The following is a 144,179-nucleotide window of genomic DNA, read 5'->3' as shown; positions in this document are numbered from 1 at the left end:
AGCTCCAGCTCTTGCGAGCTCATCAGCTTTGCAGTTACCTTCGAATCCACTGTGACCCGGTATCCAGATAACTTGGACAGAATTCTCAACACTTATCTCGTTAAGAGATAAGAGACAGGATCGAACCACATCTGAGTGGGTATAAGAGGAGCTGAGTGCTCGAACGGCCGCTTGACTGTCGGTGAAAAAGCGGATATCCTCTAGTGATATTCTATTTTCTAAGAGAGTTTTCGCAGCATACCAGATAGCGCATACTTCCGCTTGGAATACGCTACAGTAGTCGGGTAATCTAAATGATAGATTGATGTGAGGGGAATTGGAAAAGATTCCAAATCCAACTTTGCCGTCTTGTTTTGAACCATCTGTATATATAGTCAGAGGGCCATTGATTTCGGTTAGATTTGTCTTCCATTCTTCCCTAGTTGGGAGTGAACAGGACAATAGCAAGGGTGGTGATGGAAGACTTACATGATAGTCTATGTCAGAAGAGATAACAGTGTTTCTGTTCAGTATGGCCGAATGGCCAAGATACTTATTCCATTTCGATATAGCATTCATGCGTGTCGCTGCTTTCGCTGCAATCGCTTTGCCAGTCAGATCGATAGGGAACAAGTGAAGCAACGTATTTACAGCCTGAAAGGGTGATTAATTTTGCGCTTCTTGCTTTTTGAAATTAGAAGCAGATAGAGAAATCTAACATTGTTTTTTTACTGCCAAGCCTATTTTGTCATCGCCAAAGCCGTAGAAAGAGTTGATTTTTGCTTGAACCAAGTGTTCGTATTCGCAGGCAGCATGACATTCGAGTTCAGGGATGTATGCAATGAACTCAATGTCAATTCTTTAACTTCATTTTCTCATCTCCTGGTCATCAGTTATTTCTTTCAGTTATTTATTGTATTATTTTTTTTGATTACTTTTTAAATTACTCGTAAAGGGAATTGGAAGCAAAAAATATATTTCTTTATTCCATTCAACTTAGTCAAAAATTGAGTTACATTCTAATTCCATTCTGTGTTTTCCGTTCTGAGCTTTGTAGAAGCTGGGATCCCTTCATAATGATTTCATGCTCTAGAAAACCGCCGCCTTAAAATTCTAGCTTGGTTTCGAAGATTTCTAGATATCAGGTTTTGCAATATATTTCCTAAATTTATTATTAGGCAGCGTTTACATTAGGCAGCTAAAATCGTTACATCGTTACCCAACAATCAAGAAAAGTATAACAGAAAAATTGTCTAGGTCGATAGTTTGTGAGACATATCTTCCATACCACTGAATTATCAGATATCAGCAAATTGTAGGCTATATCATGTAGAGCATTAATCATGGCAAGTTTCTACGGCTAAGTTAGTATTACTGGGTAAGCACTTAAATTAACTGGTTAGAGTGACGTGGTGCACTGCCTCTAGGCATGAGAAGCTTCGTCTTGAACAGTAGGAAAGAATAGTAGCAGTTACTTTAGATGCAGGTTAAGAAAATGGTCTGCCTTTAAGCCTGGGGTAAGGCTTTGCTTGCTTTTACTTTTATTTTCCAAAATTTAACTTTGTGTTTACAAATAACTTTTTGAATTTCTGTTTTCTACTTTATGTACTATACATTAACTTAACCCAACTTTTAATTCTTATCAACAAGTCCCTGCTACTTTGACACTTTCTGTTTAGTAATCTCTGGGCCTCATCTAAAATTTCCTCAAGGCAAAGTGACACTCTTTTTGCCTCCTCAATCAGCGCAATCTTTTATTTTTTAAATCTTTTGGTACACAATAACGTAAAACCGGAGGAGGAGAAGGAAAAGATTATAGAGAAGGAAAAGATTATAACGGCGACTGTTATTTGAACAAAATTATAATACGATACCACGCTAACGAGCACAGTAGGGCAGATCGATTTAAAAATCGCTCATTGCTCTGTGAAAATCGTATTCTAGGGATCAAAATAAGAAACTTTGCCGAAGGAACCATACCACTAACTAAACACATACTAAAACGAATTCTGATGTCCCCCAATTTGGGTCGAACTTTTAATTAATTAAATTAATTTATGATTTCGTTAGCGCCGCTGATATTATGCTTTGAGCAAATAAGCTTTTATTATGAATATATTATTAACTGCTTCCGATTAGAGATTAGTGTTAGCTTAAAACATTCGCAATACATGTATGAATACGTACACACACGTACCCAGGTATCATCAGCATTTAAGCGATAAGCCATTAGTTTTATTAGTTGCCTAACTTTAGTTAAGCATATTTGTATATTATAGATGTTTATACATATATTAAGTACACTCTGCACGCAGTTTTTAATATTGTAAATAATAGAAAGTGGAGTGAGAGGGCGGCCGCCGTAGCCGAATGGATTGGTGCGTGACTATCATTCCGGAGTACGTAGGTTCGAATCTCCGTGCATGATCTAATAGACATCGCCCCTCGGCAGGCAATGGTAAACCTAAGGGTGCATTTCTGCCATGAAAAAGCTCCTCATAAAAAATATCTGCCGTTCGGAGACGGCTTGAAACTGTAGGTCCCTCCATTTGTGGAACAACATCAAGACGCACACCACAAATATACAGTGCACTCGCGGTAACTCGAATAGCCGCTAAGTCGAACGACGTGCTAACTCGAACACATTTTTTCCCCTATTGACTTCTTTGTAACTCGAACAATAAGAAAGCGCTATAACTCGAACAAAAAAACAAATTTATTTGTACACACATTCTTTTCAAACATGTACATTTTGTACATAGATACATATGTAATAGTATATGTATATAAATTATATGTATACTAGTGTATTGTCCATATGAATATTTCGGCGTTAATATCCCGTTAGTTTTCTGGGAACAACATCTTGCATTGACCAAATTGCTTTAAATTTGTCATTTGTAGTGTATCAGTGCACGTGAGTAATGGATTGTAAAAGGTTGAAGTGTTTAACATTAAAAGAGAGGGCTGAAGTCCTTAACAAAATAAAACGTGGACGTAGTGTTACTTCTCTAGTGAAGGAATATGGGGTAGCCAAGTCCACCATAAGTCTTATAAAAAAGAAAGATAAGGCAATTTATGGCTTGCACTAACGCTACCGGCAACCATAAGCTTAAACTTCTCGTTATTGACAAAGCAAGAAATCCTCGTGTTTTCAAAAATTTTAACTGTCCGGTGGAGTACAAAAATTCCAAATCAGCCTGGATGACTTCGGCGATTTTCAAAGACTGGTTTCATAATTCGTTCGTGCCGCAGGTAAAATCCAGATTCATTAAAACAATTTTTTTAACCAAGTTAAATGACTTTAATATTTAGGTAAGAAAATATTTGAAAGATGGGGGACTACCTGAGAAGGCTCTTCTTCTAATTGATAATGCCCCATCACATCCCAACGAAATCGAATTAAAGTCCGAGGATGGTTTAATTTTAACTATGTTTATGCCGCCGAATGTGACACCATTGATCCGGCCAATGGACCAAAATGTGATTCGTATAACGAAACTATACTACAGAAATTTTCTACTGGCTTCCATTTTCAACAATCGATCGAAAAATCGATATCGATGACTGTTTTTTTAACATAGCACACTCAATTGATAAGTCGAACAAATTCGATAAATCGAACAGCGCCTGTTTTAATTAGTTCGAGTTATCGCGAGTGCACTGTATAATGAAATATTCGAGGCATGCTAAAAAAATTACAAATTACATTATATATGAATTGTGATTTTAACTATTGCAATATTATTTTTTAATAGTGTGAAAATAAACAAAAATAGATCCGTATTCTATAAAGTGTTTGCTCGTACTAATATTAATATTATCATTCACTTTTCATTCCACGTTCTCAAAAGCAGCCAGATTGAAACGGCAAATATTTTGCTTCGGAAAATTTTTGTTTAGTTCTTGGTTATAAAAGTTACACAAATATTTCCACCTGTATATGACGATTAGTAAGATACTTTTTACTATCAACTATACTTTTTTTCATCAACTACAACATTAAAATTGAATTGTTAATATGAATATTTGGATTTGTTAATTTGATTATCTTTTGATACCAACCGTATTTTAAAATTTTGTAAAGAAATATTTTTTTACCATCACTTTTCGCTTTTCAAGTTCAAAAGAATTGAGCTTTTAAGAAATTTAAGATGGGTGCAACTTTCTTATTTATATACAATAGCAATTTCTGTTTTTTTTTCTAGTTGACTATAAATATATAATAGTATTCAATTAATTAATTTAATTATCTCATAGTTGATAGTAGTTTACCCGCGCAAAGTTCAAACACAGAAAAAACGCACAAAAAAATGTTAAGCAAAAAGTCGGTTACAAATAGCCGGTATAAAAATGTTTGCATCTGTTAGAGATGTTAAGAAATAATTAACATATTTTTATAATAAAAATTAGGTAATATTTGTCAGCCTTCACATCTCGCTCTAGTATTTACTAGACTAATTTATGTGATTGTTTTTCTAATAACTGTTCCCATAATTTAATAGCAATTTAATAAGAAGTTCAACTTTAGACTTCATATATATAGATAAATTTAAATTTAAATTTAGAATAAATTTAGAATAAATTTAAATTTAGAACTGCTTTCACGCTACTATTCCACTTGAAGCCAAAGGTGAAGAACTGCTTTCACGCTACTATTCCACTTGAAGCCAAAGGTGAAGAAACCAGCCATAAATAATTTACAAAAACTCGTTTAGATAATGTCGGGAAAAAATCACGAGAAGCGTGTTTTAGTGATTTAAAAATAATTGGCGCATATACTTCTGTTAGTTGTTTGGCCGAGCTCCTCTTCTTATTTGTGGTGTGCGTCTTGATGTTGTTCCACAAATGGACTGACCTACAGTTTTAAGCCGACGCCGAACGGCAAATGATTTTTATGCAGAGCTTTTTCGTGGCAGAATATATTGCTCACACACATTGAACACATCTTTTGAACTCTGATCTGATCAGAATCAAAGAAAAATATGGGAACGCAGTTTTAAAGCCTATTAAATTTTAATATAACAGAAAGCAAGCTTGAAGTCGCTCAACATTTTCGCTGATTTTTGATAATTTTTTCTCTAATTTTCCCCAAATTCGGACTTTCTTCGTACAAAAAAAAAAGAAAGTCAGATCGTGCATTTGTTAAGAGGAGAAAATATGCAACACTTTCAAGGAAAAAAATTGTTAAAATTCATCGAGAATTTTATCGGGAAATTGATTTATTTATTATAAGTAAATCCAAAAGTACATGATTTCTTACAGGCTGTAAAAAAAAAAAAAATACTTAACGGTAACAATTCAGATTGATCTATATAATATAACTCATTTGACAATTTGAAAGATTGCTTAGAAGATGAAAAGTCAAAATCTAAAGAGTTTGAAATTTTATTAAATCCATTCAATGTTCTATGTATCGCAGCATAAGAGGCATACACTATTATAAACCGCTCTAGAGAGAATAACTCAGTACTCCGCAGGTTTTTTGTGGAATGTATAAATAAATGCTCCCTAAAAGAGAAGTAGTCAATTACACCACTGATGATATCAAAGATAAAGCAGAGTGAAAAAATAGTCTCTCTATTTTGTATCGACGAAGGAATCGAATCAATAAAATTAAGTGATCTAAAAGCGAAACGAAGAAAACTCTTTTGAATTTATTCAACTCCATTACTATCGCAAAGTTTATGTGACCTCCATAAAAATACAGTATATTCCGATAGAGAGAGGTAAATAGTAACTATGGTGTATATGGATTAGTGAAGTCTGAACCAAAGCGCGGGGTGAAGGCAAGTGTAAAATATAAATTATATATATGTATATATGGATATATAATTGTCGCGTACACCCTTCTTGGGTGTTTGGCCGAGCTCCGCCTCCTATTTGTGGTGTGCGTCTTGATGTTGTTCCACAAATGGAGGGAGCTACAGTAAAATGTTTTTTCTGACCGTATAAATATATTTTTTTACCTATGTTTAACGGTTACGATCAATGATTATTCGAATTATATATCTATATACATATATATTGTAGTTTTTTTTTTTTTAATTTGCTTTAAGTACGTATTATTTAGAGTAAACACTGTGCGCAAATATCACTTCGTGGAAAGTACCAAGCTCACGGGGTGCCATTTATTCGATTTCGTAATCTACACATAGAATGTACAAAGCACTGATACGACTCGTCCTTACATATGGCGCAGAAATATGGACGCTGAAAACAAATGATATTCATCGGCTCATGTGCCTCGAAAGACGTATCATAAGGAAAATATATGGTCCAGTTGCAACAATAGATGGCAGCTACCGCTTCGCTACAATAGATAGAATAAAGTGGCGAAAAATTGTTGATGAAGCTATGGTCCACCACGGATTGTGAAGCTAAGAAGAAGAAGAATCTACACATAAAGTCAATGTTTACAACTTTTTCGACAACTAAATCTTTAAATCAAGGCTCCTTTGTTTTTTTCCAATTTCAAAATCCACAGTCTGAAGTCCCACGGTCTCTATATTAAGATCATACCCATATGGATTCCTTCAATGATTTGGAATCATTAATTCTTGATAAACAAATTTATTCACTTAAATTAAGTAGGTATTGGAGGGTATTCCTGTGTATAATTTTTTATTATTGTTGCTTTTGTGTTCAATTAAAGCTTTAGCTGCCTAAACTCTAATGAATAAACTCTAAAAACAAAAGTTTCTACTTAATGTTTTCCGTCCTATGTCACGGTAGATAATTATAATGCGTTATCAGCAATACATGACTTCGAAACACATTTCGATGCATTTGGTGACATTTTGGGGTAAACTTTTTAGGTGTAAACAAATTTAAGTTCTTAGTAACTGGGAGTCAGAAAACTCTAGCTGGTAATATTTAAAAAAATATGCCATAACTTTGCAAACAACTCTCTAGATTTCTTAAAATCTTACGTTGCTTGCACTTTTTATTTAATCTGCTGCTGCTGGCGACGGAGCTTCAGCTCCTTGGCTAAAATATGATCGTTTATGGCTAACATTTCCGCGCGTACTGAACCGATCAAGATGAGCATGAGTCGGTTTTAAGCGTTTTTCAAGCGTTGCTAGAAATCAACAAAAAACAATAAAAACACCAGGCCAAAATATACGAGTATTGGATAAATCGGAATTTTTTACGTTACATGCATGTATGCGTTAGTGTGCCTGTTTGAGTAAATCTTACAACAATTCGCTGCAGTGAAAATGTGACGTTCACTTTACATTAAGAAGTAGTTCTATTCTAAACTACCTTATAGGCTCGTCACAATTGGTCCGTTACGTCCGTTGCGGCAACGAATTTGACTGACAGCAAAATAGGTTTTGTGTGAGTCGAAGGCGCCTCATACGTGACGTACGCCATGTCGGAATGCACAAAAACTGGCAACTTTTTATTTTTGTCGTACGGCAACTGCGGCGGAAATGACAACTGTTTAAAGAAAAATAATTTTGTATCGCGCAAATGTTTATCGATGGTGTTTTTTATTATATCAAATTAAATGCAGAAATTAAATAGAATTTAAATTAATTAAGTAAATTCAAATATACCCTTAACTTTTAAATAAAAGCTTGAAATAGTATAGAAAAGGCCAGGTTTAACAAAGTGGTCCCGAAAAATGAATGTTCGTGAAGGTGTGTGAGATGTACCCTTTATTAAAAAAACTCCAAACTTTTATTAAGTAAAAGAACATATGGCGAAATCTTTTGGAACATATTTGAATTCTATATATCGGCTCTGTGTTATCTATATGTTCTATGTATCTATATGTTCTGTGTTATCAGAAAGACCCGGATTTAAATCGCGTAGTAACGATGAAAGACCAGGTCGTGCACAGAGTTCACTGTCTACAGGAAACATCGAAGATGTTAAAAGTTAATTTCATCTGAATAAAAGGCAACCAATTTCATACATCTTCATTCTTTGTATTTACCTTTTTTGGCATCACACAACTGTTATCTGATCCGGAAGTTGAGTTTGGCGATAAAAGGAAAGCTTCATGAATTGATTATAGTCATTCAAATATCCACTTCCTAAAGAGGAGACGAATATATTGTACTGATTTATGGAGAAATATTTGTCAAAAAATATATCTTGGTTGTTTCTATTTGAAAAAAGGTTGTAGTGGCGTAAGCATGGCAGAATACTTCTACAACTGCTAGAACTTAACTTAACCTCTCCGCAACCACCCAATGCCCTCAGAGTTGGCATAGCCCAGGCCGTTGCTCAAATTTAGAGGATCCTAGGTATCACAGGTAATCAAAACTGTAACTTTGAGATCTGTGTCAACTCATGAGGTCACTTCGAATATTTTAACGGTGCGATATTTCATATGTAACGCTACTCATGTACCTATCGAATGAAAAAAAAACACTTAGTATCTACTTTATTTTATTCCATTTCAAGAGTTTCGTAATAGGGTTTCAGAGATTCAAACATTATTTCATGGGCAGTATTCGAGTCTGATCGAAATGGGAGAAAAAAAACTAAAATTTGGCCCGAACCCTTTGAATAAGGCTGGTCTCAAGAGTAATCTCTTGGACAGAAGTGACTCTTACGACACTTTGCTCCATTTTCGAAGTGGATGTTAAATGGCGATCAAAATTGGTCAGATACGAGAACAACAGCCATAATGCGCCTCCGATAAGGATAGGGGTTTCCTTCTGCTTTCAAAAACGAATTGAAGAAGGACGAGGTTTCGCTTCCTTGGTTGTATCTCAACTTTTGACTTATTTCATCTTAGCATGTGGTTGAGTATCTTTGTGATAGAATTTTTTTTTCGTCTTGGGCGGTGTTCTTTTAATGGTTGGTTCTAAGTTATTTTATTCTGTAGTGGACGGCTGTGATGGCTGCACCGGATTTAGAATAGGTTATATAGTCCCAATTTATTAAACTAAATTCACATCATGAGTTTCGAGCTATGAATGCTTTGCAGCCTGCAATTTTTTTCATTTCAGTTTAACGTATCATATATTATACTTTAAGTATAAGTTCTTTATCTGAATAGCACAGTAACCATTTTTTTTGCCCTTAGGGTTATTTCCAAGGCTCTTAAGGGAGGGCAAGTGGATTGCTGGGTCTCACCCAATAGCACCAAACGATATCTGGCACAAATATTTATGTAGCAATGCCGAATACTCAACGTCTTCAATAAGTTTCATCCGTCCAGACGCTTCTTGTATTTCCTATCGAATTCATCATTTTTGGAAACAAGAAAAGGTAACAAAAAATATAAGCAAATATGAAATCATTAAAAAAGAAGGATGCCCAGACATCACATGCTCATAAAATCGAAATTTTATAGAAATTAATAACAAAGTAGATGAACTCCTAGAGGAAAATAAGCGGCTACGGGAGAGATACCAAAGTGCTATTACTTACATGACTAAAGAGTTGGGAGTCTAAAACATAAATTTGAAACTGTCCAACAATTCTGTTACTAAAACTGCCATCGAACAAGAAGGACATAGTATTTCACTTAGAGGAACACTTAAAATTAAGTGATGACATGTGGAAAGATCAAATAAGTTCTTACCAAGTTTTGAGAGAGATTTGCTCAGGAGCGGTGCTGCTTGAGCGCTGTCGCTTCAGGTTCTTTGGCTACTGGGCAAGTTATCTCTCTATGGATTGTCCTTGACCCAAGAAGTACCTATTACAATTAGTTACATATAATAATTTTAAAACGTTTCATACATATACATATAAAATCGAAATATTTTTTATTTTCTCTTAATTTAATATTATGGGTAATATAATATAAATGTATCTTTATCATAATATTTTACAGTTACTACTACTACAAAGATATATTTACTTTATAATTCATCTTTATGGCTTCTTTTACGCGCTTCGGCCGGAATATGGGGCCTTAGTTGATGCCAGAAGTTCATGCGATCGACATATATGTCACTCTCCATTTGCAGTATGGTAAACTCTTCTGGTGTTTTATGACCTAGACGAGCATAATTCACTGGATAGCTTTTCACTTCGTCCCATTTCGTGAGATTAGAGCCTTCAGGCGTTGGATTGCTATGTGGATCAAGATAAAGGAGAATAAAATATTGTAAAGCTAATGAAGGAAATATATAAAAATATAAAACCTACCCTTCTCTAGCGAAGTTCACCCACATCTGCAGCATGGCATTGCGAAGCTCTATGTCGCTTTTAGTAGGTGAAGAGCTCACGAATAAATCCATCGCTACTGGAAAGAGATATTGCAGTTCCTCAACGTGGCAAGCACCTGGTAAAGAAAAAAGTTTTACTGTAGTATTTACGAAAATCTCAAAAAGGTCTCTTTATTCGGCTACTCTCGTTCTTGTTATTACCATAATAATCCTCTCTTCCACCTTTGAATACTTCTGAGAAACTAGCTGGGCTGCGATGCTCGAAGAGGTATACATAGAAGGGTGGCACTTTCATTGACGTTTTGACTTCCACACGTTGTCGTATATATTCATCGATGCCGGCAATAAACCAGCCATCTGAGATGAGCTACCAAAGACAAAAGATATGAGGTATAGAGAAGGTCACATATCCCTGTTTCGTATTTTGTAAAGACTTACATCTGTCAAATTCTGATGATTGTATTTGTCAAAAGTATGCCCCTCTTTAAAGTAAAACTCTTCAATCTTCTTTGTAATTTCTGCTCGCACTTCTGGTGAATGATGATCGTATTGCAGCTCAATTGGTAGAATCGTATCAAATTGTTGTTTATACTCGTCTAAGAGTCCAGGTATATTGAGCAGGGGTGCCGTTTTGAGTAAACCTTCCTCTGAGGTGGCGCCAATCATGAATGGCAAAGAGAAACCGTGCGGTAAACCGACATCACGTGGCCAAACTGTGAGAAAAGCGCCCTCATGTGGAGGCTCTATCACTGGCTGAAAGGGCACCATCGGATCATAGTCCCACTCCTGAATGAAAGCAAGTATACATATTAGCAAACAAAGTACAAATTATTCAACCCTCAGTTGATTTACAAAAAATTCATAGAGTGTGGCAACAATTTCTTTGGCGCTCTTGGCACGCAAGCAGTTTAAGAGTTCTGGCCATTTTGCCTCAGCATCACAATCGACCAATTGTGCCACTTTGCGTGCACGATTTGCCGATAAGTCCTTGTATTGAGGTTGCGCCCATGGATTGTAATAGCTACCCGAATGCGCAATAGCTTTGTGAAAGAGACCTAGGAAAGAAATTTATTTCTGCAAACTTTGGAGGAAAATGTTATTTCTTAGCATTACCTTTGGGTGAATTTGAGAGCATATGGTATGTGACGCTAGCAGCACCCGCGCTATTACCAAAAATCGTAACACTGGTAGGGTCACCACCAAAGGCAGCGATATTTTGTTGTACCCAACGTAAAATTTCAACTTGATCTTTTAGCCCAAAATTGCCTGGACAATCAAGCGTTTCAGTGCTGAGAAAACCGAGCGGACCTACGCGATAGTTGCCTATAACCAAAATAATATCCTGATCGAGTAGGAATTCCGGTCCATGAAAGCTGCTAATGCCTGAACCACATTGAAAACCACCGCCGTGTATGTAGACCATGACAGGTAAGGGCGCTGTATTGGGAAGCTCCTATTTAGAAGTAAGTTTATGGAGGTCAGTATGATAGTGGATATGTATGTATGTATTTGCTTCGCGTGTACGTACCTCGGGTGTATAAACATTCAAATAGAGACAATCTTCGCTGCCTTCAACTTCTGTATGACGCTGATAGGGATCACGTTGTATACATATTGGCGAATCTTGTATGGCATGTCTTTCGCCAACCCACGCGCCATAAGGTACAGGTGGCTGTGTAGAAATATAATCAACACATTGAAGTTTTGTTTTCATAATTATTTTATTTTAACATCTGCTCATTTCTAATACGGACATATGTATATACATACATATCTTGCAAGTAATCAAATTTAATTAATTAATTTAATTTGTGATTTCGTTAGCACCACTGATATTATGTTTTGAGCAAATAAGGATTTATTTTAAATATATTATGTATATTAATGCCCTACTTCTTCTGGGACGACTTTCCTGCTTACCCTGGTTACATTTTGTTGTTGTGTTGTCATGGTAATTTGCAAGTCCCACGATGTCGGGTCGTTTGTACTTAATTCGTTTACTGTACTATTGTAAAAATGTATCAAGAAACTTTTCCGACATATTCTCTTATGCGGACTGTTGTAGTCGAAGCTGAATTTGTGCTTATTCATTATAATAAAACGCGTTTTTCATACTACAAACTCGTACATATTTCAATTTTTCAGACATGCCTATAATTTCTGTTGAACGTGGAAAAGAAATACTGGTATTGAATCGTCGTAGGAGTTCGTGGACTTTGCATTGATGCTGCCGAATACTCGAGCTTATTGCTTCACTTAACACTTAATTTCACCGTTAAGTTGAGGCATTCGTAATGTACTCATGTACTCTCTACGAATATGTTTTTGGGCTGTTTTGAATAATACAAACAATGCAATATAATGAAATTTATGGGAGGACTGACCTGTTACGAAATAGCTACCGCATTAGGGGGCTTATTTCTCTTTTTTATATTTTTTACACTAATAACAATAACAATGCTGTTGTTACACTAATAACAATAACAATGCTAAACCATATTTCGGCACTAAATTTAATCAAAGTTGCATGTTAAAGATTATTGTTGTAATTATATAATTATTTTGCAGTAAAAACAATACAAGTTTTTTTTAATGATGTAAAAACTCAGTATGCAGTAAAATATGAATTATTTCGCGTGGTATTATCTATACACTCATCACTTGGCACCCTCGCATTTTTATAATCAGTTCTGCGCGAACTTTGCATGGATGCGTAAGTTAAAATTATTTTCAGAAATAACTGAGATGGTATTAAAAAACACTCCTGCCCAAATTTTAGGCCCTACCCTCTTCTAGGAATTGAAACTATGTACTGTGAAGGGACTGAATATTAGTTAGAATGTAAAGCGAGTTTTAAAAGAAAACCCACTGTAGGAGTAGTAGATGGTCATAATTCATTCGTTCTACAAAAAATATTTGGAGAATTGTTTGAAGCTTTGTCAAAATTATCTTTAGATTGTGATTAAAACTGAAAATATGTCTGATACTACCGAAATCTGGATACCAGTTCAACCAAAAATATTTTTTTTTATAAATAAAATATTATGCTATACCTTGTCGAAGTTCTCTGTATTTTCTTGAAACGAAGACATTTAAAGTGATCAATTTTTTTCATATATTCCTACTAATTTAAAAATAAAAAAAATGTTTTTTTTTAGATAACAATTCGGTTTTTTTTATATATATTCGAGAAAAATATTCTTTTATGAACTACCCTCACATTTCCATGACTTGCTCACCAGCGCCACCAAATTGCTCATATTGTTTGATTCAGTTAATATAGGTACAAGCTGGCGTAAAATTAATCATCCAATCTTTTGATAGGGGCACTAATTTTGCGCCACTTTGTAATATTTGCATTTGAAGTTGATTGGCAGATGATGTTGGCGGTAAATATCACGCTCTAATATAGCTTTCTTTAAAGATGAAAATGTGATTGTGATTAGGCGTAAATCTATTCCAAATAGATTTTTATTATATTCGCTCTCAACTTTTGCGTCCGGACCGTGTGGTTAAAACTCCTCGAATGTTGTAAATTTATTGTAATAATAATATATGTAGATAATATTATATTATAAAAAGCGCACACATCTTTGGGAAGATATTCTTGCCGGGTCATTTCTCCAATTGCCGATGTGCGTTCTATTTTTGTGACCGCAATAAAGGATCTGTAGAACTTATGCTGGCTCCGAGTGACAGATGATGATTATGACATGTAAAGCACATCGCTTAGCGCATTTTCAAGCCGGCATCGTCAGTTCCATCATCAAAATTTAGGTTACTCAGAAAGCTGCTGAGTCAGAAGTGAGTGTGTGGTGAACGGGTAACTGGGATTAGACATTTCTAAATTCGTTTTAGTTTGGTTGCTGGTAGGACAATTTGCACTATTTTTTATTTGGCGCAACCACTTGTTGTTGATGAGGATCCAACACCAACAACTAAATTACTCGCTTTACGCATACATGCCTTTAATTTCATATAAGCATTTGGTTTTAGGCTAAAGACCCAATTTACGTTTTTGCTCACATATTCCATGTGGTAACCTGGCTGTTTTATCAATATCGAGAGCTTGGCGGGAATAAGACAAACCGACACAAGTGCTTTGTTGTTGAAATATTTTTGTTATCGATTATTTTCTTTTGGAGTGAACCAAAGTAAAGGGTCTTTCCAAAGAAGCGCTTTAAAACAGGTAAACATTTAGATAATTTCAGATTTTTTGTTTTAAGTCGCATTGTAAGTCTTCATTTGTTTTATACCAGGGTGCATTTACGATAGTTCTTAAAATTTTTGATTGAAGTCGTTGAATTCTTTGTATATTTGATTTGCTTGCTGTCCCCCATAGTTCTGTGCCGTATCTCCAGATGGGTATTATCACGTTCTTATATATTAGTAGTTTGTTGTATCAGGTCAGTCCATAAGTTCGTGCGTTTTTTAAAGGTGGTTTTAAAATTAATAAAAAAGATGTTTAAAGTATTTATTAATCAATAATATATTTCCCTTCATTATTTACAATGTCTTCTCAACGTTTAGGCAAATTTTTAATTCCCTTCTCAAAAAATTGTTTGTCCTTGGAGCCAAAATACGTGTCGATATCCTTTTTTATAGCTTCTTTTGAGGAGTAGTTCTTGTTACTAATATGGGATTGAAGTTCACGGATGCGGCATTAGCTGCCATCCGAGCTCGTTCAGCTTGCCTAATGTTTGCCTTGTGGTATGAGGTCTTGCGATGTCGTGGTGAAACAAAACTTTGCGTCTATCCACTAAAGACGGTCGATTTTTTTTAAGTGCCTCATTCAGATAGCTAATGGGAATAATACTCAGCAGTTATCGTCTGGTTTGCTCCAGAAGTTCATAATAAACAATACCGGTCATATCCCACCAAATAGACAGGAGAATCTTCTTGGGGTGAAGGCCATCTCTAGGGGTCGGTTCTGATGTTTAATCTTTATCTAACCATTGGCGTTCGTGAACAGGATTATTGTAAAAGACCCATTTTTCATCACCAGTAACGATACGGTTCAAAAAAATTTCATGTTCAAGCCGTTACAGCAGCTGAGAACACACATTCACTCTCTGCTGAAGGTTGGCGACGGAAAGTCTATGCGGAACCCATTTTTCCAGCTTTGAAACCTTTCCCAACTGAACCAGGTGCCTGTGAACTGTTCCATGCGAATAATTTAACCTCTGAGCTATCATATCAACTGTCAAATTTGACTCAGATTCCACGAGTTCGAGCCAGGCGTCGGAGTTAAAAGTTTCAGGACGACCAGCGCGCGGGGCATCCTCCACGTCGCAGTTACCACTTCGGAATTTTGAAAACCACTTTTGCGCAGTCTTAACACCCACGAAAACAGTGTTTATTTCTGCAGCAGCAGTAGTTTTTGCATTTTTACCACTTTTATAAAAAAATACAAAATATGTCTCTTAAACGCGTTCGAAGATTCCACTTTATTTTTTAACAACACGTGCTTCTATCCGCGATTAAAATCACTTGTTGAGTTCACAATATATCAAAGAAAGTATAAATGGTTCCGTTATATTTCGCAAATAATTTTTTGTATGCAAAAATCGTACAAAAGTGAAATTATGGGTAAAATACGCACGAACTTATGGACTGACCTGGTACACTGACAGTTTTGAGTCTTTGTTGAGTAGCCAATACAATTGTCTGAATTTGTTTTTTCTTCCAGGTCAGTTTTGCGTCAATGATTATGCCCAATCATTTGGCTTTTGCGTTTTGAGTGATGTTGTTGTTGTTGTAGTGGTTGAGTATTTCTACTGAAATAATCCTAATTGGCGTTATTAGCACCGTTTTACTACCACTGCCCTCGTGTGATGATGTCTTGTTTTTTAGCAAATTCGTTACCTTGATGGTTGATCACTGGTCGGTCCTTTTTCTATTCTCGACAGAACTAGTTTTTTTTTTACATTTTTTCACCAACCTTTAAATTGTCACTACTGACATCAAAGCATCCCTTTTGAAATGCCCTTTAAGTATGCATATTAATTAGTTAAAACTTGTCAAGAAAAGGTGCCCTTATAATAATAATTTTGGAAGGTGTATTGGAAAATGAAAAATTCGAGACAGTAAATTCGATTTCATCTGAAATGAGCTTAGCTTTGTTTCTAGCGAACTCTCATTGGAACAAAAATTAATAATTGCTAAATATTGGTATATAATACTGTTACTGAACTATTGAGCAATTGTAATAGCGAATAAAATAAAATAAAAAGATTTTTCTATGGCGCCATCATTAAAAAATTGGTTCCAAGAAATTTTTGCTAAATTTCGTCAATATGGAAGTTCTACATATAAAAAATCGTGGTTTTAAATTTCGGTTCTACGGTTTATAAAGTCCTAAAGATTACGGTAGTATGGATACGTTTTAAGAATGAGCCGCTAAAGAACGACCAAACAAGTATTTGAAGCAAGCCTTGAAGGAGCATGAAGGAGAGGCCGGCCAAGGAGACGATGGTTGACAGACGTAGAAGACGTTATACGAAAGATGAAAATCTCACAACATAGAGCGAGAGCGGACTGTCGAGAAGAATGGAGGCGTATTGTAGAGGAGGCAATGGTCCACTACGGACTGTAACGAAAAGATAATGAGAAGAGGGTGTGTCCGTTATATTATATTTTGTTGAAACTTTAAATTTCTCTTAATACATTTATTTGTAAATTGCTCGGAAATGACTGTTTCATTGCTCTGCGACAGCTGCTTTTGGTTTTGGCATACTAGATTATGATTTACTTTTATTAACAGAATAATAAATTATTAAACTTCGAATTATATATATATATATATAATTGGCGCGTACACCCTTTTTGGGTGTTTGGCCGAGCTCCTCCTTCTATTTGGGGTGTGCGTCTTGATGTTGCTCCACAAATGGAGGGACTTACTGTTTCAAGCCGACTCCGAACGGCAGATATTTTTATGAGGAGCTTTTTTTCATGGCAGAAATACCCTCGGCGGTTTGCCATTGCCTGCCGAGAAGCGACCGCTATTAGAAAAATGTTTTTCTTAATTTTGGTGTTTCACCGAGATTCGAACCAACGTTATCTCTGTGAATTCCGAATGGCAGTCACGCACCAACCCATTCGGCTACGGCGGCCGCCGATGTGTAGATTCAAGAAGCATATCGAAAAAGGATAGACTTAGAACTTACTAGTTGCTTACATAGATTAAAGAGCTAGCAATGATCCTAAATCCACTGGAGGGGTACTAGTTCGGTACTGCTGGATGGATTTACTCACACACTTACACAAATTTCTGCACACGTGTCCCACTGCTTATTTAGAATTTAGCACAATTTTTTCTGTGTGAGTCTTAGAGTGAAATTATTTAAAATAAAAAATAAAATAAATATTAAAATAAAAAATAAGTATATTTTGTTATAGTTCAGAGTTTACTATAAATTAAAATGTAAATAATAATAAACTTGTTGGATGTATGACGCAATTTCTTACAATTATTTTCCTTGCGTATTGGAAAATTGGATTTTAAAAAGGTATATTAAGCACATTTTTTTTTATTTATTAAGCACATTAAACAGTTTGGCGAAAATTAGTAGACTCTTCTGAAAATCTTAACCAACCGCCTCCACCTACCACAGACACACCGCAAGCGCAAACAGGTACAACTCAGCTCGTTTCTGCGATCATGGAGTTTATAGTAAACACAAGTTTCAACATCAATACTTTTTGTCTGTGGCAGTTTTCGGACTGACAGTGATTGATTTCGATGATTTAGGTATAATTATTTATTTTTAATTTATTTTAATGAGTCACAATCTATGCATTAATTAAATTTGGTGGTGTTCAACATAGCATGTCTTGTAAGGCACATTTCGACGTAATTTTCCACTGTAAATGCTAATTTGTGGCACTTCTGCGTTAGGTAGAAAACTATTCACCTTTTTGTAAACAAATGAGTGCTAAAGAAGACGGCAGTTTATAAAAATGGGGATATTTTTTTGTTAAATGGTCATTGCTCTTCGTTGTTGTATGAACTTCTGCTACATCAGGTGTGAATATTGTTACAAGAGGATAAATTTACGAAAGACCAAAATTAACGATATTTCAAGCAAAAATATATTGTTTGAAAAGTTACTTAATTTTGAAGTATGGTGACTTAAAGGTTATAGACCAAAGGGTTTTATTACGTTAATCAACATTGAAAGAAAAATGGCGAATTTCCACAGAAAGGACGATGATTTATTGTAAAGCCATTTAATAATTAAGGCATAAGGTATATCATCAAAAAATCATCATCTAGGAAAAATTCGAGCGAACGGACAAGGCATGGATAACTACAACTTAACTTAACAACTCATAACGAAGCAATTTCAAGCATCAGGCGGCGATGCTGAATCGTTGCAAAACTCAACACAGTCCAATCTGCAGAATTTGCTCAACAAGTGCAAGCGATCATTAATGAGGTCTCTTAAAACTCAATGAGAGCTCTTGCAAGGGAGTTTAATGCTTCTGAGTATGCTTCGAAAGAAGCTTATCAGTCGAGTTGTCCATGAAGGTCTCCGGTATACTATAAATCCTACGTTATGCGCAGAATACAGTTTATGTCGGTGCAAACACGAAATCAGCGAATTATCCGATCAAAATGATTTCTAAACAAAATTAAACACCCAGAAACGTCAAAAAAATACCGAACTTATGGCCGCCTAACTCCCCTGGATTACTAATATACGTTTGGGGCGTAGTTGAGTTTGAAACCAATAAGCATCTTGATAACACCATTTTTTCTCTGAAGGCTACAATTAACTCCGTTATGGAATATATGAAGAAGGAGCACACTATCAAGTGTGGCAATGCTTGACTTCGAATGGGTTTGAAACACAATTCGATGCATTCGGTCACATTTTGGAGTAAACTTTTTTGGTGTTAACAAATTTAAATGTAAGTACTAGTATGTGGGATTCGACAAACTCTAGCTGATAATATTAAGAAAAAATATGCGATAATTTTGCAATTAAATATTTTTTTTCACTGACACGCACCTTGAAGCGCAATTCACCCACTGGTGGCAACGCGTATGGTACCCCTATAAAGGCTCGAATATGCCGACCTTTGTGCGAGACACGATGGCGGCCCACCAGGACACCGCCATGTGGTAGTTGCACTTTCAACACATCCGAGGTTCGCGCCTCGTTCGAATCAAAATGAATACTCAATGTGAGTACAAAAAGCGTGACGATAAATATTGTACGAGTAGTGGCTAGTAAGTTATCAAAATTATTATAATTGCACAACGGGTGCCTCTGCCGCTGCTGGCGATGGAGCTTCAGCTCCTTGACTAAAAGATGATCGTTTGTGACTAACATTTCCGCGCGTACTGAGCCGATCAAGATGAGCATTGTCGGTTTTAAGCGTTTTACAAGCGTTGCTAGAAATCAACAAAAAACAATAACAACCCCAAGCCAAAGTATACGAGCATTGGACAAATCGGAATTCTTGGCGTGTTTGTGTGAAGCGTGAAAAAAAATTAGCTGTGCATGCGATGTGTTTGCATACATTTGTATTTATATACAATATGTATGTGTTTGTACGGTGCTATTGTGTAGATGTGTATATGGTGCTATTTTTGCGCGCACCGCGTTGACGTATGCCATGCCGGAATGCACAAAAACTGGCAACGTTTAATTTTTTGCCGTACGGCAAGTGCGGTGAAAATGAAAACTGTTTAAAGAAGAATAATTTTGTATCGCACAAATGTTTATCGATGGTGTGCTTTATTATATCAAATTAAGTGCAGAAATTAAATATAATTATATTAAAACATGAAACATAATTATAATTAATTAAGTAAATTGAAATACACCCTTAACTTTTAAATAAAAGCTTGCACGAGTATAGAAAAGGCCAGGTTTAACAAAATGATTCTGAAAAATGAATAAGTGTGAAGGTGCGAGAGTGAGGCCTTCCAGTCATTCATGTAATTTACAAATACAAATGCATACCCTTTGTTAAAAGACTTCCACACTTGTAATAAGTAAAAGAATTTATAGCGAAATCTGTTGGAACATATTTGAATTCGATATTTTAGACCATCATTGACACACTGTAACATTTAATGTAAATAATTTTTGTTATTGCGTCAACCTTTTTAGTATTTTTATTGTTCCCAAAATTGAGTGTGGCGATTACATACTATAAATAATTATTATCAGTGAATTGGAAAGATTATCAGGCAACGCCATATCTCATCAGATCCAGGATATTTTTATGTGCTGAATGTAGATAAAGCCCATTGTACCTGATTTTCGTGGAATAGTTAGGCATCCCTGTCAATAGAAGTGATAAGTTTTACCGACATTGGAGACTCATATGAAGAATGACATCCCCGGAAATGACTGTCTAGTAAAAGTGGACTGGTTTTCTCTGGGGTTTTGTTTAGTTATTGTACTATATTAACCCATACTTACTTACGATATGTATATTGAAATAAATACGCTAGAATTTGTTTATTTAATATGCTTTTATTCCGCGTGCCACCTACCTCTAATTATATTTCTCTCACCTACTCCTATTACTCTCTCTCTGCTGCTGTTCTCCACAGCTACTATCTGGCTCTTTCAGGGTATGTACGCCGTATGAGTGTTTTATTAATGAGGATTTGTGGAGACGGAAGATTTGAAATCTTGTCACAATGATCCCTCCAAGACGGACTTTTAGATTTTCTGAATTCTTTTTTAAAGTTGGTTAAATCGATTAAGTAGGAGACCCAATCCTCTGTTTGCTTTGCTCTATTCTATAATATTCTAGTTTCATTGTGAAGGCTAGAAAGCATACTGTTCCACCAGGGAATATCCCTTTGTGTTTTTTTCGCTTTTTTCCGACAACTTTTATGAAAGCCAGGTATAATATTAGAGTACATTTCATTTGCTTCTCTCTCAAGCTTAGATTTAAGCAAGAGAAGTTAAAACTTTGTTCTAAATTAAAGTGGAAACATTCCAATTTGTATTTCTTGGTTTCTTGTAAAGTGTCATATGCGATATGGAACAAACCTATATCAAACCTAATAAGACTATGGGCCGACATTGATGCTTCCCATGGCACGACACGTGCCATTTTGAGACCTCGGATAATAAAGGGTTTTCCAATAACAGGTGTTAAGTTGAATGGGATTGCGCTATCGAGCGTTTTTTTATGGCCGGAATTGGATGGTATTGATCTGGACAACATTTATTTTCAACAAGACGGCACTACGTGGCATACAAACAACGAAATCATTGATCTTTTACGGGAAAAGTTTCCGGTCCATGTTATCTCTCGAAGAGGTGATCACAATAGGCCACCGAGATCTTGTGATTTAACACCTTGTGACTTTTTTCTTCGGGGCCACGTGAAAGAGAATGTCTACGCTAACAGCCCAGGGTGGATTCAATACCTCAAAGATGGAATTCGCGAGGCTATCGAGGACATAGGGCAGCCACTTTGAAGTTCGGTTATGGAAAATTTCATGAAAAGGATATTGTCCTGTAAGCGTGGTCGTGCCTGATGTCATTTTCCACTATTAACAGCATATCTTTCTCTTTATAGTGAAATAAACATCCGATCATTTATATTACAAAATAGCATTTTTTTTTGAATATCGAAATAACACCCCTAATTGGAAAACTCTTTACATAAATTAAGATCAGGTATGTTCTTTATATTTAATGCATTCCTAAATGTCGGTTCGTTGCCTCGGTTAATTATTATCTATTTTATCTAAGTAAAAATTCAAGAAGGTACTCACCCCTTGCATTGATGTTTGTGCTGCCCCATTTGCATCACATCCAAGTATTTAGCGAAGATGATTTTGCTGGCAGTATTTCACTAGAGCTATGAGGTCCCTTGTTAAAGCAACATCCACATCTGCTATTAGGTAAGCAGAGGCAATAATTATGAGAAATGGGAATAAAAGTCATTTCATTACTTATCATCAATTCCTTGGACGATCATTATTGGTGTAAATCAACTTATCATTTGCGTCCTGGAGTCCTTCAATGACTCTGTCACGTACTCACGGTTCTTAAATTAGAGTACTAAATCTTTTAGATTTAGAGTTCATTGTTGAACTTTCTTGCTGGTTCAGCCGAGACTGCCTTCTGCTATTGCCTGGGATAGCTTGTGGCATTCGCTGTTATGGCTTAATAATTGCCTTTTTCTTGCCTCTCTTGCTTCCAAGCATAGCTGCCTCCTCAGCAGAGTGATGTTCGCTTTTTTTGGTCTTGTTAGGACCATGCGATTTTCTGTCAGCAAGAAGCAAAGGTCACATTCCCTTGTCTTCTACTACCTTTTGAGCACTCGTCTTTGGTGCAACCTTAATGGCATATGGTGCATCTTTAGAGAAATGTGCTGGCTCATTACTTCACGTGGCAGTCATCGAGTACCGGGTATTTCAGCAGGTTGATGCGTTAGGGAAGACCTAGATGGTTGGTTCAGCATCTTTCTACACGCTTTTGGTCTTAGTTTTCAGTAGGATTTTGCTAAACCCTTATGATAAACTGCTTAAGCCTGAGATTTTGATGCTGAGTTCTTCGGTCCGAACCTTTACGCACTTTTAAAGACAGAGTTGCTGTTAAAACTTAATATAGCAGAGGGGGTGGTGTCATGATTGCAGTTAGCTGTAATCGTCAGACAACGCTTGTTCAGTTACAAGCTATTATGGAGGTTGAATTAGTTTTAAAGGTTTTTTTTCGAAGATTTGGGGCTTTATTGTGAAAAAACGGTACAAAATATTTTATTTGAAGTATTGGCCATCGCTAGCTACAACTTTCGCCCATCTTTCGGGCAATTTCCGGATGCCGTTTCTCCAAAATTCTGGCCGCTGCTTGGCTATCCATGACTCAACCCATATTTTGGTAGCCTCGTACGAGGAGAACCGCTGGTCCGCCAAATCGAGACTCATATGCCGGAACAAATGATAATCGGAGTGAGCTATGTCTGGACTATACGGCGGGTGGGGTAACACTTCCCAGCCAAGCGTTCCAAGGTATTTTTTGACAGGTTGAGCAACATGCGGCCGAGCGTTGTCATGTTGCAAAATAACCTTGTCGTGCCTTTTTACCGTTTCCGGCCGTTTTTCTTTCAATGCCCGGCTTAAACGCATCAATTGCAGTCGGTAACGATCCCCCGTGATTGTTTCGCCCGGTTGGAGCAGCTCAAAATATACGACGCCGACCTGATCCCACCAAATGCAGAGCATGATTTTCTTGCCGTGAATATTCTGCTTGGCCGTCGACGTTGATGCGTGGCCGAGCAAACCCCATGATTTTTTGCGTTTTGGGTTATCGTAGTGGATCCATTTTTCGTCGCCAGTCACCACCCGATGCAAAAAACCCTTCCGATTTTGTAGCTCGATCAGCAATTCGCACGTAAAAAGTCGCCGTTCGACGTCGCGCAGCTTCAACTCGTACGGGACCCAATGTCCTTGCTTTTGGATCATTCCCATCGCTTTTAGACGCTTGCAAACGGTTGATTTATCAACGCCCAATGATTCAGCAAGCTCTTCTTGGGTTTAGCACGAGTCCTCGTTTACCAATTCCCCCAATTCCGCGTCCTCGAACTTTTTGGGCTGGCCAAGACGCTCCTTGTCTTCGGTGTGAAAATCACCACTTTTGAATCGTCGAAACCAGTACTCACATGTTGAAATCGACGGAGTATGGTCTGGGTAGGCCTCCTGCAGCAATTCACGGCCTTGGGCTGTATTTTTTTTCAAATTGAAGCAGAAAAGCAAAGCTTCCCGCAAATTGCGTTTCGACGGCACGAAAGTTGACATACTCGGAGCACGAAAACACTGCGTTGTTTATACTTCAGCGAAATGACAGATACTGATAAACAAAGCCTAGGGATGAGGCTTTGTCATGAATATATATTCAGTATTGCCAACGCGATAAAGTGATAAATAGCGCCATCTGTGTGTCACCTTTAAAACTAATTCAATACTATTAGGGACCAGTTTGTGTGGACCAGTGCGAATACGTGGTTCGCATAGTTTCCTTTATGTTTGTGTTTTCTATATACCACCTTTAAGTAACAAGAGTTTATGCGAGTATAAGTCGCATGTTAACAATGCGTTGGCCCTTCAGCATGATATTGGGAAGAACCCAAGGCGAATTGAGTACTGAAGGTGGCGCCATTAAAAACCAGTTACCTTACTCTGACGTCAGTTCCCTTCGCAATGGAAAACAAACGAACAAAACAAACAAAAGCTGGAGAAATTGCATGTTTTTGAAAATTCAGTGAATGGTTTGGTAATATTGTGATTTGTGAGATTACAGCTAAACAAACTAATGCAAGCGAAGTGTGACGTGTTAGATTGTTAAATCACAAATGAATATAAAGCGTGTTTGTGCGGAAGGCGCCGTGACAAGAATGTATGTATGTGTGCGTATAATTTCTTGTCTTTGGTTGTTTCCATTGCTTTCGCCTACTCTTCTTCTTCACAAACAAGTAATTCTCATACCTTTAGAAAAAAAAAGATATTTTTTATACTTTTCGAGATCTCTATTGAAACAGTTTAGAATTCACCAAAAACATCATGGGAATGTTACTGTGACGATAGTTTTTGGTTGTTTATAACTTTTAGTTGGATGAGCGTCGAATGCAAAACTGCGCATTTAGAAGATTTCGTTGCTCAATTTATGAACATTTATGAAAAGTTTATTTCCGAATCAATGGTGGAGGTGATGGATAATTAATTAAGTTTTGTTTTTTAAGATATAAGAAACGCGTTTTTATCAAAACACGATAACTCGAAAAGTTATTGACCGATCTCCCTAAAATTTTGCACACAACTTTTTTATGATATTAATTTCTATGTGAATTTACAAGTTTTCGAAAATTAAATAATTTTTTCGAAGCAAAAATTGTAGGAAAATTCGCCCCAAAATAATTTTTTTTTTTTAAGCATTTTATTCCGCGAATTGTTTTTTCAATTTTTTTTAATTCATATAGAAATTATGACATTAAAAACAAAAACGCTTTTGGATTTTTGTATTCAGGTTACTAACGCTGATGCTACAACGCCCGCCGATTGAGAAGTCCCACTGAGACCTTCCTGGAAGAATTGATTGTACATCTGCCATTTTAAATGATTAAAATAAAAAAAAAAATTTATATTATTTTAATGTATAAATAAACTGTATGACAATTTTGAAAGAGATATATCGACTTCTTCATTTAAAATAATTTTAATCAAAATCAGGGAAAATATGCCCGTTTACAGGTATCTGTCCCCTTAATGGGTTAGCTAATATGTAGTATACGCTGTTTATTAGATTTGATTTTTATAAGCGACGATATTAGTTTAGTTGTATCATAGGCTGATTATTCCATATTGGTGATTAATGTTTGCCATAATCCTTTAATGTTAGACGTGTAATTTTTTTAATTTTTGGAAATCGGTCCTGATAGTGCCCATCCTTCCTTTAATTTTGTCGGGTGTGATTTCCAAATTCTACATAACGCTTTAGGATAAACTGAATGTGAAGTGTCTTTAGGCAATATTGAATTTTCAGAGTGCTTTACCATATTTGAAACTTTAGTGTTAAAACTGTGTTCTAAACATGTTTCAATTTCAAAGCGAGTAAATTATAAGATTGCATAGTGCGTGAAAGAACTTAAACATCATACAAATTTGAGAAATAACTTCTTTAAGAAGTTCAAGTTAACTAAAGAAAACAGCTTTTATGATTTTTTGCCACGAAGATTGCTACGCAGGCTTCCAGAATGGATACACAAACGACGCGATATGCGATTTGTCTCTAGATAAAATATCCCATACGATTTTAGTAACTAAATTGGAGCGTCTTGGTTTTCTTTCGAATTTCCCTTATTGGATTCGATCCTATTTAATAAAGAGGTGCAGTACTGTAGTTATCGAATCTTATTGCCACCTCTGCAGCGCGATTCACTAACTTTTAACGATTCGACAATTGTTATTTTTTGCTAGAGTATTTGTCGATTGCACTAACGATTGTGCTATTCATAAACTTATGTTAACTAACACTAAACTGCTGTCTTCTTCTTTTTATTCAAACTGATAGAGAGTGGCATCTTTGTCAAATTAAATGTCAGAATGAGCGAATAACATGAAGAAGAGAAACAAAAAAACATAGTAGCCAAACTGTTAAATGCAATCGTGAGTGTTTTTTACCAATTATATTTGCTTAAAGTAAGAACAATAAAATAACTGTTTATTAAAATTTAATTTTGTATAAGTATGATACTTTTTGTATATTGCTTTAAGATGACATCGACAGCTCATAAGAGAAGCTGACCCAATGGTACCTCCCACGGTGAGGTTGCTGAAGCAAAAATTTCTTTTGCCGCTTGCCGCTCCACTGAGGTCAAAAGAAACATCAGCTTTACACAAAACATGGAGCGGTTGATTGCATTTGTTACATGATGTATGCTACAGCTAACGGACGACTGGCTCATGGATATTCCCCATTGCTCACGTACGGATAGTTGATAACATCCAGGTGCAAAAAATCGCAGTGCAGCTAGAATTTAGTAATTAAAAGGCAGAATTTGGAATTCAATTCACTTGAAGGCTACAAGATTTACCTGTTTTTCAGTCGAAATCGCTGTTATTCTGGGACTCCTAAGATGACTGTCAAGCTGAGAAATTAGGTCCTCATCAAGTCAGAAGTTAACTAGAATAATTGTTGGAACTGCCTGCAGCTAAATGGAAAGGATTGCCCACATCTCGTAGCAAATGCCGGTCCACTGTTTGAAGGGTCACTACTTCCTCTCCACGCGATAAGTCATAAGCTAAATACTCAAAGGACATATTCGCGTTTTTTTAATAGGTTTTCATTAATGTAATTCCAAAATTTTAATTAAACTATTAATTCTTGTTCTCTCGTTCAATTTCACCACACCAAAATTGTTGTCGTTTAGTTTACGTTAATCGAAAGGTTAACCAAGCAGCAGAGTTTGTTTTATCGATTATCGTTATGAAATGTGTTACCGAATAGCAAAATCGTTAAAATTGTGGTTAAGGAAAGATAACTACGCGAATATCGTTAAATGTGTTAGTGAATCGCACTACTGGTGTACCTCAGGATAATATTTTAGGATCTTTATTATTTGTTTTGTTTTTTTAATGATATTTGTTCGTGTTTTTCCTTTGCTAATTTGCTAAAAGTTGTCCTACAGTCTGAGCTGAATAATTTATGTTCCTGGTGCCTTATGAATCGTCTATTTCTTAATATTGAGAACTGTCATAAAATCACATTTTCAAAGCTTCAAAACCCCCTTAACACCTTGTATTATATTAATAATACAAATATAGCTTTGTCTGATGTGATTAAATAGTTAGAGATTTTCCTTAATTTTAAGCTCGTCGTTATATCGTTTCCAATTCACTTGCTATGCTCACTTTTGTAAGACATAACTCGTCGCACTTCACTGATCTACATACTCTTAAGGTATTATATTCTGCGTTTGTTGCTGCTGCTTTATGCTGATTTTATTTGGAGGTCTTATCATGCAGTCCATATAACTCGAGTGGAGAGGGTTCAAAATGTTTGTGCGTTTCTCACTACATTAACTCAATTCCTCAGACCCGAAACCATCATACGAAACTCGCTGACGATTGATTAATTTTTTCTCATTAAGTGACCGAGGTGCTCTTCATTTCTCTTTGTTCTCGTTAATGGCGAAACTAATTGCCAGTTCTTCTATTGTAGAAAGAATACAGTTGAATGTTCCTTGCAGAAGTTTTCGTCGTTTTAAGCTTTTTCGCGTTGGCTTTAGTAGGACATTATATAGCAGTAATGCGCCACTCGTTAAAACGTTGTCTGACTTTAATTATGTATCTCTCAACCTTTTCGAATGTGGATCTTTCTGGGGCCAAACACGTATCTCAAATGCAGTTAAAAAATTACTTTCAAATTAAAATAAATAAAATAAAATAAAAAAATACTTCGTTAATATTTGTGACTTTAGTTTCGTAATTATTAGTTTCGTTAAAATTCAATATTAGCTTGTAAATTTTTTTACCAATTTAATGGTTTCTTAAGTTAATAATCTAATTGTACTACACTTTTTAATATTAATATTGGAAAAATTGTATTTTAGTTTTAAATTAATATCTTGAATGTCTCTTCTGTTTTTGTTAGGCATTAATGAATAAATAAATAAAATAGTCCATAGTTCAACCAGTATTGGTGACCTTTGATGACTTCGGCGGAGATTGAGTAGATTGCGATGGTTATCTCTGCCGTCGAAGCCTTTCCAACAATGTTGAGTACCCACCAATGGCGAACATTTAGGCCAGAATTTTGCCCATCCAGTAGGTTGATGCGCTATCCAGCTCCGAGAAGTGGCCAATAATGATCAGAGACCGTGGTATGTCCTCTTCCAAAACGACGTTTAATAGCGTATCGTTCTACGGTTGTATTTTTTACAACTTAAACCAGTTAATTGTTTCTTCAATGCCCTCTGATAAAACTACTATTAAGAAAGAAAAGCACGCGTGGATGGATTTACAACGAATGACTTAAACTTTATTTCAGGTTTTGACAAGTACATGAAAGGTTGCCAGATTTGATAATTACATCAATAGTTTTAATACAAATATTTAGTACTGGATGATGTTAGAATTTACATTTTGATATACATTCTCAACACCCCCACTATATCAAAATTCCAAATAATATATTACAAATTCTGTTAAAAAGAAATCAATATGGAACAATACCAAGAATTTGCATAAATTTATAGTGTTTTATTTCTGACAATCCCTTAGTTAATAAGTCTGCAGGCATGTTAGCAGTTGGCAAATATTTAGTTTCAACTAGACCGTTATTAATTACATCTCTGATAAAATTATACCTTACATCGATATGTTTTGATCGTTTATGAGATTGGTGGTTATTTGCCAGTTTTAATGCACTTTGGCTGTCATTATACAATATTATCATATTGAAACAACCTGTTAATTCATATTCTAAATTTCTTAAATAAATGGCCTCTCGACAAGCCTCTGACAAAGCCATATACTCTGCTTCACAGCTACTGAGAGCAACAGTCCTTTGCTTTTTGCTCTCCCAAGAGATGGCAGATCCAGATTTAGTAAAACAGATGCCAGTATAAGAACGTCTATCAATGCTATCACTAGCCCAGTCTGCATCTGCATACCCCTCTAGATCTGTTCTCTCTTTAGAATATCTTAAACAATAATGCTTTGTTTTTAACAAATATTTTAAAATTCTCTTAGCATAATTCCAGTGAACATGTGAATAACAATTATTAAATTGACTTAGGTAATTGACTGAATAGGCAATGTCTGGTCGTGTCAAAACTGCCAGATACATCAAACTACCTATAAGTTTTTGATATGGCAAATGATCTTCACAAATATCAGATTTCTCAATATTTAATTTAGTCTCTATCGGAGTACTAACTGTATTACATTCAGACATGTTAAACTTTTTAATCAATTGCTCAATATATTGTTCCTGGTCCACTGTAATTATATTACATTTGCATGTTTATCAATATTAATCCTCATACCTAAATATTGCTTTACCTGACCTAAATTTTTAATCTCAAATTTTTGTTCCAAGGCTTCAATTAAAATATCAGTTTCTGACTTTTCATTTGAAAATATTATGAAATCATCAACATAAATTCCAACAAAAGTTTTCTTACCATTACTATGATTTTTTATAAACACACAAGGTTCTAATTTACTTTTGCTAAATTCTAAATTATACAATGTTTCTTCGACTCTCTGATACCAGGCCAGTGCAGATTGTTTTAAACCATACACAGCCTTTTTTAATTTTAACACTTTACTGGAATCTTTATCAGGAAAACCTTCAGGTAAATGCATATACATACTTTCTTTTAAATATCCATTAAGAAAAGCTGTTGTCACGTCTAAGTGAGTAATGTCCATATTGAACTGAACGCTTAATGCAAATAATAGGCGCAAGGTTGAATGTCTAATAACCGGCGAGAATGTCTCTTGGTAGTCCACACCAGCTTTCTGCGTATAACCTTTGGCCACTAACCTTGCCCGATACCTTACATTACCATCGCAATCTTATTTTCTTTTTAGGACCCACTTACACTGCACTACACTAGCATTTTCTGGAGCATCAACAATCTCCCATACTTGGTTGTCTTCGAACGACTCCAACTCCTCTGCCATCGCCTGCAACCACTGCTGCTTCTCTGGACCACTGATAGCATCTTCATATGTCGGCTCGTCTTCCCCTGTGGATCTAGTACAAATATTAGCAACACCGTACCTTGAAGGCTTTTTCCTCTGTCTTTTCTCTTTTATTTCATCAACTAGTTGAGGGGCTTGTTGTGTATTATTGGATTGCGAATCATTTGTTTTTTCAGGTGTATTATCGATTTTTTGTAAGTCATTATTATATTCTACACTCTCTGCATCCCGGAATTCTAAGTCACTAGAGCTTGATTCGCTGTGATAATCTAATTTCACCACAGATTCAACCATTGAATCCCCCACTGAATCTGTGTTCTCTATAGAAACTGTAACTATTTCTTCTTTCTTTGGTTTTTCCTTAATCACAACATCTCTACTGGTTGTAATTTGTCTTTTGATTGGATCATAAATTCTATATCCTTTTACATTCTCACTGAAACCAACTAGTATATGTTTCTTTGATTTTTTATCCCATTTCGTTCTTTTTTCTTTTGGTATGTGAGCCATCACAGTGCTTCCAAATATACGTATATGTTCTAAGTTTGGTTTAATTCCAGTCCACGCTTCATATAGTGTCTTTTCAATGCCTGAAGCTACTGACCGGTTTTTTAAATAGACAGCTGTGTTCGCAGCTTCTGCCCAAAATGTTTTGTCCAAACCAGCATCGAAGAGAAGACATCTTGCTCTCTCTACAATGGTTCTATTTGATCTCTCACTTAGCCCATTCTGTTCGGGCGTATAAGGATTTGTTTTTTGATGTATGATGCCTTCTGATTTCAAATAATTCTCAAAATCATTACTGCAATACTCCCAACCATTATCCGTTCTCAAGATTTTTATATTTTTATTATGAAAATTTTCCACCACGCACTTAAACTCTTTGAAATAGTGTAATACTTCATTTTTTGTTTTCAGAAAATAAATAAAGGTCATTCTGGTATAGTCATCAATTAATAATAGAAAATATCTTGCACCGCCAATCGATTTGGTCTCCATTGGCCCACAAATATCAGAATGAACAATTTCTAGTACATCTGTTGCTCGGGATCCAGTACTGAATGGCAATCTTGACTGTTTGCCTTCACAACATATCTCACAATCTAATTTGCTTATTGTGAACGTGTCAGGATAATCCAGCCCATTCACTAATCCGCAACGCTTCATTTTGTTCATATCATTGCTATTTATATGACCAAGACGCCTGTGCCACGTTTCACCATTCACTATGGTAGATGACGATGATAATAAACAATTCTGTGTTTTTAGATTCAATTTGTAAACACCATTAGTTAAGTTCGCTTCAGCAACCAATTCGCCTTTATTGTTTTTAATTAAGCATTTATTCGTTTCAAAGACGACACTGTTTCCATTTTTTATTAACTCACTGACTGATAACAGTTTTGTTGTAAGACTTGGCACACACAACACATTCTTTACTGTTATATCAAAATCGTAATTTGTTGTTATTTCTACGTCACCGGAACATAAAACATTCACCTTCATCTTATTTGCAATTATAATTTCATGAAATGAAGATGAATACTGGGGTTTTATCAACCAACTTTCATTCGCGGTCATGTGCGCACTCGCACCTGAATCAATGTAAAAATCAGTTCTACTGAATTCGCCGCTCAGAAATACAACACTAAAGGCATTACTTTGACTTTTGTTTTTGTCCGACCCTTTGGCCCATTTATCCTTTAATAATGGACACTGATTCCTGTAATGACCAGTATTTTTACAATGGTAACAAGTAACTGTTTTTGTGTTCCTTGTTTTATTTACATTTGAGGTTAAAGTAATGTTGCTATTTTTACATTTCTTCTGCCAGCCTTTAACGACAAATGCGGAATTGCGCTCTGTTTCACTCACATCAATTGATTCCATATCAAGTAATTTAGTTTTGATGGTGTCGGTAGTTATTTGAATGCCCGAATGTTCTACGGCCATAATCATAGGCATAAATCGCTCAGGTAAACCGGCTAGCAACAAAGAACCGATCCATTCGTCACTAATGGCGAATCCTGTTCCTCTTAAACGTTGAGACGTTTCCACTATTTGTGTCACATAATTCGTCATATTTTCACTGTTTTCTAACCTTATGGATATAAGATGACGAAGCAAACTAATTCTTCTCGAAAAACCTGAATCGTCGAACAAAGCACGCAGCTTTTCCCACAACTCTTTCGTAGTCTTAGTTTCCTTTATATGCACATATAAAGATGAATCAATCGTCAAAATCAGCTTAGCTCGTGCTTTTGTAATTATCTGCCGCAACCGCTGCCGCCTCGGTTCCTTCTTCTTTGATGAATTTGTCAGCGCCTTCCAAAACTAATAAATTTTCTACAGCGAACGCCCAATCCTCGAAATTTTCGCGCCCTTTCAGCTTTGGCACATTTGTATGATAACTGGAACTCATTTTTCTGGCTTGCACGATATATTATAAATACCACTATTAACACGACTTTTTATTATAATATATTTTACTATTGCTCTGGCTTGCATGATATAAATACCACTTTTTATTAGACTTTACTTTTACTCGTAGCCCATAACCTATTAAGAAAGAAAAGCACGCGTGGATGGATTTACAACGAATGACTTAAACTTTATTTCAGGTTTTGACAAGTTTTAATACAAATATTTAGTACTGGATGATGTTAGAATTTACATTTTGATATACATTCTCAACAACTACGTACCCTGACAGCTATTGGTTTAGCATTGCCGGTTTGCTACTTTCTTACTGCGTCCAGGATGGCATGTTGAATGACCTTTAGTTTTTCTGTAGGCTATATCGTTAGTGGATTTAGGTAGTGTGATACTCAGCTTAGTGTTGTATGCAGCATCTTTGTAGGACGTTTTCAATGTCTAATCTTTCACCTCTGGGCTAGGCATTGTGGCCTTTATTCCTTCGCCTTCAGTTGGGACAGCAGCCCTTTCCACTAAGTTTTGAGAGAGATTTGCTCAGGTGTGGTGCTGCTGGAGCGCTGTCGCTTCAGGTTCATTGGCTGCTGGGCAAGTTATCTCTCTATGGATTGTCCTTGACCCAAGAAGTACCAATAACAATTAAATACATATAATAATTTTAAAACTGTTCATGGAGTACACATTTAATTATATTCATTTTATTAGACACACACATACAAACATATTGAATATAAAGGGTTTTCCAATAAGAGGTGTTATTTTGACATTCAAAGAAAAATGCTATTTTTTAATATAAATGATCGGATGTTTATTTCATTATAAAGAGGAAGGTATGCCGTTAATAGTGGAAAATGACATCAGGCAAATGACCACCACGACCACGCTTACAGTACAATATCCTTTTCATGAAATTTTCCATAACAGAATTGCAAAGTGGCTGCCCGTATGTCCTCGATAGCCTCACGAATTCCATCTTTGAATCTTGAATCGACCCAGCACTGTTGGCGTAGACCCTTTCTTTCAAGTGGTCCCAAAGAAAAAAGTCGCAAGGTGTTAAATCACAAGATCTCTGTGGCCAATCGTGAATACCTCTTCGAGAGACAACATGGTCCGGAAACTTTTCCCGTAAAAGATCAATGGTTTCGTTGCTTGTATGGCGCGTAGTGCCGTCTTGTTGAAAATAAACGTTGTCCAGATCAATACCATCAAATTCCGGCCATAAAAATCGATAATTATCTGTAATCTAATCTAAATAACACCTGTTATTGGAAATCCCTTTATTATCTCTAACTTAATATTATGAGTAATACAATATGAATGAATCCTTATTATAATGCTTTACAGTTACTACTACTACTACAAATACACATTTGCTTCACAATTCATCTTTCTGGCTTCCTTTACGCTCTTCGGCCGGAACATGGGGACTTAGTTGATGCCAGAAGCTCATGCGATCGACATATATGTCACTCTCCATTTGCAGTATGGTAAATTCTTCTGGTGTTTTATGACCTAGACGAGCATAATTCACTGGATAGCTGTTCGCCTCGTCCCATTTTGGGAGCTCAAAGTCTTCAGGCGTTGGATTGCTATGTGGAGACAGACAAAGGAGAATATAATATTTTATTGCACATTGATATATAAAACCTACCCTTCTCTAGCGAAATTCACCCACATCTTCAACATAGCATCGCGAAGCTCTATATCACTTTTAGTGGGTGAAGCGCTCACGAATAACTCCATCGCCACTGGAAAGAGATATTGCAGCTCCTCAGCATGGCAAGCACCTGGTGAAGAAAAAAGTTTTATTATTGGTAGTATTTACGAAAATCTCAAAAAGGTTTCTTTATTCGACTACTCTCGTGCTTGTTATTACCATAATAATCCTCTCTTCCACCTTTGAAGAGTTCTGAGAAACTAGCTGGACTGCGATGCTCGAAGAGGTATACATAGAAGGGTGGCATTTTCAGTGACTTCTTGGCATCCACCCGTTGGCGTATATATTCATCGATGCCGGCAATAAACCAGCCGTCAGAAATGAGCTACCGAAGAAGAAAGAGATGAAGTTTAGAGAATCCTATATATCGCTGTTTTGTTTTTTACAAAGACCTACATCTGTCAAATTCTGATGATTGTATTTGTCATACGTATGCCCCTCTTTAAAGTAAAACTCTTCAATCTGCCTTGTAATTTCTGCTCGCACTTCTGGTGGATGATGATCATATTGCAGCTCAATTGGTAGAATCGTATCAAATTGTTGTTTATACTCGTCTAAGAGTCCAGGTATATTGAGCAGTGGTGCCGTTTTGAGTAAACCTTCCTCTGAGGTGGCGCCAATCATGAATGGTAAAGAGAAACCGTGCGGTAAACCGACATCACGTGGCCAAAGTGTGAGAAAAGCGCCCTCATGTGGAGGCTCTATCACTGGCTGAAAGGGCACCATGGGATCATAGTCCCACTCCTGAATGAAAACAAGTATACATAAATATTAACAAACAAAGTTCAAATTGTTCAACCCTCAGTTGATTTACAAAAAGTTCGTAGAGTGTAGCAACAACTTCTTTGGCGCTCTTGGTACGCAAACAGTTTAACAGTTCTGGCCATTTTGCCTCAGCATCACAATCGACCAATTGTGCTACTGTGCGGGCACGATTTGCCGATAAGTCCTTGTATTGAGGTTGAGCCCATGGATTGTAATAGGTACCCGACTGCGCAATAGCTTTGTGAAAGAGACCTAGGAAAGAAATTTATTTCTGAAAATTTTGGAGCAAATTTTTATTTCTTAGCATTACCTTTGGATGAATTCGAGAGCATATGGTATGTGACGCTAGCACCACCCGCGCTATTACCAAAAATCGTAACACTGGTAGGATCACCACCGAAAGCAGCGATATTTTGTTGTACCCAACGTAAAATTTCAACTTGATCTTTTAGCCCAAAATTGCCTGGACAATCAAGCGTTTCAGTGCTGAGAAAACCGAGCGGACCTACGCGATAGTTGCCTATAACCAAAATAACATCTTGGTCAAGTAGGAATTCCGGTCCATAAAAGCTGCTAATGCCTGAACCACATTGAAAACCACCGCCGTGTATGTAGACCATGACGGGTAAGGGCGCCGTATTGGGAAGTTCCTATTCAGAAGTAAGTTTGTGTAGGTCAGTATGATAGTGGATATGTATGTATGTATTTGCCTCGCGTGTACGTACCTCAGGTGTATAAACATTCAGATAGAGGCAATCTTCGCTGCCTTCAATTTCTATATCACGTCGATAGGGGTCACGTTGTATACATTTTGGCGAATCTTGTATGGCATGTCTTTCGCCGACCCACGCGCCATAAGGTACAGGTGGCTGTATAGAAATATAATCAACACATAGAAGTTTATTTTTAATTCATATTTTATGCGAAATATCCGCTCATTTCTTATACAGACATTTGTATTTTGCGAGTAATCAATTAATTGAATTTATAATTATTTGTTATAATATTTCGTTAGCCCCGCTGATAGTCCGTTTTGAGCAAAAACTCTTTTATTTTGAATATATTACTAGCTGTCTCCAGTTAGGTAATAGTGTTAACGTAAAACAATTTGCATAATTTATGCATGAATGCTTACACACGCATACATAGCTATCAGGAGCATTTAAGCGATAAGCCAATAATGTAGATGCCTAACTTTAGTTGAGCATGTTTGTATATTAGGGTGTGCCAATTTGTGTGGAACTATTATATATTTTTCGATATCGATCAGAGCATATTTAAATTCTAAGGAAAAGCGGCAATATCGAGTACTCCAAATTAAAAAAAGGTATCTTTAATTATTACGAAAATAGAGAGTATTACGAGTATGAAGATAGACGGTAACCAAAATAACTATGAATACATACCGTGTAAATTGTAGACAAATTTATGATTAGAACAGAAATGTTAAATATAAGTTTTCAAATATTTAATTGTTTTTGGTGTTTTGGCAGGTTTTTGTTTGATTTACATAAACAAACTATTACATGACCAGTCTTTCTATTAAAAAATTATATAAACAGAAGAACCGCAATAACTCGCAAACTCAGTAAATTAAATATCGTACATGTAAATCGTAATGAAGCTGGGTCTAGACGTAGAAAATGTCTAACGCGTAGAAAATGTATGGTCACTTAGTGATTTGTTTTTTTCCCAGCCGTACAACTTCGTTTAGTGTTTTCTAGCTGTTCCTCTTTGACAAAAATGTTCTATAACTCGTGTTAATTAGTAATAGTAAAAAATGACGAAATAGTAAAAATCGAAACCCGATTTTAACTCTTACCGTTACATCCCTTAACTTATATTCCCTGGATTACGAGTTATCGCTTCTTTAGATAATATTAGATATCCAAAATAAATTCTTCGTATCGGAAAGTCCTTTAATAAAAGTTTATTTAAAAAAAATTACATACATAATACTATACAGGGTGCGCCATCTATTATGTCGGTATGTAAACGCGGAATAACTTTGTCATTTACCAACCGATCGACTTCAACATACATGTTTTCGATACGTCAATTCAGTGCAATTTCAACCATGGATCGCTTTACACCGAAATAACGCGCTGAAATAGTGATGCTATTCATCGAAAATAGTCCTTCTATTGTTCTAACTCAACGCGCATATCGCAAAGAGTAAAACGGCAAACAGGCACCGTCTGACAATACTATTCGTCGTTTGGTGTCGAATGTTTTTGAGCACGGGACAGTAGCAGATCGTCAACATGCCCTTCATCAACGACCAAGACGTTCCAATGAACTTGTTGAAGCAGTGAGGGCGAGCGTTGCCCAGGAGCAAACAGTGTCGTATCGTCGTCGCGCTCATCATTTTAAAGGATGGTTTAAAATTGTTTCCGTATAAAATGCAAGTCACACAAAGAATATTGCCGACAGACAATTCACGTCGCTTGGAATACGGTCAAACAGTCGCTCGAATGGTTGACACTGAACCCAATTTTTGGAAACAAATTTTAATGACTGACGAGGCACATTTTAACCTCTCTGGCAGCGTGATTAAATAAAATTGCCGCATTTGGGGAACTGAGAATCCACACGTGATCCATGAAACGCCATTGCATGACCGTAAAGTAACTGTTTGGGCCCGCATTTGTCCCAAAAACCATCATTGGGCTATATTTTTACCGAGAAAACAAACGGTCGATGGAAACCGATATCGATGTATGTTGGTTTATTATGTCTGCCCGCAAATGTGTGAGAAAGGTTCAGACGGTTACTGGTTTCAGGCCGGCGGGCCAATTAGATGTCCTAAATTCAGTAGTTTTCGCGAAGCGTTGTAGGATGAGAAAAAAAAAACAATTAGCCAAATGAAGTTTTGGGGATAGTTTAATATATATTTGAACTAAAAAAAAAAAATTTGTACAATCTCCAACAATATATTGTAAGCAGAGTTATCAATAGATTCCCAGAGCGCCTTGCCACTGAAGTATACAACTTCTGTACAAAATACAACTTGCAATTTTCATCTGAAAACAAAAAAAAAAAACATTATTAATTTTGATGTAATTATCTTCGATGTGAACTAGAAAAAAAAGTGGTTTTTCAAGGAAAAAAAACTCTTCAACTGGGTAAAAAAGTCGCTTAAAAAAAGTTTTTGGATGTTTTTTTTAGTTCACATAGAAGAGAAAACAATACTGAAGATAACGCATTTTGAATGAAATGGATAGCTCGTTTAGTTTTTTTGCAATCGTGCACATAAATTAGGTAAAATCGTGAAAATGAAAAGCCGAGAAAACGCGCTTCAAACTACAACAATAAGCGCACGGTTGCTCGACGCCGCACTACGCTCGGCTCTGTAGCTCTGCAAATACTTGGAATTTAACTCTGAAAATTTGTGTCTCATGTTCTTGAATATCTAAGCTATTGATTTCAGGAAAAAAAAATCGATTTTTTTTACCTTTTAATTGGCCCGCCGGCCTTTAACAAGACACGGTGTGTCATGCCACACTGTGAATACAACAATTGAATTTCTGCAACGAAAATTCCCAGTACGTATAGCGTCAAAAAGAGGCGACATCGACAGGCCTTCCAGATCACTTGACTTAACATAAAATACATCACTGAGTTGTTTTTTCAAAGTTATTCAATGTTTTCATACCGACATAAAAGATGGCGCACCCTATAGTAAATGCAAATCATGGTATTAATTTGGCATTAATTAAATATATCTCCTTTAAAATTTGGGGACCCGAAATTGACTTTTTTCCTTCTGTATGCATAATCCGTTTATGCTAAGAAAAAAGTCGAAAATAAATGGCCCGCCCTAATGTACACACATATATAATTTACATAAACTCCAATGTATTAATTTGATGGTTCGAATTTGACCCGGATCACTTGGTTAAAAAATTAATTCAAAATATTAAAATCGGGTGAGCAGATTTGTGTGAAGAAAATATTCCTAACATATATGTAAATTTATGGCGAAAAGCAAGTCTGTACACCACTCAAATTTAGAATGATCAATGAGAAGCTTTTTCAATTAAGCAATTGACGTTGCTTACACTCAAATAGACGTTGTTTACATGGACTTCCCTAAGACTTTCGGCAAAGTTCCTTTTGGGCAAACGTGTGGATATGGCATAAGTGGAAAGTTCCATGATTTTTTCTTTAGTATTTTGAATGAACGTAAGCTTGTTGTTAAAGTTGACCAATTTAAATCTAATTTTTATTTCAAATTTTTTAAACGATTCGCCAAAGTGTTTTAAGCTTTCAAGTTGTTTAATGTTTGCAGACAACGTTAAGCTTTTCCGTCGCATCAATCTTTAATGTGATCTCATTGTATTTGGGAAATGGTGCACCAACAAGTGCAGTAACAAAAAAATTTCGTTGTTACTTACTCCAAGAAGCCAGTAAGTATTTTTTTATTATTTTTTAATAAATACTTAGTAGATAATGCTTGCTCAAACTCAACAAGGGGGATGGAGGTAGTCGTTTAAGCCGGTGATGTGGAAATTTTAGTAACGAGGTCGTTATATGTATTTTGCTCTAAGCGAAATTGAGAAACTAATATTTAAGGTAAAGTAAAAAAGCGACAATTGCTTACTCGCGAAAGCGGCTTTGTATAGTGAGGGGTTGCTGGATTTGATGTATAACGTAGCCTAATCAAAATAATAGCCTATAGATGTTTTCAACTAGATGCTTTATAACTCTTATATACGGCCTGAAATAGAGTTCCACAGGCTCTTTGTAGTCTCTATTTGTCTCACTGATATGGTGGAAATATCTATCACTATCACTTGGGGCAGAGTGTGTCACGAACTAGCTATTACCTATCAGACCACTTGCTTGATTTTACGATTTATTTGCTTTACCAATGTATTTGACGTCTTTCACTCACAAACTGAGGCTGGTTAAGAAATGCAGCACTCTGTTGAATAGCATCTGTAACCAGTTCTCTCTAGACTTAAAAGATGGAGTACTCAGTATTCGGAAAGAGATATATTAGATAATATATAATTTACCTATAAAGGAAGAATATCGGGCCTGCTCATTCATATGAAAAACTGGACCAATTTAAAACTGCTGACACAGGACCATTTGTAAATTATGACGACAAAAATACAAAGTTACTGGAAAGTCGGTCTAGGTACTTAAGCACATTATTACTTAGGTCATTTCTGGTGAATTTGATTACATGGCATAATACCCAAAACTTAACCGCTTTCGCGATATTCGATTTTAAAGATTATTTAAAAAAAACTATTTTTTGTTTGGAGGTTCGGTTGTTTTTGTTTAATATGTGACTTAAATAAAAACTTCAAAATGTAAACCTTTTTATTCATAACAATTCGCACCTATTCTTGATGCAAATTTTCTTTCGTTTCCTTATATTGTTTAAATTATGCCAGGTGTAATATTAATATTGACCGCTAATACACACATAAGTTTCTTATTTCATGCAACTTCATTCAGAAGTTTCGGATTAGTTAAGGACTTAATTTTTTGGGGCAATTAAAAAAAAAAATGTATCCTTGCTTATACGTCCATTTATTTTTTAAATGTCAAAGGCGACTTGTAATGCATACTACTGGATACTACCCATATCACTATACTCCTGTGACGGAGATAGAAGAATTGGATACATTGATTTAAGCACAGTGACGCATGCACACCCTGTTACTCTGTATACATTTTGTTTTTGTATTCACATTGTAATTTGCAAGTGTTACGATTGTTGAACTTATTTGCGCACTACACTACTAAAAATGTATCAGGAAACTTTTCCGACATATTTGCGGACTGTTGTAATCGAATTCGGCACCAAAATCGAGGCATGCAACTCTAGCCGAAACTGAATTTGTGCTTATACATTGTAGTAAAACGTTTTTCAAAGTATATACTCGTACATATTTAAATTTTCAGACATGCCTATAATTTCTGTGGAGTACCCTGCATGTGACTATAAGGAAAAGCCAACCGTTTTATGATCGTACTGAATCGCTGTAGAAGTTCGTGAACTTTTCATTGGTGCTGCCGAAACCCGAGCTTATTGCTTCACTTAACACTTTGTATCGCTGTTAAATTTGCATGCATTATGCATCTCTACGTAAATATAATTGGGTTGTTTTGAATAATGTAAACAATGCAATATAATGAAATTTATGGGAGGACTGACCTGTTACGAAATAGCTGCCCCATTAGGGGGCTAATTTCTCATTTTTATATATTTTTTTTTATAAGAAGATGCAACCAGAATAAATTAAATACATTTTATATCTTATTACAACGTTTGCATTTTTTCTATTGTAACTACAGTTGTTACACTAATAATAATAACAATGCTAAACCATATTTCGACACTAATGTTGCATGTTAAAGATTATTGTTGTAATTATAATTATTTTGCAGTAAAATTAACGAAATTTGGTTTTTAATGATGCAAAAACTCAGTATACAGTCAAATATGAATTATTTCGCGCGATGTTATCTATACACTCCTCACTCGGCAACCTCGCATTTTTATAATCAGTTCTGCGCGAACTTTGCATGGATGCGTATGTTAAAGTAATTTTCAGAAATAACTGAGATGATATTAAAAAACAGTTCTGCCTATATTAGACCCCACTCTATTATGGGAATTGAAACTTTATACTGTGAAGGGACTGAATATCAGTTAGAATGTAAAGCGAGTATTAAAAGAAAACCCACTGAAGAAGAAGTAGATGGTCATAATTCATTCGTTCTACAAAAAATAAATGGAGAATTGTTTGAAGTTTTGTCAAAATTATCTTTAGATTGTGATTAAAACTGAAAATGTGTCTGATACTGCCAAAATCTGGATACCAGTTCAACCAAAAATAATTTTTTTATAAGCCAAATATTATATTTTACGTTTTCTAAGCTCTTTGTGTTTTTTTAAGCGAAGAAGTTTAAAGGGTTTTATACAGTTAGAATTAAAAAAAAATCGATTTCTTATGTACATATATTTAAGAATACACACAGAAAATTTAAAATCGTTCCGGTGAATATTTTTGAAGTTACAGGCAAGTTAGAAAAGGCGTTTCAGAGTGATTGAAAGTACAAGGCAAACTTTAAATGGGCTTTTTTCAGAATGGTGTTTTCAAAGTCGGTGATCAACATAAACGCTTAAACCGATTAGTCTCAAATTTGAACACGAGCTTCTTAAATATATTTTTTAGCAATTAGTCGAAGATTTTTTCTCACCGATAAATCTTTTTTTTTGTCAACAATTCAAGGCCGAAATTTTGGTCAAAAAGCAATTTTTTTAAGAAACTGCCATTTTGTAAAAAAAAAATTGTATTTTCCTTATTCCTTCGATTAGATTAATGTAGTATCTAATCGAAGGAATAAGGAAATCTGTTTGATTTTTTAATTTCAGACGATCCAGTTCAGAGATATAGGGCTCACCGCAAAACGTCTTGTTTGAGAGGAGCTCCCGGAGATCAGCTGTAGCTCCTTTCCAAATAGATATTTTTACTAATACTAAGTCTTAATACAGGAGGATGGTTCCATGTGTAGAAGTCCACGCAAGTGGGGAAAGTTACTGATCGCCATTCACTTGGGAGTGGCCAGGACGATTCTTCTACATATGGTTCAAGCAGCTCACAACGGCCGGGATTAGCCCACGTATCCTCTGGGTAGCTTCCGAACACCCGTTCGGGAGTGAGCTAAAGTGAGAAGGCGAAGCATTCCAGGATAGCTGGTTGTGCGTTGGGTTTGGGACCCGCCACTTAAAAATCCCCCCCAATGAAAACTTTAAAAAAGCCTCGGATGAGACCTCCCTATACTGATGACGACCCCTGCAAACGAACTAAGGACTATGATTTGAGGGCATGCACCTGGAATGTCCGGTCCCTTAATGGGGAGGGTGCCTCTGCCCGGCTGGTTGATGTCCTCGTGAGAGTAAAGGCTGACATCACTGCCATCCAAGAGATGCGATGGACGGGGCAAGGAAAGAAAACCATAGGACCTTGCGACGTCTACTACACCTGCCATGTAAAGGAGCGCAAATTCGGTGTCGGATTTGTTGTGGGAGAGAGACTTCGTCGCCAAGTACTGTCGTTCACTCCGGTGGACGAGCGTCTCGCAACAATCCGCATCAAAGCCCGTTTTTTTAACATATCGCTAATTTGCGCCCACGCCCCGACGGAAGAGAAGGACGATGCGACCAAAGATTCTTTCTATGAGCGCCTGGAACGTTCCTATGAGCGCTGCCCCCGCCACGACATAAAAATCGTGCTTGGCGACTTCAACGCCAGGGTGGGCAAGGAGGGAATTTTTGGTCCCACAGTCGGAAAATTCAGCCTACACAACGAAACATCCGGTAACGGACAGAGGCTGATCGACTTCGCCGGGGCCCGAAACATGGTAGTCTGCAGCACCAGATTCCAGCATAAAAAGATACACCAAGCTACCTGGCTGTCCCCTGATCGAAAAACGCGAAACCAGATCGATCATGTTGTGATAGATGGAAGACACGCTTCTAGTGTATTAGATGTACGTACGATCCGAGGACCCAACATTGACTCGGATCACTACCTTGTTGCAGCCAAACTGCGCACACGCCTCTGTGCAGCAAAAAACGTGCATCTACCTACGCAAAGAATGTTCGACCTCGAAAAGCTGCAATCACAACAGACAGCCAGAAGATTCGCCACTCGACTCTCACTCCTGCTCTCAGAGAGTACTGCCCTACAAACCGGCATCCACGAACAATGGAGCAACATTTCTCGTTCTCTACGTACCGCCGCCGAAGAAGAAATCGGATTCCGGCGAGCCCGAAAAAACAATTGGTACGACGAGGAATGTCATGCTGCCGCAGAAAGAAAGGATGCTGCGATCGGGCGCAACGCGAGCCATGTGGGATCGCTACAGAGAGCTGAAAAAGGAAGAGAGACGTATTATCCGACAGAAGAAACGAGAGGCCGAAATACGTGAGTGCGAAGAGCTTGAGATGCTGGCCAACAGGAACAACGCCCGAAAATTCTACCAGAAAGTTCGGCGGCTTACAGAAGGTTTTAAGACCGGGGCGTTTTCCTGTAAGAACAAAGACGGCGAACTGGTGACCGACGTACAGAACAATCTTAAATTATGGAGGGAACACTTCTCGAACCTATTAAACAGTGACAGCTGCGCATGTCACCGAGAAAGTGAAGATCCCGATACCCCAATCGTTGACGACGGAATTGTCGTTCCGCTACCCGATCATGACGAGGTGAGAATAGCGATAACGCGGCTAAAGAACAACAAAGCCGCGGGCGCCGACGGACTGCCGGCTGAGCTATTCAAACATGGCGGCGAGGAGCTGGTAAGGTGCATGCATCAGCTCCTATGCAAAATATGGTCGGATGAAAGCATGCCTGCCGATTGGAATTTAAGTGTGCTCTGCCCAATCCATAAGAAGGGCGATCCTGCAATTTGTGCCAATTACCGCGGGATTAGTCTTCTAAATATCGCCTATAAGGTTCTAGCGAGCGTATTGTGTGAAAGGCTGAAGCCCACCGTCAACCAACTGATTGGACCTTATCAGTGTGGCTTCAGACCTGGAAAGTCTACCATCGACCAAATATTCTCAATACGCCAAATCTTGGAAAAGACCCATGAAAGGAGAATCGACACACACCATCTTTTCGTTGACTTCAAAGCTGCATTCGACAGTACGGAAAGGAGTTATCTGTATGCCGCGATGTCTGAATTTGGTATCCCCGCAAAACTAATACGGCTATGTAAGATGACGTTGCTCAACACCAACAGCGCCATCAGAATTGGAAAGGACCTCTCCGAGCCGTTTGATACCAAACGAGGTTTCAGACAGGGTGACTCCCTGTCGTGTGACTTCTTTAACCTGATGTTGGAGAGCATCGTGCGAGCCGCAGAACTTAATCGCTCAGGCACAATTTTTTATAAGAGCGTACAATTGCTGGCGTATGCCGATGATATTGACATCATCGGCCTTAACAACCGCGCTGTTAGTTCTGCCTTCTCCAAACTGGATAAAGAGGCAAAGCGAATGGGTCTGGTGGTGAACGAGGACAAAACGAAGTACCTCCTGTCTTCAAACAAACAGTCGGCGCACTCGCGTATCGGCACCCACGTCACTGTTGACAGTTATAATTTTGAGGTTGTAAAAGACTTCGTCTATTTAGGAACCAGCATTAACACCGATAACAATGTCAGCCTTGAAATCCAACGTAGAATCTCTCTTGCCAACAAGTGCTACTTTGGACTAAGTAGGCAATTGAGTAGTAAAGTCCTCTCTCGACGAACAAAACTAACACTCTACAAGACTCTCATCATGCCCGTCCTAACGTATGGCGCAGAAGCTTGGACGATGACAACATCCGATGAAGCGACGCTTGGAGTGTTCGAGAGAAAGATTCTGCGGAAGATTTTTGGACCTTTGCACGTTGGCAACAGCGAATATCGCAGACGATGGAACGATGAGCTGTATGAGCTTTACGACGACATAGACATAGCGCAGCGAATAAAGATCCAGCGGCTACGTTGGCTGGGTCATGTCGTCCGAATGGATACAAACGCTCCGGCTTTGAAAGTATTCGATGCGGTACCAGCTGGTGGTAGCAGAGGAAGAGGGCGGCCTCCTCTGCGTTGGAAAGATCAGGTGGAGGACTTGGCTTCACTTGGTGTGTCCAACTGGCGCCGGTTAACACGAGAAAGAAACGACTGGCGCGCTTTGTTAAACTCGGCCAAAATCGCGTAAGCGGTTATAGCGCCAATTAAGAAGAGAAGAAGTCTTAATACAGTTAAAAGATAATATATCTATGTGTACAAATTTTTAGATCAATAATTTTAAAAGCTTTATAAAAAAAAATCTGGAAAATTCGCTTTTTTCGGCCTTCTAACAAGTATACAACCCCTTAAAAAGATCTATTTTTTAACGTATTCCTACTAATTTCAGAGTAAAAAAAATACATGTCTTCTTTTTCTATATAGAACAATTCTGGGTCTGTTATTGTCTTGGTTGAACAACCCTTATATTTCCACGACTTGCTCACCAGCGCCACCAAATTTACCATATCGTTAAATTAAGTTAATATACAAGGTGGCGCAAATTAATCATTAAATTTTATTTTTGAATTTTGTTATTAAATACAAAGAAAATATTTGGAGTGATGGAAATCTTTAATTTGACCTCTACGCGCTCCAATAAGTCTGATAGTCACGGACTTATTGATCCGCCCTCTTATTAAATATTAAAATTTTAATATTCCACTGCTTGTCTGGATCACGTAAAGGTTAAAATACAGATTTTCATCATTCACAAGTATTTTTTTATTATTTAATAATAGTATTTCTGCCATCTGAATATCAAATAATAGACACATTTTTTTCTAATAGCGATCGCCACTCGGCAGGCAATGGCAAACCTCCGAGTGTATTTCTGCCTTGCAAAAGCTCCTCATAAAAAAATATCTGCCGTTCGAATTCGGCTTGAAACTGTAGGTTCCTCGCCACAAATAGCAGGAGGAGCTCGGCCAAAACCCCAACAAAGGGGGTAAGTGCCAAGTAATTATTGTTTTTCTCAATTTCTTGATTTTCTCAATTTCACAATCCCCAGCCTTAATGACATATCCTAAATTAAGATCATACCAACATGAATATGTATTAATTTAAATTTTTGGAATATTCAATCCTTGGTAAACTAATTTATTCACTGTATATTTAAGCATTTAATTTTGTATTATTGTTGCTTTTGTGTTCAATTATAGATACATTTCTCAATTCGGATGGCTCAGCAAAAAAATAAACTTTAAGTTTTGCGTCCCATGTCATGTTAGATAATTATAATGCGCTATCAAGCGTGGCAATACTTCGAAACACAATTCACTGCATTTCGTCACATTTTGGAGTACATTTTTTTGATATAAACAAATTTAAATTCACTACGTTGATTACACTCTTTATTTATTTTTTTCTCACTGACACACTCACGCACACACACATATATAGAAACTCAAACACACCTTGAAGCGCAATTCGCCTACAGGTGGCAATGCATATGGCACCCCCATAAAGGCTCGCATATGCCGACCTTTGTGCGAGACACGATGGCGGCCGACCAGGACACCGCCATGTGGTAGCTGCACTTTCAACACATCCGCAGTTCGCGCCTCGATCAAGTCGAAATGAATGCTCAATGTGAGTACAAAAAGCGTGACGATAAATATTGCACGAGTAGCGGCTAATAAGTCAAAACGTGTATTGCACAACGGCCGCCTCTGCTTCAGCTCTTTGGCTAAAGTACGATCGTTTGTGGCTAACATTTCCGCGCGTACTGAGCCGATCAAGACGAACGTTGTCGGTTTTAAGCGTTTTTCAAGATTTGCTAAAAATCCACACAAAAACAATAACAACCCCAAGCCAAAGTATACGAGTATCAATTTGGATAAATCGGAATTATTGACGTCTTTGTATGAGGCGTAAAAAAAATTTAGCTGTGCACGCGACGTGTTTGCATTTGTGTGTAAGTGTTTATATAAATAAATATAAAGGTATGTATATGTATGCTGGCATTTTTGCGCGTGCGGTGATCGACCATTACATCTGTTACAGGTAGGCCAGAATTTGTTGCAGTGAAAATGTGACGTTTACAAATAAGAAATAGTTCTATTCTCAACTTTTCGTGACTGCCTTAGTTCAAACTGGAGATGGACAAAACACATGATTTTCTATGTAATACACTTTTCAGGCATGAACGAACGACGTGATTTTGCATGCGTTAAGGGGTGTGAGCTGGTCCTTCTTGTACCTGTACCCTTTATTAAAAAATCCTAAACTTTTAATGAGCAAAAGAACATATGGCGAAATCTTTTAGAATATATTTGAATCCGAAATATTAGACCATCATTGCCACACTGTAACATTTGATGCAAATATTTTTAGTTATTGCGTCATCTTTGTTAGTATGCAAGTTTTTAATTCGAAAATCGAATTTTGTTTTTTAAAAAGGGTCGGAGCTAATGCACCGATTTATTGGATTCCAGATTAAGACTAAAAGTTTATTTTTACAACTCTATTAATTATAATAAGTTTTACAATCTTAATGCAAGTATTGCATTTTTTATTCTTTGGAAAGAATTGCTCAATTAGTGCCTGCAGGTCATTGTTCTGTTATTTGCATTTCCGGCACGCTTTAGAAATAAATTCCTTACCTAATGTCTACGACTTGTTTGTGTTATTAAATTAACAATTAAGTAAAAAGTAGCAAAAGCAAAGGAAAAAGAGAAAATAAATGTAGCGCGTGTTAACTTGTATGCATAAATGTTGGATCGGAAAATGAGTTAAAAAAGTTAAAAGCGTGCGTTACACGTCTAAATTATTTTCCTGGTACAACCGTCCTCTATAGTGCAGCAAAGTATAAGCGTGATCTGTCAATTAGCTTGTTTTTAGCAAGTATTTATATCAGTCAACCGCAGGTGTGCTCTGCGATTTTCACTACGGATAAAAATATCGAACAAAGAATTTGTCTTGCCTTTTGAACGGGATTTCGTATGCCGAATCATTGAATATATTGCAGAAAGTCTATGGCGAGTGTGCTTTATCAAAAACACGGGTCTACGAGTGGTATACGACTTTTGAAGAGGGCCGAGAAGTCGTGGAAGTTTTGCCCCGATCTGGTCGCCCATCAACGTCTTCAATAGATGAAAGCGTCGACAAAGTCAAGGAAATAGTTGTTGGAAAACAATTATTTAAGTTTGAGGGAGATAGCTCGAGACCTTAGCGTGCCTTACGAATCAATGCGCAACATTTTACACCATCAATAGGGCATGAGACGCGTGGCTGCTCGACTCGTTCCAAGATAGTTGAGTTTCTTTCAAAAAATTCATGGGAAGAAGGTGGGTGAAGACATGCTTGAGCAAGTGAATTCGGGCCCAACGTTTATCCAGTGCATCACAACCGACCAAAAACTGGACAAATATCATCGAACAACCACCGTATTCACCACATTTAGCCCCCTGTGACATTTTCCTTTTCCCAAAACTTAAATTGCCATTCCGCGGACGCCGCTTTGAGTCGATAGAGGCTATTAAGGAGAATTCGCTGAAGACGCTGAAGAAGATCTCTTCAAACGCGTATAAAAGATGCTTTGATGGCTGGACTAATCGTAAAATGGACTAATGTAAAATTTAATTAGATGAGAGGATAATATTTTGGAAAGTGTGGTGGTTAGGTGGATCTCAGAAATCCTATTTATAGTTCCATAAAGAATATATAAGTCATAATACCAACGAGATCCAGAGGGATATTAGATAACTACTAGACTCGACGGAGTACAGACATGCTTTAAAGGATATGCACAAAAATTCTGTAACTACCTTCATGAACTCTCGATACTGAAGCTGGTCAAGCTCCTACTTATCCAGAAGATATATCAGGCAAATGACCACCACGACCACGCTTACAGGACAATATCCTTTTCATGAAATTTTCCATAACCGAATTGCAAAGTGGCTGCCCTATGTCTTCGATAGCCTCGCGAATTCCATCTTTGAGGTCTTGAATAGACCCTGGGCTCTTGGCGGAGACCTTCTCTTTCACGTGGCCCCAAAGAAAAAAGTCACAAGGTGTTAAATCACAAGATCTCGGTGGCATATTGTGATCACCTCTTCGAGAGATAACACGATAACGGAAACTTTTCCCATAAAAGATCAATAGTTTCGCTGCTTGTGTGGCACGTAGCGCCGTCTTGTTGAAAATAAACGTTGTCCAGATGAATATCATCCAATTTCGGCCATAAAAAATCGTTAATCATCTCTCGATGGCGATAGATAATACCTGTTATTGGAAAACCATTTACAATAACCACGTTTACCACGTTACCTTTCATTGCTGCTTATTACACTCCACGCGTGCACAACATTTTTTGGTTTTAAAATGTTACGGATTTAAGGCTCCACAGACACTTTTATATTTATTGTTTCCTTATACTTTTGCAATTAAATATTTCCCCTGTAAAATACAGATAGTATTTAATATTAATAATATTTTTCTTAAGAGTTTTCTCAATCACGGTTGGTTTGGTGGCGCGAATGCAGGCGTTTATCATACGCTTTGAAGATTTGCATGTTATTGACTTTAGCATGAGCGCACACATTGCTGGCATCGCACAGTGGTCCCGCTGCGTAGGAAGAGCGGTCATAGGAACTTTTGGCGTGATAAATGACTTTTTAGTACGTTTTTAAGTTGATAAATGTTTTTATTTGTTAAAAAAACATTAAGACATATAAAAAGTAATATATATATAATAAGAATATATATAAGATATAATAATAATAATATATAATAAAGTAATATATAATTAATATAAAAAGTCAAAGGAAAATTAGGTACACACATTTTTTACATAAAATTTTTTTGTTCCGTTTAAGGTTTTGCATAAATCTTAAATTATAATCAGTAATAGAAAAAAAACATTAAATTCCGAAAGGATGAGTTAACTTATTCTTATTTATGAAAATAATAAAATATTCACTTTCCAAAAAGTTAATGTACTTAGAAATACAAAACTTTTAACTCAGTAAATCTAACACTTCTCTTGACATCATAGATTTCTTTTTACATGGTAATTTTCGTAGACTAGATATAAATGGATCGGAATTAAGAAGAAGCCTGTGTAAAAGATCCGTGTTAGTTACAGTTCTTGAGTGCTTTCTGGTATTGTCACGTCTGAATTGTTTCACTAATTTATTACATGATTCAGCTGCCTCCTCTGATAATTCTCCAATTGATAATAAACAATGATCGATTACCTCCGACCCATGAATGAGCACTTTATGAACTGATGCAGGTAAATTATACCATGAATATTTACTAACTAGAATTTTAGCAGTGTCTAGTGCGTATATTTTGAATTTATTCGAATTAATTTTAAAACCAGATGAAAGACATTGTAGGAGATAACTACATCTGTCTATAACGTGTTTGTCTATTCCTGTGATTTCGGATGATATGGTTGAATGAAGGAAAAATTTTCGTGCTGTATTTCCATCATTAGAGGTGCCACTTCCTCCACTTCGCGGTTTGTCAACTATCAAGCCTAATTGTTCTCTAAACTCCCTCTGAACGAATTCCTTTCTCTTAGCTAAAAGTGCTTTTTCCTCAGATGAACGTGCTTGCAACCTTTTAAATTCGATTCTATAAGAAACATGAATAAAGTATTCAAAAAATCTAATCCAAGAACGCAGGGGTGATAAATCAAATTCAAATCTACTGGAGTTTACTTGTTTGTTTCTACACTTTTCTACGCCATTCATTTCTTTAGGTGTCGCACCACAAATCTAACATTTACTCGTAGATGAGTCACATAGGTACAGATTAGACCCTATATCAAGCGCAGTCGCAGGTCACCGCAGCTGGAAACTATTTTTCCTTAAAGAGGTAAAAATATTTTAATGTATGTTTCATTTGTGCGAATTCGTGCGAACTTAGTTAAAACTTTACAAACTTCTTATAAAAACAAAAAAAAAGGGAAATTTTAAAGTACGTATTTCGTACGGTCTGAAAACCCATCAAATAATAATTAAAAAAGATAAGAAAACGTTTAACATGTTTTACATACCTTCAACTTGAATTTCCATTGTACAACAGGTCATAAACACAGTAATTCTTAGAAAAATAACACTTCCCGGAACTGCGTAAGTACGGAGCGGAGACCACGCTAACTATCACTTTTCAAATTCTCTTACTTTGGAGACACAATTATAAGTGAAGTGTTTGTGCAGTTGAAATTTCTTTTATACTCTAAGTTACTATGACTAATGAACTAACATTTAGCTAAATATTGTTGCATAATTTTAACATGACTATTTTCATCCAATGTCCTATGGCGGAACCACTGTGCATCGCTGTGAAACACATACAAATTGGCCGATTGCCAGTAATCTATGGGCTCGACCCAGCGCTGCCGTTCTTACGCTACGAGAACTTCACATATCCATCCCCTATGCCGATTTTGTGGAGGTGGTGCACACAAGCGTTGGATCATATGGCTACGATCAACCGCCTAGACATGTGGAGTTTTATGTGAACTAAGGCAGCGCGCAGCCAGGCTGCTTTTGCAATGAATGCAGTCACTTGCATGTATTTCAAATATTCGCTGAGTCACTGTCGGGGAAGCAAGCATTTGGAGTGCAAGGTTGCGATGTGAAGCTATGGCAGGATATGATAAATTACAGAAGATGTTCGATGGGTACAGGAAGACAAATGCTGCTGGGTGGCAATCCGACAAATGTGACGGCGTTGTGTGGACGTGGTGCTGCATTTTATTTGGCGATTTAGGGTGTTCCTATAAGCGAAAGATGTAACGTGAAAAAGAGAAAATGGGCTGTAGGGTAATCAAAAAAAAAAATAAATAAATAAACAAAAAAAAAAAAAAAAAAATACGGTTAACACGTTTTGCTTTGCATAATACACCCTGGGTAGAAAAAATACCATACTAGCGAAGCAATGGCCTGAAAAGTGTTATTAGGACCCTGCACCATCAGAAACAATAATAAAACGATGGTTTGTTGACTTAAGATATCGTCATAGAAACACCGATGATGTACAATGCATCCCCGCATGGACGTCTAAATGAGCCGCTAACACCAGGAAACATAAAAAAAATAACGAAAACGTTTTGAATGATCGAAAAGTGAAGTTGCGAACGTTAGCTGACATTGAAAAAATATCTAAAGAAGTGCCACGTTTGGCCACTGTTGACTGAAAACAAGACAACGCAGCGTGTCACAGGCCAATCAAAACAATGGCAAAACCACATTAATTGAACTTCGAATTACTTCAACAGGGCCCGCCATCTATTGTTACGGATTTGAACTAGGTATTATTTGAAGAGAAGTAACACTTAGCTGTCATCTGATTTGATAGAAAATTAGTTTTATTCTTCCGCTGAGCGAAAATGGTTGTGTATACGCTCAAAGGACCGACCACCCAATGCGTTTTCGCTTCGCTTCATGGGCTTGGGATCGACTTGAAGAAGATGAACACTTTTATCGAATAATCATCTTTTCGGATGAACCTCATTTCCATCTCGGCGGGTATGTTAACAAGCAAAATTGCCGCATTTGGGGCTCAGAAAACCCGCACGCACTCGAAGAAAGGCCGATGCATTCACAACGAGTCATTGTTTGGTACGGATTTTGGTCGAGAGGCATCATTGGTCCATTTTTCTTCGAAAATGAGCGAGGAGTGGCCGTAACCGTCAATGGAGAGCGTTACCGGGCCATGTTGAACGAATTTTTGTTCCGAGAAATTGAAGGGGAGGATATTGGTGGCATTTGGTTCCAACAAGATGGTGCTACTTGCCACACAGCGAATGCTACGATCAATCTTTTGCGCACTGTCTTCGAAGATCGCATTATCAGCCGGAATTCTGATATCGTTTGGCCGCCTCGGAGCTGCGATTTGACGCCGTTGGATTATTATCTTTGGGGTGCCGTCAAAGACCAGTGTTATGCCAACAAACCAGCAACAATTAATGCACTGAAGACCAACATACGCGATGTCATAGCTGAAATACAGCCGCATACAATTGAAATGTATTGAAAAATTGGACCGATCGTATGGGACGGTGTATGGCTGGCCGAGGAGCCATATGAATAAAGTTGTGTTCCATCATTAATCGGAAGGATTGTACTTCAAAATAAAAAAAAACAGTTTGGAAAAATATTGAGTAGTTTCTTTTTCATAGCATTTTTAATTCCGTAAAGTTAATATATATGGCGGACCCTTTACATCCACCGTTTTCGCCAGGTATGGCTTCCAACGACTACTGGCTGTTTGCAGCCTTAAATAAAGAGACAAAATATAAATCGTTCTTCAAAAGTGGTATTGAAATGTTAGAGCGGCGCTGGAATGATTGCTATGTTCTTGATGGAAATTACGTTGATGAATAAGCAAATTTTGACCCGAAAAAAAATTTGTTTTCTTTGTTAGGCCCGGGACTTTTCAGCCCACGTGTCACCGATCAGCAAATAAATAGTATGGGCAAATTTCTTGAATTTCCGTTACAACCCCTGTTTTCAAGGAAAAATACGACTGGATGAAATTTTAAAATTATACTGAATGCTAAAATCCTACTTATATACCTACATACCTATACGATATGTAATTTGTATAAATAAAATATCTAAGTTACGAGAAAATACTTTAATCAATATTTAATGTGCGTAGATTTTGAGATTCTGATCGTGTTCTTCCGTGAACGTAAACCAAACTCACTCAAGCAATCATCTCTCCCACTTTTGCACAGTAAAATAATAATGAAAATTACTACATATATTGTTTTTCAAAATATTCTCCAATACACTTCGGCATTCATTTGAACCCATTTTCAAAACACTTTTGGCACTCAGAAGTGGATAATTCTAAGTTGGATAGTTGGATAGTTCTAAGTGTTAAAAAACGTTGATCTCGCATTTTATTTATAATGTTTGGTGTCAATTTATTGCTGTAAGGCGGATGACTGATTAATTCGATCTTTTGAGCGCTCAAAAACTCGTTTGTGGGAGCCGATACGTGCGAGCTATCATGGTAAAGGATAATTCGTTCTGGGTTGGTTTCCCTTTATTCTCCGAAAACTTCTGGCAAGCGAATTGTTATGTATCGCTCTGAATTGACTGCTTTAAGTTTCTCTAGTGGAACAGTTGCAACATTACTAGATTTTGAGGTGGTCATTCCGTGAAGAACTTTTGTTGGATTAAGTCCGTCTTGGAATACTTATACTGTAGATTGCTGTTTTTTTTCGGCCCCAGTAATGGTCAATGATACCCGTATCTCACGATATGTCACATGACGATCTTGCTTTATCAATTGACGCACAGCACAATTGTTTCTGGGACAAGAATCGCTCTTGGATGACCTCCCAGCGTTTTACATTAACTACCCGACTAGAATTTCAGTGAGGCATGCCGAAGAATCAGTTAGGCCCGAATTAAGCAGGCCTTACTGAGGCACGCCTCACTATTACCTTACCAGGCCCACGTTAGGTAAGGCAAAGATTGGCATGCCAGAACAATACCAAATTTGGTTGTGGTCACCAAAATCTGTGGCAGTGTCTCACTTAGGCATAAACTGGAATCCCTAACTGAAGTTCGGCTTTTCGAACCTGCGCCTAATGAGGCAGATATGTGGCGATACCTTTCGGGACTTGGGTCTAGTTTGGCTGCCTTATGAGGCGCAAATTTGGAATATGGCCTGCCTTATTTGCGCCTAATCACCGCCTTACCAAAATTTCTAGTCGGGTAAGTGTGGTACTGCAGCGCCAAAGGTGACGATAAGTTGATCAATGCACTCCGGTCTTGATAAATCACGTCAAAAATCGAATTAAATCATCGCATGAAAATTTTTACGAGTTAATTCTATCTTTTGGGCGAGATGAATTTTTCACTTCACTCAATAACAACAAATGAAGTTCGTAAGTGAAAATGTTATATGTAAGTTTGTGTTAAAATATGCCAAACTATACGATAAGAATATCGAATTACAGCTTATCACTCATAGTGCTGCAAAGGCGCAAAATATTACAGACAGGCATAATATATTTCAACACCCCAAGCAATACACCTCGATATTTATCAAGCCAGTTCGCCAGACTCAGAATCGGACATACTAAACTCACACACCAACACCTCCTCAAAGGAGGTGCCCAACAACAATGTCCATTTTGTGATAATAACGCATCAGCTGACCATCTTTTAAACGATTGTCGTACCTTAGAAAGTTTCAGGAAAAAACACTTCGGATCTACCAAACCGTCTGCTCTGCTGGCTACGGTTTCTACCATCAATATAACTGCTTTAAATAATTTTTTGAAAGATTGTAACTTAACTACTATGATTTAATATGACTTGCTAATAATAACACAGACTGTTCTATCTATCTACCGAGTTGTAGGCCCTGGCAGCTAGTACTCGTTCTTGTATTAGTTTTAGTATTATATATTAATTCTAATAAATAAATAAATAAATAAAATATTTCAACAAAACCTCATTTCGCTACTGAAATAGGACATGGCGCTCGCACGACCACGACTCATCAAGAAGTTCTTCCCAATAAGAGCGACTTTTCTCAAGAGTCCCCCACCCGCAAGGCTCAATAAAATTTTCGAAAGGTGTTTATCCGCTCCACACTGGTGTACGTTAGCAAACCTTACGAGCTATTAAGCTCACATCAATAAACACGTAAAAGAGCTCACCTAGAAGCTCAGGTAACACTCCGACTCTCCCTAAGCTAATCAGGTGCAAGGATAGGAAAAGGACACATCCTCTTCTTTACAAGTAAAAGGTACAAGTACACCTGATCTATATTAGAAGCAATTTGCTTGCTGCCCGATATACTTTTTCTGAAATATTTAAATCAAAATGTTCTATTTAGCGATCGTTGCGAAAGAATTAGCAGTAGTCCGTAGAGGTCAAAGTCAGCCATCAGTTGTCAGTTGGAGGTGAAGGTTGTCGCCACTGAATCGGTCAGTGTGGTAGTATTTTCGCACCTTATTTAACATTGTTTCATATTACTATTTCAATGTACATGCAACTAAACCTTTTACGATTTAAAATCTTTTGAGCGACATCTATAAAAAATATTATTAAGAATCACCCTAAGAGTTTTTATTTAAAAACATTTCGTGCATTCATTATAAGAATGACAGAAAAATTCTGATTAAAAAGTTTGAAATTTTGATGAAAATGAATTGAATTGTTTTTTAATCTTCCACGAAGAATGAGATATAATGATACAAACAAATTGTTTATTTATTTATTTATTCATTATTTATTATTTATTTTTTCATTCATTCATTATTTATTTATTTATTTTTTTTTTTAAATTAGTACTCAAAACATACGAGCTTAACTTTCCCGGTAACTGCATATGCATGTGCATTTAAGGTGAGTGAGGCCAGATTAGTTGAGGCATTGAGTTGTAATAACATAGAGTCGCAATCTGGAATAAACATTATTTTGATGTGGGTTTGATCGTATACAGAGTACAAAGGAAAAGTAAATAGCGCACAGTGCGATGGTTCCATATAAAAAGTGGCCAAAAATAGGGAAATGGACTAGAGTACGCCAAACCCGAAAACCAAGTTTTCCGTTTTCATAGCTTTTATATTTTCGATAAAATTAAAACTTAGGTAGGTGAAATGGTGGAAGTACCAGACCGACCTTTCCCAAGTAATACAAAGAGCTGTTGATGGGACTTACGTTGGACACCTGCCCCAGGCTGTTCAAGAAAGGAGCACCCAGTGACCTTAATCGGCTGGCTGCCAAACCCGGACATTTACAGAGAAAGTGCTCAAAAGTCTTCTTCTCTGAAGGGTCCTCACAGCTTCTGCAATGGTGGTTAAATGGTAAACCTAGCTTTTCCGCATGCGAGCCGATCGTCCAACGACCGGTGAACACAGCTACGAGTTTGGAAATTGAATGGCGTGGAGTTCCCAGAGTCCTGCGTTTATTGTACTGGGGCCATGGGATCTGTGCTTTTCTGAGAAATAAGTTGTGCAATTGTGAAATCAATTCAGTCTACCCTTTCCCGGCAAGCTCATCAGCAATTTCATTTTCCTCTACGTTCCTATGTCCTGGAACCCAGGTCAGAGAAATGTTAATTGCACACCCAAGAGATTTGATCTTCTGCTTAAAGGAGTCGTCCAATTTGAATCTGCGCCATAGCGTCGTCAGAGCCTTAATCGCAGCTTGACTATCGGAAAAAATGTTGATACCACATTCGTTTCCGAGTTTTCCAAGCTTCTGGATGCCTGGAAGTATTTAGACTAAGAAAAGTATTAAAAATGTCTGTTTCTGAAACATTTCAACAGTACGAAAAATGTTTAAATTTTAAACAACAAAATTTTTGATTTTTGCCCGCTCAGAAAGCACTTACATCAATGCTTGATATGAGGTAAGTTTCAAAATAAACACCCAAAAATTAATTTTTCTTAATCTTTAAAACTAAAAAACAAAAAACAAGTTATGATCAGAAAAATAACAAGTGTCGACATAATAATCATTTCAGAGCGGAAAAACAACTTTCCAAAAATTAATTTTATATTTGATAAAAAAATATAATTCGATGTATGATTATTTTTTCTGAATAAAATTCAGAAATTTGTTATTATTTCTAATTAATAATTTTAAAGCAACGATTAAAAACGGTTTTTTTGTATAAGACTTATAATGAATACAGTTCCTGAACTTCAAAAAGCAGATAAAATATTCGCCATGAAATCTTTTAGAATTTACTTTAAGAATTCCTAAAGAATATTCTTTACGTGTTCGCGCCAAGCACTTCACACGAATTTCCATAATAATATAGGAAGGAATCGTTACAAAATTCGGAAAAAATCGAGCTCGCATTCTAATGGTAAAGGATAATTCGACTTGGGCTGTTGAGCCCGCGTGGTTAAATTTCTTTAACATTTTTTACACTAATCGACACGACAATAAATAAGCACGTACACGAGCTCACCGAGAAGTTTAGGTAACATTCCCATTATCCTCACAACACTACCATTCTCCCTAACTTAATCTCCAATACTCTTGACAATTTCGTTAAGATTTCGGGAAACTTGATTTGTAAGGTACGGATATTCTCATTACCGACACACATAAATGAGACCGGTAAAAATTCAAAAATTTTATAAATCACAGTTGCTTATATTGCCATGTAATGCTTCTGATCTGGCATTTTTGTTGATACCTACCGCTTCTATTTGCACAAATACATACACTCAATGCAATATTATGCGTTTTTACTGCAAAAAATCTTCAAGTGCTATAATGTCAATACAAATTTATGCGATTTCGAATACTTCAATTTATAATATCAATTATCTCCTAATTACCAATCAAGTTTCTCTTGAGATTTCAAATTTGCTGTTTGATGTTTCCTATACTGACGAGTATAAACATTTGTACATTAAGGTGTCACACCATTCATGTAAAAGTAAGTGGTATTGTTTTTCCAAGTGTATCATGAAATTTGGCTTAATTTATAATAAGGCTTACTGAATGCTTCTTGGAAAGTATTTCAACTCAATGTAGGTATATTTGAAAGCTGGATTGTTTTGAAAATGTTTTTAAAAATCGTGTTTTTATTAGACACATTTTAATCAGGAAATTCAATTTTCCAATTTCCCATATAATTTTGATTAAAGAGATTTTCATCAATTAAAAATCATTCATGCAAATCTCTTAACTTTTTACTCCAATCTTCAGAATCATTTGAATGACTCAGCTTTCTTCTTTGATGAGCCCAATATTTCTTATGATGAGCTAGGGTTTGTTAGGAAAAGCATAATTTTTGTTTGGTGTGACACCTTAATGTAATTATGTATGTATGTACGTATACTTATTGGGAATGTTGTAGATACACTTGCAGTTCCAGTAAAGAATTTCTGCTTTTTATGATGAGACTTATAGGTATTTAAGAACTTTATTAATAGTTATGCACTTAGAAGTGACTGGCGACGCAAAATAATCAAACTTTTCTTATAAAAGTGATAAATAAAAAATAACTAATACCATACCATCAGGAAACTAATAGAGTCAATTTAGAGTCAAATTTTAGCAAAATAGTCGGCCATTAGAAATTTTGTTGCTTGAATGTCATGTTTGAATTTCACAATAAGTTTCGAACGCGTATCCACCGAATGGTGGTTTTACTCAAACTAACTCGGCTATTGCGGGCTTGCAAAATTAAATTGGCTACCATCTTTCTGTAGCGCTTGCCGTAGATGGAAATTACCTCATCAACGACCCCTTTTCAAACGCAACCCCTTGGCTCAAAACTCTCACCAAATAAAGGGTGATCAAATTGGAGGTAGGTACTATTTCCAATAGACCAACTTTTTTTCAGGCCAACAATTTTGATCAGCGATGAGACCCATTTTTGGCTTAATGGCTACATCCATAAGCAAACTCGCCCTATTTGGGCTGAGGAGCAACCCGAAACCATTTAAGATCAGCCATTATATCCATTGAAAGCTATCGTTTGGTGCGGTCTATGGGCTGGAGTAATCATCGGCCCATATTTCTTCAAAGACGAGGCTGGCGCCAATGTAAGTATGAATGGCGAACGCTATCGCGCCATGGTAAATGACTTTTGTTACCTGAAATAGAAGCCCGTGATCGCCACAACATTTGATTCCAGCAAGGCGACGTTACTGCCCACGCAGCCCGCGAAATAATGCTACATCGTCGTTTCGGTGAGCAATTTATCTCTCGTCGCGGACCAGTGGATTGGCCACCAAGATTGTGTGATATCACACCTTTGGATTTTTATTTGAGAGGGAATGAAGAGTCTAAATGGTTTGTGGATAAACCAGCTAAATTGATCACCCCTTAGTAATTTTTTGTCGTCGCATTGCCACCTGGCGGCAGCCATTGCCAAATGGGTAGCTGCGTGACAACCATTCGGAAGTGTCCGGGTTCGAGTCTCCGGGCATGAAACACCAAATGATAGGGATGCATGCGCCTCGGCAGGCAATGGCAAACCTCTGAATGCGTTTCTGCCATGAAAAAGCTCCTCATAAAAACCATTTGCAGTTCGGAGACGGTTTAAGTCTTTTGGTCTCCCTTTTTGTGGGCTCTCCACTCTACACTCTACAATGCTCGGTGCATGCTAATAAGTCTGGGATCCCTTGGTAATAGACGTACCCTTCAGTCTTTGATGTTTGTTTCTGATGTTATTTGCGGTTCTTTTGAGTGTCCCGCAATTCTGGAACAGATTGGCTTCAATGTTCCTCACAAAACTTTACGATTTTACTATCCATTTCACGCCAAAACAGTCAAAACAAACTATAATTTTGCCCCTATTACGAGGGTACTCACGTAGTTAAATAGTATTGCAAACTACTCGAATTTGCCATGCTCAGGATTCTCGAATTTCCATTCAAGAATTGCGTCCCATTGTTCATAATAGCTCTATTTTGTTCTAGCAAGTGAGAATTAATTTTAAGTAAATATATAGTCTGTCAGGTTCTTGTAATCATGGACTTAAATAAATAAATGAAATGAAAAATAAAATCAAGATGCACATCACAAATACCCAATAAAAGGGTGTAAGCGATATATAAAGTGATATTTCCCCCTGGTGAAACTCGTGTGGGTTGAGGTGTTCCATGCGCGGCAAAGTTTTCCTGCTAATAAAGCCATTCATTCAAAAATACGCTGGTCGATAGTGGATGATTTTGCGGGGGAAAATTTTTGATAAACAAGTTATGCCATTTGCATGTGCTGCTCAAACACATACGTAACTTGTCAGTGTGATTTGGTATCAGTGACTGAATAATAAACAGTAGATTTGACAGACAGGCTTCTGTCAATATCGACCGGTCGCCATTCTAAAATCCTGAAAAAGCATTCCAGTTTTTAAAAGAACAAGAGATGTGCATAAAAATATTGAATATTTAGCACATTTCAGTTAAATATATTTCAGTCTACCGGTTATTTATTTTAAACTCTTGATTCGGAGCTTATTTTAGAAGTTCACTACGTAAAAACGTTAATTCGTGTGACAATTGAGCGCCGTCATCTCAACTTCCTGTTCAGTTGCATTTAATAAAGGGTCTTTCAAAAGATGCGCTCAGATGTTGTTTTAAAATAAAATATGTAAAAATTTAGATTCTCTCAAGTTTCATTATTTGTATTCAAAATACGCGTCATAGCAATGATCGGTGAAAATTTATATCACTACCCCCATGAGCACGTCTACAGGTAAAATTTGCCAAACAGTCGATTCATGAATGCCTAATTGTTAAGAACGTCGAGATGATGTTGAAGGTTGTACAGCAGCACAATATTCTAAACAGAACGTTCAGATTTTTGTCTGTCAGTTCTTTTTCTATCCGCAACAGCAGCGGTTTCTGGACATTTTTTCACCAACTTTTGATTTTGTCGACTCATTCGGATGATTATTTGCACCGAAAAAATCACGAATTTTGTGATATGTTAATCATAAAGATCGATCTTTTTCATAACAAGTTTCAATAATTTTAACGTGTTGTCCTATCGTGCAAGTATAGGGTGGGCCATGTAAAATTTGCTTTTTGAATCGGCTATAAAAAAAAAACTAATCAATATTTTTTCAAATTTTTTTTTTTATTTTGAAGATTGAACATTGTCATTTATGAATGAAAAATAATATCGTTCAAATGACTGCCACGACTGGGTTTACAGTAGGCCATTCGATCAACCCAATTTTTAAGCACATTTTCGATTGTCTGGGCTCCAATTTCATGAATGGCAACTTCGATTTCGTGTTTTAAAGCGTCAATCGTCTCTGGATGGGTCGCATAGCATTTGTCCTTAACGGCTCCCCACAAAAAATAGTCCAATGGGCTTAAATCACAGCTCCGAGGCGGCCAATTGATATCGGAATTCAAAAACGGTAGCCAAAAGTTCGAGCGTAACTTTGGCAGTGTGACAAGTTGCACCGTCCTGTTGAAACCAAATGTCGTCCATGTCATCCTCTTCAATTTTTGAAAACAAAAACTCGTTGAGCATATCACGGTAACGCTCGCCATTTACTGTAACCGCGGAAGAAGAAGAAGACTCACCACTTTGGAAATAGGTTTTCAATATTTCCCAATTTTGTTCAAGCGTATAGCGTCCCATTTCGTAAATGTCAAACCTTTAAGTAAATTATGAACACATTTGACATGTCATTTGTGTTTCCATTCTCAAAAAAATAGGTGGTTCAAAAAGCAAACGCTATATGACCTGATTAATATTTTACATGATAAGTTGGCGATGAAAAAATTGTTGGACCGATGGGTGCCGCGATTGCTTACGGTGGACAACAAACGGATGCGGCTGTTAACTTCGAAGCAGTGTTTGAAGAAATTTAAGCGAGCCCCGAAAGAATTTTTGCGTCGGGTGGTTACCGATGATGAAAGCTGGATTCAGCATTAAACACAAGAAACTAAGCAACAATCAAAGCAATGGATTTATTCCGGTGAATCTGCTCCAAAAAAGGCGAAGGTTATGGCGACGGTTTTTGGGATGCGAACGGTGTCATTTGCACGGATTTTAACAGTCACAAGAACAGTCACTGGACAATACGACAGTGAGTTATTCGCTTTCATAAAAAATTTAAGGAGACACGGCCGGGAAAAGAAGGTGATTTTTCACCACGATAATGCATCAGCACATTCATCCGAAATTTTCGCCGCCAAACTGCATGAATTGCGTTATGAATTGCTGCGGCACCCCCGTAGTCACCCGATCTGGCTTCTTGCGACTTTTTCTTGTTACCTAACATGAAGAAATGGCTCGCGGGAGAAAAATTTAGTTCAAACGAGGATGTCATCACCGAGACAGAGGAGAGTTCGACAAGTCCTATTTTTTGGAGGGATTAGAAAAAATGTCTGAAGCGTTGGGAGAAGTGTATCTTTCTAAACGGGGATTATGTTAAAAAATAAAAAAATTAAAAATTTGTAAATGGTATCTTCATTTCTAATACGGGTACTTATTTATTCCCCCTCGTAGATCTCATTGGTAACTGTGGCAGCTGTTGAAACTTTACAATTGAAAAAACCATTATTGCCAAATTTTAAATCCTTGAAAGTGGAGAGTACTATCTTCCACAATATCAGAATTGCATTCAAATTGATAGTATGGCACGCAGGCAAGTGCATGTTCACTTAATTATACTTCCATTTCTTAATTGTGCTGCCTCAATGCCTTTTGTACCGGCAGTAGCAATGGAGCAAGAGTAATAAATAAATGTATTTTGTTGTTGCTTTTGGTCACTACAATGTCAAAAACTGCATATTCTTTTGAATGTGCTATGATAAAATCTAAATGTAAGCAATGTTTGGCAGTTTAGATACTAAATTGATACCAAATAAATTAATAAAAATAAAACAGATTAGGTAGCCATTGAGTGCTGCTATTGCCGGCTCAACATATCTAGACTTTACCTGTTATTTTCGTAAATGTCATTTAACCTTTTTACAATATTTGTGATTGTAAATAGAAAAGACGTATATGTACGTATATACATAAATACATATTTGTGATGTGTTTCAAAATTGATTGTCTTTCAATGTTACAAGCAGCCTTGCAATAAATTGAAATATGTATTCAGATTTTCGTACTAGTTTTGCATGGCTGAATTACAAAATTCGTTGTTATTACTTTAACTTTTGATAATTTTCTATTTACTCGCTTAATTTTGATTACACCAAACATACATACAATTCCTTCTACCTCTTGTGAAATTATGCCCTCCCGCATCAGTAAGCGACCTCCATTTCCATTTTACTTTCAATTACGGTTATTACGTTTTTTGATTGGCATTTTTGTGTTGTGCTAATAATTTCAAAGACTTCCACCAGCAAAAAAAAAACCAAAAATAAAAACCAGAATGCCATGAGAGTAGAATGCGATTCAAACAAAATTTCATAAAGTATAAGTGGAGAGAAATATTTGCAAAACTTTCAAGTTGTTTGTGCAGGTAAGAGCAGTAAAGGGCAGGGGAATTAAAAAAGGAAGCAATAAAAGCAGTTAGCTACAATAAAAACTGATGAGAATTTATCAGAGCTGACGCATTACAACTTTGCGCCAAAAGCATTTGGCGACTCTTCAAACGTAATGACGTTGCATTCTCATTGCTTTTGGATGCCAAATTTAGAGGCTTATATTACGCAGGCATAATTTATTTTAAATTGCGTGGAATTATAAAAATTATTACAGATTATACAAAAAACTGAATAAAGTAAGTACTGAGAAACAAGCATGAATTAAGTATGCACAGTAAGTCAAAAGTGTGATCGTGATCGTGCTGCTTAGACAAAAGCATATAAACTTAAAAAAATTCATACGGTAAGTTAAATATATTCTTTCTTTATACATACGAATAATTTAAAGGAAATATTTTTTCGAAAAATGCTCTCTATCTATGAGCATTAGGGAGAATCGATTTGCATGGAAATACATTTTTTGTCTTGCTGTATCTCAACAGGTTGATATAAAAATGAATTTAAAGCAATTTTGTGTGTGTTTATGCAATGTATCTATATCAAATGTGGAAACATAGATTGGGCAAAACCTTCTTGCGCACAAACCGAGCTTTTTGTCCTGCGTGACCCCCACTAAAATTGTATGCCCTAAGGTTTCAGGGAAACACTGCAACCCTGCAGTCCTTTGATAATGGATTTTTATTAAATATGTTTTGGGAAAGAGTTCAAAATACCCATTTAGGTAGGAGATAAAAGGGGGGGTAAAATATACTACAAAATGGAGTTTAAATTCTATTCCAAACGTTGGAGGATAGAAATTATATTTGATGTCGTGCAATGCATAATATTTTCAATATACTATTCGAACTTTCGCCCAAAATTTTAAAACTTTAACCACTCGTAAAAAAAGCTCAAGCCCGCTGTATTAATACTGTCTTGAGCGAAGTTGATGCGGGTGACATCACCACACGCATATGTCTTCTGCATCAGGGCTTTCTCCCATATGGGTGCTGCGTACATGAGTGGAGACTGGGTAACCTTAGCCAGGAACTTTCTTCTGCTCTGAGTGGGCCCACCAATGTTGGTCATAGTCCTTGACAGTGCCGCCGTCACCATGTCTGCCTTTCCACATGTTTGAAGCTTAGTCGGGCATCAATTATAACGCCCAAATATCTTACGGCCGCTTCGTATTTTGTCAATTGAGCGCGACATTTAAACATATCTTGCGTTGTACTAATTGCATCGGGCCACACTAAACGGCGATTTGAAGACGATAATCTGTACTACAAGTGTCTCTTTGACAGTGTTGTGATCGTTTCAGTCTTAAGTTATAGCGCGTCAAAGATGGAGTCCACCAAGCAAGAAATTCGTCATATTTTATGTTTTTACTACCTTAGAGGTAAAAATGCAACGAAGGCGGTGGCAAAAATTTGTGAAGTTTATGGGCCTGATACTGTAACGATTCGCACAGCGTTGGTTCGATCGATTTCGTTCTGGTGTAGTAGATGTCGAAGATGCACCCCGTACTGGTAGGCCAATCGTCGTAGAGAGTGATAAAATTGTTGAAATTATCCAAAGAGACCGGTATGTGAGCATTCACTCGATTAGTCAGGAACTAGGTGTAGACCACAAAACCGTTTGGAGCCATTTGCAGAAGATTGGATTCCAAAAAAAGCTGGATGTTTGGGTGCCACACGTGTTGAAGCAAAAAAATCTCTTGGACTCAATCAACGCTTGCGATTCTCTGCTAAAACGGGACGAACTTGATCCATTTTTGAAGCTGATGGTGACTGCGATGAAAAGTAGATCACGTACGACAACGCCAAGCGAAAAAGATCGTGGACGAGAAGCGGCGAGCCGGCCCAAATCCCCGGCAAGCTCGAAATGACCGCCAGGAAGGTTTTGCTGTGTGTTTGGTGGGATTGGGAGGGAATTATGAGCTCTTCAACTATGGCCAGACCCTTAATTCGGTCCTCTACTGTGAGCAACTTGACCGTTTGAAGCAGGTGATTGACCAGAAGCGGCCAGAATTGGTCAATAGGAATGGTGTTGTGTTCCACCTGGACAACGCTCGTCCTCACACATCTTTGATGACCTGCCAGAAGCTACGGGAGCTCGGATGGGATGTCCTATCGCACCCACCATATAGTCCGGATCTGGCACCAAGTGACTATCATCTCTTCCGGTCCACGCAAAACGCCCTTGGTGATACCAAGTTGGCCTCAAAAGATGCTTGCGAAAACTGGTTGTCTGAGTTTTTTGCAAATAAGGAGGGGGGGGGGGGGGGGGGGTTATAAAGGAGGGGGGGGGGGGTTATAAAGGAGGGGGGATAATGAAGTTGCCTTCTAAATGGCAACGAATTTGCAAAGAAAACGGGGCATATTTGACTTGAATCGGATAATTCTAAGTACGTTAAATAAAGCGTCAAATTTCGATCACAAATACGACATTTCTTTTTCCCCAACCCAATATATTCATACGTAAAGTGGATGGGCGTTCACTTAATTTATTTTAACTCAGTCATTTAAAGAGTTGAACAGTGAACACGCGAAACCCGGTTTATTTCTACCACAAAAGCGTTGTAAACATAAAGTACTTTTCAATGTTGCATGTTTGCTATAAAGAGGAATTTTTCTGTCTAGATTTAATATGTTTCTTAAGGGTATACAAATCCCGAAAATCCGATTATGTAGCAACAAATTATCGGGACTGCGTGATCGACATCCTTAACATATCCATCCATACTTATGTCACACACACTCGACATACAAAAAATAATTGCTGAAACGCTTTTCAGTTCACTGCTAATTGTGCAGCATAATTTGCCAAAATAAATTGTTAATTTTTTGATATTTACGCGTTATTAAAGCGTTCGCCATTAGCGACAAAAAAAAATAAAAAAAATTAAAAAAGATAAACAAGTTTTCTGGCCCATTGAATTTGTGGTAAGTGAATGTTGTAAACAACCGCAGCCGCTGCCTGAGCCGCACGATGACCTAGTGTCTAATAGAAATCCATCGACGAAGCTTCAATGTTAATGACGCTCACCGGTGGACGGCCAACTGCAAAAAAACAGTGTCATGGCAGCATCAGCTTAATTGGTTATGTGGAAGTACTTCATTCCAAATACAATGCTAACATGCGCATAGATACATATGTACGTACGTATGTCCAATATTTATAGCCCGTATCTTTTTATCTACGCTGCAGAAAACACAACATTTATGGCACCGGTCTGCTGTTTGTGCCCAAAATTAGTGCATTGCAACATGCCGCAACATTGTTGCATGAACAATCATTTGCAGCGCAGATTGACAGATAGTTTTAAAAATCCAAATCATAGCTGTTTAGTACACATTGTGCAAATATTCTTGATCGGTTCTTAAACCTGCTGCAGTGGATGCTGAAAATATGTTGTTAAATACTTCTGTTAAAAAAAAACCAGTACTTTGTTAATAACACGAAGAAGGTTCAATTATTCATTGACACGAACAATTATTCCTTGTACGGCGAATTCGGAACTTGCGGCATGGTGTTAATGTTGTTTTTGTTCAAATAGTGGCGTGCAAAATACATAGGAGTATGTGCAGCGGTGCACTGAAGTTGTACAAAAAAATATGAAAAATGTTTTCAAACTTTTTGCACAAAAATAATAATTCTATTGTAATTTGCGTTTCAACCTGGCTGAAAGAATTCGGTCAAAAATATTTAAATATTGGTTAGACTCTATTGTTATTTTTGGGTTTTGGCTCATTCGAGAAGCGACTTGAGCTTGGAAGGGTATCCCCTCTCTCTCATGTCAAACAAACAGCCAGTGATTCATCATCACTGACAAGCTGCTGTATGTGTCGTAAAGTTCTAAATGGTAATGAAGCCCAACTAGTCGGAACGGCGTATTGGTGAATAGAACAAGTTCTTTTAGTTGAGCCCCATAAGATTGGAGTGCAAGAGGATTGTCTTGGTGAAGCGCATGTACCTTGGCAGACCGAAGGCTGAACATTCACATATATGACGGAACGCAGTTTTGCCATATTTCTGCCACATTTTACACATAAAGCCGAGTTACTACAATTCTGTTGACGAATGAATCTTGTGAGAAGATCAACAATCATCCTGGAATCATGTTTGCTCAACGGCAGCAGAAATTTAGTTCTGCCGCTATGTAAGGCGTCGAGGCATATTTCAGACTACCAGGTGTTGAGACTTTGCTAATAGCCATAACGTGTCTGCGACAAAGCCGGCTAACAGGCCATAAGCTGTTGCGGGCTAATGAATTTCTACACAAAACTAGCTGTAGTAGATGAGTCATCTTTTCGTTGGCCTTAAAATTGGCACGCCCTACATTTGAATTTACTCAGACAGCCAAGGAGAATTTTATAGCTATCCGAGCAGTTTGAATGCCATCTCCTGTTTTCCTCTTTTTAGTAGTTATACATCAAGAGAAGGTAAGGTGAACACTTCCACCTGAAACAGCGTAGGGTTACCTAGGAGTGGTAACTAAAGCTGAAAACGTTTCGTCTCGATAAATATTCCAGGTTCAAAGGTTGCATGGAGACAATTATGAGACCTGATGGTAACCCCTTCCAAACATCAGAGTGCTGCTCTGTCCAGTGAGAGATGACGCACTGAAATCACCTTAAGAGCGTTAGCTCTGATACTTGGGTATCAAATCGTTTCCGGCGTTAGGCTGCTTATAAGAGCATCTCCAGAACGTTGACTCGTTTCACTATCTCTGTTTTCATATATCGCTGCCTTGTCAGCTGTAGAAATGCCTTTTCATCAAAAGAAAGAATTTAATTAGTGACAAGAGTGGGATGCAGATGAGAAAAATTCACCAGACATCTTGAGGACCTGGACTTCGTCGATGTCACTGTCATGTAAGCGAAGGCGGACAGACTAGTGACGCTGGCACGCGCTGTCGGACTGGAGAGTAACATCGTCAATACCAAGCGTATAAGAGTTAACTACAATAAAGTAAGACCCATAATGGTTGAATTTGTCGAAAGCTTCTGAGACCTCGGCTGCACTATCACGACAGGCAGCGGAGCAGATGAAGATGCCAACTGCAGGCTAAACAAAGCAAGTGCGGAGTTCGGGCGAACGCATACAGTATGGGCGACTTCACAAATCTCCAAGTGCACTAAACTGAGAATACTCAGCTCATGTGCGAAATCTGCACCGTTGTATGGAAGTGAAATATCGCTGATCTACAACACTATAACACAGAGGGTACAATCTTTCGTCAACAAATGCCTCTGCATCATCTGCAGGTTATACTGGGGGAACACCATCAGCAACGACGCGCTATGGAGATCAACAAATGAGGAGCCCATCCTATGGCGAATCAAACGCAGAAAGGGGCAATAGATAGCCAACACCCTTTGAAAACCACCAGATAGCATCACGAGAACGGCATTGGACTGGAACCCTCAAGCGAGTAAAGGTCGCGGCAGGCTAAAAATCACTTCGCGAAGGTCCATGTTGCGCGAACCAGCAGATGCCGAAATTACACGGGACGGCGCGAAATCAAACAGCCCAGAACCGTGTGCGATGGAAGAGTCTTTTTGAGGCTCTATGTTCCCGAGCGGAGCGAACAAGAATATAAAAAAAATTGTGATGAGTAGAGAGCATAAAAGACTTCAAGGTCGAAGTGCAAGCCTCCCCATTTTTCATTCATTTATTCGTTCAACTCTTTGTACTAATACTCGACATTTTGGAACCCTGTGAGCCACCTTTAACATTAACATTATTTGCTCAACCAAACAGTGAGCTGCTTACAAAACTATTCCTTTCTTACTTCGGAAGTACTTTTCGAGTACTTTTTGAACAGAAGGTGCATGTCTAAATTAACTCATACACTCAGGTGGCAAATTAAGTAATAAACTAATGCACGTAATTGAAAGATAATGTATCGCTTTTATTTAGTGTCAAGTCTCGTTTACATATCAATGATTTTGTGAGCATAACAAGCACTAAAATGACACTCTAAATGCTAATTACTAAGGTCACAATTTTTATTTGAAAGGAAAACATTACTTTTTCGTCATTGTACCCTTTGCAAAATTTGAAAGTTTCTTTTTTAAGACTACAAGTACTAAGTGAATGTGGATTTTAAATGCCTTTTAGATACCAAGAATAATAGTTTTTTGACAGCATTGGATACTTGCTAAGCAAAAACAAATTTTGGAGTGAATTTCAGCCAATGGAAAGGTATAAAACGGCAGGCCATTCCAAACGTAGGAAAAGGCAATGACCGAAAGTGTGAAGAAGCTTAGCGCAACTCTTGAAAGATATGCTCTACATTTTTGAATTTGAGATATTGAGAAGTTTAGTTAGGCAAGTGTACTCAAAAAAGAAGTCTCCTTGACCCCTGCAAGCACCACACATTCTCAGAAAACTCATTCCCAAATTATTATTAAATTAATATGCATTGCGCAAAATATGTGTTCCAAATGCAGGCGTGCTGCAGGAGGTGATTGTTGGAGTTTCTTGTTTTTCACCGTTCATATTTTTCGTAAATATGTTCCTGATGGACAGACAGAGACAAGTAAGTGCTTTGTTGTCATACTGGGCGATTGTGTAGCCCGTATCCTGCAACGTCACAACGCGCAAAATTCATTCCTCGCTCATTGTGCTTAGTTTTAGAAAAAGAGAGACATTCCAACTTTGCCACGTCAACGCCAATGCCTTGAAACAGCTTTAACTATAGTATCCTCCTTCTACACGTCTTTTAACTGACTGAACCCTTCTTTCAAACGAGATTTCAAATAAGCTAACAGAACTTTTCAACTGGCTTGTACCATTCCTCACCTAAAAGGTTTCTTCCTCTGATCGGCGACTGTCCATATACTCGTATAGAGTTGACCGTGAATTACAACAGAGCTCGAACGAAAGCTAAAACTGCAGCCTAAAAGACGCTGCAATGGCCGCACAACGGAAAAGAAAGGGTACCTTGAAGCTGAAAGGCTGCCTGAAGCATCAGTATTAACAGCTACACTACGGGAAAAAATTGTGCTAGTTATTCATCCCTGCTAGATACTCTTGTGTGGAAATGCTCCCAGAAATAGAGATAAAATCACAGCAATCTGTGCTGCTCAAAAGAAAGCTACAAATTTGAAATACGTAGGTGTGCTCTAAAGTTTCATAACCCCACTGAGGTGCTTCATTCAAGGAAATCTCAACTGCCAACTAGGACTTGTCTAGAGTTAGAAGACCTAAAATACATAGCGTTCAGAGTTTTTTGGTGTGGTTCTAAGCCCCCTAGATCTTTGCACTTTATAAGGTAAATTAAGCTTTATTATCTTTTACTCAGAGCGGATCACCACACAACCACTCCACATATAAAAAAAACAAGTATTATTATTTCGTACAGATCTAGTACCAAATACTTGTCGGCCCCCACACACATCCTGCGCATGTCTATTTTAAAACTAAAGATACTCTCCTCGTGTTTCCAAGCTATGTTGTCCTTAAAGTCTCGCTTCTTAGGCGGCCGACTTTTCATTTATGACAAGTTACCAATGAAATTTTTTATACTTTCGTAACGAAGGAATAAGTTCAACTTTTCCTGGGTTAATATACTTTAAAGCGACCACAGCATAATTCACAAATGGGTTTGTTGAAACTTGCCTCTCGGGTTATTGTCAAAGGAGGTAATCCCCTACATAATCCTTTCTCGAGAAGTGAATAAATTACGCGATTTCAGAAGAGAGGAGGAAAAACGCCGACGTGAGGTCTATCTATACCTGTGTGACAAGACATGGGTTGGGTCGCATTTAGTATTGGGTGTCGTGTTTTTGGCACGCCCCTTTTTTGCATGAAATTTAGGTCTTTTGTCCTCTGTATGTCATCCTTGATGCACTCACAATCACTTCTGAAGCGTCCATACCACTCGTGAACGGCTGTTTTGCTTAGAGTATCATTACCGAAACAGTTTACCAACAGTTATATAGGTTTCGTACCATCGAATCTACTTTTAACGCAAAATTTAATACAAACCCGATGTTGCAAGTTTTAAAACTGTAATAAATCAAAAACACGTCTAGAGAGGTAGATGTCAAGCAATGATGATAAATTTTCGGTAATAATGTTTATCACAGATCTGGCACCTTAACAAACAAAAAAATAAAAACACAACTCAAATAATTTAAATTAGAGCGTCAAATATAATTAAATATAGGAAAATGTAGGTTACTCCCTTCCGCCGCCCGCTCATTTCGCATGTTTTTACGGCTATGAGCCAAACTGACTCATAAAACTTCTAGCTTACACTAAGAAAGTTCTAATCGTGGAACAGAACTTTTTTGGGGAAATAATATAATTTTATAAAATAAATTTTTTGCAAAAAAATTTGGTCCTTTGAAGCTTGGATTACATATAAAGAGACTACCCAGGCAATGATTTCAAAATTTATTTTCCAATTAGCTGAAGAGCTTAACTATGGAGACGATGTCGAAAACATTTCCGATCCTATGCCGAAAATGCATGGTGTTGGCGTGTGAAAGAATTGTCAAGCTCAAGCAATATGCAAGAGAAATAGAAGCATGAGAGGGGTTCAATAAGTACCCGTGTTAGAAATGAAGGCACTATTTTTTCAAAAAAAATTTTTGTTTTTCAACATAGTTCTCTTTTAGAAAGATACACTTCTCCCAACGCTCCGACCATTTTTTGAACCCCTCTAAAAATTTGGATTTGTCGAACTCACCAAAATACGCTTCTATCTCGGCGATGACTTCCTTATTCGAACTAAATTTTTTTCCCACGAGCCATTTCTTTATGTTAGGGAATAAGAAAAAGTCGCAGTGAGCCAGATCAGATTAATACGGAATACGTGACAGCAATTCACAACGCAATTCATGCAGTTTGGCGGCGAAAATTCAGGAAGAATGTGCTGATGCGTTATCGTGGTAAAACAGCACATTCTTTTTCGTCAAAAGCAGCCGTGCCTCCTTCAATTTTTTGTGAAAGCGGTTCAATAATTCACTTTAGTATTGTCCAGTGATCGTTCTTCCTTTTTCTAAAAAATCCATGAGGATGACGCCGTTCCCATCCCAAAAGATCGTCGCTATGACCTTTCCGTTCGGTGGGACTGTCTATGCCTTCTTTGAAGTATATTCACCGGGAGAAATCCATTATTCTGATTGTCGCTTAGTTTCTTGTGTTTAATGATGAATCTATGATTCATCAACGGTGACGACTCGACGAAAAATTTCTTCAAACACTGCTTCGAAGTTAATAGCCGCATCCGCTTGTTGTCCACCGAGAGCAATCGCGGCACCTATCGGGCCGACAATTTTTTCATCGCCAACTTATTATATAAAATATGCCGTTCCAGTCGACATACCTATGGTCTATGTTACTTCGCGCACTTTCGTTCGTCGATCAGCGAAAATCATGTCGTGGACTTTTTGAATGTTTTCCTCAGTAACCACGTCTGCTGGGCGTCCTGGCCGCTCCTCATCAGAAACGGATGTTCGCCCACGCTTAGATTCGTTGAACCAAGCGAAGCGTCCCCAGAAGCAACATCCAACTTAGCTTTTATCTCCCCGCATTTTTTTCCCATCTAAAAATTAAAAGCAAATTACCGAACCATACCGCTCTTTTTCCATCTTAGCGAAAATCACGAAACACGTTTTACTCGAATAGCTACCAAATTCAAACTAACAGATCAATCAGTCTGAAATTTGTTTTGCCGTCGTCTGAGAGATGGCAGCACACCATGTTAATACCAAGAAATGCCCTCTGTCATCAAACACGGGTACTTATTGAAGCGTCCTCGTAGCATAAGAGCCTTTGTGCTAAATGCAATGAAAATTTTGGGGGAAATGTTTTTCAAAAACCGAGTTTATTTGTAAAAAATGTCTTCCATGAAGTTTTTAATATTGTAATAAATCTTTTATTTCAATTTAGTTGGAACTATTTGTTGCAAAATGCTTGAATTTTATTCTATGTGTCAAATTGGCTTGCTTCAGTAAAAATAGGTACATTATGAACACTCGTAAATCTTATGTTAATAGCCTCAACTCGTATGGATTACGTCCATCGTGACTTCTAAGAGCTCCGATATACGATGAGCTTTTAAGATTATTTTTATACAATCGCATTGGCCAAATGAAGTAACAATTCGCAAAAATTCCCCACATTAGCTTAGTAATATACAAATTGATTCAAAATATATGGAATTATAATAGTTTATACTAAATAACCATTAACAAATTAGGCCACTTCATTTGCTGTTGGACATTTGAAAGAACGCGGTAAAATATTGACAACTGGCAGGATTTATGGCACTGCCCAAATACGGAATAATAAATAAGCATATCTTACTTAATAAAGCATTCAACGATGATTTATGTGCCACCAGTTATAGTAGGCCGCCCCGCTGTACGACGCGCGCTGCCGATGTCCAAACGAACTTTTATATTTCAATTAATTGGACGGCAGACATACGAGGGCATAGACATGAAAAATGGCGCTTATAGGAGGTGGAGAGTTACTGCAATATATTTTCGTAATATTTCAACATATGAAAATGTAGCGACTATATATGCATGCATATGTGCATGTGTGTGTGGCAGCGTGTTTGATTTAGGGCTTTCATATCAGTTTGGTAGTTTTTAATTCAGTTGAGTGGCGATTTGTCAACACATGCCGCTCCCGAATTGATCCAGCGGCCGGACACCGATGTTGGGTCACTCTAGCGGAGGCTGATAGAATCAGTGTGCTTGACTTTATTAGCTATGGACCATAAGAAGGGGTGAGTGCATGAGTGGCTTTTGTGGGTGTGTGAGTATGTGAGTCAGCAGAACTTGTTAGCAGAACTTTTCGAAATAAATTATGCGTTTTTTCTGTTTTTTTTTGTTTATGTATGGTAGTTACGGAAATATTTGCACGGATTTCTCTCTGAATTGCTGATTCGTGTTAATAATTCCAATTTTCTCATGCTTCTAAAAGCCAATATTACTTTAAAAATCCATTTCATTTTATGAAATAGTTTTCAAAATTACATATTAAAAATAACATAAATCAGCCGCGGTTTCGACAGCACATTTAACCCTTTTTTGCATCCGTTCGTCCTTTTGTATACGCAGCCCCAATGCCAGCTAGCGCCATCGACTGAGCTGAAAAGGATTCGACTTATACACTTATTTTGTTCTTTTTTGTTTGTATGTAGTAAAATATTATTTTTTGTATATTAAAAAGCTTACCGTTACGCGCATTTGTTCCGCGAAAAACATGATTTATTGACGGAAAAAATATTTATTGTGCTTTCATATGAACAAATTTTCTTGCTAGAAATTTTTGTGCAAATAGCACAAAAAAGTTGCGTACAACAGAAACAAAATAAAGCATAAACAATAGGAAAATGCATGGAAACAAAGGAAATATGTATAAACACAAAATATAATAGCAGTGAAAATCCCTGCGAAAGTCTTTTGATTCTCCCGCTTTTGACGTTTTCCACATTTTTCCACTGCTAAAGTACCGTCCCCTTCCCTTCAGCAATTGACCGCCGAACGGTAGCTTTGCTTGCATAAATTCCGCGTTTTTGCCTTCCTTCCCTCCTTGACGCAATTCTTGCTCGCCTACCTCTCATCTACTATTCTTCCCTTACCTCTTACCAACTCGCTACTTTACCGTCGCTTATTTATTTATTTAGCGTAAATTTTTCGTTTTACTTCCTTCGGGTCAATTCCTTTGGTTTCATTTAATTAAAAAAATATTTCTTTGTCCCTTTTTTTCTGTGGCGATTGTTGTTGTTATTATTGCTGTTTTATAATTCAATTCGACTTCTTCGCGTTTATGTGCGCGTATTTACTTAGGATCAGGTGAATATCATAACAAAACAACAAACATTTTAAGGATAGGAGGAAAATGTGAGAAGGGGTGAAAAATGTGGTACTGAATTTTCATTCGCGGTTTGAATTTCCAGTCAGTTGGCCAACTGATTAGCGGATATTTGGGTTGAGAAAGTGATCGGTTATTGGGCAGGGGTTGTTATGTCAGACAGGCAATTGTGGCATTCAGGCAATGAATATTAAACGAATTGTTAAAAACATTTTTGACCCAAAAATATTGTTTTTTTTTTGCTATTTCAAGACAAAACAAGACAGTTCAGGTGGGTAATTTTTATTTTATTGAAATAAAAAAATTTTTTGTGGTCTAAATAAAATTTGTCTTTAAAATATTGGTTGCAAATTAGATTTGTATATATTAAAATTGATAAATGAGGCACTCAAAGAAATAAAAATACTTCCAGTAGCTGATGTATTTCGGAATCTTTGTCGCTTTTATAGACTAGAAGCATTTTCATATATTTTAATGATGCATTTGCTGTTGATCACGGCCAAAATAAAAGCTACGTTTTTCGAAAATTAAAAGAAAGAAAAAAATATAAGTACAAGAAAACAAAAAAAACATATTCTTCATTCTAATAGTGATTGTAATTAGCAGATTATTTTATGATTTCTTCAAGGTATAATCTCTAACACTGTGAAATGTTGGTGCAGTGAGTTTCAACGTGGCTGTCGATACACGCAAGAGGAATTTTATGAAGATCGCCCAAAAACGGTTGATGTGCCAGAATCAATAACGATCAATTGATAATACAAAATCGTCATGTGACATATCGGGAGATAGAGGAATCCTTGGGCATTAGTAAGACCAGCTTGCATTCAATATTGCATCGACATGTGCTCGAGAAGATTTTTTTTCGTTACATACCGCATAATTTGGCAATTGCCCAAAAACGGCCTCGTGTCGATTGGTGTAAAGAAATCTTGAAGAAACTCAGACGAGATGGTTCAGAGTACGTAACAAGTGAAGAATCTTGGATCTCTGCATATGAGCTGGACTCAAAGCAACAACCGACATTATAGGTGTTCCGAAAGGCGCTTAATTCAACAAAACTTGTTCACGAAGGAAGCTCTTCAAAATAAATGGTCGCCGCTTTTTCGGAAAATCTAGGCATGTCGCAATTGTATCACCGAGAATTTTAAAACAGTCAATCCTTAAAGGTACACAAGTATTTGTTTGCCAGGAGTTTCATAGAATTAAACTGCCAAAACGAATCTTTCTTCACCAAGACAATGGGAACTCCCACGTATCGGCTCACACAAGAGATCAAAAGATCGAATTAATAGGCCGTCCATCATACAGCGTTAATTTCGTAAGTAATGAATTCTTTTTGTTACCGAACATTAAAAATAAAATTTGAGGTCAATATTTTTCAACGCCTGCAGAAGCTTTTGAATCCTTTAAACAGTTCGTTTTGGAGATACCCATTTCTGAGTTTCAAAAGTGCTTTGAAAATTGATTCAAGTCATTTCAGAGGTGTGTAGACTTCCAAGGAGCATATTTTGACAAATAATATTTACATTATTGGGCGCAAAATATGAAAGGCAACCCTCGTACGCGGGATAAACACCAACAAATGCAGCCTATACGGCGTATAGTATACGCCTAGAAAATCTTATTTTCATGTCGAAATATCCACCATGACTTCGGAAACACACTTAAGAAGAGATACAGAAATATGATACATAACGGTTACGCTAATGGCATAAACTTTCTACTATATATACTAGGTTGTTCAATAAGATTTGCGGTGCGATAAGAAAAACAGAATTTTATGGTTATGCACTTTATTATTCAGTATAGCCTTCCTGAACATCAATAAACTTGTTCCAATGATTCCAATTTTTGCATTCCATCCCTGAAGTGAGAATTTGAAAGGGCTGTAAAATACGCTTCCACAACTATCATGAACTCATCATTTGATGAAAAACGCTTTCCACGCATTAATTTTTTTAGGTCGCAAGGGGCCAAATCTGGTGAATACGGTGGATGCTCAAATTCGAACTTTAATTCATGGATTTTAGTCCTTATCAAAGTGATCTTGTGATGAAAAATAATTATTTATAAAATAATTTTTTCCTTCAGCTTGAATAAAATGCTGCAATAATATTCGGAATTTATTGTTTTACCAGTTTGCAAGTAATCCACAAACAAAATTCCTTTCGCATATCAAAAAACTGATGCTAACACCTTCTTCGCCAATTTCTGGATACGAACTCGTTTCGGAGTCAAAAAACCAGATTCACACCACACTTTAGCTTCTTTGTTTTTGATTTAGGATCATGCTAATGGACCCTAGCCTCATTCATAGTGATGAATCGAAGCCCAAAATCCACGTTATCCTTTCGAAAACGCTCTAAATGTAGCTGAGAAATTCGCAATCGAATGTATTTTTGTTCCATCGTCAGCGAATGCGGCATCCATTATGCGCACAGCTTGAAACCCAATATTTCAGTCAAAATATTGCTTACACTGTCCAATGAGATATCTATGGCTTCTACTAAATCCCTTTCAGTCATTCGATTTCCTGTAGGTTTTCTACGATTTCTGGTGTTGTTGCTGGTTTAGGACGTCCTTGACGTGGATCGTCTTCAAGTTTTGTTCGACCACGTTTAAATTCAGCGCCCCATCTCTCTACTGTACTAAGTAATGCCGGAAATTCCTTATATTCTTTCAACATTCACTCATAAATTGTGTTTGCTTTAAATCGATACTAAATGGCTTGTAAACAACGAATGAATTGACAGATTGAAGTGAAATTTCACATGCGTTCATATGGAGAGTGTACCAAAATAACAAACGATGCGCATTTGTTAATATTAAGAAAGATTTCGACGCACCAATCATTAGTTTTAAGTTCTCCCTGAAGGGCAAAGGAATCAGGCATTTCTTTATTCGCAGATTAAATCTAGAGATACTCCCCATATCATAAATATTGAGATGAGTAGAAAGAGTCAATACCATTAATAAATATGATAAAGTATGGACCAAGATGACGTCTTGCTCTCAGCTGTGGAATTTTTGTGAATGTTTCAATCGCATTTTGATTTCATGAATGCTTGCTATTATTGTTCTTATTGACATGTTCCATTATTCCTATGTGGATTTAAAATTTAGAACTTAGTATTTCTATAAAAGATTTTCACAAATCACAATTTCTTGTTACATATTTAAGGTCGTTGAATGATTTGCTAGTATCCTTATTAATACACCTTTTGCAAGTCAATTTAGACCGTCCCCTATTTCCAGCGCCTTGTAGATTCCCTGCAAAGCTCAATGAGCTCTCTTGTCAGTGTTTTTCCGAAGCGTGTGTCCGATCCATTTGTACTTTCTGAGCATAATTTCCTCTTCAATTGGTTTTTTTGGTTGATTGCCACAAACGTTGGTTAGAAATTGTTTGTTGCCACCAAATGCCGAAAAGCGTTGCAATTATCAATTCACAAATGACTGCAGTTTGCTTGCCGATTTGTTCTTTAAGTGCCATGTTTCGCTCCGATAGAGTGGAACTGATTTAACACAAGCATCAAATTATTCAAATATTCATTTTTGTTCCTCTTTTAATCGCTTTACCAGTATTAGATCACACTTGAGACATCCTGGCAAACGTACTCACCGCTTTAGATATCCTTCGCTGAATGCCAGAAACTGTACCACCGTCTGGGGTCAAGATGCTGCCAAATACTCAAATTTGCTTACATTTTCCACTGTTTCTCCACTTTTACTTTTATTCGCATAGATTTTGTCTTCTTTGTATTGATTTTTAAGCCAAGCTTTAAGAAGTGGCTTGTCACGTTTGACAACCTTTCATTCATTTCGATGAAGATATTACTAAAAAAAACAATGACGTCAGCATTTGACAAGCTGCCTAGTTTTTCAGTCATCTTCCAGTTGATGCCACAACTGCTGAAAGCTAAACTCTAAAACTATGTCCGCAGCTGTTATGAAAAGTAATAGGAGAGTGCGGAATCCAGTTTCACGCCAGATACTGTCGAAAAAACTCGTTTAACTGTCCGTCATGCATAACTCGGAAAAATGACCCGTGTTACATGCTTTTGATAATGTTAATTATTTTGCTGGGAATACCTCTAGCGGACAGAGTGCTTTAGCGAAGTCGGTGAACGCGAAGGTACAAGTGAAGTCCGAAATTAACAATACTCAGCTAAAATAGAAGGGACAGGGGCTTTGTTCTGATAATTTCGAGTTTATTTATTCAAAATAGTCCTCTCTGGCCTCGATACACTGTTTTGCGCGATCTAAAAGCTTTCGAAAGAGTGTTTCAGGTCATTGACCGGAATGTCCTTCCGGATGTCGATACAATCCTTTTGGATATCCTCAACAGACGCAAAATGTTTTGCTTTCATAGCCAAATGCAGTTTTTCGAATAGGTAGAACTCACAGAGAGCCACATCAGGCGAATACGCTGAGTGATTGATGGTTAAAATGCGATTTCTAGTGAAAAAATCAGTCACAAGAGTGGATCGATGAGATGGTGCATTATCATGCAATAAGCGTCAGCTTCCTCCTTCGCGAATTCGACGAATGAGGTGCAACAAACGCTTCAAAACGCTAAAATAGAAAATTGCATTGAAGGTTCGGCCCGTTGGCACGGACTACTTGTGGACAATTCCCTTGGAATCGTAAAAGCAAATGAGCATCGATTTGATTTTTGGCTTCCCCAAACGCGAGTTTTTGGCTGGTGGCTCGTCTGGGATCTTCCATTCGGCGCTTTGACGCTTAGTTTCAGGTTCATGTTGGAAACACTACGTTTCATCACCAGTCACAATGTTGTGAAGGAAGTTATCGTCTTCTCTCGGCTCTTTAAGCTGGTCTTTCGAATGTTGAATTCTGAGCAATTTTTGGTCCTCTGTTAACTCGTGAGGAATGAAACGTGCACAGACCTTTCGTAAGCCCAAATGATCAGTTAAAATGCGATAAATCGATGTTTTTGGGGATATTCAACTCCGATTCCATGAATATCAACGATGATTTCATCGTTATAAACTTGTTTCATCAATTCAAACGTTTCGGTGCACGGTTTACCGATTTTGAAACAAAATTTGATATTGGCTCTCTGTTCGAAACTCATTTTTGTACCGATGACTCAAACATACTGACACTTTAGACGCAATAACTTCGCTTCCACTCAACCGAATGTCACCATGATTTCACGATAGGGATGTAACTTCCAACGCACTAACTCATTAAAAGGATGGCACCATCAAAATCATTTTTATAACGCCAGTGGACTACAACTTATATGTTAAATATATACTGATAAATTGCTTACGCACGTCAGTTTTTACAATTTCTACTTATATTTTCTTAGTTCATTTATTTCATTTACTAATTACTATTTCCATCAAAAGCCATATTGATTCCCGTGTATATTCCAGGTAAATTATACACAATCGCCGAGTGTACAATTCTATTATAATTTTCCACTAAAAAGCACGCAAATTGGCTTTCGCTGAGTTTCAATGTTTTCAGCGAATCAGCAGATGTTGCAACTTCTTTGTGTGCATCAGAGGAGCAAAATCAAATATTTTTTCATTGCGCTTTTTTACTGTTTCACGCTTAGCTGAGCAGCAAGTGCCCTCGAAGGGGCTGCCTGCGTACTTTTTGCGTTTCGCAATTCGCGATGCTTGAGCGTTTGAATTGCGTTGCGCTTTGGCGTGCCGCCCACTGCTATGCATGCGGCGTAATGCTCTGTATGCGCACTTTTATACGAAGCGGAAGCACTCGGCTTGTCATTCATATGCAACGGAGCGGATGTGAAGGACTGCCGATTGTGCTTTTTTCATATTCCATTGACATGTACTGAGGCCTCATTATTGTTTTGTTCAGCAGGAGGGTAACTTGATTTTTTTTCCAAATATGAGTGGTAATTTGAGAAGCCACTTGAAGGCTTTAAGTGCTCCAGTGGGTGGAGTATTTGTGGTATTAAATATTGGTAATAATGGCTGGATAAGGAAATAAATATTGTATAAATGAAAAATAATTGAAAAATTAAGAAAACGGTAATTAATAGATTAAATTAAAAAAAATGCCGATCCAAGTAAGTTTCTGTCTGAATAGTAGTTATAAAGGGTTTTTTAATAAGAAGTGTTATTTTGAAAGAAAAATGTTATTTTTAATATAAATGTTTGGATGTTTATTTCATTATAAAAAGGAAGGTATGCCGATAATAGTGGAAAATAACATCAGGCAAATGACCACCACGACCACGCTAACCCTTTACATCAGTGGTCGCCAACCTTTTCAATGTGTTGAGCTACTTTCAAGATTTCGAAATAAACAGCGAGCTACTTGCACAAGCCAACATAAATTAAATAATACACAGTTATATTCGACATACAATACATGTATTTATTTTACTAATATACGTTCTATATATAATAAACTTATGACTTATAGTGCTTATACTTATGCATAACTACATCCATGTTCACACCTATCAATCGTAGCAAAATTTTTTGCAGTCATAATGGTAAATCTAAGGCGACTTAAAAAAACAACAAAACAGTAAAAGTACATTGTTATATAAATAGAATATGGGCAGATAAAAAGAGCATATTTAATGAGAAGGTTGACATTCTGACTCATCGATAATTTTTTTGATATTTGCAGTATAATTTGATACAGTCATTCGAATACAGTTATCCAAATGTATATCTGTAAGCCGATTGCGGTATTTTTTTAAATAAATTTCATATTGGAAAAAGAAGATTCACACAAATAAGTTGAACTGAATAACGCTTTCACTTTCAACGCAACACGACATGAAACTGAATACTTACATATCTTTACTTACTAAAGTCCATATACATTTTGTATTTGAACCTAAAGATTTTAAAGTCAAGTCACTTTGAAAAGCAATCAGTTCCATTTCTGTCACAGCAATGTCTTCGCCAAAGTTGTTCATAACACAAGTTGCAAACTGTTGTATATCAATGCCCATGAAGGGTGAAACAACAAATTGCGTCACTAAAGAAATTTTGCTGAAATCCCTGAAACGATTTTTGAAGTTTTCCTTCAAGTTTGAAACTATTTCCATATGATATTTACTGTCATAGGGCTCTAATAGATTAGCAATAGATAGCAAGTTAAGCTCATTTAATTTCTCTGTAATGTCCACAAGAAAACCAAAATCTCTGAGCCAAGTCGAATTTCCCAGTTCAGGAATCGGTTCATCGCGTTCTTTGAAAAATTGGAGTATAGCAGGCAGGACATCATTGAAACGTTTGAGCACTCGTCCTCTGCTTAACCATCGCACTTCAGAGTGAAGAAGTAGCTCTCCGTATTGACAGTCAATTTCATCAGCCAAGGTTTTAAATAATCTTCTTTGTAACGCTTGAGCTCTAATCTTGTTCACAATTTTCACCACCAGTTTCATAACGTTGTTCAAGTTTAGAAAATTTGCACATAATGCTTGCTGATGTATAATACAGTGGTAACTAAGAAATTGTGGAAAACTTTCATCCTTATGGCATAGCGCCACGAGCCCCTTATCACAACCCACCATAGCTGGAGCACCGTCAGTTGTCAGGCCTACCATTTTTGATATTGGAATTTTCTCAGAAGAGATGAGATTTTTTAAATGAGAAAACAGCTCTAGCCCAGTAGTATGTCCTTTGAGTGGAATAAACTTCAAAAGATCTTCTTTAATTGTAAAATCACTAAAAGCCATCCTGACAAATATGGCCATCTGTGAGGTGTCAACTACATCTACATACAGTTATCTAAGTCACTTCTTAACTGTAAAAAAATATCATTGCTCATTACTTCTACTCGCCTCATCACTGTATTAGCAGAAAGTTGCATAGATTTTATAGCAGACACTATTTCGTCTTTATTTCTAAAGTTGGCGAATAAAGAATCTGCAGCTTCCAAAAATGCTTGTTTTATGATTTCCCCGTCTTCATAAGGTTTTTTCTTTTGTGCAATTATCTGGGAAACACGATAAGATGCTTCAGTTGCAGCCTTATTTTTGTCGATTGTTTTCAAAAATATTGACTGTTGTCCAATTAACTGGATTTTTAAATGTTTCAGTTTTTCTTTTCTGGTGGCAGAATTTAACGGGAATGCCTTCTCAAAATTCGAATGTACAGTTTTATGATGCCTCTGAATATTTCCTTTTTTAGGAACTGACACATATGTATTACATAACAAACAAACACTTTTGCCTTTAACTTCTGTGAAGAAGTATTGTTCTTCCCATTCCGAATGGAAATGGTATGTCTTCGCCTTCTTACTACTGCTTGCCATAATGTTCCGAACTCTAACCCAACCGCTACACGCAGAACGTTGATAATGCCGTTCAGTATTAAACTGAGCGCAATGTCGACGTGCATTGCGTATATATTATATAAAGCCAAAAAATTCTCGAACACGCTATCGGTTCCAGCCGATCCTAGAACGGAGACGTGACTTCGCGTCGTGTTTGTCGGCGCGAAATCGCTTACCGCAGTGTTGCCGTTGTTTATCTATTTATTATGAAAATTTCTGAAATTTGCTAATACTGGTATGATTTTCAGACTTTTGGATTTTTTGCAACGTGAGCAGCGCGAGCTACCAGAATTGCCTTTGCGAGCTACCGGTAGCTCGCGATCGACGGGTTGGCGACCACTGCTTTACATATATTATAGTATGTACAAATTATTTTTTTATTTGGAGGAAAGTACAAAACACCTTCGGCAAAAAAAAAAAAATTAAAAAAATCCATGAGTCTTTCCAGCAACTCCAAAATTGCACTTTATCATACTAAATATACATTGAGTACCAAAATGTTTTCTTGAAACTCTGGGATTGTGACGAAAAGTTTGTTAAATTTTCTAGTTTTTGTATAAAGCTTAAATATTGGATTTAGTTTTGTTAGACAATGAGCTATAGTTATTTTGAAAACAAGTAATGAATATTAAAAAAAAAAGAAAAAAAAGAAAAAAAGTCAAAACTGGTCAAACTGTTGAGATGCTACCGTTTTGTCGCCATGTGTATATACAGCAATTATTTTAAACTCACAAAAAAAAAATGAATGCACACATGAAGGCAGATATAAATTTACAATTTTTATGTTTTTTCTGTCTTACAATAGAGATAGTATTGAAATACTAGGTTGTTCAATAAGTTTTTCGGAATAATAAAGTGTATTTCAAACCATAAAATTGTAATTTTCTTATCGAACCGCAAAACTTAATGAACAACATAGTATTCAAGGATATTGAAAGATAACAATTTCAAAGAATATTTTTCAAATGTCTTATAGAGGACATTTGTAGGATTTTTTTTATTTCCTTCAAGTGTTTCCCTCTGTGTTTACCCGTTTGTCTTTATATTTTTATAGATTTATAATAATTTTTCCAATCTATTAAAGTTCGTTCAAAACAAATTTTCAAGGCGAATGAGTCCAATTGAAGCTGAACTCATCAAGATTTACTTTATGTTTACAAAACTTTTCCGTATACATCGCCAAATTTTATTATGTAACTATGTTCACATGTTATGTAGACATGTAGGTACTGCTACATATGCGAATATAACAGCTTCTCTTCGCGCTACAGCACTTGGGTCTTTCTTCTACGCTGCTAATTGCTGATATTTGTCACATTTGCGTGCTCACATTTGATGTAATGAAGCGCAAAATTAGTTAATTTCCGGTTAAAATGGCACCCTTTCCTGAGCAGTAGCAGTGTGTGTGTGTGTGCGTATAACGTAATGCCGACAGGCATATCCCTTCAGTGACAAATGTAATATTCGGCAGAGTTAAACAAAATATTTTTTTTCGAAATCTTAAAGCCTTTAAAGACATTTCTGAGTACTTCTGTTTGCTCTCCATATTTCAAATTCGTTTACAAGAAATCCTCTAGCTCATGTTTGCCGAGCACTTAAATTTATGCGCTTTGGTAGTCACGCATCTCCCTGCCTGCTTGCTAATTTAGTATTGGCAACACGCGTTTGGGTTTCATGCTAAATACGCTCTTGGCTTATGGGAGTATTCAACGTTCGATAATCTTAACAATTTCTTGGCACTCTTTCATAAGCAGCTTGGCCGCTTAACGCTTGTGACCTAGTAATGAAAATAAGCTAAACAAAATTTTCATTTCCATTTTCGTTAAGTCTTTGATGCCATTGCACCACAACAAAATAATCATATCGTGGTAGCCAATCAAGTGTGATAATCCTTCGTATATCCTGACGTCGCACAGCCTTCGCAATAAAGTAGCAGCAGTATTTGTATGCTTACATTTACCCATTTTGTTTATGTTTTAGTTGTTGCTGCCACTTAGCACCCCACTGCTGCCACTTTCATTAAAACTCAATATACAAGCCAATTACTACAGCTGCTGCATATCAATTTGGTTTTTGCATAGTTTTGGCCAGTAGCTGGATCGACTAGGCCAGCTTTAATCTAATATATGGCCGGATGTGAGCAGCCTGTTTTAGTAAACATTTCATAGCTTTGTGGTAGGATGTACTTACCTAAGTGAGGTTTAGATTAAAGTAGGAAATGAGAAATAGTATCGGAAATTGATAATTTCAAAAAAGACCGTTTAAACGGAAATACAGAAATATAATAACGAAAATGTTTTTTTGTTTTTCAAACTGTTCTCCATGGATGTAAATTCACCTCAGCGTTCGCTTGAATCAATTTTCGAAGCACTTTTGCAATTCAGAAGTGAATACCTCCAAAACGAGCTCTTTAGAGGCGTCAACAGATTCTTCAGACATTGAAAAACGTTGGCCTCGCATTTTATATTTGATGCTTGTGAACAAAAACAAAATAATTAGGTGTCAAATCAGGGCTCTAAGGCATACGACGCATTAATTCGATCGTATGAGTGCTCAAAAACTCGCTTATGTGAGCCGATATGTGATGGTTCACATTGCCTTGCTGAAGGATGATTCGTCTTCGGTTTTTTTGTTTTTGAAATTTCTGGTTGTGTACCATTCAGCACTAACTCTTTTAAGTTTCTCTAGTGGTATAATTGCAACCTTGTCCCAAAAATTAGGCGACCTTTTGGGTTAGGTACTTCTTCCGAAAATCACTTTTGTCGAATCAAACTCGTCTTGGAACTCCCATACTGCCGATTGCTGCTATGTTAACGGCTCATACACTTAGATCAATGATTCCTCACCTATTAGGATTTCATAGCCATACTTTGAAGCACCGCGGCTGAATTTTTTCAACATTTCCGTACACCAATCGACACGAGTGCTTTTTTGGGCAATTGTCAAATTATGCGGTAGCCAACGAGTACAACTCATCTTGACGACCAAATGTTCATGCAATATTGAAAGCATGCTCAATGCCCAAAGATGTCTCTATCTCACGATACGAGGTGTGTTAGAAAAATAAGATGAATTTTAATTTTTCTCAAAAAATATTTATTTATTCAACAATTCCTGTTTTAACTCATTGTAAGTAGTCCCCCTCAAATATTTTGGGTATGGGAATAAGTTTCTGTTTTCGAAAAGAGATGTCGCTGCTGATATTATTTTTGTGTTCGCTCTAGTAATATAAAGGGTGGTTAAGTTTCAAGGGCCGGTGCTGATTTTGAATAAAATACAATTTTTTTAAAAAATTATTGTCATTTCTCTTTATTTTGATAATATTGGTATAGCTCAATTACGTATAGAACAAAATATAGGCCAAATAGCCGCTGCGGCCTCGGCGGTACACCTCCATCCGATGGTCCCAATTTTCGATGACGTTGAGGCATAATTGAGGTTCTATGCCGTTAATGTGCCGAATTATCTCATCCTTTAGCTATTGAATTGTTACTGGCTTATCGATGTACACCTTTTCTTTCAAATAACCCCAAAGAAAGAAGTCCAACGGTGTCAAATCACATGATCTTGGCGGCCAATTAACATCACCGCGACGTGAGATTATTCGGCCATCAAATTTTTCGCGCAAAAGAGCCATTGTTTCCTTAGCTGTGTGACAAGTGGCACCGTCCTGTTGAAACCGCATATCGTCCACTATTCACAGTAACAGTAACTGTCTGACCGGCCTCATTTTGGAAAAAATACGGCCCAATGACGCCGCCGGCCCATAAATCGCACCAAACAGTCTCTCTTTTTGGGTGCATTGGTTATTCGGCAATCACTCTTAGATTATCATTCGCCCAAATGCGGCAATTCTGCTTATTGACGAATCCCTTGAGGTGAAAATGTGTCTCATTACTTAAGATGATTTTTTTCGAAAATTGGTCATTCACTGTTGCCATTTCCTGCCACCATTCTGACCATTGACGACGTTTGAAATGGTCAAGAGGCTTTAGTTCTTGAGTCAATTGTACCTTATAAGCGTGTAAATGCAAGTCGTTATCATCAACGACGAGCGTGAGAGGTGCAATTGTTGGGCACGACGACGAGTTGAGGGGGACGGCTCTTCAACCACACTATCGCGAACAGCAGCAATATTTTCTGCAGTACGAGCTGTACGAGCATGCACTGGTGTTTTCACATCTCCTACAGACCCGGTTTGCTCAAACTTTTGCACAATTTTTCCGATTGTACACATTTGGATGATTGAATTGACCGAGAAAATCACGATGTGCGCGATATGCGTTTTGATTTGAACGTTTTCATAATAAGCCCGAATAACTTTAACGCGTTTCTTGATTGTGTATCTTTCCATGGTTCAAATTTAGTTAGTTTGAAATTGAAAAATGTCAAATGAAATGCAGAAAAGAACTTGACGATTAGGTGTGGTTCACATTCAATATCGGCCCTTGAAATTTAACCACCCTTTACAAAGTGGCAATTTCGACGTGAGTGATAAAGATCGTGAAGGGGCACAATTATTGGATGAAGACGCATGTCGAACCCTTGATGATATGTCTAAAGAGTTAGATGTTGACAGATCAACCGACAGCTTGTCGTGCTTTTTTTAGTCTTGTCTCTTCTGGACTCTTCCATTGGGACGATCGTTGTTTGGTTTCGATGTGATAACCAAATACCCATGATTCGTCCCCAGTTATGACCTTTTTAAGCAAATCTTGATCATCGTTGACGTCATTAAACAACTACTGAGCGATGCTCATGCGACGTTGATTTTGGTCAAAATTCAGCAATTTTGGAACGAACTTCACTGCCACACGCTTCCAAAATTTCCAAAAAGCTTGCATATAATCAGCCAACCGAAATGCCGAATATGCCGACATCTTCAGCAATTTCTCGAATTCTGATTAGACGATTCTCCAAAACAATTCTCTTCACTTTCGCAACATTTTCGCCGGTTGTTGATGTGCTGGGATGTCCAAAGCGAGCGTCGTCATTCACATCTTCTTGACCTTCTATGAAAAACTTGTACCACTTGTAAACATTTTTTTTGACTCAGAGTACTCTCACGGTGTGCCACTGCCAACACTTCAAGTGTTTTTGTGCACTTAATTCCATTTTTGTCCCAAATTTTGATGCAACTTCTTTGATAAATTTTTTTCGATAGCAGGAAATCGCCAAACACGCAAAACACTTTCTTTTTTATGCTTCTCACAAACAAACTAAAACCGTGGACATACCTTCGAGACGAGAGTACCAAAATAAACAAAAATAATGACTGAAAGTCAGTGTACGTAGTCCGCGATATTTGAAAATTCGCCTTATTTTTTGAACACACGTTGTATGTCACAGGAGGTTCTTGCGTTATCAATAGAAGCAAAGCATCGATTGTTTCTGGCACAATCCGAAAAACCAGTTCCAGACGGTGTTCATGAAATTCGTCCTGCTTGTATCGACGGCCACATGAGAACTCGTTGTACCAGCATTTCATTGTGGTTAAGAGTGGTACTTCAATGCCTAAAGTCGAAGTAAGTTAATCAATGCATTCTTGTCTCGATAATCCACGAGTTAAATCAATTTTTTGAGCGGGATGAATATTTTAACATACTGAAAAGAGAATAAATGAAGTTCCTAAAAGAAAACATTATATGGAAGTTTATGCTACAAAATACCAAACTTTTCGATAAAAATATCGAATTATAATAGCTGATCACACATAGCGTGAAGCAACCCTTGTATGTTTATTTGTTAATATCGCAAACGTTTTTTTAAATGGTTTTGATTTTAGTCTAATTAGCGGGCGTCCTAATCCAAATTAATGCATTAATTTTTCTTGCCCTTAGCGCGAAATTCGAAGAAGTTTAACTCATAAATATGAGTCTACTTTATCACCTCACGTCCTTTGAGCTCATAAAATAAGTAAAACTACATTAGTTTTGTTAATGACTCCCTTTTCAGCTTACCAAGCTGCCTGACAAAGCCAATCATACATTAAGCCATAAATTGTCACCAAACTCACTCCTGCTATTCACACTTCAGGCGCATAGCATATCTTTGTATGCATATGCTGCACATTTGTCATAATTGCTACCCATCAGCGAGGCGTCCACAATGCCATCAACAATATAAGCTGCGCGTAGTTGCTCAGAAGCTGGCGACCAGAATGTTGAATGTCTTCAAGCAGCTGCCACCACAATGAATAGTTTTTGTCGGCTAACAGAAAAACTTTAGGCTTTGGTGTACAATAGTACAGAGTTTTTGTTTCGTTGTTGTTGTGCTTCGCGCATTTATTGCTGCTAATTTTGTTTATCGCAGGACAATTATCCAAACGAATGGGCTGACAAATGAGCCACACATAAAGGATACGAAATGACTTTGAAACACTGGGTTGAACAGCAAATCGACGCGGCAACTGTTGTCACTGATTTGACTTCTATGCTTGTAAAAGTAATGTATGAATGTGCGCTGGAATCTAACACATATGCATGTACATATGTATGTGCTGAGGTTATGAATAAATGCCAACATGACGTGGCTGAGTGTATTGTATGAGCAGTGCGAAAAGACAAAGGATTCATAAATGAGTTGAAAGGACTCGCTCGCCTGACATACTAATGAAAGTGAATGAAGAGGCGAGGAGAGTTTAGCAATGTTGAGAAGGCAGTGAGTGAAGTGGTGTTTTGCTCGATTATAACGAATACTTCGTTGCTGTGTGTACTACCCTCCGCTATACTGCAAGGATGACGCTGGAATGTCAATGTTCTTCAAAATACGAGTATTTAAGATTTTATGGGGTTGTTGCCTGTTACGAAAAAATGTGTGGAGGATGCGAAGGAAGTCATTGGTAATCGAAAGATGCGTTCAAGCGTTGTTGTGGTTTGAGTGACGGTTGGGAGGTTGCAACATTGATGAGATTTGCAGCTGTGCTGACAGTTTTAATGACAAGGATGCTAATTTATTTTCTAGCATGCTTTTCTCCACCGAAAGGAAGCTAACTATTTGAAATGATTTAAAAGCGTGGGTGTATATACATTTTTACATTATGAAGAAAGAAAGAAGGTGTTTCCCTGTTTATCTTTTGAGTAGAAAACAAATGTTTTTGATATTTTTGGTGGGAGAATGTTTGGAGAGCGTGGCCAGAATTGTTTGGTCCTTTATACCCTGATATAATGGTATTATATCTATTGAAAGAATATGTGAAAAATAATGAGGTTTGCACTTCGACTTCATGGTATTTTGTGCTCTCTACACATCACAGTACGTCATCAAAACCCAGTTTCCTGAAGAAAATTAAGATGGAGCTGAGTTGGGCTAAGCGTATGTGCCTTCCTTCTGGCTGAGATGTCTCAACCGTCTTCGCGCTATAGCGTCGCATTCGAGAAGAAGGGGTACTGGAAGGGGTAGTAGTCAGTGGACCATATCCTAATCCTTTGCAGATGGCTACACAAACTGCAGTGACCTATGAGAAAGACCGTGAGCATTGTTCTTAGGAAGCCTTATGAGTTGCCTGAACCTCCTACCTGGCGTAGCCGTAAAATTTGGTGCTTACTCTCGTTTCTTAGCCATAACCCTTCAGTTCGTCCTTGATGGTGTGTTTGCCTACATCAAGTAGGAGCTCGTGTCCTATTAATAATGAGACCTCAGTCTTTCTAGCCAATGAACCCTCTTCTTTCCCAGTTATACCCCGTGCCCTGGGGCGCATATGAGCCAGATGCGTTTGTGAACTCCTAGCAAGTTCAATTTCTTGATGCATTCAAAAACCAATGAGGACTTAACTAAAAAGGATGACAACGCCTTCAATGCTGCCGGACTGTCGCTCAGATTGGCAATTTAAATTTAGCTCGTGAAATGCCTGCACCAACTTTCTCCTATTTGATAAAACTACTATTTTTAGTCATCAAAGTACAAAATGAGCAAATATTCAAGGAATGTACTGCAACAATAACAAACACCGCATATAAGGGAAACAATCTATAAGTAACGGATGATCGATAAACGTGGAAGTTGTCCAATGTCGTTTAAATTTTCTTCTCAACATCTTTACCATATTCGTTGAAATTGGTTGGATTTTATGTAGGTTTACAATTTTTCTATATGTGGTCGCTGGCCGTATGAGCCGATTTGGCATATTTTCCAACTAACGTCTTGAACTATTCTTAGAAGGATGAGCACAAGATTTCAAGCTTCGACTTGAATGAGTTGATTCTTGCAAGTGATTATTTCAGCCACAACGCTTTTGAGAACAACACCAAGACATTCGCCATAAATTGGGGGAGAAGCTCGACCAAACTTCTAGTAAAGAATGTACGCACCAAATGTGTATACTATATATATAATATTAGGGCGGATACATTTGTATTCGACGTGGTTATTAGCAGATTCGGATTCTACATAAGATTATAAGAAAAGTGTTCAAAGTCTATTTCGAGTCACCAAATTTTAAAAGAAGCTACCTTTACTCAATATGAATTTAAAATGAAGATTAGTATATACTTAGTTACAAGGTGGCGCAAAACTAATTATCCTATTCGAAGATGTATAATTTTTTCAATTTCGTTATTCATACTTGACACTTGAGAACTAGGCAGATGGAGTTTACAAACAGACAAGCAATGGAGCGCGTAAACGTCAAAATAAAGACTTCTACATATCACTAAAATTTTGGTTTTTTGTTTAGTAACAAAGATATTCAAAAACTAAATAAGAAAGGACAAAGTAAAGATTGCTTTTCTTAAAATCATTTTTTTATTTAATAAAAAATTTTTTAACAGAAAAAAAAGATTAATTTTATACTACCTTGTAGGTAGGTAGGTGAAATGGTTGCAGTACCACTCTGGCACTGCCAAGTAGTACTAAAGCGCCATTTTGATACCATTATGAGACCTCTAGCGGGCAGATATCTACAATATCTACAGCCAGTCAGAGCTGTTGATTAATGAAGAAGATTGATTAGACTTAGGTTAGTGCAGTGCCCCAGGCTGTTGAAGAAAAGAGCTCCCAGTGACCTTAACCGTCTAGTTACGAAGGCCGGACTTTTACATAGAAAGTACTTAACAGTCTCCTTCCCTGAAAAGTTCCCACAGCTTCTGCAGTGGGGGTTAAATGGTAAACCTAGCTTTTCCGCGGGTTGTGTGGGTTGTCGAAATAGTACATGAAGAAATGGAACTCCATCCCTTCTGCGCTTTCTTGAGAAATATGTTGTCTTCCCTTTAACAACTGTCAGGGGGTCGTTGGTGACCAGGCAGGAGGTCTCTGATACCAATTCAGTTCTCTTCCTGGCAAGCTCATCAATAATTTCATTTCCGACTTCCTCGAACCCAAATGAGAGCAATGTTAGATAATTGATCTCCTCCTTACAGTAGTTGACTAGTTTGGATTTTCTAAGGCCTTGATCGCCCTTGAATATCTACACCGTTTCCAGCTGGCGGACAGCCCTTTTTGCCCGAGTTGCTCGAATACAGTCGAGAGCGCAGAACATGTGGCCTTTCACTGCAGACGTTTCAGTGAAGAACGAGCAATACTGGCGAAGGCATTCAAACACCCGCCATCTCACGCAAGATTCGTCCAGGATATGTGTTCGGCCATCACTAAATGGGACGCCGCAAAAACGTTCGCGGCTACAGTCGTGATGAGGCTCAACCGCATTGACTGGGAAAGGAAAGCCCAGAAACGACAGCAACAGTTGCTACTGCAGCAACAACAGCGGCAGCAGCAGTAGACGCAGAAAGATAGACTAAGTATTCAACACTATTAAGATACTAAATTAATTAGGTAGCAAGACCAGCTAGATTATTTCTTATGCAATGTGCTAAATCCAGCCAAGCCATAACTCGACAGTTCTTAGGAGAAAAGTAAGGGGGGGGAAACAACCAGACAACGTTATAAATATAAAGCCTATTCGTTGATTACAAAGTTTTTGGTAACTTTGCTAGCAGGTGGACAGTGGAGATGAACTGTTTTAGACAAACCGATGACAGACACAGATGCTTGAGCCAAACACTCACAACAGTACCGTACTGAAGACAAGACAATAGTTTGTGAGTATCGGATTATTGCATTTTCTCAGATGTTTAACTCCCCCCACAACCGCTTCCGAAGCCAGTGGGAGAAGTGAATAGCGGAACCTGGACGCAGGAACCTGTTGTGTCAATAGACATAAACGCGGCCCCACCTTGAAGAAATGCTAACGCGGTTCCAGGGTGGAAATCAGCCGAGGCGGAGGAATGTTATAGTGTTAGTGAGAGCATGCCCCAAATACCATTGGTGTGACGGCACCTTTGATGATGTTTCAGACATTTTGATTTACACCACCTGACTAAAAAAAAAACAAAAAAAAGGCCTTGATCGCGGCTTGAAACTTTGTACTATGGATGCAATTTTTTTATTTTGTTTTTGAGTTTTTGGTATGAAGAGCATTTGTCACCTACATTTTTTATTTAAAAAACCACAAAATGGTGTTGAATATTAAACATAATTTTCGTTTTTTTTTTAAGTTTTAGTGTTACTTACTGATAAAAAAACATGCGGGCAGTACTCAGTACTATTGCAATATTGAAGAGCTACATATAATTTGATTTGTAGCTTAAAATGGTTGAGAAGTTTTTTCCATATAAAATATTTCCAACCATGTGCTTTATACAGGAGCTTCTTACAGAACATTGATTGAAAACTTTTTGCGGCCAATGGCGGAATAGTATTCTAATTTGTGATTTCAACAAGATGGAGCAACTCCGCATACTGCTAGGCAAACTATGGACCTGCTGCGTGGAATTTTTGGCGAACGTCTGATTTCCAAAAATTCAGAATTCCCTTGGCCCCCTCGTTCGCCAGATTTGACTGCGGCCGACTTCTTTTTATGGGGATATTTAAAAGACAAAGTGTATCTTAATAAACCAGAGACTATTAGACAGCTGAAGCAAAATATTCGAGACGAAATACTGAGCCTTCAATCAGAAACATTTTGTGGTGTAATCGAAAACGCGTTAAAAAGAGCCAATCTTTGTATCGAGAAAAATGGTGGACATTTGTCTTATGTAATATTTCATATATAATTTCCATAAAATATATTCAATGTATAACAACAATTAACCAAAATAAATGATTATTGCAAAAGTTATTTGTGTTTAACATTAGTAGGTCTTATTTGGCCTACCCTGTATGAATGAAAATTGGCAACATCGCGTGCCAAAAAAAATGTCAAAACCAACGGTATTTTTAATTTACTTTAAACGTTTACTTGTTTGTACTGAAATTGAATGAGTTATAAAACTGCATACCCAAAAGTCTTCTAAAAATTCTGATTAAAAAATTTTGATTTAAATTTTTGGAAATTTGCTAAGTTTTCGGAGCTTCGGTAGAAGTTTAGAACTTCGATTTATGAGATTTTTGTTATACAATGAACCATATTTTTATAAAAAATTAACGCGAAAAATTTAGAATGAAAGATATTCTAAGAAGACGAAGTGACTTAAGTATGTGTTCACAATTGTAGCTTCTCTGAAAATTTGAGGGGCTTCAAACTGACTTTGCCGCTGTACTTTAAGGAAATTCTGTCTTATAATGTGAAATATAAATCTGCGAGGAACTGTGCCGAAAAAAGTATTTCCATGCGAATTGACCCGCCCTAATATATGTATTTAATTATGACTTTAAAATTAACTCAAATATTTTTCTTTTGCAATCCACCAAACTCAATCGTGTTTTTATTTTACATTTCCTATTAAAATTTAAATCAGTATACGTAAGAGCTCCCAGTGAGCTCAGATTTTAGACCTTTGTGGTAAATCAGTGGGGATACACTTTTTTAGACTACGCGGCAAGTTGTTGTTAGTTATTAAACTAAAGGCTAATTACAACGAATACAGATGTTACTTAGGTTGGGTTTGGATTGAGTTGGCTTGGATTGAGTATTGATTCAAATTGGGCTCTTTGTGATACCATCTGCAGCAAAGATCCCTACTCTCCTGTGAGCCAGCCCGTGCAGACAACGGGCTTGGGCAATAGGGGTTTTTCAATCTTACCATTTCGATCATTGCACTCAAACCTTGTTTCCTCTTTAGTGCTGGACAATCACAGATTAGACACCTGGGCGTTTTATTCTACTCTTACTTTTGAAAGTTTCTGCCATAGTCAGTGTATGAAGTTTTAGGACAAAAAATATTATTTAAAAAATATATATACTTTGTTTTTATTTAGCGGACGTATTTTTGCGTTTTTTTCTTTTTACACTCCTGTAACTGGTGAGTTTGGCTCTGCTGCAAGTACTGACGCGTACTGAACTGTTGCTTTTAGGAAGAATTTTCGAGGACTATAATTCGCATAAACTCACTCGTCTGCTGCGGTCGATTTTGGAACAACTAAAACTAAGTTTTCGTGTGAGGCTTAGCAAATGCCACATCTATTCCATGACCATCTCTGGTTAAATAGGCAATGCAAAACGACTTTCGTTATTTTTTAGACGCTCAGTTAGGCGTTTCTTACAAGAAAAGTTTATGTTATATTTCACATATAATTTTGTTGCTTTCACTATCCAACATCTGAGATCATTTTGATTTACATATATTACATAAATATGTATAAAAATATGAACACTTTTCCATTGTGTCTCATAATCATTTGCATTCAAAATTTTATTTGCAATTTCATTAGACTTTGAATTATTCCCGGACAGTTATTTCGCACTTTTATTAGAATTTTGTCCATCTTGGCTGACTCTCTGGCCATTTGAATGCGTTGCATTCTAATTTAAATATTATTACCTCGCGCGCCACACCTTTGCGACACTTTAAGGCCACTTTAAGCCACTTTGGTGGAATTCTCCCTTGAACACTAGGAATTTATGTGCCTTAGACTCGTTGTAATTTTTGTTATTACAGCCTTTGCTGTTGTTATTGTAAATGTATTTGTTTCATTTGCAGCACAATCGCTTGGCTCTAAGCTCATTCCCCGTGGGAGCATATTTTACCTTAAATGCCCTTTTGAATTTTTCTAACGACAGAAGCGAAAAGAGAAAATTTAAATAAAAAATTATAATCGCGAAGAAAAATGCTTAGAGACACTTGATAGTGGTTAGTAACACCGCCGCCGGTGCCATACATTGCTTGCGCAACAATGCACAGAATCGCGTCTTTATCCAATTATGAATACTGTTGGTGTTTGTTTGGCTGTCATTATAGCGTTTGAAAAATAAGCATGAAAATATGGTTGAAAAACATGGAAAAGAGGATAGGAAAATTTAAAACATTGTCCGGTCGCAGCACTCACTGCTTGCTAGGTATGCGTATGTATGTATGTATGTATGTCTATACGTACCTACGCCGCCACAGAAATCTCATTACGATTTCATTTCGCGCACTGCATGGCGACATCTGTCCACCGCCACATTCGCCAGGCCACCCTTACCTTATAACGACAACCACTGCATCCTGCGCCAGCCCTAAGCCGATCACCTGCCGAACGTCTGCATTTTCCCTGTTTTCTTTTTGTTCTTCACTTCTTCTGCTCGCTACCCTCTACCTTCAACTTCGATTCGATTTAAGCTCTTCTTTGCCAATGTCACGTGACCCCAGCACCACTGTCACCATTGCTAAGAAGCACGACAAAGGCGATAAATTTATTTACCTTAGCAAAATGGGAAACAAAATAACTAAAAATTACAAAAAAAAAAATAAAATATTTATGTATGTGTTGTATATAAACATATTTAAAACGAAAATTGTAGAAAATCGCATTTACTTCTTTGGTGTAATAACACAATAATAATGGCATGCCCTCAGTGCACCCACCCACCGGTAAGTCTACGTATCCACTGTTTGATTGCAGTTCAGTGGAGAGTTTATTTCGGCCCTCTTTTGATTCTTTTTGTTGCTTACATACAAATTAAATTTTTATTTATGTCGCAATATTTTGATATTTTTGTCTCCTCGCCTTTGCTGTGAATTAAATTGGTAGTCTGGAGTTGTAGGTTGAGCAGAAATACTCTACGTTTGAGTGTGTGTGATTCAAGGTGTAGTCGCCCAATCCGCTTAGGAAGTTTCTTAAGCGCCAAGAAGTTGCGTGCTCAGTCAAGTTGTCAAGCTGTTTGGACAATCTGTGTAAGGAGTTCCTGAAAAGATTAAAAAAAAAAGCCCCAAAATAATGAAATTTAAAGGAGGTGAAGAGGATGAGTTTATTTATTTGAGCTATTTGCATAAGTATACAGAAACACGTGAACACCAATCAGAAACGAGTAAATTAATAATAAAAGAAAAATAATTATAATAAAAAATTAAAATTATTATGTTGGGGAAAAAGAAATCCATTATTTTTGCTTGAAATTTTTGCGCAAATGCTTCAAAACGGTTTTATGGTCAATCTTTAGCTTCTGGGCTACGATACGAGTACTAACATGTCGGTCAACTTAGATTATTTCTGTGATCTTATCGATATTTTCTTTAAAATAAAAAATGCCTGAACGGAATCGACGATACCAAAATTGCACGTAATTAGCAGTTACAGTATCGGCACCACAAACACCATTCACAGTGTCAGCGGTCTGGCTTGCATTTTCGCCTATATCAAAGAAAAACTGTAAAGTATACCGAATTTTCTCTTTGTTGACTCCCGTTGTTAACGCCCTGTAACTCCCAAATGAATAGAGAAACTGAAAGAAAAAACAGCAAACGAATTTTTTTAGTGTAAAATGTCATCTTAACAACGAGCATACATTTTAATTTGTTTGGTAGATACTTTACGACATATCGATCAGTACAGCCATCTATCGAGAAAATGCTGGATTTATTTTTCTCCAAACTGGTATATAATTTGCCCTATGTTGGGTTTTGGCAAAGCTTGCTTTCTTTTGCGTGTTTGTTTTGATATTTTTACACAAATGGAGGTGTGAACAATTTTATGCTACCTCCGAACGACAGATGGTTTTTTATGAGAAGGCAGAAATGCACTCCGGGGCTTGCCATTGCCTGCAGAGGGGCGACCGCTATTAGAAAAAAACGTTTCCTATCATTTGGTGTTTCATGCCCGTCATTTTGAATCCGTTCAGTTTCGAACAATATTCACGCACAAACCCATTCCACTATGGGACTGCTGCTTTAGACTAGGCAAATAACTGAAAAGTGAAGTGACCTTTCGATGAGAACAAGTCATCCATCTCTCATTATGACCAGAAATATTTAAGGAACTAAGACGTAATTTAAGCAATCAAGATGTAACCAAGGCGCTAAAATAATGACCAATGACATTGATGGCCTTTGCGCCAAAGTTAACATCTACTTCACCGACTTTTCTCGCTTTTTCACTGCGAGGAATCTTCAACATTCCCCCACAAAGTCCACGGCGAACCTCTTTACCACCTGTACAAAGGAGGTCAACCTGCTACTCAAAGTAAAATACGCTGACACACCAATTCCGATGGTTAACAGTCCCAAAACTTTGGATGTAACCTTGGACTGTTTGCTCTCCTTCTCTGTGCACACAACCGCAATTGCCACTAAAGTCCAAAATCGCAACAAGGTCCTCAAATCGCTGTCGGCAGCACTTGGGACAAAGACAAAGAATTGTTGCTATCGACATTTAAGGCAATTAGCCGGCCGGTTCTAAACTATGCTGCGCCTGTCTGGGTGCCTGGAACTAGTGACAGGCAGTGGATAAAGCTCCAGACTTGCCAAAACACTGCTATTTGAACAGCGACGGGTTGCTTCCTGATGCCCCCTTTTCAACACCTTTACAACGAGGCACAGATGCTCCCTGTAATGGAGCAAAATAAACTGCTAGGCAAGCAGTTCCTGTTAGAGTGCTACCACAGGTTTCACCCTTGCAGTCACCTGCTTGAGCCAGAGCCGCCTTCCAAGCACGTAAGGAGGCAACTCTTGAATTACGCCGACGAGATCCAGGTCTAAACGAATAAACATCTACTGGACCATACAGTGTTTAGACAGACAATAAGGGACATTCATCGGGAGACCGTCACCACTTTTCTAAGCTCCCGTCCACCGAATGCCGCAATCGGAGTCCAACCACCACCTACAGCAGATGAAGAGCTCCAGGTTCCCCGTGAGACCCGCGTAACACTGGCATAATTGCGTTCTGGATATTGTAGCTAGTTAAACTTGTACTTATCCAGAATTTACCTCGACATACCAAACGTATGTTCTGCATGTGAAGGCACCGCGCAGGGCAACAACCGGCTTTTCACATTAATTTGATACTCACTCATCTAACACTCTTCTTTCTCTGGACCAAACCTGTCGAAACAGTATGTTTCCTGGGCCTATATTTAGACGAGTTACACGAAGACTACCGGTTATATACACTACACTGACAGGGCTTGTATTACTGCTACAACAACAACAAAAACGATAACCAGTGGTTACGCTAGTTATGCAATACCCGTATCAAGAATAGGAACTAAATTTACTCTCTCTTAAAGTAAATAGTCGAGCAGTACCCTCTGCTTGCAGAGGTCGTAGGGTGGTTGTCATAAAGAGCTACATCGGTTAAAAATGCTGTATCAAGAGTGCGCAGCCTTCTAATAGCTAAGCTTTCACACTCACATAAAAGGTGTCCGACTGTTTCCTCTTCTTCTGTATTAAGACAGCTTCTAGAGAAATCGAAGTACGGGAGTCCTAACTTTCTAGCGTGGCTGCTATTAAACAATGGCCAGTTAATACACCTATCATTTTTCTTACAGCTTCTCTGTTAAATCTTAGCAAGATCTTCGATCGACCGCTGTTCCAGTTCGGCCATGTCTGTCTGCTTAGTTCGCATGTTGTGAGGTTTTGCCAGCTTGTATTTACCTTTTTGATGGTTTCCCTGTCTATAAGTAATTTACAAGTGGCTATAGGCATGGGTATCAGCGCCTTATCCGGTTCGAGATCGAGCGTTGTACCGGGTCGTGCAAGTTCATCCGCCTTACAGTTTCCTGCTATATTCCTGTGGCCTGGCACCCAGATAAGATACACTTTGTAGCACTTGGATACGTCATTTAGTAGCTTAAAACATACTAGAACTGTTTTTGAAGAGTGCGTTTTTGATTCCAGCGCTTTTATTGCTGCTTGACTGTCCGAGTAAATGAAGACTTCATTAGTGGATAATACTCTCGTTTTTATTTCTGTAAGTCCCTTTTTTATGGCAGTGACTTCCACCTGAAATACACTGCAATGGTCAGGTAGGCGAAAGGATTGGCATACTCCGAGCTTTTAGGAGTAGACCCCTCCACCTACTTTGTTGTCCAGTTTTGAGCCATCTGTGTAGATGTTTAAATCATTTTTCTTAACAATAAGCCCGTTATCCCATTCCTCTTTGGAAGGACATACTGTGGCAAAGGATTTATTTAATTTGATTTCCTTGGTCTTACAGAAATCCGTTGTGGCAGGAATGCAGGGGAATTTTTTCTAAAATTGAAGAGTGTCCTCTTTGGTTCGTTCTGAGTAGGCCGATTTCTCTTAGTCTGAGAGCTGTTTTGGCAGCTGTTTGCTTACCGAATTGCACTATTGGTAAAAGGTTAAGCATAATATTTAGAGCATCTGTGGGTGTGGTCCTAAGGGCCCCGCAGATGCAAAGACTGGCCATTCTTTGTACATGTACCATGGTTATTTTAATGTATAATTTATCTAAAGCCGGCCACCATACTAATATGCCGTATGTTAGGATTGGTCTGACAATTGCCGTGTAAAGCCAGTATACGATAGATGGGGAGAGACCACAACTTAGTCCTATCAGCTGTTTACAAGAGTATAGTGCTATTGTCCCCTTTTTTACTCTATCTTCGACATTTGCCTTCCAAGTTAGTTTTCTGTCTAGTATTAGACCTAAGTAGCGGGCCTCATCACTAAACGACAGTGCCGTTTCACCTAGAGTCGGGGGAGCTATATTTGGAATTTTATGTTTCCTGGTAAATAGGATGAGTTCAGTTTTATTGAGGTTCACGCTTAGCCCATTTGCTTTTGACCAGTTTTCAATGGGGACGTAACTGGGTTGGAAAGACTAAGTGAATACTACGGCCGCTAAAATTTAGTGGGTAAGTACATAATTATGTATGTATGTGTGCATAATGGAAAAAAGGAAGCATTGCAATTTATTGCAGCATTTTTAACCGCACTTGTCCTTATGGTTATGCAACAAAGTCATAAAATTAAGCGCAAATAATATCATTCAAAAACACGAAAGGCAACATTATTTGCACGGGTGACAAAAAAAATCAACAAGAACAATAAAAAGGCATAAAAGTCAACACTTGAGCTGTTGACAAAACTCCCAACACATTTCACACCGCATTGGTGGATACAACAACAAATAAAAAAAATATGTGAAAGTTTACGCAAAAAATACTTTATTTTAAAAATAAAAAGAACATACATATATACATAGTACATTCACGTCAAAAGATGAGGGCTGTTAACAGACACTTGACACTTGGTGAAGGACCATCAGCGACAGCGACACACCCGCATACATACCTATACCTATAGTACAATATACAATTGCATGAACAACAACCACTGCCTTTACCTATGCCAGCGTGTGAATAGAAGAGTCGACGACAGGCGACAATAGCAACACTTCCATAGCGTCATTGACATTAAGCCAGGGGATGGGTTGCCCATTGGAAGCAGGGAAAGGAGTGGTGACTGCTAAGGGGTGTTAAGGAAATTATGCAGATTTAATGGGTCCACTCGAGTGTTGATGGTTGCTGCCTGAGTGAGCAATCACACGCCACGAATTCACACGTTTCGACGCCAGAAAGCTACAACACAAAGCCAAGTAGAGCGTCAGGCAACACGTCACAACCCCAACTTCAGGAGAGTAATACATTCGCGATTTCATTGGGTCACAACTAGTCACACTTTCGGTTTATTGCTGTTTGTTGACGCTGTTTTTGGTCCTCTATGACTTTTTATTCCTCTATGACTTTTTATTCACTTATGACATTATGTCGTCCGAGCTTGGTTCTTTGTGCAGATATTTTTAATTGTCATTCACCGCGAAGTGTTCAAAAATTATTTTTTTATATACGGAAGACTAACCCTGGTGGGACCACTATTGATGATGATCCCAGCTAATGTTTTAAGAGCTATGATTAGAGGACATGCATTTGCAATATTCGGCTCCCTTATTTGGAAGGTGCCCTGTTGATCGATGACATCATAAGAGCAAAAGTTGATAACATGGCTACCTAACAGATCGGTAGACGTAAGAAAGGTATCAATAATGAGACAAGTATCACAGCTGTCATGTAAATAAGTGCGAAAACAGAAAAAGGTATTTCGCCGCTTATTACTTCGGTGAGCGTTTCGCTAAAATCCAATTCAATGTGAGGTTCGATAATTTCACACCCTCTCCGATGGGAGAAAAGGACGATGCCACAAAAGGTCAACGTCCAATGTTTTTTACTTTTTATTACTGATCAGAACCCAAGTTATTTATTTAATTTATTTTGTGGCAAGTTATTGTGTTTAAAGTATTTTTTTTTTTGTAAAGTAGGTAGGGCTCAAGGCCCATCTAAACCTTTGCCGTTCTATGGGTCCCGGCACCCGGTTGCAATGCAAGTCCACATCAACCAAAGGTCTACCCACGCCTTAGGTATCAACGGCATCCACCACGAAAACCTCCCCGAAGGGCCGTTCTCAAGAACAGGTCAGAGCGAACTCTGAAGGCTCCTGTTCCCCGTGGAATCGAGATTAGGTCTTCGGTTCGACCTCGTACCCGAAGACACTGCCAGTTGAGCTTCCATACTACTCAGGGGCTGGTAACTCTGGATTTTAGTCGCCTTACCTCGGGCAAATTCTAATCCCTGACCCGCTGGGGGGGGCCACAAAAGGTCAGTAGGGAAAGATGCCCCTAGATTAAGAAGAGCCGATGGTTACAGAAGGATCGAAGACCTGTAATAATGTGACCGGTGACCTGGTAGCTGTTGTATACATCGTGTTAAGTTAAAGAGGGAATATTTCTTCGACAATTCGTCTTCTGAATGATCACTGCAGCGGAAGAAAATCAAGAGATCATCAAGAAACCGACCGATCGTCTACCTAACAAAGACGATTGAACCTTATCACAATAGCTTTGGACCTAATAAATCTTTCTGCGTCCAGTTAAGTACTATGCACCAACTCTTGTAGAAGATCAGAGAAAGAAGATTTTGGATTTCAAGCATTTGATGTGATTTGACGCTTTCGACAGAATAAAAAGGAGTTGCCTATTTGTCACTAAGTGTGAATTTGGTGTCTTCGCGAAATCAATAGGAGTGTGTAAAGTAATATTGAGTAATGCCACCAGTGCTTTTAGAATTACAAAAAGGGAATACTGTGGCAAGAAAGGAGAAGTAGAAGAAGAATTGGTGTCGAAAGCTCATAAATAGTAGTCAAGCCAACGGCTACTCTAAAAGCCTACACCCGCATCCATTCATTTACATACACAAATATGAGTATTAAAATGTCGTCTGTCAGTAGGCCATTTCTACACTATAACTGCGAGTAACTTATCTGATTTTAATTCATGCAAAGCGTATGTGATCTGCATGTCGTACTTTTAAGAAAATGTATGTACATACAAGTATTAGGGTTGCTCTTAATTGTAATTGTATATGCATGTTCTTTCAAGTTAGCTCAAGGTTTGGATAATGAATCGGAATAAAGCTTCATGGAATCGTATTGGGAACAAATGTTACATTTTCTAAAATTTTATAAATAAATCACTTTTTTTTCAGTATTTATTTTCATTCTTTTTTATTTCTCTATGAAAACGATTGGAGAGTGCCCATCTGCGATTAAAGCGATCCAAACCATTAAATGTGGTGGGTGCTGCCTCCTGGTGGCCAATCGGTGACTCAAATTCTCGTATGAACGGTCGGTCAAATAAACCCTATCGTTTTTTGAGTTTACGAAGTGCTCAATTTGAAAAATTTTCTTGACAGAAACACAATGTTCGGAAATTGACCGCTTTTGCCGAACGAAGCAACTCCTCCGTTCTCTCAAGTCTGACTTTTTGCTGTTTTGGTGTGCGATCATGCGCTTTTTGGATCTTGTAAGGCTTGACTTTGGGATCATTTTTCAGTATGCAGTGGATGCTATGGTCAGATATTTTCAGTTCTTTTGCCATTTGATTGGCACTTTGTCGGAGATTTCGCTCAAGTCGCTTCTTCACTTTTTGAACCATTTCACGTGACGTTGGAGTCTTTCGATGATCCCCTCCATGACGTTTCGCGATGCTACCAGTATCATTGTAATGAGTAATGGTGCGATAAACAAAAACTTTATTTACTTTAAGGTGATCGAGCTCTCGAACAATCGCTGGTTGTTGTTTTCCAGCTAAATATAATGCAATCCTACTATTACGTTTGAAGTCTATTACTGATTTTCTTATTTCGCGTTTACTCTCGGCAAAATGCTTCCGCGCGCTCTTAAACCATTCTCTGGACTCTTATTTAGCCAACTAGCAGATATCTGATGCCCGCGAGTGGCCTGAAGTGTATTACACTTCGAGTGTCGGACCCTGTAGATATGTATATAGATCTACAAATGTATATTTGAAATGCTAAGCAGCTAAGTAGGTCCTAAGCTACGGTCTAAAATAGGCTGTAGATGTCAAACAGAGGCCATGTGCCTCTAAGAGATCAATTTTTCTCTCCAACGCAAAGACCATATTGCAACTTATACATAAAGAAACAACGGGCGGTGGAACATAATTAGGAATCCGCTTCGAGCAGCTTTCATTTAGAGTAGTTTACAGAGGTACATTGAACAGAAGTCTTTGCAATTGTCATATCAAAACATTCATTCTTTCAAAAATCGCCTACTTTTTAGACAGTCAGGCCACGATTAACATTAAGGAACTTAGGTTGGTATCAACTAACTTAAATTGTGTTCAAGATGTCGTCGATTTCCATAATATACAGATATTTCGCGGTATGAAGAACCGGAGAAGGGTTTCAGAAAATAAGCGGGAAATCAGTTCAAATCGCTCAGGTTCCGATGGGTTTCCCCATTTGAGCAGCTACTAACATTCCATACCTGTAGATTATCGGGTTCCCTTTAGCCAACACAGTGAAGATGACACCAAAAACCATATACGTGAATATTAATAGAGCTTCGCATACAGATTTCTGTGGTGGCTATAGAGATGAAGCAGCATTTTAGGCGCAATTCCTCATTAGCTCGAGTAAGTTTACCTAAAACACATCATTATCAATAAATTGATTGAATCTTATCAGTTTTTCTAGTCCATGATACGCAAATATTGAAAAGTATCTGCGAAAAAATGATACATCGATAGATGTAAAAAAAGAAGAATTTATAATATAAGATCATGCAAATAAGGAGGACCCTAATAAGCTTGCATCTACATAAGTATATATGTATATAATATAGTATTTATAAGTAAGTAGGAGTTAGAGGTTGTCCTATTAAAAACGATTGCTTACCCGGAGATATTGTGTTAACTGATACTTTTATATGATTGCCTCGTGACGTTGGCCTATCTGTCGGAGACTCCGACGATATTTGGATTCAGTTTTTAAAAAGGGATAATTAAATATAATACAATGAAATATAAGAAAAAAAGGGTATTTAAATAAACGCAAATAAGGGTCACCCTAATGAGATTGCGTATATACATATGTGTATGTATAAAAATGATGTACAATCCGCGTTTCATTGCCACTTGATTGTCTGCTAACAACTGTCAGTCGATTTCGTTGGGCACTGCAACAGGGGGTTTACATCCTTTTCAGCTGTCAACATGTTTCATTCGCGCGTTCATTGCTTACCACATCATGCATGCTGACATCTGGCAATTGAAACCCACTAAGGAAAAGATGGGAGTAAGAAAATAAAAACTATTTTTTTTTAAACAATCGAAGATGTATCGGGAGTTTTTTTAGCTGCATGAGCACTATCGATATCGATAAATTTGATTTGTCAGCTGAGAATGGCAAACTGTGTTGACATTTCAGTTTCATAGATCGAAGTGTTGAAGAAGACGTCAAAATATGGATTTGTCGTCGTTTTCAACTTGTTGGCCTTTGTCCTTCGACTGCGTGGAAAATTTTAAGTAAGCGTCTTTTCTTACTTGCCTATAAAATACAGCTCGTATAAGAATTGAAGCCAATGACCATCGTCTGTGTCGCATTTTTGATGGTTGGGCTGATTTCGATGTATTATTCAGATTTATTGGAAAAATAGTCAGAAATTGGACTGATCGAATGGACCATATAACTCGTAGGCGCGGCGGACTTAATAATAAAACAGATTATAATAAAAAAAAAATCATTTCAACAATATTTCTGTTTTTTGTAGAACTATTCCTGAAATTTATTTCTTACAGATAATTCAGCCGGCCGCCGTAGCCGAATGGGTTGGTGCGTGACTACCATTCGGAATTCACAGAGAGAATGTAGGTTCGAGTCTCGGTGAAACACCAGATTAAGAAAAACATTTTTCTAATAGCGGTCGCCCCTCGGCAGGTAATGGCAAACCTCCGAGTGTATTTCTGCCATGAAAAAGTTCCTCATAAAATATCTGCCGTTCGGAGTCGGCTTGAAACTGTAGGTCCCTCCATTTGTGAAGCAACATCAAGACGCACACCACAAATAGGAGGAGGAGCTTGGACAAACACCCAAAAAGGGTGTATGCGCCAATTATAGTTATATATATATAATCACTTTCAAATGTTGGCCGCAACTGCATCGTAATTCGGCCATCCGTAAACACCAATTTTGAACGACTCGCCGGAAGACTAGTACTTCCAATGAGTGCTAGTGCTGTTAGTGCTAGAGTGCGTTCGGGTCTTAAGGCAAACAAAACTTTTGTCTGTTTGCTGGGGAAAAATGTCGAATTTGATTAGAAAACGGTAAGATGTTTCAATACGTTTTAAGTGAATGAATAGAGCAGAATTAAAAAAATGTGCACTATGACCAATGGGATGCAGCTACCATGGAGCGTTTTGGCTTTATTAGGGAATCTGGACTTGTCTTGGGTATTGTGGGTTACGGATGTGATATTGAGATACAAAAAGTTTACAAGACCCCAGCATCGCTTCGTTCTAGGGATATGCTGAATCAGAGAAAAGTTTGCCTTCACTTGGTGCTCTCTTGACATCTACTAACACAAGAAAGAAGCCCGGCAAAAACAAAATTGAGGGTATTTATCAATCGCACATAAGATATGTAATATTATGCTTTTTTTCAAATAATTAGAAAATACTCGAGGTAGCAACATTTTCTTATAAGCTCTTGGTAGTTAAAAAACTTATCTTTTTTAGAAATATTTAAGCTTGCGACGACATTAACGCCTACCCATGTTACAATGAAGAAGGTAGTTCCATTGCCACTTTTCGGCCGCCATAATAACCATCTGACAAAGGTTCAGACATTTCGTACAACTATCTCGATTTCTAAACATCTTTTGAATTTGCCATTTCAAGACAAATTTTCAAATATTTAAAAATAATAATAATAATAGTAATAATGAAAAAATTAGATGCTTGTTTCCAGAGTGTAAAAATGCAAAACTCTTTTGTAAAGGCATGGATATAAGGTTGTTCTAAAGGGTTTTTCAATTGGCGCGGGTCGATTTTGGCGCCCTGTGGCAGCCATTTTGTTTTGGTGACATCTGTCAAATATTTTGTTTATTATTCAGTTGTTTATGCCAAATCATCATGGCAAGTTACACGATTGAACAGCACGTTCAAATGATAAAACTTTATTATCAAAATGAGTGTTCATTAACGCAAACTTTGCGCGCATTGCGCCCATTTTTCGGTAGACGTGGTGGCCCTTCCAATTTCTTATGGCCAATATTGAACCATATGGACCTAGACGACATGTGGCTCCAGAAGGACGGCGCTACGTGCCACACAGCAAACGCCATTTTATTCCATTTCAACATCTAACCGCCCTTATTGAAAAGCCCTTTAATTACCAATGAGACCATTCATATTCGCGAGAAGTTTTTGAGTTTTTTGAGAGAAGCAAATTCAAGCTTTGGCAAAATTAAGGAAGGTGCTCCAAGCTACATTCAAAATCTATTCAAACGGATCGTAGATTTAGAGTAAAAAGTTCTTGAATGCTTTTTTGTGCCTGAACATTTTTTTCAGATTAGATCCTTAATACTTGACGCTTTAATATTTAGGCAAAAAAAAAAATTAAGAAAATTCCAACCTAAAATACAAAACTTTTTTATTAACAATTTTACAAATATATTACTCAATACCAAAAAATTATTTTTTTTTATACACTAAGTCAAATCGATCCTGCCTAATGCTCCAGGACCCAACCGGTTAAGACTTTTGTAATGTATTGTATGTATTTTTTGACTTTTATTTTATTTGAAAATAAAAAAAAATCCTGTTAAAATCGCAGGTAAAAATTTAATAGTTTAACTAAATAATAAAAATTCCCAGTTAAAAGTAAATTTGGGGCCAATCGATTTGTCTTGATTTATGGATTTAAGAAGTTTTTTATCATTTAGTCTAGCGTATTATTTTTGCCGGAAGAAATAAAAGTCGTATTTTATCCATCATTAAAAGTTTACACTACACTTTTTTCAGAAAAAGTTCATAAAGTACTCCCCATAAGCTTTGCGGATAAAATTTATCTACTAAACAAAATTGTCTTTAAGCTCCATTCTAAATGTCCAATTGATATCGGAATTTCGGCTGATTATTCGGTTTTCAAAAACGGTAGCCAAAAGTTCGAGTGTAACTTTGGCAGTGTGACAAGTTGCACCGTCCTGTTGAAACCAAATGTCGTCCATGTCATCCTCTTCAATTTTTGGAAACAACTCGTTGAGCTGTCATGGTAACGCTCGAAATTTACTGTAACCGCGGCTCCTTGCTCATTTTCGAAAAAAAAATGGCCCGATGATGCCGCCAGACCAAAAACCGCACCATACAGTGAATCGTTGTGGATGCATTTGCTTCTCTATAGTAAAGTGTGGATTTTCTGAGCCCCAAATCCGACAATTTTGCTTATTGACGTAGCTATCGATGTGAAAATCAGAAAAGAAGAAGCAGACTTACCACTTTGGAAATAGGTTTTCAATATTTCCCAATTTCGTTCAAGCGTATAGCGTCTTATTTCGTAAATGTTAAACCTTTAAGTAAATTATGAACACATTTGACATGTCATTTGTGTTATCAATCTCAAAAAAGTAGGTGGTTCAAAAAGCAAACGCTATATGGCCCACTCTGTACATATATATATACATTAGGGCGGATCGATTTAAAAATCGCTCATTGCTCTGTGAAAATCGTATTCTAGGGATCAAAATAAGAAACTTTACCGAAGGAACCATACCTCTAAAACGAATTCGGATGTCCCCCAATTTGGGTCGAACTTTTGGGTAGGGGCAAATTTTGAAAAATGGTTCCTTCGGCAAAGTTTCTTATTTTGATCGCTAGAATATGATTTTCACAGAGCAATGGGCGATTTTTTTGCCTCCCCACAAATCGACCCGGCCTAATATACATATAATGTAATACAATTTGGCTTTAACAAAACAAAAGAAATTTAAGAAATGTGAAAAATACAAAAAATGTCAACATACAAAAAGCATAAGTAAAACCCTAATTTTTCATGTACTACCACATACTCGTATTTTTTTCATATTTTCATATAAAATCTCCCCCTCTGAAAAAAGTTTCAAAGCCCAACGGTATTGCCCTTGTTTACATCTTGGCAACTGCCAAAAATCTAATTTCTATTCAAAAAAGTAGTAGTAGAACTACCTTCTTTATTGTATCACGACCTATCCTACTTGTACTTATCCTATTATAGGAACTATCCAAACTTTCATTTTAACTTTGGACATTTTCCGTGCTTGCTATTAGGTAAACTTTCAATGAAATATCATAAATTCACTAACCAACCAAATAAGGTTTTCGATATTTTTCCAACAGATTTCTTCAAGTCATTATTAAATATAAAATTTTCCTACTGAGCACAAATTCTTATTTCTTTATTCTAAATGCATTCATGTGTGTGTTGTAATAAGATGCAACCAATTAGTAGGCGCGTAGTGTGAGTGAATCTCCCTTTCCCCAATTCCGACTCCAACTCCATCTCTAACTCCTTTCGTTTGAACTCTCCATTTCTCACTAAACGTATACAGTTAGTCGTGGCGAATGCCGGAAGATATCTCTGTATTTTTACTACTGCAATTTTACTCTTGTTATTATATACGTATATATGTATATGTATGTATGTGTGTGTATTTTTTGCAAGTGCATTTGCGCTTCATAACAGTGGCTGATGTTAATTACTCAGTAACGTCTCGCTTTTATTATAAGCTGCGATATGTGCGCTTCTACACATTCTTCCATTTTTCGCATTCGTTTTAGCTGGCTCCTGCATGAGTGTCCTGCTGACGCACCAGTAATCACTTTGTAAACAAAGAGCGTCGAGTACTAAATATACTTATACACCCACACACACATATATATAGGTATTCATATGAGAGTGTCGAGTGTACATGTGTGTATGCGGGTGTACGTTCATGTTTTTCATATCCGTTTGCAGCTTTGACATCACACACGAAACGACAAAGCAGATTATCTCGGAGGACCTATAAATCCAGTAATTAAAGTCAAAGTCACAAGACGTTCCATTTCGCCACCGCTATCCGCTATTCCCGGCTGCATTCTACATACATACACACACAAATTTGGCTTGTTTGCATTCTTATCAGTTGGATTGTGCTTTTAGGAAGAAGAGAGCGTACATAAATACATACATACACGTATATAGATATTCCTGTACCCTGCCGGAAAAGCCTAGGCAGAGAAATATTTCAGGTTCAAAAATACAAAGCTTTCTGTAATAGCCAGCCATTTCACTTCACCAAGCCGCGAGTAGCGAAATCTGTCTACAGAGTATGACGGCAGGAAGACGGCTTTCTCACGACTACACTTTTTCCAAAAATTTAATCATTTTTAGTATTTTAAATTTTGGCACAAGATAAAATTATAAGTTAATAAATGTCTGCACAACAATTTACGATAAAAAGGAAATAAAAACTGAAATTTTTTTGTCTCTCTCAAGAATCAAACCTCACACCTATTAAATGGCACAAAACGGTTAGTCTAGAAATATCTAGTGCAAAATGGGAGTGGCACCAATGGGTAAAAAGTACACAACACCTGAAGAAAGGAAAATTATTGTAAATTTGTTTAAAGATCGAAAAAGCATTAAGGAGATACGTTACATGTTTTAAGGCCAAGAACAATCGTTTAATTTACTTTATAATAAAAAAGTGTAAAGTTGCTGAGGGTTTGAAAATGTGCCGAAGAGCGGAAGGCCAGCTGTCACCCGTTGACAAGCACATAACTCTTAGTTTTGTAAAAAATAGCCGAAAATCAGTTCTTCACAAATTACAGCAACTATTCCAGAAAAAATATTGCATCGAGGTTATAACCCACAAATATGCCGAAGGAAACCTTTAATAAGTAAAGAGAACTAAGATGAGGTTTTAATACTCGCTAAAGAATATAGGAGCAAATCACAAACTGTTTGGGATTGTGACCTATTTTCGGGTGAAAGCAAATTTAACATGGGGGTATTTGGCTACATCGGATGTCGGTGAACTTGTTTTCATTGAAAATGCACTGAAGAAGAATCTAGTTGAATATTTTAAAGGAAAGTGCAAGGGAGTTTAAGTTACGCAATAAATTCTACTTCCAAGAGAACTAAGATCCGAAACCCACCTCCGAAATAGTTGGATTTTAGGTACAATATAACGTTCATTATGTACTAAAAACACCTCCCCAATAACTCGACGAGTTATTTATGGGACGAGCTTGAGAAAAAATGAGAATGTTCGCTATAACTTTTAAAAATAAACTAAAAGCTGTTATCCCAGAGGAAGAATGGCGAAAAATACTGACCGAAGGAACTAAAAGAGATTACATACCAAAATGAAATGCAAACTAAAGACGCCTAAATGTCAGTAGTGAATAGTTCCAAGTATTTTTTCCTGGTTCCTTTTCTATGTCATCTTCAACATTTATCAAGTAGGCAGATGTATAATTTTACAAGATAGAACAACGCACTACAATTATTGAAACATGAGCTTTTTGGTGGAAGTAATCGTACGAACAAGACCACAATTCATAGGTTGGGGAAAAATATTTTATTCAAGCGAGGAGGTGATTGCAGAAACGAATGGCTATTTTTCAGATCTGGACAAATGCTATTATTCAGAAGGGATTAACAAACTAAAACGCGGACGAAGTGTACTATATAAGCCTAAAAGGAGACTATGATTGAGACTTACCCAAAACAATTAAGTAGTTTTTATTTTTGTCCAGACTTTTAAAACGAAACTCGCATTGATGTCAAATGCCAAATAAAGGGTTATAAGATAGGAGGTACTTTTTGGAGGATTTTTTGATAGATCACGAGTGACTACTGCCAAACTAAATACGCGCGCTCAGGTCATCTTACGGTGTTCAGTGATGAGACTAATTTGGTTCCGACAAGACGGCGCTACTTCCCATACAGCCCGTAAGATAATGTATTTACTGCGTCGTCGTTTCGGTAATTTATCTCTCATCTCAGATCAGTGGATTTGCCACCAAGATCGTGTGATTTCACACCTTTGGACTTTTATTTGTGGGGGTATAAAAAATCGAATTGCTTTGTAGATAAACCAGCTTCGATTGAGGCACTGGAAGCCAAAATTACTAAAGTAATTCACGAGATACCGACCGAAGTCCTCCATAGAGTCAACCAAATTGGTGTTTACGGACGGCCGAATTACGGCCGTCAATTTGAATTTTCGATTAATTTCGTTTTATTTCAATTTCAAATCCGATAATGTAAAGTGATCACCCTTTACTTTTATCTAGCCAAAAAGTGAATAACCGTGATGTTTTGATTTATTTTAAATTTAATTTAAATATTTAAAAAAAAAAGCATCGATTTTTTCCCGAAATATAGTCTTTAACTCCATTTTACGGAAATTAATATTCCTTGCATTTTATTCCCATATTCGATGCTTTTATAGCAATATGATGTGATGTTGGAAATTTTTGTCTGCCACTGTGTACGTTCTTTAGTACTCGTACAAACTCCGAACCCCGAAAAATGAATGTAGACGCACAATTGTAACTTCCGTGACAAATTCACCAGTCAGTTGTATTGAAAAGAGCAGAAAGATAATTTGATCTGGTTCGCAATTCACCAGAGGCTTAGTATTTCAATACGAGTTGTCTGCCCTGCAGGGTATGTGCTGCTGGCTGCATGTAGGTCTGAGTTTGCCTGACTTGCCCTACGTTTATGGCGCTGTCTGGGTATCCCCAACACTCCAGTAGCCTTATCTTTATTTTTTCGTCTGAGTAGCTAAGCAATGAAACTGATTTCTTGCCCCACTTCATGGTACGTCTATAGTTTTTCAGCTTTTAAGTGACTTCGGTACATTTCCACACGCGTCAAATTAAGTAATGTTCACATCCTGTGCGCGTGAATGAGAATGTATAGTTTTTGGTATTCTTTGACGCCTTCCGCCATGAATTTATTGCAACGTTTGCACGCTTTAAATTCTTTTGCTGTGTGAAGAGAAAGAACAAAAATGAACAATTTTTTTGAGGGAATATATTTTGGTGCGTGAGAGATGGTGTTGGACGTTTTAGAACATTTTTTGAGAACTGTATTAAATTTAATTGCATTAATCTCACTTTTTTTATAATGCGGGGAATTGGTATTTTAGAAAAAATCTCTCCATACTCATCCTCGTTATGGACTCCATTTTATTCATAGCATCACTCACACGAACGTTCACACGCTCATACTCAATGCCATTAGTAATACTCGTGGATTATCAGCACTTACTAAAATTCGTCCCAAATCCTCACTTCATCTTTCAACCATAAATCAAGTTAAAAGTCGCTGCTGATATGGTCTCGCTTCGGAAAAAGCGCAGTGCAGGTAGAAAAAGCAGCCAGCGACTGGCTTAGAGGATAAGTAAGTGCAAAAGGATAACTAGAAAATTCCGTTTTTCTTGTAGTCACATAAATATCACAAGGACAGCAGGTCCTGCTAGTCGTTTATTTCGTAAACGAAGGAAAATTCTTGTCATGTGTGAGTATTTCATGTCCTTTTTTGGTACGTGGCAGTATGGTGAAAATATATGTGCGTTTATATGCCTTGGGATACACATATATATGTACATACCTTCAAGGAAATTGTAGAAGTTATACAAATGCATCATAGCTTTTTGCGTTCCAGGCAATGTTTACTTCTTTTCTCCCCACCCACTACGGCATCCCATCCCATGCGCTTTGAAACCTTATTTGCCTTCTTCTTATTCACAGCCCATAAATAACTTAGCAGAGCATTTTTAGTAAATAGTTCGATCTCTATCAGTTGCTGCAATTCACATGACGGCCACTTGCAAGCTTATTTTCAGACAAATAAATGTGTAGAATATATTTTGAATACTAAAAAGTTGTGAGAAAGTAGAAAAATACTATAGAGCGCATGTTCTGGCCAACGGAGCTTACAAGACACTTTGACAGCCGTGATATGGGGATAAAAGTGGAATACCTTATACCCTGATAAATGCCCTTGTTACTTAGTAGACGAAAAATTCCGATTGACGCGGTGGATGCCAAACTCAGCGCACAACCAGCTATTCTGGGATGTTTCGCCTTTTCACATTGGCTCGCTCTCGAACGGGTGTTCGGATGCTACCCAGAGAATACTTGGGCTAATCCCGCAAGTTATGAGCTGCTTGAACCGTTTGCAGAAGAATCGTTCTGACCACTCCTAAGTGATTGGCGATCAGTTACTTTCTCCACTTGCATGCACTTCTACATATGGAACCATCCTCCCTATTGATTGCAAACGAGGTTTCAGATGGGGTGACTAGCTGTCGTGTGACTTATTTAACCTGATGTTAGAGGAGATCGTGGGAGCCGCAGAACTTAATCGCTCAGGGACAATTTGTTATAAGAGCGCACAATTGTTGGCCAATGCTGATGATATTGACACCTTCGGCCTTAACAACCGCGCTGTTAGCTCAGCCTGTTCCAAACTGGATAAAGAAGCAGAGCGAATGGGTCTAGTGGTGAACGAAGACAAAACGAAGTACCTCCTGCCATCAAACAAACAGTCGACGCACTCGCGTATCGGCACCCACGTGACTGTTGAGAGTTATGATTTCGAGGTTGTAAAATACTTATTTTATTTAGGAACCAGCATTAACACCGATAACAATGTCAGCCTGGAAATCCAACGTAGAATCTCTCTTGCCAACAAGTGCTACTTTGGACTAAGTATGCAACTGAGAGATAAAGTTCTCTCTCGACGAATAAAACTAACGTTCTACAAGGTTCTAATCATGTTCGTCCGAACGTATGACGCAGACGCGTGGACGATGGCAATATTCGATGAAACGTTGCTTGGGGTATTTGAAAGAAAGATTCTGCGTAAGGTTTTTGGAGTTTTGCACGTTTTGCAAGCAATGGAACGATGAGCTGAATGAACTTTACGACGACATTGACATAGCGCAGCGAATAAAGAACCAGCGGGTACGTTAGCTGGGTCATGACGTCCGAATGGATATAAACGCTCCGCCTCTGGAAATATTCGATGCGGTACTAGCTGGTGGTAGCAAAGGAAGGGGAAGGCCTCCTCTGCGTTGGAAAGATCAGGATGAGAAGGACTTGGCTTCACTTGGTGTCTCCAACTGTTGCCGGTTAGATCGAGAAAAAAACGACTGGCGCTGTATTGAACTCGACCAAAAACGCATAAGCGGTTATTGCGCCAATTAAGAAGAAGAGTGTTTATAAGGGACATAGCCACGAATCATATCAAATGCCAGTTCTTACTGGAATACTCTTTACTCTTTAAATGCCCTACTTGTAACCTTAGCCTCAACAATATGTGCCATTTACCTTATCACTTAGTCGTAATGAAGCGCCTACACCTTGTATAAGGCAGTCTAAACCAGTTAATTGGTTAAATTTAGATATATTCTCGAACTCATAAGAGACTTTCAAGTCAAAACTTTATCTGGAGACACGTGTTTTGAATTGTGACTAATGTATCTCAAGTAAATGGGAACTTTTTTTAACTGCCACTTACCTGAGAGAGACCTGAAACTGTTACAAATGGTTGAAGCAGCTCACAACTTCCGACTTCTGTCAAGTTGTTAGCCACCTACTCTGAGTCCGTTTGAGGACGTGGTGAAAGGAAGAGACGCAATCTGGTGTGTCCACTTCGACGTATACGGCTGAAGGGCTTACCTGAATTAGCTGCATCTGTTTATGAGTAGTTCCAACTGCAAAAGGATATCTGTCGCGAAGCAAGCGGCTCCATATACCTATAGATATATAAAAAAATGTTTCTTAAAGAAAATATTCCAACATGTATCTGTGCGCTGAACTAGTGATCGACCACGTAAAAATAAGCTCCATTGAAAGGTTCTACAAAAGCTTCGGTTGGATGACCACAATTCAGTGTCAGATTTATGATGACAGTGAGACTTCACCGTCAACTACTAGTCGTGAAGCCCATATGGAAATGAATGTTTTCAGTGTCTCTAATTAGTATTTATTTGTGAAGCAGCCACGAAGGAAAAGAAGGATGGCACAGCCAAATATCGCTTTTATACGATGCCTTTGCTTATCTGCTGAATTTGAGGTGAAAGGTAATATGAATTAGGGTGTCTCTTGATCGAACAACTTAAACCAACATTGATTTTGTAGGGACTGACGGAAGACACACTTCTAGTGGTTTAGATACACGGATGAATAGAGGGCATAACATTAACTCGGATCACTATCCTGCTGCAGACAAGAACCACTCACGCTTGTTGTAGCTAAGATTTGTAAGCAGATTTAATACTCGAGTAGCGATTGAAAGTAATAAGGATTCCGGCTTGCAACAACAACGTGCCGAATGGAAAATTGTATGCTCATGTAGAACGTAAAAGCGCTGCCTACAAGCGATTTTATCTAGAATTAATGACGACGATTTGGTGTTAATGCTGCGGAATCTAACGGATTGCTGGATAAGTTAATAAAACATGGTGGCGAGAAGTTTGTAATTATGTTTGCATTAACCCGTATGTATAATGATGCCTGCCGATTATGATTTACGTGTCCTCGTCCAAACCAATAAAACGACGATCCTGGAATTTTCCCAATCTCTGAATTTTAATTGGGATATACTGATTGAACTTTAAAAATGGGGTTTTATGCCTAATAAGTCTTTTATCGATCATGTTTTCTTAATTTCTAAAATTTTGGGCGAGAGAATTTCAATTTTATGCTGCTGCCGCATTCAGTAGCTGCTGCGATATTTGAATTTAACATTCACGCAAAATTAATAGTTGACGGAGCTTGGCTAGAATACCTCTTCGAGGTATTTAATTCCAAACGCGATTAGATACTGGGTGACTCCCTAGCGTGTGACTTCTTTAATGGTGCTACAAAATATTATTGGAGTAACAGACCCATAAGGTTTGTTATACCGAATGAATTAGTGTTTGATTACTGTTCGGTAATGCCCAGATTCGAAGCCTCGGGCATGAATCCCCAAATGATAGAAAAGGTTGTTTTAGTAGTGGTTGACTCTTGGCAGGCAATAAGAAACATTCGCGAGAATTTCTGTCATGAAAAAACTCCTCATAAAAAACCATCTGCCATTCGGAGGGTGGTTTTTTGTTTCAAAAGGTATAAATACTGGTGTATGCCGACGACTTTCATATCCTTGGCCGTGGCAATCGCATCGTATTTTCTAACCTGGACAAAGAAATAAAGATAATGGATCTGAAGAGGAGTTTATCAGCGATATAGACGTATGTAGTTTAGGGAGTAAAGATCAAGCATCTGCGTTAGAAAGATTATGGCGAATGAGTGGAAGCGACTATAATTTACTAAACTTTTAGAATATGTTTTCAAGGAGTATTGACGGCATATTTTGTTTCGACTCATAATTTCAAACCCAAAGGTCAGTTTTGTCGCTCTTCTTAACTTCTGGCTTCATTTATAGTTCCAAGCTTGCTAAGCTCCAAAAAAATATGGGTCAATCAAGTAAGTAAGCTGAAAATTATATTTATGTCGCTCAAATTATCAAACAATAGTAATGTATTGTACAATAAATAACAAAACAAATTTTAATTTTAAATTTTTCAAATGTACCTATTGGGGTTTCTTTCTAATGATATGCGTCTGGCGCTTTTGGAGAATATTTATAATGTGGGATACTCTAAACATGAGATCTCCAGCTATGTGTGCAACTTCACCCGAACCCTTTTGTTCGACCTGGTGTCAGGGCATAGAAACTCACCGTGGGAGGTTATATTAGGTGCACAACTAAGCCCTCGCTGTTTTTTTGATGAAAATACATCTCTATTCTGAAAAAATGGTTAGAAGTGAATCATTGAAAGTATTGCCCGTCGCTGGATACTACTTTTGCCCATCTTTCTGGTAGATCTCGTATACCGTCGCAGTAAAACTGTTTGAGGCTATCCACGGATCAAGCCATTTTTTGATGACTTCATATGAATTTAACTGCTGGTCAGTTAGACCATGTGTCATCGATCGGAACAGGTGATAATCGGACGGCGCAATATCTGGAGAATATAGCGGGTGGGGTAGGATTTGCCATTTCAGTGTTTCCAGGTAGGTTTTAACGGGTTTGGCAACGTGAGGCCGAGAGTTGTCATGCTGTAGAATCACTTTTTCATGCCTCTCCGCATATTGCGGCCGCTTCTCGGTGCAGTGCTCGGCTCAATCGCATCAATTGAAGACGATACCGATCCCCGGTGATGGTTTCGCTTGGTTTTAACAGTTCATAATAAATAACACCAACTTGGTCTCACCAAATATATAGCATCACCTTCACAGCGTGAATATTCGGCCGAGGCGACGACGTAAAAGCATGACCGAGCAGTCCCCATGATTTTCTTTTTTTTGGATTGCTGTAATGAATCCATTTTACATCACCCGTCACGACGTCTTCCTTTTTTGCCACTGGAGCAGTTGTTCACAGGCGAAAAAACGAAAAAACGACGTTCAACATCTCTTGGTTTTAACTCATAGGGAACCCAAGTCCCCTTTTTCTGAATCATTCCCAAAGCATGCAATCGATTGGAAATGGATTGGCGGGTAACTCCTAATACTGAAGCAAACTCTTCTTGCGTTTGACATGGACCCTCATTGTGCAATGCCTCCAATTCAGCGTCTTCGAAGGTTTTTGGCCTTCCTTCACGCGGACGGTCGTCAACATTAAAATCACCGTCTTTGAAGCGACGGAACCAATCTCGGCACCTTGTTTCACTTAAACCAGCATCTCCATAAACTTTTTTTAGCTCTCGATGCACTTCAACCGCCGTTTTTTTCGAATGCAAGCGGAAAATCAACACTTCCCCCAAATGACGATTATTCGGCACAAAACCAGACATTTTCACAAGCCCAAAAGTATATGATACCAAAAGAAAATCACTAATGTGTCGAAGCAGTCTTTTTACCATATGTCTAAGTTTGGTTTATGACGTTTAGGTTATGTTAGAATCGACTAGCACACACTGCTAGCGGCACCTATTGACAAACAGCGGGAACTTAGTTGCGCTCCTAATAGTAATGAACCATATTTGAAAATCGTCAAATTATATTTTCAAAATCAGTTTTCCGATTGGCAGACATCGCCGTTGTTTACACTCTTGTCGCGGACAGTAAATTTCTGCGTTAAAATAATTTACCGCTTCTATGGCTTCAACTTGAGGACTTGAGATTGACAGCCTTTGCTGATTCGGCTCCGCAACAATTGGTAGTTTACTCTAATATCGCAAAAGTTATGAAAAATCTTTAGCAAAAAAGCCCATCTCTCCATGAATGGATCTGGGATACCATGTGACCTCTAAGGCCAAACAAAAAATTAGGTTAGATTTATGAGAAACATTCATCAAGAATTAAGGAAGTTATCCGTACCTCAAGCATAATTTGTTTTATTTGCATGTACGAACCAAGTGTTCTTATTGAAATTCCCTATATGAGAACTAAACAAAAAAAGCAGCAACCAAGTGTCAATAGTGACAGTTGACATTTTAACTAAGCCGTCGTCTGCGTTAGCTCTATTGAACAGTGGCATTACAACGCGTATTTACCAGAGCAAATACTCGGCTCACAAACAAACACAAACACAATGCAATGTAAACAAAAATAACAAAACAAAAAGACAACAAATGAAATGAAATTGACAAGTGTATCGCCTGCGGTTTGTTTGCATAACGGTTTCGATAGCTCAAAAGCGATGGGAAAGAATTGGATCAATCAATATTGAAAGCTGTTTGCTCGCGAAAGGTGTGAGTTGAGAAACATGACAGGGGCTGCATGATACATATCTACAAGTATAAAGAAATATAAGGGAGTGGTGCAATATGTAGCACAAATATTGAGTTCTCGAAACAGGGACAAAAGATAAATCAGTTTTAAGACTTAAACTGAAAGGAAATATTTTAAGTGGGTTATTTATTGTAATGAAAAATTTGGCTACTTTATTAGAGAGTAGTTCTTCTTTGCTCCAGGATAACGAAATTCAAGTTGTTGGAAAATTATTTAAAGTGATACCTGTTAACTAGTAGGGGAATCAACATTTGTACGAAATTTTAATATTTCGTATTTCACTGAACACTATACATTTTTGGTCGATTATTTCAAATTGTCAATTTGCACTCGAAATTGACATTTCAGTATATTTTTTACATTGTGTACTGGTCTAAATGGCATTTATTGGCATAAGATTTTAAATTTTGCTCGAAATATTTGTAAAATTTATTATACGCCCTCATAAAGGGTTTTTCAATAAGGGCGGGTAGATGTTGAAATGGAATGTCGTGGCGTTTGCTGTGTGGCACGTAGCGCCGTCCTGCTAGAACCACATGTCGTCTAGGTCCATATGGTTTAGTATGGGCCATAAGAAATTGGTTATCATCGTTGTGTAGCGCTCGCTGTTGACGGTGACCGCCTCACCAACGTCGTTTTCAAAAAAGTACGGACCAATGACGCCGCCGGCCCAAAATCCACACCAAACGGTAACTTTTTGAGGATGCATTATCACCTGGTGAACCTCGTGTGGATTGGTGCCGTCCCATATGCGGCAATTTTGTTTGTTAACCCAGCCATTCATCCAAAAATGCGCCTCGTCACTAAAGATGATTTTTCGCCCAAAACTGGGGTTCTCTTCCAAACGATTCGAAGCCCAGTCAGCGAACAAACGGCGTTGTCTATGGTCATCAGCTTTGAGCTCCTGGGTCAGTTGGATCTTGTACGGGTGTAGGCCAAAGTCCCGACGCAAAATTCGCCAAGTTGAAGTCTGCGAAAGGCCAAGTTTTTGTGCACGGCGAGGAATAGACTGCCTCGGGTTCTGCTGTACACTTTCACGGACCGCGGCAATGTTCTCGGCTGATCTTGCGTTCCTTGAACGTATGGGTGTTGGCTGATTGCTTACTGACCCGATCGTCTCAAATTTGGCCACCAAACGTTGAAGAGTCGACTTTGAAGGGCCACCACGTCTACCGAAAAATGGGCGCAATGCTTGCGTTAATGAACACTCATTTTGATAATAAAGTTTTATCATTTGAACGTGCTGTTCGATCGTGTAACTTGCCATGATGATTTGGCATAAACAACTGAATAATAAACAAAAGATTTGACAGATGCCACCAAAACAAAATGGCTGCCACAGGGCGCCAAAATCGACCCGCGCCAATTGAAAAACCCTTTAGTTAATTCTCTATGTGTGCTGGAAATACACGAAAACAATATTTTTTGTAGTGTTGCCATTTGACAAACCTGCAAAAACATAAGTATGTTTGTAAAAACTCTATTTTTTTTTTTTTTTAATTACAAATTAGTTCCAAAAGTCCAATAAAAATAAAAAATAAAATTATGGATAATATAATGAAAGGTATGAAGAAGATATGTTGTGTTCAATGCAATATTTTTGATATGGTGGTAACTGAATGTAGTGTTATATTGGGAAGCAAAACTATAATAGTAATAAGTCGCCGTAAGAGTCATACTTTTGGTGCTCAATTATGTTGATATCTGCTTTTTTAAATTTTATTCATATTTTCGAAAATTATTAATAATTTTATAATTGCCGAGCGAGTTCAGTTTTGCCTAAAAAAATTAGTGTCGGCTTAGTTGGAAAATAATAGGAATGCAACTGCGTAGTGATGGGCGAGTACGAGATATTTTAGTCGATTGTTCGAACAACTCGATAGTGCTCGATATTATCCCTCATTGTCGAATTGCCAGTCGAGAATAGTCATGCGTTAGTTTAAATAGGTTTTCTCTCGCAATTTCTGGCCGCGAATTTCTAGTTGGGTTAGCTTGAGGCCCATGACAACTTTAGTTGTACAAGCAATACATTTTCTTAGAGGAAAAGCGGAATCAAGGCAATCATTACATATAATAATTAAGTAGAGCCAAAAAGCATATCTTTGTTGTTTTATAAAAAAAAAATAAAAAGGTCAATTATAGTAATTATTGGAAACGCGGGCTTCTACGGATGTTTTTTAATTTTGCTTTTATAAAAGGCACATAAAACAACGTTTTAATTGTTATGCACAGAAACAATATTTTCAGTAAGTTTTCCTTAGCCAGTATACCCAATAAAAGTGAAACAAATTGAAAAAATTGTTGATGGCACAGCCGCGCTGCGATTGATTGGAAAAGTTCTCTGCGAGCCATTCGTTACCAAGCGAGGTTTAAGACAAGGTGATTCCCTTTCGTATGATTTCTTTAAGCTCCTACTGGAAAAAATTATGTGTGTTGCTGAGTTGAACTATCTTGGTACAATCCACTATAAAAGTGTCGTTGGCGTATGCTGACGATATTTATGGTAGTAGTCCGGTGTAACGACCGAAATTTCGATGTTTTTTCATGAATATTTTTTAAAAAGAAAATAAAATGCGATCGTTTTAAAGTTTTTACATGTTTTTATTTGTGTTTTGAAGTATATAAAAAAAATTTTTTAAAGTTAATTTTATATTAATTTGCTTAAAATGTTTGACGTCAAAGTGGAGTCCTTAAAAAAAGATGAGTTGGTTCGGGGAAACACACAGCCTTCCAAAGTCATCTGAAATAAAAAATTCAAAGAGATTATTATCCTGTAGACTTTATTTTAGGTCCCGAACCTAAAATATACATAAACACAAAAAAACAAAAACAAAATGGCGGACTTGCGAAAAAGTTCTCAAGATCTAAATTCATGATTTGTTTAAATTAAATAGTTTATTATTAAAAAATTAAATGTTTTAAAGGTCCGGGATCTAGATATGTGTGTCTAGAATAACGGGTTAAATCTTTAGCCAAATCGGTTGAATAGTTTTGAGTCAGTGATTCCCCGAAATTTCGAAAACACGGTTTTGAGAGAAACGCGTTTAAAGAGTCAGAGCAGCTGCTGCTGGCGTGTCACACGTTTTCATACACACTACGGCGCGCTCTCTTATTTATCTATAACTTTCAAAATAGTTAAAATTTCTGTCTGAAATTTTTATAGTATATTTTTAAGATGTTTTTCTTCCGAAAAATGTAAAAAAAAATCGATTTTTTGAACCTCTCACACCGGGCTACTACCTTATATTATCGGTCTGAGCAACCACATCGTATGTTCAGCGTACTCCACTCTGGAGAAGGAAGCAGAAAGAGTGGGTCTTGCGGTGAACGAGAGTAAAACAAAGTACCTGCTGCCAACATACAAAGAGTCCTCGCTTCTTGGACAACACTTCACTGTTGGCAACCGCGAATTTGAAGTGGTCAAGGACTTTGTTTATCTAGGTACCACTGTTAACAGCCAGAACGACGTCAGTCTAGAGATTAAACGATAGATAACTCTTGCCAACAAGTGTTACTTTGGGCCCAGTAGGCCTTTGAGAAGTGGAGCCCTCTTTCGCACAGTCAAATAATAATGAAAATGCCTGTATTGTTTTTCAAAATATTCTCCTTGGAAGTTAATACATTTAATGCGTTGGCGTGAACTAATTTTCACAGCACTTTTGCCCCTCAGAAGTGGATACCTCTAAAACAAGCTGTTTAAAGGCCTCAACAGTTTTTTCCGGTGTTGAAAAACATTGAGCTCGCATCTTATTTTTGATGTTCGAGTGCAAAAATAAATCATTAGGTACCAAATCAGAGCTGTAATGTACATTAATGAAGGTGAAGGATGACTCTTCTTCCACGGTTTTCGGTTGGTTTTCCTTGACTCTCTGAAAACTTCTGGCAAACAAATGCTTGTGTACTACTCAGAACTAAAAGCCGCTCACGCAGCTAATGCACGGGCTGCCTGTTAGTTGGCTAAATGACCGTCCAGAGTTTTGTTTACAAGTAATGGATTTCAAACGTAATATTGTGATTGCATTATATTTGGCTGGAAAATCACAACCAGTGATTATTCGTGAACTCGAGCTCCTTAAAGTAAATAAAGTTTTTGTTTATCGCACCATTACTCGTTACAATTATACTGGCAGCTTCACGAAACGTCATGGAGGTGGTCATCAAAAGATTGCAACGACTCGTGAAATGGTTCAAAAATTGAAGAAACGACTTGAGCGAAATCCCCGGCTAAGTGCCAATCAAATGGCAAAAGAACTGAAAATATCTGACCGTGGCATCCGCCGCATGCTGAAAAATGATCTCAAATCAACCCTTACAATACCCAAATGGCGCATGATCTCACACCAAAGCAGCAACAAGTCAGACTTGAGAGAGCGAAGGAGTTGCTTCACTTGGCCGAAAGCGGTCAATTTCCGAACATTGTGTTTTCTGACGAGAAAATTTTTCAAATTTAACAATTTGTAAACTCAAAAAACGATAGGGTTTATATGACCGACCGTTCATACGAGGATTTGAGTCACCGATTGGCCACCAGAAGGCAGCACAGGTAATGGTTTGGTTCGCTGTAATCGCAGATGGGCGCTCTCCAATCGTTTTCATCGAGCCTGGCGTCAAGATAAATTTGAAAAAAGAAAGTTTTCTGTAGGTTGTTTTGAAGCCTGGATCCGTAAACATTTTGGTGGCAGACCATGGACGTTTCAACAAGACTCGGCTCCTTCGCACAAAGCTCGAGCGAACCAAGAATGGCTAAAAAACAACGTTCCGAACTTCGTAACGTCCACACAATGGCTCTCGAATTCATTAGACGCTAATCCGATGAATTATTCTTTCTGGGCCATTTTGGAGAGCTGAAAGATTTACCAGTATCGAGGCGCTGAAAACAGCCATTGTCGGTGAATGGGCCAAAATACCTTCAAGCCACATTCGGGCAGCTTGCGATTCATTTCTTGACCGACTCAAGTTCATAGTCAAGGTTAAAGGTGGTCATATGGAGCAAAAGTAAATTTATTCTTAATTTTATATTATTTTCACACATTTTTTGTATTGAATTGAACAAAAGTAATTTTCCAAACTAAATTTATGGCCTTTTTAATTGGTTATACTTCGAGGGCCGGACCCTGTAGTGGTATAGTTGTGACATGACCAGATTTTCTGAAAAAAAAAAAACAAAAAAACAGCCGGCCATTTGCTTCGAGGTGCGAACAACTTTTATTGGATCAAACTCGTCTTGGAACTGCCATACTGCCGATTACTGTTACGTTACTGGCTCATGTGCATAGAACCAAGATTCGGCACTTGTTGTGCTTTGTATCATTGATGTGCTTTGAACCATCGCGGCTCAATTTCTTCAACATTCCTTTACACTAATCGTTACGAGTTCTTTTTTGAGCAATTATCAAATTATACGGTATCCAACGAGAACAAGTCTTCCTGACGACCAAATACTCCTGGCACATTGAATATATGCTGACTCCATTAATGCTCAAGGCTGCCTCAATTTCGCGATATGTTGCATGATGATCTTACTTTATTAATTGAAGCATATCATCGGTTGGTTCTTGCGCAATACGAAAAAGCATTTTTAGAGGCTTTTCACGAAATCCATTCTGCATTGATCGACGGCTACGTTAGAACTCATTTTACCAGCGTTTAACACCGCTTAAATAAAATATTTCAGCGCCAAAAGTCGAAGCTAGTTGAGCAATGCAGTACTGGCACAATAATCCACATCGATAATTGTAATAAGTCTTCCCACGAAAATTTTCATGAGTTGGTTCCATGTTTTGAGCGCGACGAATTTTTCAACTAACTGAAAAAAAAAAAAAAATCTCATAAGTGAAAGTGTTACATGTAGGTATGTGCAAAAATGGCCAATTTTTTTGATAAATATATCTAATTACAGCTGTAGTAAAAGGAAGCCTCGAAATTAGTCATAGCAATAATATCAAATATTTACAGATATCTTCTTTAAATCGGAAGATTTCATTCATTCAGAAAATGGAGAGCATATTCACTAAGATGGACCATTTCTGGATGATATACAGCTTATACAAGGTGGCTCAAAATTAATAACCCAATTTTGTTTCTGAATAACTTTTTTACTAAATAAAAAAATGATGCTAAGTGATGGAAATCTTTCCTTTGACCTTTACAAGCTCCTTTGATTGTCTTTTTGTATCCTGCAGCTGTCTGGTTCACAAGTGTCGAATATGATTGACGTACGGCATTATTCGGAAAAATTATGAATTTTCCGATGGGGTAATTAATTTTGTTTTAGGTAGACATATCTAAGTGTTCCTCTGTTGCCAATTTAAAGTGCTCCCTAAGTTGTTGTCACAAAATTTAAGTTTTCTATTAATTTGTGTCTTAACCCATTCATCGCCATTTGCAGCCGACATGCGAAGTTGAACGAATTACTTATTGTCTGCCAGAGCTTAAACTTTTTTTGTTATCTATTGAAGAAGTTTGTTTTATTACAAATAAACTATGCTTCAAAATTAGGTTGTCCGGGTTGCCAAAGCAACACGGAAGCGAGGTTTATGCGTTGGCCACACTCTCTCTTTGTGGCGTCATGAGGCACGGCAGCCGGTTGATACACTTTGTGTTGCGGTAGCAAATGAGTTTTAAAATTTGAGAACTGTAAACTTGTCTAACAGCCGATTGTTCGGTAGCCAACTTTATAGACTGCTGAAAATTTGCCAGACTGATTCGCCAGGAACGTGTAAGTGCGTGTGTGTGTCTTCGCCTTTAAAGGTACACCAAAAAGTTGCAACAAAACTTTCATAAGCGCGTTTCGAAAAAAAATTATAACAGTAATAGGAAAGGGTGACTTCCATTGCGTCGTTCCGAAACAAAAAGTAAGTTTGAAATTTACTCATGAAGTTTTTGGTGGCAACAGCGACGTCGGCGTCTGTGTCGACAGCGATGGCAATGACTTCATCTGTTGCGTGCGCCATACTTTCCAGCCACAAATGACACTCTATGAATCGTTAAAGATATACCCGTATCTATGTGCGTATGTATGCAGCATCTAAGTCTCGTCAAACAATAGTTAAATAGGGGCATTCGGGAAGAAATCTCTACATATTTATATGCGCTCATTTTATGTTTGTTAGTGGAACGAACTTGGGGCAGCAGAAGTTGCCAAGACGTCTCTGACGTTGCCACTGATTCTGCCACAGCCGCTATTTGGCGTGACTTTGAAAATTAAACTTTTTCTTGGCACTTTTGCAGCAAAATTAATATAAACTCCGAAGTTTCATTGTGAATATTGTAAACTGCTTAAATTTTTTACTGACCTACTTTCGTTAACCTGGCTAAGGAATAAGGTCAGCTGATTTGTCCAAGTGATTGAAACTGAGTCGAAAAAAGTTATTGCTTTTTTGTAGTTAAATTCCTTATATATGTATGTATGTACATTTAGCGGCAAAAAGTAAATAAATAAGGAATTAAAAAAAAATTTTATAAAATTTTTAAGAAAATTAGGTTCTACTCCCTAAAAATTTTATTTACCAGTAAAGTTTATTTTTCAAATAATAATAAAAAACCAATAATGGCATGCGTATTTACGTTTTTTTTTTTTCAATAATTACACTGGAAATGCTTTTCCCACTAAATTTGTGCGCCACTTTTTTGATTGAACCGCTAACCGCTAAGATTTATTGATATTTTCCTATTAAAGAATAGGCGTTAGAGAAAATACGAACATAGAATATCTAGCTAATATTGCGGGTACTCTAGAAACCTTTTGGATTCAAAAAAAAAAAAAAAAACTTTAAGCTCACGCCACCTGGCTGACACTGGGAATTGAAGGGTTAAAAATCAGAAATCGCTACGCTCTGACACTAAGATAACTGCAAATGGTATAGAATGAAATGTATCAATAAATGGAGAAATATTTATGTTTAGATGCAAGCAAAATTTCTCGGTTAAACCTGATGCAAACATACAGGGTGTGGCATGTTGGGACAGGCTGTGGGGCGCATTTGAAAAATTTTTAGAAATATTGGAAATTTTAGTATTTTTAATTATTTTATTTGAAAATTTTGCGAATACTCGTGATCCGAAGAATGTGTTAAGAGTTCATAAAAATAATTAACTTCTTTAGGTTTTTTTTACTTCAGAATTTGCAAGAAAATGCATTTGGGGCATTCCATATGCCTGCCAGCTTTGAATTTCAGATTTTATTGCTACTTGGTAGTTTTTTTAATGCATGCGGCGTATATTTGTAGTATCAAAATCTCATTTTTTTCCAGTTATTGCTAACTTTTTTGAGTTATATATTATTTTTTTCAATAATTTTCATTCCGTTATTGATCCTGTCAAAAAATTTTGCTATATATTTTAAAAACGCTTAAAAAATTTCAAATAATATCAAAAAATTAAAATCATATTTTTATTAAAGTTGAAAGTATACTTAAGAAATGCTATAGGTATTTATAAAAAATGTGTTTTTTAATTTTAACGAGAAATTAATTTTTGAATTTTCCGCTATATGGCTCGTTCAATATGGGCCGCAGGCATTACTGAAACTTTTTTAGAAAACATTATCGGCCGACAAACAAGTCATTTTCAGATTATACTTTGCTGTTCCAACCCTTAATGGACCAATGTCGCTATACAAAAAAAAAGGGCTTCGAGTAACTGCCGTAATTTTTGTTCGCTCTTTTTAACTATGTACAGGGTTTGATTGAAAAGTAATGAGCCTTCCCGCGCAGAGCGTCTGCCAAGCGATCAACCGAATCGGCTGGTGGGGGAAAATGATTGTTGGACCTTCCCCTTCCACTAGAAACCGGTCCCAGTTCGCTGGCAACAGCGGTGCTGTCAACATCGCTCCGCGCGTGGAAGCTGTTTTAAAAGTGTGTTAGGATTTTGCAGTGGCGAAAATGCAGCGATCGTTGGAGCAACCTTACTCGATCAAATTTTGCCTAAAGCTAAACAGTTTGTACCTCCAGGAAGCACTGTAAGCCCTTCCTACAGCCCAGACCTGTCCCCTCCGGACTTCTTCTTGTTCCCGCGCCGAAAAGAAAGCTGAAGAAGAGGCGTTTCGACTTCATCGAGGCGATCCTAAAAACTGTGACAGCCGAATTGAACGCGATTCCGGCGGATGAGTTTAAAAAACGTTTCCTGCAGTGGAAGGACCGCTACCAGCGGTGTATTGACCCTCAAGGGTCCTATTTTGAAGAATATTGGTTGTATAAGCCAAAAGGTTTAATAAAACTGCTTAAACGTATAAGGCCCATTACTTTTCAAACAAACCCTGTATGCCCTGCCATCTCTTGTTGTTCTGTGCATCTTATGCTTGCGCGAAAAAAGCTCCATTTAATTGAAATTTCAATAAAAAAGATTGATATTCATATCTAAAGGTTTTAAAGGCAAACCGACAAACCAGTTTTTTTGCGACACGTCCATTATCAAGTACCATCATAATATTTGATAGAGAGTACTGCGAAGAATGTCATACCCTAAAAGACGCATAAAGTAATTCAAGGTAGTTTGAGGAAATTGCTGACTAAACTGTTTTAATCACATGAATTAAATAAATTTAACCTCCAAATTATTTTTCTGTTTTGTTTCTCATTCACGTTTTCTTTCATCCTCGCAGGGTGTTAGAATAGACTTTGCATGGTTCCTATATGTACTAGGTTGTTCAATAAGTTTTGCCGATAAGAAAAATACAATTTTATGGTTTGAAATCCACGTCATTATTCACTATAGTCTCCCTGAACATCAATACACTTGTTTCAATGAAATTTCAATTTCCATGAACTCCATCCCTGAATTGCGCATATGAAAGATCTGCAAAATATGCTTCCACCTCATCATTTGATGAAAACCACTTTCCTCAATTGATTTTTGTTTTAGGTATGGAAACAGATGGACGTCGTTAACGACCAAATCTGGTGAATGCGGCGTCCACAACAATTCAAACTTTAATTCATGGATTTTAGCCATTGTTAAAATGCTCTTGTGGCACGGCGCATTGTCCTGAGGAAACTTTTTTTTTCGTTTGCAAACTAGGACTTTTATCATGAATTTTTTCTTTCAGCTTGTCTAAAATGTTGCAATAATATTCGGAATTTATTATTTTACAAGTTTGCAAGTAATCCAAAGCAAAATTCCCTTTCGCATCCCAAAAAACTGATGCCAACGCCTTCTTGGCCGATTTCTGGACACGAGCTCGTCTCGCAACCGAAGTACTAGATTCACACCACACTTTAGCCTCTTGTTTTGATTTAGGGTCATGGTAATAGAACCAAATATCATCCATAGTGAAGAATCGATGCAAAAAATCCTAAATCTTGCTGAGAAACTCGTATGCGAATTTTATTTTTTGTTTCATCGTCAGCGAATGCGGCATCCATTGTGCACAAATCTTTCTGAAACCCAATACTTCAGTCAAAATATTGCTTACACTGCCCAAGGAGATGTTTAGAGCTTCTACTGAATATCTTTCAGCCACTCGATAATTTTTCAATACGATATCCCGTATTTTTTTACGTTTTTGGACGTCATTGACGTGGACCGTCTTCAAGGCTTTTACGACGACGTTTTAATGCAGCAACCCATCTTTCTGCTGTGCTAATTTGTGGCGAAAAGTCTTTATACACTTTCAACATTCGTTCATAAATTTCCTTTGCTGTTATACTTTCCAAAAATAAAAATTCAATCACTGCCCGATACTTGATTTTTTTCCATTGTTGAAAATACTGTGACACGTCGATACTGAATGGCTTGTAAACAAAGAATGAAATGACAGATTAAAATGAAACTTCACTTACATTCATATGAAGAGTGTACCAACGTAACAAAGGAAAAAAAAATGTCTCTTACCGAACCGCAAAACTTATTGAGCAACCGGATAGTTTGAGGTTTTGATGCAAATTTGTTGAATTTTTTAATTCAATACCTAATGTAAAATTTCAAGTTATATGGTTCTTGTTGTAGTATAAATTATATTTTTAGAAACAATTAATAAATAAAAAAATAAAGCTTTGCAATATGTTTTATTATTGCTATTATTGTTGTGAACACAGGATGATGTGCCCGGTGAATGGAAGATAAACCCTTCATGTTGAGGTGTCACCTACGCAAAATTTTCTAGACGCTCATACATATTCATACATTCGTAGAGACAAATGATAAATAGCTTAAATAAAAATCAATTAAATAAAAAAATTGTATGAGCATAACTCGTTCACAGAGGGACAAGAGGTACAGGTGTGAGCATATGAGCAAAACGCATAATTTATGTGTATGTAGTTGTATATTAATCAAATAAGATTTATTCATATTAACATTTTCGCAAGGTGTACATTTAAATATTAAAAATATATATATTTATGTAAAAATATGTAGGTGTATACCTCTACAATTGCGACATTTATTTATCCGCCTGGGTAGAATTTACGTTGTTTTTCTTATATTGAACACATACGCCTGTATGTAGATATATATGTATGTATACTTCCGTGTGTGCAGGTATGTATGTATGCAGTACTTATATATACAGATCTTTTGGACGACAGGCACACATAAGCCATTTACACCCTCCCGACATCTCCTACAACACATTCAGTCTCGTCCTTTCCAGTCCCTTCACTAGCCTCGCATCCATCGACTCGCCCGAGGCGTTCGCCTGCTTTTTGTTTCTTTCCTGATTCGTTTCGTTTTTATGTAATTTCCTTTCTTTCTTTCCCCAATTCACATGTTCGTCTTATATGCTTTATGCTTCGCTTGTTTTTGTTTAATTTTTTGGTTTTTTATCTTTTGTGTTTTGCTTCTCCCGCACGTGTCATTTAATATGTGTACTCCCACATGACACGACGACTAGGCAATGCCAGGCTGAGGAGGCGACAACGCATCGGCTGCGTGTACGAATCTTCGATTCTGATTGGACGCAACATTTGTCCGCCTTGCTGCGTCATATACCTGCATACATACATAAATTCGCCTCCACAAAGCTCACCTACACGTATGCTCATGCGAATGCCGACTTATGGGCACCTACACAACGGCGTCGCTGTTGGCGCCGACGCAAATCTGCATATGTATGGGTGTAGCGCTTATGGCCATTGGAAAACTCCACCCATATAGTTGAAGCGGCGATGTGACAGTAGTGGTAAATCGATGATTGTAACACACTCATTTTGGTGTTTTTTGGTTATTGTATTGGCAATAGTGATGTATGTACGAGTATACATGTATATATTTATATTTATATATGAAGGTATGAGTGACATGAAGCTATACATGCATAGGTATGGAAGCACGTGCTGTATGTACATACCCAGTCTTTTTTCTCGCAGTTCCATCTAGTCCGTGTCTTTGCTACAGACGCGAAGCAATTCAAAATGGCTTTGTATCACATGGAGCTTATGGCTAGCGTAGAATCCGTTTCAAAGTATTTAAGATTTAGTCACATTACATGTCCTTTGGTTTTCTCATAAAACAATCAGTTTTTTATAGTTTTAGATTATCAAACACACACACGCTTTGCTGATAGTGAATTCGATTTACAAGGCATTGCAGTCATTTCCATTTTATGTAGTAACCAACATTTTTTTTAAATTATTATTCGAACAATTCATTCCACAGCGAATTTTCCAAAAAATACGCGCTAAAGCAATAAATGGATTATTATATATTTTTTCTCCATTTAAATATATATACATATACAGGTGGGCACAAAATTAATCACCTTATTGGAAGATCTATGATTGTTGCAAAGGGCTTCGTGGGTCAATCATATTTGACACTTGTGAATCAGACAGCTGCGGTATATACAATAAGCAATGGAGCGCGCAAAGACCAGGATACAGATTTCCATCGCTCAAAATCATGTTTTGTTTATTTAATAAGAAAAATATTCCAGAATAAAATTTGATGATTAATTTTGCGCCACTCACATGTATGTATACATATCCACCATTTGATAATAGGCGATTGACATATAACACTCCTGCAAGTAGCGTGTTGCCACCATTCTGAGTAATTACTGAAAAAGAGTAAATAAAAAATAAAAAAAACGGGCAAATGTACTGAAACATGGATATCCAATAAGGATGTTAATATCGAGACCACTGAATACCGGCAATTTATGAATTTTGAAGTTCCCGATACAAGGCGATTGAAATCACGTGATTGTTAAGCATAATTTGTTCTGTAAGCTTTACAGCAACATTGTTTGTACTTCAAACGTTTGCAACACCTTTATAAAACAACTAACTTTTTTACTTTACAAACTCATGTAATTTTAGGCAGCTCTAATCCCAAGATATGTTCATTTGTACTAGTTGCTTCATCTATTCGTTATTTGCTTACGCTTGGCGAAAAGAAGATACCTGTACAATGTAGGGCGGGTCGATTTAAAAATCGCTCATTGCTCTGTGAAAATCGTATTCTAGGGATCAAAATAAGAAACTTTGGCGAAGGAACCATACCTCTAAAACGAATTCTGATGTTCCCCAATTTAAAAATATCACCATTTTCGGCCTTTACATGAAAAAATCAGTTAAATGGCTATGTTTTTTCTTTATTTTTATTTATTTATTTTATAATAATATTTATTATTTATTTATAATAATATCTATTTTTTCTCTCAAGAAATTTATTTAGTCAGAACATATGTAAATGAAAAAATTAATTTAAGTGAGTTATAGGAAAGAAACTAAAAAGTTCGACCCAAATTGGGGGACATCAGAATTCGTTTTAGAGGTATGGTTCCTTCGGCAAAGTTTCTTATTTTGATCCCTAGAATATGATTTTCACAGAGCAATGGGCGATTTTTTTGCCTCCCCACAAAAGACACTAAAAGTTCGACCCAAATTGGGGGACATCAGAATTTGTTTTAGAGGTATGGTTCCTTCGGCAAAGTTTCTTATTTTGATCCCTAGAATATGATTTTCACAGAGCAATGGGCGATTTTTTTGCCTCCCCACAAATCGACCCGGCCTATTGTACATACTATACATAACCAGTAGCGATCAAGAATGTTAGAAAGAAGTTTGCGCCCATCAGAGAGTGCGTGACGCCACGTTTTTCCAAGTTGTGCAGTATTGCCAAACATTTGCTCTTCGCAATAAATTTAGTGCGTTTTTATACCGAAAATGCGAACATTTTTACGTTTGGTGTTTGTTTCTTTTTTTTAGTTTAAAGCTACCGAAACTGTAAGTTAAGAAAAAAACTGTATTATTATACAAAAGAAGGTTAAAAAGGCCACACTGAGAAGGTTTTAGTGCTAATGAAGACTAGTTGGTTCTTATAAAATTTGATATTTTGAAAGTGTGAATTTCATTTTTTGCTCCTTTTAAGGTTATGTAAGAATATTAAATGCCCCTCTCAACTCTTCTTAAGATTGAAAACCTTTTTACACATTTTAAAAGGCGTTTGAATTTACTGAATACGGATTAAAACCATGGAGGTGCAATCGTTTCTTCCGGCCATCAATCCTTAGTGGGACATAGGGCATCAAGAGGTGCATTCATTGTAAAAATAAGCCACAAAATACCAGAAAATACTAAAGAAACCAAACTGACATTTTTACAAAACGAGCACCTTGTCTAGTTACATAACCTCAAATTTAGCAAATAAGTCGTTCCCTTAACAAAATAGTCTCGCTTAACACATTTACAAAAAAAAAAAAAAACGCACATTCTAAAGACAATTTGTTACGCATACAAAGTTCTTTAAGGTATTCTATAAAAATTTGGTGTTTTATTTTCTTTAAATGAGCATTTTAGTGCGTTTTTATATCCAAAGCTAGGCAACACTGCGGTGGCGAGAGAGAGATTTGATTGATTTTGAAAGCAGAAGAACACCAACAATGCCACCAGATGTTAAAAAGAAGTAAAGCTAAATAAAACTGAGTGAATTATTTAACTAATTATTAAAAAATGTATATTTTACAAAATTATAAACATTACATTTTAATTAGAACAGGCTAGAAAAATGTAATGAAGAAAGAACTAAAACTCCGAGACTAAATAACAAAAAAAAAAATGCTAAATTAAGTTACGAAAATGGTAATCTGGCCATACTGGAGCTAAAATCACGTAACTCGTTGTCAAATTCGCTGAGAGTAAAGTAACGGGACTACGATAGGCGCCATCTCATTATTTTTTCCATCATGAGTAGCGATTAACATAAATAAGTGAGAGTGGTAGGTTAGTTCTTACCTCTCGCCATGGCAACGCTTACCAGTGTACTCCTTTTTCGCGAGAATGCTTGAATTAGACGTAAGTATCCAAGGAATTTCCATTTGTGGAATAACATGAAGACGCACACCACAAATAGGAGGAGGAGCTCGGCCAAACACCCGAAAAGGGTGTACGCGAGAATTATATATATGGATACCTAAAGAATTTCCTGTTATGAAGAAACTCTACAAACTCTCAGCAAGAAAGAACTTCCCCTTTGTGGGTAAAATTGGAACGCATTAGGAGATACAGGAAGGAACTGGATTAAAATTGCAGATGGAAATGAATACACCCAGTTATTTGTTTCCTTATTCTACATTTATTTCATTTACATTTCTAGTCTGAAGCCCTTTTGACGGGATTTAACCAGAATTGCCTTTCTTTTTGCGTTGGCTACGCTTGCCCTTTTTGCCTTTACTTCCCTTGCGCCCCTTTCGCCCCTTACGTCCTTTACGATTTTTACGACCTCTACGACCTTTACGAACTTTACTTTTTACTTTTTTACTTCCCTTACGCTTCTTACTTCCCTTATTTGCTTTATCAACTGTGCCCTTTTCAGCTTTGACTAGTTCACCCTCTGCGCCTTCAGCTTTATTTTGTTCACTCGTTTGTGCTGAATTCTCAGCATTCTCGTCTCTTAGAGCTTGACTGTCTTCGGCATCTTCATTAGCTTCATTATCATTTCCATCCTCCGCATTCTCATCTTCATCTTCATCCTCAGAGTCATCCTCATCCTCATCAGAGTCATCCTCATCCTCATCATAGTCATCGCCATCATCATCATAGTCATCGCCATCATCATCATCATCGACATCTTCCTCTTCGTTGTCTCGATTATTGTAGTTCAACTGATTATTGGTAATGCGCTGCAATTGCCTTATAGCTGCAACTTCCTCACGACTCAACGGCGTGCGGCGTGTGTGTTGCAAATATGCGGCTGATGTGCTTTCAAATTGTTGCACCAGGCAAAGTATGGCTAGGAGGGCCACCAGAAAGTATGCAGTCTTCGAAGACATTGCTGTTGAACGCTGTTGGCTTCTATGATTGCGTGCTGATCGATGATCTTGGGCATTTGATGCCGCTCGCAAGCTATTTTCTAGCTTTTATAGCTGTATTGTACAGCTGCTGTGCAGCAACACGAGTGCAAACAACTGTTTAGTTGTATTTATGTAGCACAATAGTTGCACTCTAATTGCTTTACACTTACACATTTATGCTACGAATTTAGTAATACTTGCTCAGGGACGAGCTTTCAGATTTCTAAGAGGCTTATTGACAAAACGAGAGGACCCAGGCCCACTGGACGACCTGTCCTGTATCTTTACGTAGATGCGAAGGAAACTTATAAACCAAGCAAACTTTTTGCAGTCATGGACATGACATGCTTATGTGTACTTTATATGTATTTTGTTGGGGAATAAGTTCATAGCGTTTGTATATTTTCTTTTATTTTACAATAATTTGTTTGCTGTTTGTATTCATTTGATAGAACTCTTTCTGCTCTACAAAACTATGTTAATTGTATTTTTGAGTTATTTAATTTTTTATTCGTTTTGAAGCTTAAAAATGGAATACCCAAGAGGCAAACATAAACATTTTCGTCAGCTTTTCTTCTTTGCTTTTCATCGAGGTCAAAAAGCTGCCGAAGCAGCCCGAGACATTTGCGACGTGTCTAGAGAAGATATAATAGGTCTACAGGGCGGAGTCTACAGCACGAAAATGGTTTGCAAAGTTACATTCTCCATATACGTCGCAAATGTGCCGGGCTCCTTCGGTAGCTTTTTGACTTCGGTGAAGAGCGAAGAAGAAAAGCTGTCGAAAATGTGGATTTTTGCCTCCAGGGTATTCCATTTCTAAGCCTCAAAACTAATAAAAAATTAAATGAATCAAAAATATAATTAACATAGTTTCGTAGAGCAGAAAGAGTTCTAGTGAATAAATCTTACCCTTTGCCAAACAGCACACAAATCGTTATAAAAATTTTTTTTTTGTGTAAATATTTTATTTGCAATCTACCTTAATATAATACAATGATATTCAGCAAATTAGGTCTTATAATCTAATAGCAGCGGTAGTATTTGCACAAATGCAAAACTACATATAAAATTACGATATTTTTTCAAATCTTATATCTTAAATGTATTAAATTTCATTTGTACTAATGAGTTACTTATCTTCATATAGGAACTTATGTATTTTGTTTTTTGTTTAGTGTTGAATAAATAATTTAATTCAGCAAATTAGAGAAATAGCAAGTCTAAGATATGATTACGCTTCAGTCGTATTGTTTCATTACTTGAGTCTAATAAGCATATAGAATTCGTATTTACATGGTTTGACAGCCGTGCAAGATATCTGTTAGAAAAGTTTGGAATTTCACTCTTTTGTGTATTGCTTCATTTGTGACAAACCAAGGGGCGTTAACAAGAGCACGAAAAGTTTTTGATTGGTAGCGTTGCAGGATTTCTATATTCGATTTGCTAGCAGTTCCCCAAAGCTGTATAGCGTAGGTCCATACAGGCTTTAAAATAGCTTTATAGGTATAGTCTTATTTTGTTTTCAAAACTAAGCTGAGATTTGCGACCAATCAGCCAGTGCATTCGCTTGGTTTTATTTTTAAGCTGCTCTTGTTTGGCCTTAATATGGGATTTCCAAGTAAGGCGTCGATCTAAATGCATTCCTAAATATGTCACCTTGGTATTCGTTGGTATTACAGCATTATTTAAAAATATTCTAGGGCAGTTATCTTTTCTTAACGCAAAGGTGACATGGGTAGACTTGTCGAAGTTAACTTTGATCCTCCATTTATCAAGCCAAATTTCTAAAATATTTAGTTGGTTTTGCAGCAAAGTGGATGCTCTTGCAGGTGAATCGCTAGAAGCTATGAAGACTGTATCGTCAGCGTAAGTAGCCACTTCCACTTCTTCTGTTATTGGCATATCGGAAGTAAATATTGTGTATAGGACAGGGCCCAACACACTACCTTGGGGCACACCAGCGCTAATATTGTATTTTTCTGAAGACGCATCTCGGTGTCTAACATAAACGTGCCTTTCACTCAGATAGGATTTAAAGATCAAATAGAAATGTGCTGGCAGGAGTTTTTTAATTTTGTATAGAAGCCCCTCATGCCTGTTGAACATCTAAAAAAACTGCAGAACAGTATTGCTTCCTTTCTAGCGCATCCCTAATTACATTTACAACCCTGTAGCATTGTTCTGGTGTGCCATGTCTTGCCCTGAACCCAAACTGATGTTCGGGAATGATGTTGTGGTCCCCAACTACTGATAACATTCTCTTCAAAAATATTCGTTCGAATATTTTCGAGAATGTTACAAGCAAACTAATGGGGCGGTAAGACTTAAGAAAGTTTTCGGGTTTATTTGGTTTTGGCACCATAACAACACCAGCACATTTCCATTGTGTTGGGTAGTGATTTACACCGAGAATGGCATTGTAGATTATTGTAAGGAATTCAATAGCTTTTTCAGGTAGAGCTTTAACTACTTTACTATCAATGCAGTGATATCCAGGAGCCTTGCAGTTATTTAGTCTAAGTATTTCTTCAGATACTTCACTATTTGATATCCGGCTGATCGGAAAATCCATTTGGCATGGGGATTCAAGAAAATTTGTGAACTCCGCATCGTCATTGGCGGCAATTGGAAGATTTGGCTGAAAAATTTGATAGAGATGTTTGGCAAAAGCCTCTGTTTTACTTTCATCGCTTCCTGACCATACCCCATTAGAATCCCTAATGCTGACATTACGCTTGATCGGCCGCTTTATATATTTAGTAGCCTTCCAGATTTTGTGATCATCGTTTTTTGTAGATTCATGAACCTGAACCGAATAATTGTCCTAAAATTGTACTATCAGTCTTGAAATAAACCAAAGATAAAATTTCTTCTAAAGCGTCAGAATTAAACCTAAACCGTGTTTGAGCGTTAATTTTATTAGACAAAAATACCCATCTATTGCGGAGGTAGATGGTTAAAGTGTTCGTATCCCTAAAATGTAAGAATGGCATTGTTTTCTACGACTATTAACCATAACAATGAGCAAAATGATGAAAATTAAATTCAGACGTAAGCTTTCAAATCGCCGATATACCAATATTTTTTCTGTCCGCACAACCGACTCCCTTGTCAGGTCATTGTTTTTTGTGTTGTACAGTATAATTAGAAGATTCGAAATCTACTTACAACACCCCTACTTTTGTTGTTGTGTTGTCTATATTTCAATGAACTGCCATTCCGGTATCTATACGAAAAAATCGAAAACAAGTGGTCCAGGACTTCAACTTAACACTTAATGTGAAAAACTGGAGGCTGTAACTGAATTTATGTTTTCTGGTGGAGGGGGTTGAGCAAAATAAATAACAGTGAGGAGTTTCTCGTATCCACATATGTATACACTATATATACAATCTCTTCTAAAAAAATTTGACAAAATAGAAAAAGCGGTATTGGAGATTAGTAATTAAAATTTAAAAATAAGTAGGCTTGAAATCCATTTTAGAGCTAATTTTCCATGGATTTGTATAGTATAATCCTTCAATCGCGGAAACAGAGAAATCATTTGACCCACCCTAATGTGTTTTGTATGGAATACTTTTCTGAGCTTATTCAATTATGCTTATTTGATTATGTTATTTTACTAAGAGTTTTATAAATTCTAATTTTTGTATTTTATTTAAACAAATCCCGTTTTACAATTCTCTAAAAAAAACTGTCTTTTCAATTAATTTTATTAGAGAAAGGTCTTAAAAAGGTAAGAAATGCACTATTTCGCTTGGTAGTAATATAATATTTCGATAGCGGTTGAAAAACCTTGAAAAAAATTTTAAAATTGTTTTGCGTTGGGTCAATACTTTTGTAATCTACTGTACCACTACTAATGCATTTTTTTAAGGAGAACGTATGAATTTTTCAAAAATGTATAGTATTTAGGTACACATTCATTTTAAATTCTAACTAAAGTCAATATCGATAATTTTAGTTCAATACCTTGCTAGGATGAAGCATTTACTACAATCGGCAACTTTAAGCTTCAGATTTATATGAAAATAATAGAAGTGTATGCATAGTTTTAAATATTCTATTACACATATCTTTCAAAAATATTATTAGAATCGCACTTTAGCGAAAAGGAATTTTCATACAGGTTGGGCGCCACCTTTTAAGGATTTTATTTTCTTAAATGAGGAGACTCCGACCTTTTCTTAATTCACTTTCACTATAATGAATTTATTGAATCCGCCTGAAATAATAACAATCGTCATCTTCTGTTGCTCGAGCTCCTGAGCAGGTAGCACAGCTCTCAATCTGACCAACTTCGTTCTATTGTAGTCACTTCCCGCTTTCCAGTTTTTTTCAGTTTTCTCGGGGCATGGCTGAAGCCAAGACCACCACTTTGGTCTTCTTTGGAACTTAAGATGGAACTTTGATCTTCTCGGCCCTTGATTTGTGTACGTGTAGGTGGAATTTCAACTTAATTCTTCCTCAAATGGTCGTGTCATATGACTGGAATCTTTGAAAAAAAAAAAAAATAATAAACCCAAACTTATTTTGATTGCGGTGATCGTTATCCAGTATCGAGTGTTGCTAGTATCAATATGGACCTACAGCTATTCTGCAATAACATAGCAGCTTTGGGAATCAAATGTCTCGACACAATCTCAAAAAGAGTATAATATTCTACTCTCTTTATTTTTTTCGTGTGAAAATTGTGAAATTCTACACACCATTAATGTGGCTTACAAAATTACAGTTGAGCTTTTATGATCTTACAATTCGTGATCTTCGTTGATCAACATTCTAAAGTAAGCATAAGAAAATAGGCCAACATTAAAACAAACATCATCTGGTCTCTCGTATGTATCTACCAACGTAAGTACATATGCACACATGGTACAGTATTTATGTAAATACTTTCATTCAATAGTCTTCGGCCGATCTTTGTATAAAAGCCGTCTTCATTTGGGGTATCAGCATTAAATCCATTTTTAACTTCCATCAGCAAGGTAAAGATGGTGGCCAAACTTTTTTTGCTGGCTGTTGCATTAAGTTGCCTGTCGCCAAATGAGGCAATTTTCAAAAAACTTTTAAGTCTTAGCACAACACCTGCACCGTTTACTCCAACCACTACCACAATTACAATTGTACCGTCAAATACTTCACCTTCTACATCGACTTACACACCAACACCGTCAATCACAACAACTCCAAGTACTTCGCCATCTATAACAACAAGCCCCACTACAGCAGCAAGTCCCACGGTGACAACCACAACCGCAAGAGGGAGTCGCTCATTGGCTGATGAGGATGATGGTGCTAGAAGACGCAGACGGGTTCGAGGGGGACGCCGTCGACGAAGACGTGGTGGTAGACGAGGAAGGCGTGGCAGGCGTGGCGGTAGAAGGCGTAATAGAGGTTGATCCGCTGAAAACTGTTCATATTGTTCATATTGACTAAAAATAAATGTAAACTAGATTTAATGCATTTGAAAAACATTTTGGTTTATCTTTTTTCGAGCAAAGATAGAGAGAAATTAGTAAACAATTTAAAGTGAAAGCGAAAATGAAAGTTTCCATGGAGGTAGGCTCCTTGTTCAGCATCTCAGTGGAGAAAATGTGTGCTTTCCACTTGGAAGATAGTAAGACATAGAGTTCAAGCTGATTATAATTTTTGTCTGATTTTTATGCTAAAGAAATGAAAATTCTGTATATAAAAGCAAAATTCTATGCCTTCTAAAATTTTCAGTTCCTAGATATTCATCTTAGCGTGTACTA

The 144,179-nt window shown here is 37.3% G+C and overlaps 4 protein-coding genes and 1 long non-coding RNA gene across 7 annotated transcripts; 2 read left to right on the top strand and 3 right to left on the bottom strand.

Moving 5' to 3' along the window:
* Positions 1-9,721: 9,721 nt before the first annotated feature.
* LOC128856608 (venom carboxylesterase-6-like) lies at positions 9,722-19,451 on the bottom strand. Of its 2 annotated transcripts, none has more exons than XM_054091917.1 (8): positions 19,130-19,451; positions 11,644-11,787; positions 11,229-11,568; positions 10,968-11,170; positions 10,554-10,901; positions 10,317-10,482; positions 10,096-10,231; positions 9,722-10,020 (listed from the first exon to the last, which is right to left on the bottom strand). In XM_054091917.1, the coding sequence occupies exons 3-8, from the start codon at positions 11,536-11,538 to the stop codon at positions 9,807-9,809; spliced, it is 1,377 nt and encodes a 458-aa protein (XP_053947892.1). In that variant the 5' UTR covers positions 11,539-11,568; positions 11,644-11,787; positions 19,130-19,451; the 3' UTR covers positions 9,722-9,806. The 2 variants fall into 2 exon arrangements, with proteins under 2 accessions (XP_053947892.1, XP_053947891.1); XM_054091916.1 differs by lacking the exon at positions 19,130-19,451 and adding an exon at positions 12,036-12,319.
* Positions 19,452-26,242: 6,791 nt separating this feature from the next.
* LOC128856606 (uncharacterized) lies at positions 26,243-26,777 on the top strand. Its single transcript, XR_008453847.1, has 3 exons — positions 26,243-26,292; positions 26,368-26,633; positions 26,699-26,777. It is a non-coding gene; the product is annotated as an uncharacterized LOC128856606 (long non-coding RNA).
* Positions 26,778-34,076: 7,299 nt separating this feature from the next.
* LOC128858332 (carboxylic ester hydrolase) lies at positions 34,077-97,679 on the bottom strand. Of its 2 annotated transcripts, none has more exons than XM_054094508.1 (8): positions 97,616-97,679; positions 35,947-36,090; positions 35,532-35,871; positions 35,271-35,473; positions 34,853-35,200; positions 34,616-34,781; positions 34,391-34,526; positions 34,077-34,328 (listed from the first exon to the last, which is right to left on the bottom strand). In XM_054094508.1, the coding sequence occupies exons 3-8, from the start codon at positions 35,839-35,841 to the stop codon at positions 34,115-34,117; spliced, it is 1,377 nt and encodes a 458-aa protein (XP_053950483.1). In that variant the 5' UTR covers positions 35,842-35,871; positions 35,947-36,090; positions 97,616-97,679; the 3' UTR covers positions 34,077-34,114. The 2 variants fall into 2 exon arrangements, with proteins under 2 accessions (XP_053950483.1, XP_053950482.1); XM_054094507.1 differs by lacking the exon at positions 97,616-97,679 and adding an exon at positions 47,227-47,526.
* A 40,069-nt stretch (positions 97,680-137,748) lies between these two features.
* Positions 137,749-138,402, bottom strand: LOC128857582 (uncharacterized). Its single transcript, XM_054093334.1, has one exon. The coding sequence runs from the start codon at positions 138,400-138,402 to the stop codon at positions 137,749-137,751; it is 654 nt and encodes a 217-aa protein (XP_053949309.1).
* A 5,015-nt stretch (positions 138,403-143,417) lies between these two features.
* LOC128857581 (integumentary mucin C.1-like) lies at positions 143,418-143,825 on the top strand. Its single transcript, XM_054093333.1, has one exon. The coding sequence runs from the start codon at positions 143,418-143,420 to the stop codon at positions 143,823-143,825; it is 408 nt and encodes a 135-aa protein (XP_053949308.1).
* The last annotated feature ends 354 nt before the right edge of the window (positions 143,826-144,179 follow it).

This window comes from Anastrepha ludens, chromosome 3 (assembly GCF_028408465.1).
Source record: "Anastrepha ludens isolate Willacy chromosome 3, idAnaLude1.1, whole genome shotgun sequence".
Taxonomy (NCBI): Eukaryota; Metazoa; Arthropoda; class Insecta; order Diptera; family Tephritidae; genus Anastrepha; species Anastrepha ludens.
Note: the sequence above shows the minus strand (reverse complement) of the source record. Positions and strands in the feature narration are given on the sequence as shown.

What these genes read in the sequence shown, in the direction of transcription:
- LOC128856608 (XM_054091916.1), bottom strand. Translation starts at nt 12,206, where the DNA reads ATGAATAAGCACAAATTCAGCTTCGACTACAACAGTCCGCATAAGAGA. An exon ending in TGAATGTTTATACACCCGAG is followed by an intron (nt 11,569 to 11,643) that starts GTACGTACACGC and finishes ACTTCTAAATAG; the next exon opens with GAGCTTCCCAATACAGCGCC. An exon ending in TGGAAGAGAGGATTATTATG is followed by an intron (nt 10,232 to 10,316) that starts GTAATAACAAGA and finishes TTTCTTTACCAG; the next exon opens with GTGCTTGCCACGTTGAGGAA.
- LOC128857581 (XM_054093333.1), top strand. Translation starts at nt 143,418, where the DNA reads ATGGTGGCCAAACTTTTTTTGCTGGCTGTTGCATTAAGTTGCCTGTCG.
- LOC128857582 (XM_054093334.1), bottom strand. Translation starts at nt 138,402, where the DNA reads ATGTCTTCGAAGACTGCATACTTTCTGGTGGCCCTCCTAGCCATACTT.
- LOC128858332 (XM_054094507.1), bottom strand. Translation starts at nt 47,526, where the DNA reads ATGTTAGCCACAAACGATCGTACTTTAGCCAAAGAGCTGAAGCAGAGG. An exon ending in TGGAAGAGAGGATTATTATG is followed by an intron (nt 34,527 to 34,615) that starts GTAATAACAAGC and finishes TTTCTTCACCAG; the next exon opens with GTGCTTGCCATGCTGAGGAG. An exon ending in GTGAATTTCGCTAGAGAAGG is followed by an intron (nt 34,329 to 34,390) that starts GTAGGTTTTATA and finishes GTCTCCACATAG; the next exon opens with CAATCCAACGCCTGAAGACT.